Source organism: Mustela nivalis (assembly GCF_964662115.1).
Source record: "Mustela nivalis genome assembly, chromosome: 7".
Lineage (NCBI taxonomy): Eukaryota > Metazoa > Chordata > Mammalia > Carnivora > Mustelidae > Mustela > Mustela nivalis.
Genome location: NC_139026.1, coordinates 54,048,699 through 54,165,682, shown reverse-complemented (window position 1 = coordinate 54,165,682; position 116,984 = coordinate 54,048,699). Strand labels below are relative to the sequence as shown.

The window sequence follows — 116,984 nt, the reverse complement described above, 5'->3', positions numbered from 1 at the left end:
GTAGGCAGAGAGGCAGGCAGAGAGGCAGACAGAGAGAGGAGAAAGCAGGCTCCCTGCTGAGCAGGGAGCCCGATGTGGGGCTCGATCCCAGGACCCTGGGATCATGACCTGAGCCGAAAGCAGAGGCTTTAACCCACTGAGCCACCCAGGCGCCCCACAAAAATGAGTTCTTAATAAGATTTGGATTTCCTATTCCTATCTGCAGTGCATTTCTTATTTTATTTTATTTATTTGACACACAGAGAGAGAGAGAGATCACAAGTAGGCAGAGAGGCAGGCTGAGAGAGAGAGAGAGGGAAGCAGGCTCCCCGCTGAGCAGAGAGCCTGATGGATCTCTTTCTTCTATATAAATTGTGGTCTGCGCTCTTGGGGAAAATATAGCCTAATAGAAGAAACAGATCCTAGGACCCTGAGATCACGACTTGAGCCGAAGGCAGAGGTTTTAGCCCACTGAGCCACCCATGTGCCCCTGCAGTGCATTTCTTTCTATTTTTTTTTTAAGATTTTATTTATTTATTTGACAGACAGAGATCACAAGTAGGCAGAGAGACAGGCAGAGATAGAGAGGGAAGCAGGCTCCCTGCCAAGCAAAGAGCCTGATGGGTTCGATCCCAGAACTCTGGGATCATGACCTGAGCCGAAGGCAGAGGCTTTAACCCACTGAGCCACCCAGGTGCCCCTGCAGTGCATTTCTTAATCATGTCTTAGAGACTGTAGTTATTTATAAATATTTTAAGGTTGATTTTTACTAATAGTGTTCAGATGTTTGAGTACAAACATGTATTTAATAAAGCATTTATCTTGGAAAGAGAAGATCTTGGTTCAAGTCCTGACCCTGAAGCATACTTTCTGTAACCACAGATAAGCCACAATCACTGAGTCTCAATTACCCTGCAGTACAATAAAAAAACACATGTTCTTCACAATATCTGTCCTCTCTGCCTCATAAAGCTGTTCTAGGTAGGGATCAAAAAAATGATCAGTCTGGAAGTATGTTGAGACTTCAGTTTAAGACCATTGCTTTCTCTGATCCATTTCCCATATTTGATAACCTTGTGCCAGATATTTCACTAGGGTCTAGCTACAGTGATAAATTGTGGTCTGTGCTCTCGGGGAGAATATAGCCTAATAGAAGAAACAAGACAAACTTCTACCAGGGAGAACCACTCTGGGTGCTGAGAAGTTGGAGAAGGGCAGACAGTCTATGTGGGAGGGAATTCAAAGTGAAGGTCAGAGACACTTCTTAGAGGTGAGCGGAACCCTAAAGAACGGGGAGGAATTGTTAGGAACATTAGGAGAGGAAGGGCATTGCAGGTATGTGGAACTGAACATGTAAATGCTTGTAGAGTCAGAGGACTTAGTACTTCTCATTTACCTTTTTTTATTGTAGGGAATATGGATGTATGACTGGAAGATATTGAAACATGGAAAGAGAAAGGCATTTATGGACATCATTAAAAGATTTAATTCTGTAATAGTTTAAAGATTCCAGATGGGAGGAGGTGTTCTGTGGCAAGACTTGCTTCTTGGAGATATTATTCTAGTGGCAATATAAAAGATGAGTGGATGGTTAGACTGAGAGATGGGGACCAGTTAGAAGACTTACAGAGATTCAGGCAAAAGAAGAGGGGATAAACCAGACAACAGAAAAGGGGAAGGAGGGATGCTAGAATTATATAAGGTAGAAGAACTTTCTTTGATGCCGTTTGATGGGGTGGAACGGAGTGAAAAGAGTGATAAGCCATGCAGCATTTCTTCAATGTACTGATAAGCCTCAAAAGCTGCAAAAAGAAAAAAAAAAAAAAAAAAAGACTTGAAGCATATCTCCCCCTTAGGGAGACAGGTAACTTTTTGGAAAATCATATCCAGATAGTGTTTGCAACTAATTAGTATCAATCTTTAAGAATTATTTAATGGTGTGTACTAAAATCCTCTTCTTTTGGGGCGCCTGGGTGGCTCTGCCTTAGGCTCAGGTCATGATCCCAGGGTCTTGGGATCAAGTCCCACTCCTGTCAGGCTCCCTGCTCTGCGGGGAGCCTGCTTCTCCCTCTTCCTCTGCCCCTCTCCCCTGCTTGTACACACTCTCTCTCTGTCTCAAATAAATAAAATCTAAAAACAAACAAACAAACAAACAAAAAAACCAGAGATAAAATCCTGTTCTTTTTACTGTTATCAATGAAGGACATAGAAAAGAAAATTAAGTAGGTTATACACCCATTATGAACTCACAACCCAAAGATCAAGAGTTGCACATTCTACCAACTGAGCCAGCCTGGTCCCTCAGGAGATATGTAGAAGTTTTTTAATAGTTTCTTTTTTTTTTTTTTTTTTTTTTTTTTTTATCAACTTGTAGTTGACCATGTCTCAATAATACAGTCAGAAAACTGTAAGTCAGAGGTTGATTCAGGATTATCTTTAATGTTTTGCCTGAAGGTGACTGAAATAAACAAGGTGAAATTAAAAAGATATAAATGTAACCCATCATAGATTGCACAGAGGTTAATAATAATCTAGATTGTTATTATCAGTAGTATCAGATAATAATATGGCCATTAATATTTATATAGTGCTTTTGATTTTTGAATACTTTCAAGTGTATTTTCTTACATGAACTACTCAACAACTTGATGAGATCAACATTTTTCACCTCCATTTTACGAATAAATAAATTGGGGGTTTGGTGAAGCTAAGTCACATTTTTTATTTAGTATGAGGAATAATGTTCTGGTAGTCAGAGCTTCCATAGATGGAATGAAGGGCCCAGTAGCAGCTCCTCATACTGAGGAAGTTTAGACAGAACTGGTCAGTTCCTGCCAGACATGGCGTCCTGTGAGAAAGACATCAGTGGGCAAGAATTTGGGGCAGAGGAATTTTTTGTGTTTAAGGGTTAGGGAATCATTGGATGCAAAACTTGACAAAAACTTGGAGCTAACTTTACTCCATCCTCTTCATTTCCTGAGTGAGAGGACTGACACCCAGAAAAGTCAACCTGTCCAAGTTGGCGCAAGCCGTGGAAACTCTCTGTAGGTCACTGATCTCATAAGATCTATGAGAATCTTGGGAATCTCACAAGGGAAGGAAGGGAAGAAAGAAATGAGTGGAGCATATGGTTGGCATAAAGCCTCGAACCATCACATTTTCCCCCATGGGGAATATGAATATTCTTTCCCAGAATAAAAGTAGTTGGCAAGTGAGAAAGTTCTTTTGTGGTCAGGAACCCTTAACTGATCTCTCACTATTTGCAGGACTATAAAGAGGTATGAGATAATGTGCCTTGTGCTAAAATCTCGTCCAAGCAAGTTGTGGTAGGCAGAGTAATACCCCCCACCCCAGAGAGTTCATAATCTAATCCTCGAGAGTTGTGATTGTTATCTTACACAACAGAAGGGACTCTACAGCTGTGACTAAGATTATAGACTTTTTAGATGGGAAATTATCCTGTGGGCCCAATCTAAACATCACAGGAGTCCCTACAAGTACAGAACTTTCCAAGCTGTGGTCAGAGACAGAGAGATAATGACAGAATAGGGGTCAGAAAAACACACACATGTGATGTAGGACGGACTAGACTGGCCACTGCCGGCTCAGCTGAGAAATGTGGGAGGTCTAGAAGCTGGGAAAGCCAAGGAAACAAGATTTTCTCTAAGAGTCTCCAGAAAGGAACACAGCCCTGCCAATACCTTGGTTTTAGCCTCGAGGGATAAGCACTGGACTTCTGACCTAGAAAACTGTAAAATAATAATTTTGTATTGTTTTAGCCACTGGATTTGTGGTAATTTGTTACTTCAGCAACAGGAGAAGAAGCAATGTATGCATGCAAAGTTAAATACACATAATCCACATTCCTTAGGACATAGCAACCTAGGTTAAATGTGAGGCCAGACTGATAGGGCTAGCCCATGTTCTTTTGTCTTTGTCTTTAGTCAGTTGCAAGACCTCAGTATTATTTCTAAAAAGCAGGTTATCGGCTGGCCCTGGAAGCCCTCAGGGCAGCGGAATACCTCATAAATTTTTGCCAATCAAATCCCGGCTCCAGCATGGAGTCTCCTAGTTTCCTTCTCTGCCTTTGATTCACCCTGCTGATGTCTACTGTTCTCTTGAGGCCTGAGGTGCCAGGCATTGGGACTGGGGCTCTATCGCTGACTCCATTTACAACCCCCCACCAGGATTGCTCTGTTTCCCTGTTAGCCTTCCAGGTCTCCTTCAGCTTCCTGCCGCCCTCCTGTGGTGAAGCTGGGCTGCCTTTTCAGACCAAGTCTGAAATCTGTCTGCCTCACGTCTATGTTAAAGGCCTTTGAAACAGTTCCAAGGCAATGCTACCCAAGGTCTAATGCCTTCTGTCGTTGCTTTGTGCAGTAACTCTACCACTTACTGTTCCAGTCTCCTTCAGCGGTAAGTCCTGCCCCGAGTCTCTTTTCTCCTTGTAATTAATGATTTCCTGGGGGTTTCTCCATGCCTCCTATAAATAGATTTCAGGAGTATCCACCGCACCAGATTGCAAGTGGGGATTCCTCACAATTGCAGGAATCGTACAAGAGAGAAGGTGCTAAGTAATATGGAAATGGATGGCTGTTGCAGGAGTTCTGAGGAGAGCAGAATCTAGCATAGTCTGGTCTGGAGTAAACTGCAGGATGGAGAGGTCCCCGTGGGTATTCAGGGTGAATTCCTACCGTTCAACACTTCACTTGAGCAGCGCAGATAATGAGCACTGAAACCAACAATTATGAAGTAATTGCGATGCAGAAATAACCAGCTGGCAGGAATGGCTGGAGGGGAGCAGAGCTGAAAATGAGTCAGAGGGCCAGACATTTGAGAAAGAGGCAATAATTGAAATTATAAGGGAATGAATACTTGGAGAGTACAAAAAAAAAATAACAGATATCTAGACACTTTATTTATTCATGAGTATAAGCGTGGGACCTCTTGTTTATACCTTAACTAGCACTGTATCTAAATGTACTTAGGTGTTTCTGTGTCTCAGCGTCACTATTTCTAGAATTTTCTCTATTTCAGAAAGTTAAAAAATTTCCATCTTTTGTTTGAACTGCTCAATAAAATTGGAGAGTGAATTCTGACCTCTTTCACTTGGTTGTATTTTGCTTTTAAAAAAATCCCTATGTATGGGGCACCTGGGTGGCTCAGTGGGTTAAAGCCTCTGCCTTGGGCTCAGGTCATGATCCCAGGGTCCTGGGACTGAGCCACATTGGTTTCTCTGCTCAGCAGGGAGCCTGCTTCCTCCTCTCTCTTTCTCTGCCTGCCTCTCAGCCTATTTGTGATCTCTGTCTGTCAAATAAATAAATAAAATCTTAAAAAAAAAATCCCTATGTCCTAGAGGGGCACCTGTAATGGTTCCTTCACAGTAATGGGATTTTTAAATAAAATTTTGTAAATTAGAATGGGGATGTAGCAGTCTAGTAGGGTGCTGCATAAATTAAAAATATGAGCCATCTGCAGCCTCTGCCTCAGGAGATTCCGATGCTTGGAAAAGCAGAATCGGAGACTGAATAATATCTAATAGTAATAATAATAATGGCAATAATAATATTGCTCAGATCAGTTCAATCGGTTTTTTAAAATCAATCATGACCTAAAGGATGGGAAGAACAGTTGGCTGATGAGATTCCATCCTTTTTATCTAAAGAAAATTAATGTAATCTTCATACACCATAAAGTTACACATTAACCATTTTAAATGTACAGTTCAGTGACCTTGAGTACAGTTCATCCGATTTTAAAAGAGCTCTGAAGGAAGAAAAATTTCCATAGAGAAGCTTCTAGCTCCACATTACATTGCACCTGAAATCTTTCTGTTTTAAATAGGTGTTTCTTTCTGTTTGGTATGCTATCAGTGCTGAGCAAACTGGTCACCTATTGAAGGTATCCGTGACCCGCATTTCTCTGAGAGAACTTGTATTACGTGTTGGGTATCTGCTTTGGAATTCTTTCAGTCATGTATTTTCTGTGGTGTTTCCTCTGATTGTAAATTCCATGTGGGCAGGTAATATGGCTACTTTCGTTGATGCTATATCCCTCGAGGAGAGCCCAGAATGTATTTAGGAAGTATATACTAATGACTGGTTACCTACTACTGATACTTTTATTTCCAATATTCCTTAGCGATTCCCCAGCGAAGGCTTGAGGTTGCCAGTATTTCAGGAGAGGACTCATCGAGCTAAATCCTAATCAACTAGGGACCTGTCAGAGCACCCATGAAGGCTGCTGCTACAAGGTCGGACATGAGGTGGCGCTGTTGCGCTTTATAATGACTTCCCCTTCTCCACCAGGACTGACGTCTCCTTTATACCTGACCAGGCGGCAATCACTAAAGGAGGAACTCAGTAAGTAGATCAGTAACAAGTGCAGCTTTCACAGTTTCAGCAGAGGTTTCCTGCTGGCTAGTGTGTGGTGAGTCCCGGAAACCTCAGTGCCCACAGACTTCCCTTTGTGGGGAGCCCGCCCAGACTCCATCCTTTGCTGGCAGCCACGCCCCACCAGTGGGAAGGAGGGACTGAAAAGCATTTCCTTGAGGCTGGCACACCTTGTCGTTCCCAAATTGTTCATTTTTTTTTCCCCCTCTGGCTGGGCCAGTTGCATCTGAGAGCAGAGCGGCCGGAGAAGGGACACGGTAGTGGACGGGGATTGGGGGGCAGGAAGGGTGGGAGCTGGGTGCCAGTGATGCAGCAGGGGTGGACCTGGACACTTGGAAAGAAAAGAGGGAGGCCCAGAGTGGGACGGTTGTGAAGGGAAGTTCCAATTTTATGTGAACGAACAATAGTCATTACGTGAGTGAACATGTATTTCTTTGGAAGGAACATCTTGTGGGTTTTGACTTTTATGTATTTATGACTACACAGTATGATATACTCTTGGTGACCGAATTTCTCTAATTTGTCTTCCTTTTTCTGTGCCTCTTTTCCTTCTCCCTATCCGTCAACCCAGTCCCCATTTTGTCTCCTTTCCTCCCCTTTCATTTCGGTGACCCTGGACTCATTTTGTTAGGAATCCACTAGCCCTGTGAGTTTCTCATACATTTCAGACCAAGCTTTCTTCCTGATAGTGAGAGCCATCAGCAGTTGTGGAAATAAAGCACTAGAGCTCTTGTAGGGTGCAGCACACACATACTGAAATGCACCTGGAGGTATCCTTCATCTGAATGAACCTCCTCAGCACTCCTCACCCCTGCAAGGGGCCAACCTGGTCTCTAGTGAGAGGAACAGGTGCCCCATGAACAACCTGGGTTTGAGTTGTGTGCATCCAGTTATATATGGATTTTTAAAAATAAATTCAGAACAGCACTGTAAATGCATTTTCTCTTCCTTAGGATTTTAAAGTGTTTTCTCTAGCTTACTTTATTATCAGAATACAGTATGTAATACATAGAATCTACAAAGTTAGTGTTGCTCGACTGTTTATGTTATTGGCAAGGCTTCCGGTCAACAGGCTATTAGTAGTTAAGTTTTGGGGGAGTCAAAAGCTATATGCTTACTAGCTGCTGCTCGGAGGATCGGTGTCCCTAAACCCTGCATTGTTGAAGGGTCAACTGTACAGGCAGACTTCAGAGATATTGTGGGTTTGGTCTCAGACCACTGATATAAAGTGAGTATTGAAATGGAGGGAGTCAAATGAAATGTTTGATTTCAGTGCAAACAAAAGTTATGTTTATACTGTACTGTAGTCCATTAAGTGTGCAATAGAATTATGTGTAAAATTTAAAAAAGTGCATCCTTTAGTTAGAATACTTTATTGCTCAGGCATCAGTTGGTTGAATTTTGCTTTCTTGTGCTGCAAAGACACTGTGTTTTTTATGGTCATTTAAAGTGCCAGGCTCTTGTTTTCTGCTCAGATCATGATCTCAGAGTCTTGAGATAGAGCCCGGTTCCAGGCTCCATACTCAAGTGTGGAGTCTGCTTAAGGCTCTCTTTCCTGTACCCCTGGGTGGCTCAGTTGGTTAAGGGTCTGCCTTCAGCTCAGGTCATGATCTCAGAGTTGTAGGTCCCTCAGGTGGGAGCCTGCTTCTCCCTCTGCCCGCTGCTCCCCCTGCTTGTGATCTTTCTCTCTCCTGGACAATAAACAAAATTTAAAAAAATATATATCAGAGGCATCTGGGTGGCTCAATCACTTGGGAACCTGCCTTTGGTTTGGTCATGATTCCCAGGTCCTAGGATCCAGTCCCACATCAGGCTACCTGTTCAGCCGGGAGCCTGCTTTCTCCCTCTCCTCCCCACCTGTGCTCTCTCTCACTATCTCTGTCACAATCTCTGTCTCTCTCTCTCTCTCAAATAAATAAATAAAATCTAAAAAAAATTATCATTATTAAAAAAAAAAAGACTTTCTTTCTCTAGGGGTGCCTGGGTGGCTCAGTGGGTCAAGCATCTGCCTTGGGCTCAGGTTGTGATCCTGGGGTCCTTGAATGGGGATCCAGCCCTTCCTCATGCTCCCTGCCAAGCAGGGAATCTGTTTATCCCTCTCTCTCTACCCCTTCCCACTGCTTGTGCTCTCTCACTGTATTAGTTTGCTGGGGCTGCTCTAACGAGGTACACAAGCTGAGTGGCTTGAGCAACAGAAATTTAGTGTCTCATAGTTCTGGAGGCTAGAAGTCTGAAATCAAGCTCTTGGAAGGGTTGGTTCTTTCTGAGCACCAGGAGTGAAAGAGCTGTCCCAGGCCTTTTTCTTTGGCTTGTAGATGGCTGTTTTTTTGTTCGTATGGCTTCCCTCCTGCATATATGTTTTCAAATTTCCTTCTTTTTTTTTTTTTTTTTTTTAAGATTTTATTTATTTATTTGACAGAGATCACAAGTAGGCAAAGAGGCAGGCGGGGAGAGAGAGAGAAAGAGAGGAGGAAGCAGGCTCCCTGCTGAGCAGAAAGCCCGATGTGGAGCTTGATTCCAGGATGCTGGGATCATGACCTGAGCGGAAGACAGAGGCTTTAACCACTTTAACCCAGGTGCCCCAAATTTCCTCCTTTTAACAGGATACTAGTTATCCTGGATTAGGGCCCCCTTGAATGACCTCCTTTTATCTCAATTACCTCTGCCAAGACTATTTTCAAATAACTTCACATTCTGTGGTACTGGAAGCTAGGACTTCAACATCTGAATTTTGGGGTGGCACATTTCAACTCATAATAGTACCTCCTTCTTGAATTATGTACACATTCAAAGTTAGTTGAGCACTTCTATTTCAGGTGTCTTCAGCAGAAACTTTGTTTCCACCTTTCCCAACCAGCTCCTGCAGGCATGTGCTTCAAACTCCTCTGGGGAGTTTTGTGATTCTGCAGCTCTGTTTTAAACTGAGCATGTTAGTTTCCTTTTGAAATTTTATTTTTTAAAGAAGAGAGAGAGAGAGAGAATGTGTGCTGAGCAGAGGGTGGGGTGAGGGGAAGGGCAGGGCAGAGGGAGAGGGAGAAGGAGAGAGAGAATTTTAAGCAGAAAGCCTGACACCAGGCTTGATCCTGCGACCCTGACATCGAGACCTGAGCCCCAAATCAAGAGTCAGACGCTTAACTGATGGAGCCACCCAGGCGCCCCAGGCAGGTTAGTTTCCTATTGTTGCTGTAATGAATCAGCACACATTTGTTGGTTTCAACCAACCCAGATTTTTATCTTATAGTTCTGGAAGTCAGAAGTCTCAAGTGGGCTGCATTCCTTCTGGAGGCTCAGGGCAGAGACCTTTTCCTTGCCTTTTTTCAGCTTCTAAAGACTGCTTACATTGCTTGGCTTGTGATGCTTCCACCTGCAAAGCCATTTCAAGTCATTCTCACATTCCCTATGCTGGCAGTGACACCTGTGCCTTTTTCTTCCACATTCAGGGTCTTTGTGGTGACATCAGACTCACTGGATAACCCAGAATAAGGGCTTCAAAGTCAGTCGCCTAATTCTGTCTGCAATCTCTATTCCCTTTTGCTATTTTGACACTGTTAAAAAACTAACATATTCATAGTTCTGGAGAATTGGACATAGATGTCTTTGATGGTTACCTGCCAGCCACACTGAGCTTTCAATGATTGGGTTCCCTTTATTGGGTTTATTGTCCTATTTTCACTCTGGGGGATCAATGTTTTGCTTGCTATGTGTAGCAGAGAACTACATATCCTTGTTATAGAGACAGCCAGCCTGCCTAATGATAGAACTAAAGATGTGTTCCCATTGAGCAGAGAGCTGGGCACCCTGATACTTCCTATCTAACACTGTCAGAAACCACTTCCCAGCCCTACTGTAATTTTAGCATTACAATTAAATTCTTTATACCCAATTTATTTGTGTAGGTTATTTTTCTCTAAATATTTTTCTTTTGGATCCAATGCTATTTTTATTTTTTAATTTGCTAAAGATTTAAATATTTAAATATTTTAAATTTGTTAAAGATTAATAAAGATTTATTTATTTATTTTAGAGAGACAGAGTGAGGGAGAGATCGAATCCAGGTGCACTCTCTCCCAAGTGGGCTGCCTGATGAGGGGCTTGATCCCACAACCCTGAGATCATGACCTGAGCTGAAATCAAGAGTCGGACTCTTTTATTTTTTTTTTAAGAATTTATTTATTTATTTATTTGACAGACAGAGATTACAAGTAGGCACAGAGGCAGGCAGAGAGAGGGGCCGGGGGAAGCAGGCTCCCTGTCTAGCAGAGAGCCTGATGCGGGGCTCGATCCCAGGACTCTGGGATCATGACCCTAGCTGAAGGCAGAGGCTCAACCCCCTGAGCCACCCAGGCGCCCCAGGAGTTGGACTCTTAACTGACTGATCTACCCCGGCGCCCTCCCCAGTGTTATAGGTGAAGTTAGCAACTTTTTTTCATTAAACAAACATATGAATTTTGGTATGTGTTATACGCTGGTCTAGATGGGAAGGATACAGTAATGAAAAAAGAAAGTAGACGAAGGCCTGAAATTCTTGTTCCATAAAGGTGTCTCTCTCTCGCTTCATTCTTGGCTTTCCCACCAGCCTAGGTTTAGCCAGTCTCAATGCCCCACCATACTTCTGACTTCAGATGCCCTCTGCCTGATTTTTGGCTGTGCTAATGAACGGCCTAAAGCTGACCATGCCCTCCAGGAAATTACCAGCTGGTTGGGAAGAAACAGATAACAGGCGAACCGATTAAGCACTAAGCAGCTTGGGTACTCAGTACTCTATATTAGCATATCATCTATTGGACACAGTTTCTTTCTTTCTTTCTTTCTTTCTTTTTTTTTTTTTTTTGGACACAGTTTCTAACAGGGAAATCGAAAGTGGAAGGGAATGAGCACACACCCACACCCACCCATAAAGCAGTTACTTTCACCAACAACTGTGTAGGATGCAGAGTCTGGTCCGGAATGCAGGGACCTGAAATCTGTTTTAAGCTCTGGCACTCTTTTTTGTGCTCACTTTTTTATGATTTACCTCATTGTCATTCATTATCTCCTATTTCCCCCCTACCCCTTAGCGAATGAAGGGTTCATGTAGACTGGGAAACCTCAGGGGAATCTTCCTGGGTTGGAAAAATGAGTCTCTTGTTTTTGAAATTCTCACCATTTCTTTCAGTTTCCACCAGGATAATAATGAGGGGATAGGTTAGAATTTAGCTGGGGAGACAGTCACCTCTGGGCAAGAAAGGAAATTGGGGGTGGGGTGAAGGGGTTCCCACCCATCCCCTGATTTCAGCCTCTTTTCCTGAGCTGACTACTCTTACCTCCTCAGCTCAGGTGGCCTTCATTACTTGCTCCTGCCTAGAACACCCACTGAGCTGGGCAGGGTAGATCCCAGCGAATGCAACTTGCAACTTCGGAAGGTTGAGTTTTCAAGGAACAGAAGGATCTCCCGATGCTCCTGTCTTCATTAGCCCTCATCAGTCCCTGTCATGTCCCAACTTCTAAGAATTGTCTCCACCCCGTAACTCAATCTGTTTCCTCCATTATAATTACAATCTTTCTGGCAGTAGCCATCTAACCATATAGCTAATTTTTAATAATGCCCGTGGTCAAATCAACTTGAAGATAGTGATAACATTTTTCAAATCTGCAGTTGTAGATTTTTAGGTACTAAATTATTGTCAAGAAGTATAAGTGAAAAGGAAGCCTGTTTTAATTTTCCTGCTGTAGCTGTTAATCTCCTATAGCCCCACATAGTAAACTGTCCCATTTGTATATATTTAGCAGTGGTTTTTAACATTGTCAGGTAACAAAAGACAGAAATATGGTGCTATTTCTAGAACACGGGCCTAAATTAAATTTACTATATGCACATAATTCTAGGCAATGTTAGAATTCTACTAAGAACAAATTATAGCAGAAGCTAAAGGTTAAGAAGACACTGTATCAAAATATATATTATGGCCATAGGTAAATCTCAGTAATGAACATATAATACTCATATTTTAAGCCAGTTTGCTTTCTGGAGAAAGCTTCAGAATTATTAACTTTTGTTTCAACAGTTTTGAATGATTTAAGCAAACATATTGTGTTGGGTAAATACAGAGTGTTGTGTTGAAGAACTCCAGGAGACAAAATGTATGTTTATATTCATATTATGCTGTTAACTGAATGATGAAAAACATTTGTGAAAGGTGATAATTGGAGTTTGGAGAAATTGATCCTAAGCACGTTTTTCTTTTCTCTTTTTTGAAAATATTTTAAAAATTTATTTGAATTTATTTTAAAATGTATTTATTTAAAAGAGAGAGAGAGAGAGAGCGCATGAGCAGGGCAGAAGTAGAGGAGAGAAGTAGAGGAGTAGAGAAGTAGAGAAGTAGAGGAGAGAAAGGGAGAAGCCAGCTCCCCACTAAGCAGGGAGCCCAATGCAGGACTCAATCCCAGGACCCTGGGATCATGACCCGAGCTCAAGGGAGATGCTTAACTGACTGAGCCACCCAGATGCCCCCTAAGCACATTTTTCTGATGGTACTCAGCTATTAGGGCCAGTCGTATGTTAAAGCCTCCCCTCCCGAGCCCCAGTTTGTATCCTTTGGGTCAACTTCTCCAAATCCCTCTTAAGTCAGTTGGGTCTGGCTTGGCCCAGGCAAGAAAAGCTCCTGTTGGCTCTTGCCACCATGGTCAGTTGGGGCCCCAGTGTAGTGCTCCTTCTGGCTGGTTGGAGGCTAAGGCAGCAGGAAAGGGCTTGTTGAGCTGAGTAGTAGAGGTGACAGACTTGCTTATAGTTCAAGGAAGGAGAAGGAAGTCTAAGAAAATGCTAAATATTTATCTTTATTGCCTTGTTTTTCATCAGATTTGTAAGAAGATTCCACAAATCCAGCCAGTCTGGTCTGTAGCTGTCCTGCTTCCTACTTTTGTGGTTTCTTCCTACAGGTTTCAATACTTGGTCCCTTTAGTTGTTCCGGGGGACTAATGTCTTATTATGAGTCAAAATGAGTTCTGGCAGAGGAAGAAGAAGGAAATAAAGCATCCACTAGAGTATTCTTAAAGCTCTGTAGTGCCTGCAATGAAAACACAGCTGGAATGTGAAGTCTCTAGTCTTCAACCTTGGACACGTAGGGCATAGATTTCCACAGGCTGGTCCAGACATACACAACCCAAGATCCATCAGGCAGAAGAAACTATGAAAGTATGTGCACATTAGGAATTCTAAAAACTAGTATCCTTTTCCTTATCTTTGGTCCTACAAAACTTAACTGAATGACAAGGGGTCAAATCTCCAGTCAGCCTTATGAAGGGTGGAAAATGGTAGCAAAACAGAACCGGGGGGAGATTGAAGACACACAATAGAAGTCTTAGCTTAAGTGCTCATTGACTGTTGAAAGACATCTCTCTTGTGTGACTGAGTTTCCTCATTGGTAAGATGAGGAGGCAAGTTTTTCCTATTGCTTTTAGAGAGCTCTGCTGCTTGTTCAGCATTCTGTGGCATTTCTGGAGCGTGTGTTGCCCTCCATAGCATGCTCCTCAGGCAGAATAAGAGATGGAAGGCAGGGCTGCTCTTTTATTACTTTAGTAGGGAGGTATGGCTATAGCAGCCCAGAAGGCCCAGCAGTGGTTACTTCCTTTACAGCATGGAAATCGAATGGCTTGTTGATATTGAAAGTTGAACCTGTTGTATTTGCATGAGTTCTTGAAGCCCAAGCATCTCATGTATCACCAGCAGGTGACTCGGGTTTCACTGGCTGTGCTTCTCATCCTCACCCACATTCCATTTATAGGATGGTCCAATCTAGAATTCTAGATCAGGAGCATTCACATCTGATTAGATCTCTGATTTATCTTCTGACCTTGGGCCAGTCACCTTAACACTCAGACCTTCGTTTCCACGGATGAAGTTGTTAAGAGAGCTGTAGAGTATTCGGAAGTGGCTTTCTATTATAAAAATGAAGAGGGACGCCAGGGTGGCTCAGTCAGTTAAGCGTCTCTCTTCGGCTCAGGTAACGATCACAGGTTTCTGGATCAAGTCCCGTGTCAGGCTCCCTGCTCATTGAGGAGTCTGCCTCTCCCTCTCTGTCTGCCACTCCACTAGTTCATGTTCTCTCCCTCTCTCTCTCTCTCTGTCAAATAAATAAATAAATAAATAAATAAATAAAATCTTAAATAAAAACAAATAAATAAGAATGGAAATATTACAATTCTGTAGGACTGGGGAAAAAAGAAATATTAAATAAACCAAATGTGATCTTATAATGATCTATAAAGAACTACCCCTTCAACAACATTGCTTTTATCTTTCCAAGTCTGCTTTTCTTTGGCTGATATTAAAATTGACTATTTTTAACTCACTGAGTTACATTGGCTGGGGAATGGTGCCAAGCCGACTTAAAAATGGAAGCATGAGCTCATGTTAACTACAAACAGATGGCCCATAAAGATCTGATAGTATCATCATGGTCCCAGGTTGTGGGTTTATAGATATTCAGATAGCATATGAGATAAGTCCCTCACAAAAAGAAATTCACTGAACCTTGGGATAGAACTCTCTGTGCTAGATGGAAATCCTTATTATTTTTACTCTGAGTTATAGGATTTAACAGTGATATTGGGGTTGCTCCTTTGTGGCTTTTGTTTAAACTTTAGTAAAACATATTTTGGGTGTCCAGGGAGCAGTGTTCTCCATAGATTACATGTGCAGAAGTATCTATGTGGATAGAAATTTAGAGATGTCATTCTTTGAATACCGTCTCCAGTCCTACCAATACAGGGCAATCTGAGAAGCTAGGTGAACTCAGGCTCATCCAAGAAAATAAACTGAGTTCTGACAGTCAGAGCTACAGAATGTGATGTTCTGTGGTCTATGCATTTATCCAAACATAAGAAGGAACAGTAGTGGCCTTTTAGTATGCTACGGTATTAGATATAGATAGGATGTCTGGCCAGTCTCTACGAGGCAGATATTGTCCAACCTGTTCTAGAATGAATTTTCTCAGAGACAGAACATTCTGTGATAGCACCACTTCAGACACAAATTCTGGCTTAACTTTTAGAGGCCACAGAACTGTGAATGTTAGCGTTGACAACAAATGAGACTTGTCCACTGAAAACTACAAAATATCATTGAGGGAAATTAAAGATCTAAATAAGTGGAAAGACATCTTGTGTTCTTAGGTAGGCAGACTTAATATTAAGATGGCAGTTCTCCCCAAGTTGATTTATATAGTCAATGTATTCTCTACCAAAATTCCAGAAGGCCTTTTTTACAGAAATGGCCAAGTGGATTCTAGAAGTAACGTTGGAATGTAAGGATCTTACAATATCCAAAACAACCATTGAAAAGATCAAACTTGGATGATACATATTTAATGATTTTAAGACTCACTGGAAAGCTAAGTAATTAAGACTGTATACTATTGGTATAAGGATAGACATATAGACAGATTTAAGAGTCTTGAAATAAACTCAGACCTATGACCATTTGATTTACTACACAGTGCTGAAACAGTTTATTGTGCAGACACATTGGATGTTCATATGCAACACTAAGACACTGAAACTGTGCTGAAACAACTGGATATCCACATGCAAAAGAATGAAATGGAATGCTTACTTCACAACATATGTAGAAGTTGACTCCAAATAGGTCTTAGACCCAAATGTGAGAACTAAAACCATTATTCAGCCACAAGAAAGAATGAAGTACTGATTTATAGCTACAGCATGGATGTGATGGTTAAGAAATGGGGTTCAGATGGTGGAGAAGTAGGGGGACCTGGGGCTTTCCTCATCCCTCAACACAGCAGTACTGAGGTCCGGTCACTTGGAACACCCAGGAAACCCATCTGAGGATTGGAAGAAGGATTTCTGTAGTTGGAGGGAAATGACATGGCAGGTGTGAGGTGTGTGGAACTGAATTGGGAGACAGAAAAGCTGCCATGCTGTGGAGGGGAAGGACCCCTTTCTGCAGGGAGAGAAAATGGAGAGAGGGAGAGACAGGTTGAGAGAGTGTGGCATCGGGTGTGCACAAGAAGAAAACTTCTCAGACCCAGACTGTGGTGGTTAATTTTATATGTCTATTTGACTGGGCTGTTGAGTGTCCAGATAGCTGGGAAATGTTATTTCTGGGTGTGTCTGTGAGGATGTTTCTGGAAAGGATTAGCATTTGAATCAGCAGACTGAGTAAAGACCTGCCCTCATCAGTGTGGGTGGGCATCATCATATTTGGGGCAAATATGGTGGAGGAAGGGTGACTTCCTCTCTCTTGAGATGGGACTTCTGTCTTGTCCTGCCCTCCAGCATTGGAACTCCTGGTTCTCTGGCCTTTATGCTCTGGGACTTACACCAGTGGCCCCCAGTTCTCAGAACTTCAGCCTCATAATGAATTGTACCACTAGCTTTCCTGACTTTCCAGCTTGCAGACTGTGGGACTACTTGGCCTGCATAACTACATGAGCCAGTTCCTATAATAGATCTCCTCTTACGTATCTGCATATCCATGTATATCTATCTATCTATATCTATATATCTTATTGGTTCAATTCTCCAGAGAACCCTAATACAATGGGTGACCTTAAAAACATGGTAAGTGAAAGGAACCAGACACAAAGCTACAGATTGTATGATTCAGTTCATATGAAATGTTCAAAATAGGCACATCCACAGAGACAGCAAGTAGGTGAGTGATTGCCAGGGGCTGGGGGAGTGGGCATTGGGGTGTGACTGCTATTGGTACAGATTTCTTTTGGGGGATGATGAAAATATTCTAAAATTATAAAGCAGTGATGGTTGTACAACTTTGTGAACATAAAAACCACTGAATTGTATACTTTAAGAAAGATGAGTTTTATGGTTATGTGAATTATATCTTGGTTAAAAAGAAAGCAATATTGAAGGTAATTCTAATTTTGCAAAAAAAAAAAAGAGAGAGAGAGAGAGAAAAGAAAAGAGCAAAGATTTTCAAGGCTCTGCTAGAAAGATGGCATAATGTAAGAAAACAAATTCCAAAGCCACACAACCTGGAAATTCCAAATCCCTGTTACTAGCTGTGTGATCTGGAACAAGTTACTTAATCTTTCTGTGACCCAGTTTCTTTATCTGTATGTGAAGTGCTTAGAACGGCACCTAACACATGGGGAGCACTGTATGAACGTTTGTCATTGTATCTACATGCCATCAAATGCACTAGGCTGGAGCGGGAAGCTCTGCTAACCCATAAATGACCATTAAGGAGGGGCACAGCAGGGCAAAGTCCAAAGCAGAAGGCTTCACTTGGTTTATTGTTTGAACGCTGCTCCGTGTTGACTCATGGAAAGAAATGGAGTTTAGTGGGAGAGGAGGGAGAGAGAGTATGGGTTCAGGATACAGTATCTATATTTAACTTTTCCTGGGTCCTGGAAAAGATCTAAAACTATGTCAGGAGAGACATTCAGAGGAGGGAACCCGAGAAAGGTATGGTAAAAAGTACTTTAAAAATTTTTGTTGTTCAATTTAGATAAATATTAGGCAAAATTTTTGAGGGTTTTCCTCTGGATTTAGATAATAAACTTAGGATCTTTGTTCTTCCCTTCCTGTCTCTACTGGGATGTTGTTACCTCTTTCATTACAAAATAAAATCAAACAGCTGTTTCAAGATTTTATTTATTTATTTATTTAGAATGTGGAGGGGAGGGGGAGAGAGAGGCAAGGAGAGAGAATCTCAAGCAGACTCTGTGCTGAGTGCAGAGCCTGTTGTGGGACTCGATTTGATAACCCTAAGATCATGAGCTGAGCCGAAATCACGAGTTGGATGCTTAGCGGACTGAGCCACCCAGGCACCCCCAAGCATATCTTTAAGTTCATGCCACTCCCACATTTTTATTCCCAAGACAATCAAGAAGCCAGGGCCGTGTCAAGTATTTCTAACAATATTCACGTCCCTTTGTTTTAAACTGCTTTCTGCATCCTTGTAGGGTGTATTTACTCTTCCTAACTTTTCTGTAAATCTGATTCTTTCTGTCAACATGTAGCAAAGAAGGACTAGATTACGCAGCCATATTGAAGGGATGGTAGAAGGTATTAGATTTCTTACTTAAAAGGATAGAGAAAAACTCAGTTGTCCATCTTTCCTTTGGTTCTACACTTCTGAATTCTCTTCTATGTGAATATATAGCTTCAGATCATAATTTTGATTTCTTGGATACTAAATAAATAATTCTAATGCCTTATATTTTTTACTTTATATGTTTCATGATGCTTTGTATACAAACCTTTGACAAAGAGATGTTAATTGGCTTATGTAAGGTCACACTCAAGATGGGGCTAACCCAGGACGGTAACTGAGATCTCATATCCCCTTTGCCTGTATGAGCAGAGGATCCTTTTTTTTTTTTTTAATATTTTATCCATTTATTTGAGAGGAAGAGAGCACTCATACACAGAGGGAGAGGGAGAGGGAGAAGCAGAATCCCTGCTAAGCAGAAAGCCCTATGTGAGGCCTAATCCCAGGACTCTAGGATCATTACCTGTGCTGAAGGCAGATGCTTAACTGAGCCACCCAGGTGCCCTGAGGATACTTTCTTTTCATTCTACATTTCTCCTAGAACTTTCTATTAAGAAATAATCTAGGTGAGAAAAATATGACCAGTGCTAGGGCAGAAGGCAGCTGAAGCCAAGGTGAAGATTAATGCCAGAGCCTCATTATACTTGTTATTATATATCCATGCTAGTATAGAAATAGTATTATTTAATGTTCATATGATCCCAGGTTTTTCTCCAAAGGGCATCTCATATATGCATTAATCTGTCTTCCTAAAAATTATTGGCATCAATATATGAGAGAAGAAAAAGTATGATCAACAAATGATGGAATAATGAGTAGAATTGGCCTGAAATCTCTGAAATACCAAAGACTTAAGAGTAGCTTAACCCTATTTCCCAATCATTTACTATTGAAAAGTTCTAACTGTGGGCTGCAAGGATACTTGAGACGAAAGAGCCCTAGGCATGTGGGGGCAGGGAGAAAGGGGTAACACGATAATTCTACCTTAGACCTCTGAAATCCATTAACTTTCTTTTAGTCTAAAATTTTAAGTCCTGTTGTATGTTTTATCTTATTTGTCTTGCCAGAACGTCTCTGATTAGGTGGTTCAAGGATTATGATCCATTATTTTATGGATTAGAAGTTAAAACCCAGGGATGTGATAAAACTTGCCCAAAATGACAGAGTCAGAGAGAGACAGGGATAATGTTATAACATGGATGCCAATTTAGAACTTTATTAAACTAGGGCCTGATAAATTTTAAATCTGACTACTTTACCCACTAACTTAAAAAGCCATTTATTAAAAACTTCAGCTGAATATAAAATTGAGCATAAAATTAATGAACTTGAACATAAAATTAATATATTTATAGCAGTCCATTGTCCAGTTGTATGAAAATTTGACATCCCTCTTTGTATTCATTAAGGTTTTCCAGAAAAAATAGAATGAACAGAACATTTATATGTCATCTATGTATGTAGCTATCATCCATTGAGATTTATTTTAAAGACTTTGTGGATAGTTGGCAAGTCCAACATCTTCAGGGTAGGTGAGCAGGCTGGAGACACAGTGAAGATATGCAGTTTAAGTGCAGCATGATGGCAGAATTTCCTCCTCTTTTGAGGAGGTCAAAGACCTTCAACTGTTTGGGTGAGGCATACCCAAATTATGGAGGGTAATCTCCTTTACTCAAATTTCACTGACTTAAATGTTAATCTCATTTAAAAATTCCTTCACAGAAAGATCACTGTTTGATAAATTATCTTGGTACCATGGCCTAGCCAAGCTGACACATAAAATTAACCATCATACTCTTCTTGATGAAAATTTTTATTTCTACTTTTAATTTTTTTATTGTAGAAAATTTCAAAATTATACAAAAGCAAATAGATAGGATGGTAAGATGACCTCTTATGTATTTAATAACCCCAATTTAATGATTTTCAACACCTGGCCAATCATGTTTCATATTTATCTCTGCACACTTCCATTGCTTAAATCCTGGGATTGTTTTGAAGCACATGCCTATTTCTGCTTTCAAAAGAAATAAATAACAGTATAATAATTTTTTTTTTTTGCATGTTCAGACTCATCTTCCATTAAAAAAAATCCTCTTAAGGGATTCCTGGCTGGCTCAGCTGGTGGATTGTGTGACTCTTGGTCTTAGGGTTGTGAGTTTGAGCTCCATGTTGGGTGTAGAGATTACTTAAAAATAAAATCTTAAAAAAAAATCCTTTTATAATTGACTCTTGGGAGAGAAATTCCTGGGTCAAAATTATGAATGTCATTAAGGTTCTTTTCTTACATGTTGCCAAATTTGTTTCCAAAACTATAGAAATTTAGATTCCTTGTGGTTCTTCGGAGTATCAGAATTCTCTTTCATTTTTTTCTTCTTAAGCGGATAGGCAAAAATATTCGCATCTTGTTTTTACTTGAATGAGTATTATTTTAATTACTAGTTAAGGTAAACATCTTTGATCTTACATTACCCTTCTTCCATATTTGTTAAATATTAACATTTTAGTTTGGTGTGTTGATTTTCTTTTTTCTTTCTAATTTATTTTCAGCATAACAGTATTCATTATTTTTTCACCACACCCAGTGCTCCATGCAATCCGTGCCCTCTGTAATACTCACCACCTGGTATCCCAACCTCCCACCCCCGCACCACTTCAAACCCCTCAGATTGTTTTTCAGAGTCCATAGTCTCTCATGATTCACCTCCCCTTCCAATTTACCCTAACTCCCTTCTCCTCTATAACTCCCCATGTCCTCCATGCTATTTGTTATGCTCCACAAATAAGTGAAACCATATAATTGACTCTCTCTGCTTGACTTATTTCACTCAGCATAATCTCTTCCAGTCCCATCCATGTTGCTACAAAAGTTGGGTATTCATCCTTTCTGATGGAGGCATAATACTCCATAGTGTATATGGACCCCATCTTCCTTATCCATTCGTCTGTTGAAGGGCATCTTGGTTCTTTCCACAGTTTGGTGACCATGGCCATTGCTGCTATAAACATTGGGGTACAGATGGCCCTTCTTTTCACTACATCTGTATCTTTGGGGTAAATACCCAGGAGTGCAATTGCAGGGTCACAGGGAAGTTCTATTTTTAATTTATTGAGGAATCTCCACACTGTTCTCCAAAGAGGCTGCACCAACTTGCATTCCCACCAACAGTGGGAGAGGGTTCCCCTTTCTCCACATCCTCTCCAACACATGTTGTTTCCTGTCTTGTTAATTTTGGCCATTCTAACTGGTGTAAGGTGGTATCTCAATGTGGTTTTAATTTGAATCTCCCTGAGGGCTAGTGATGATGAACATTTTTTTATGTGTTTGATAGGCATTTGTATGTCTTCATTGGAGAAGTGTCTGTTCATATCTTCTGCCCATTTTTTGATATGATTGCCTATTTAGTGTGTGTTGAGTTTGAGGAGTTTATTATAGATCCTGGATTTCAACCTTTTGTCTGTACTGTCATTTGCAAATATCTTCTCCCATTCCGTGGGTTGCCTCTTTGTTTTTTTTTGACTGTTTCTTTTGCTGTGCAGAAGCTTTTGATTTTGATGAAGTCCCAAAAGTTTATTTTCACTTTTGTTTCCTTTGCCTTTGGGATGTGTTGATTTTTTTTTTTTTGTTTTTCACTTTTCATGACCATTTATTTATTGTCATCTTATTAATTTTCTTACTATAGTTACTAAGTTATATAGAATTTTCTTGTTTTTATTCATTGGTTGATCCTTTGTGAGTTTTTTTCCCTATTGGAAGGTGTCTTCTCACTCTCTCTCTATTTAAAAATATTTATTTATTTGAGGGAGAGCGAGCACACAAGCAGGGGAAGGGAGAAAGACAAGTGGACTCTGGGCTGAGCCTGGAGCCTAGTGGGGGCTCAATTCCATGGGGAGGGGTCACTACTGGAGCTGAAATCCCAATTCGGGCGCTCAACCAATTGAGCCACTCAGGCGCTCTAGGAGTCTTCTCTTTTAGACTTATCAAATCCTCACCAATCCAATATAACTTACACTGTTATTTTTTGTTTCTTAAAACATATAATCATTTTTACAACTAAAATTTAATTTTGCATAGGAATGAAGTAAGGATGGAAATTAAAATTGCCAAACGAGTAACCATAATATGCATATTATGCATAATCCACATAATGATAATCAATCTTAATAGTTCTCAATCTAGCTGTAATTTAGTATCTCCTGGGAAACAGTCCCTTTCTTCAGGGGTGATAGAAATCATAATTATGGGATTCATAATCATCACAATCTCTTCCAAGATCCACATATATAAATGTTATGATAATAGGTGTTTTGTTTTCTTATTCAGAGTTATGGACGCTTACTGATTGGTACAGCTACTCCCCAGCCTGGGAGATAGGTGAAGGAGGGAGGAAGGGAGGAGAGACTGCGACGGATTGACTGTCATGGGTTGGGCACCATACTAGACTTTTTACATAACGTATTCCGTAGAGCTTTCAAATGCTTTGACAGATATTATGGTCTCTACTTACAAGTGGAAAAACAGGCTCAGAAAGGTGACAATGACTTATATGCAGTTATGATGAATGGTGGACCTGAGATTCAAATAGTCTGATTCCAAATCTCCTTCTCTTACCACGATCCCATAGGGAATTATAGGCAGGGTAGGGATAGGGATGAAACTTGGGAGTTTCTGGGCCTTCTGTGATATGGGTCAGAAGATGCCAGTCTGAAGGAGTCTTCAGAATTTGAGAGGCAAGGCGGTAGAGCTGCTTGAGGGGTCTTGCTGGTTGCCCTGCCCCTTTACTGGTGGGATTCATTTCTTGCTGCTCTCTGTGGTTCTTCGCTGCCCTCAGGAGAGAAAGAGGCGTCCTGCTCCCTAAATGAGGAAGGGAAGGCATGGCAAGTTCTGGTGTTATGTCTCTGGATGCTTGTTGAATAACCTATCAAGCCAGACCAGGACCTCAGACTTCCGACTCTGTTATCATAGCACCAACTCTTTGCTGATTCCACGTCTCATAATTTCCAGAATGCTTAGCTCTGCAGCATGCTGACTCACTCCTGAAGAGGGACTCTGCTGTTTGCTCCTCGAGGTGCCAAATGACATTCCCAGAGGCATCTTTTTTATCTTGCCAGGCCTTTGTTGTTGTTTACCTAGGATTACTTTCTATGTATAGAATCTTTAGAGGGACACACCCTGGATGACATGGCCTTGAGGTAAACGGCAGTTGAGCTGATTTCCTGATTGTGAAATCCCCTGCCCATTTTTCTCTCTGCCTGCCTGGGTCTGGGACTCTTTTATTAGACTATGAGAAAGTGTGTGTGTGTGTGTGTGTGTGCGCGCGCGCACACACGTCTTCCTTCAGTCTTTCACAAAATGTCTTCCTTCTGTCCTGTTCAGTGTGGCTCTCCTCTCTGCCAGAGGGCAATGTACTAGGATAGGCTGGGGAAGTGGCAGAGCAACAAAGGGCTTCTCATTTATGGGGGAAACTGCCAAGATTTTAAAAGTACCAGAAGTCTCCCCACCACCCTGAAAGAAAAGTCTAGCAGAGTGAGGGGGACTGATCCTTGGAAACACACTGTGACTGAAGACAGTTGCAGAGAGGTGTTTGAGAGAAGCCCCCAGCAGGTGTCTTCTGGTGTGTCCATCAGGTAGGACGAAGGGGACGCAGATGGAACAGAAGCGATTCTGTGTTTGGGGCGGGCCGTAGCTGTGTGTCCTTGGCTTTTCCCTGATTGAGAAGTCTTATCCTGGACTGGGGACATGGTTGTTTATTAGTGATCTCGGGAACAGAAAACAGTCAGTGGGAGAATATCTAATTTGAAATATATATGTTATTTCTGGGCTTTTGAGGTTCAAACATGGTAGATGGAGAATAATGGAATCAAGAATGTGCAAAATAGAATGATCCTTATAATAAAAATAAAATGTCTTGAATTTGTACAACACCTGAAAGGAAATAAAATGTAATCTCTGTAATCATATTTAAAATCTGATGGGGCATGTAGGGTTACTGTAATTCTTACCTAGATGTTAGGGAGCCTGTCTTGCAATCACATTGCTCCTCTATAAAGCAAATTTTTTGGGCTATACCAGAATGGAAGTTAAGCTTTCTTGTCTCTACCTGTGTAGCACATGCTTTAGGAATTCCTGTAGATATGTAAAAATAAGAAAAGTTGATAACACTCAGGCTCATTGTTAAAAGAAGGTCAGGACCTTTTTTTTTTTTTTTTAAGATTTTATTTATTTATTTGACAGAGGGAGATCACAAGTAGGCAGAGAGGCAGGCAGAGAGAAAGGAAGCAGGCTCCCCGCTGAGCAGAGAGCCCTATGTGGGGCTTGATCCCAGGACCCTGGGATCATGACCTGAACCGAAGGCAGAGGCTTTAACCTACTGAGCCACTCAGGCGCCCCAGAACCTTGGTTTAAACAAGGCCAGGATTCCCAGACACACAGAAGACTCTCTTCCAACCATTTGTAAGTGCATTTCAAACTCCGGGTTTCTAGGAAAGCAGGGGAGGCTGAAGATCAGAACAGCCACAGTCCTTCAGCATCTGAGAAGAACAGGAGGACAAGGGATTCCTTCTGGGTAACCTCCCCCTCTCTTTGTCTCATCCACACTATGTGGTATCATGCTGCACAAGGCAAGTTACCTACACTGGTCAGGTTTTCTGGATTGCAAGAGGGTCTTTCAATGTGCCTTTCTCTTTACTCTTTGTCCTCTGACCAGTGTGCTTCAAGAGAAAGGTAGAGGCTTGGGTGCTGCGTGGTGTGGTGATTCTACCCCTGAGGCCAGTGACCTGTCTCCTGGTAGTTCTAGCCCCTTTCTGACCCTCATGCTCTCAGTGAAAGATTGCTAGTTCTGGAAGCTAGACCCTTTTTCTCAAAAAGCAGAAGGTAGAAAAAGGATTAAGACGAGATCCAGGAAGGTGAGCAAACAAAGAAAATGATCCAGGATTCTATGATCTGGTGAGTCCTGGGAAAAGTTTCTGATACTACTTTTATTTTCTGAATACGTTTTGAAGACAGACATGCAGACATTGTCTGTGCCCCTGTAAGATCTTGGAGAACTACTCACCCGCCCTTCCCAAATTATGTTGTATTTGTTGGTGAAGTTTGGTTTCAGCATTATTCTTTCTGTGATTTTCTTGGATTCTGACATAATTCTTTTTTGACGCTGTTGGTCTTGTCCATTTGAATGACAAGTACAGATGCGTAGTAAAGTAGTTTAAGGAATATTGGGTCTGTAATTAAAAGACGGGGGCATGAAACCTTGCTGTGTCATTTATTTGCTTTTTTGTGTTAAAGGTTTTATGTATTTATTTGACAGAAAGAAAGAGAGCAAGCACATGAGCAGGGGGAGCGTTAGGCAGAGGGAGAAGCAGATTCCCTGATGAGCAAGGAGCCAGATATGGGCCTTGATCCCAGGACTCTGGGATTGTGACCGGAGCCAAAGGCAAACGTTTAACCGACTAAGCCATCCAGGCACCCCTGTTTTAACTTTTTTTTTTTTTTTTTTTTTTTTAACCCTGGCTTATTCAAAACATGATCTTGCTGAACTGCAGTTTCCTCATTTCTGAGAAAATGCCTAACATATACCTGGGACATTGTAGTTGCTCAGCATATGTTTATAAGAGCTGAAAATAGGAAGGACAGCTTGCTTTTCAGAATGCTCAAGATTAAGTCATTTTGGAATCCTGTAGATAGAGCTGAGAAGTTCTTTTCTATCTCATTTCCAATTTAAGATGTTTATTCCAGAAGCACTTGGGTGGCTCAGTGGGTGAAGCCTCTGCCTTTGGCTCAGGTCATGATCCCAGGGCCCTGGGATCAAGCCCCATATCCTGCTCTCTGCTCAGCGGGGAACCTGCTTCTCCCTCTCTCTCTGCCTGCCTCTCTGCCTACTTGTGATCTCTCTCTGTCAGATAAATAAATATTATTTAAAAAAAAAATCTTGTGGCAAATTACAACCTAAATATTAAAAGAAAAATGTTAATTCCAGTAAATGGTTTTTGGTTTTGGTTTTGTTTTGTTTTGCTAGACAACTCAAGGGTGGGGATGAAGGGGGGAGGGGAAGAGAAGGTGAGTGAGGCAGAAGGTGGGCTGCCTCAGTCTGGGGGCTGCCACTTCCATATATTTTACCCTCCTCACCTGAGGCCTTTGAGCTGTCTGCCTCATAGCCCACAGCTATTAATAGCTCCCTTACCCAGCGTGGCATTCATCTGGGCGCATGGGTTGCTTGTCTTCATTAAAAACATGGCTGGTAGACCCACTTGTGTTGACACACAGATGAAAAGTTTGAGGGTGAGGCTGGTGTAACATTAATCATATCTTATGGGAATGGGGCCAGGTGTTATACAGAGGTCAGCTGAGGAATTTCTCATAACACGTAGGCAGAACGTGAATACAGAAGAATGGATCTAATTCTTAAAGTCTATTTGTAGATTTATTTGGTAAGAATTTCTTCTGGACACTTCTGAGTAAATTGCTGACTATATCTGGGAGATTATATTGTGCTTACTGGATAGAAGTGTTGCTAGTAGGAGTTGTTCTTCTTGCAAATAGAACTGTGTTTGTGTATAATGAAGCAGGTACAAATATGTGGCATAGTGTTATGCTTGCAATGTGCCTACGTATAAGAGTTTGGAGAGTTTGGGGCGCCTGGGTGGCTCAGTGGGTTAAAGCCTCTGCCTTCGGCTCAGGTCGTGATCCCAGGGTCCTGGGATCGAGTCCCGCATCAGGCTCTCTGCTCAGCGGGGAGCCTGCTTCCCCCTCTCTCTGCCTGCCTCTTTGCCTACATGTGATCTCTGACTGTCAAATAAATAAATAAAATCTTAAAAAAAAAGAGTTTGGAGAGTTTATGTTCATAGTTAGCTTAATTTCAGTTATAACCATTCACTTGTCTGGTCTCCAGATGGTAATCTTGCAAAGATTTGGGCTGAACTTTACCCCCCATTTCACTCTCATTTTCTTCCTATCGAATCTCCTTCTTCGTTGTGCTATTTCCTCTTCTAGATTCTCAATTCAAGAAGGGAGCTGAATTTTGCAGTATGCCAACAGAAAGCCAGAAGTGGTTGAGAAGAAAGAAAATAAGGAATGATAACCACAAATGAGGCGATAATATTGTTTTAACTGGAGCCCTACCTGAGGCGATTTGGCACTGTTAGATGTAGGTATATGTAAACTATAGGCAAGCTGTGTACATATTTTCCAACCATTAAATGGAATTATCAGAATAAACAAGTTCCCAACTTTATTGGATCCTTGATTCTAATGACTTGAATCTAGTAATACAGGGCATAGGGAGAGAACTGTGGGATAATATTTCATATATGTAAGGACTTCTTCTCATACAGTCTAGGTAAGAGAAGGAGTAGCCAACATACATTTTTTTCTTTTTTTCTTTTCAAAGATTTATTTTGTTTTTATTTTTTAAAAGATTTTATTTATTTATTTGACACAGAGAGAGAGATCACAAGTAGGCAGAGCAGCAGGCAGAGAGAGGGGGACGTAGTTTCCCTGCTGAGCAGAGAGGCTGATGTGGGGCTCGATCCTAGGACCCTGAGATCACAACCTGCGCCGGAGGCAGAGGCCCAACCCACTGAGCCACCCAGGCGCCCCTCAAAGATTTTATTTTTAACTAATTTCTACACCCAACATGAGGCTCAAACTCACAACCTTGAGATCAAGAGTCACATGGTCTGTGGACTGAGCCAGCAGGATGCCCCTACATTTTTGTCTTAACACAAGGAGAAAACTGTCTAGACGTAATCAAAGGGGATAGAGTATTAGCCACATGCACATAAATGTTGGTCAAGAACACTGATAAGTTAGAATCTAACCAAGAGGAAGAATCATCCTAGAAGGTTCTGGCATGAAGGCATGTCTTCTCTCAGGTTGACACAGAGGGCACGCAAAGTGGTGTGGTAACTGAATATTTTGCTGTAGAGAGGAAAGTGATGTGGAGAGGAATATTGTTGCTACAAGTGAATATGAGCATCTTCTAATAGAAGTGCTTTGGTGAGCTCTAAAGGTGGTAATGCTTCCTGTGTAGGCTTCCATGCCCCTGGGGGCGGGAATGCCTGGTGTGTTTACCTTAAAAAATTCTAGACTCGTTTTGTATATTCCATATGTCCGTAGCCAAACTGTAACAGTTGGAAAGAGCTTATTGTACAAATGCCTGGAAAGCAGTCTACGAGTGGCCCTCACCATAGCACCCCCCCCACCCCCCACCACGTTTGTTTCCCTGCTCCAGCATCCAATTACATTGGGCTTCTAGTTGTTAACTACACCCAGGTTCTTCAAAGTATCCATGCCCAAATAAAACTACACAAATGAACCTTGTTCGGGAAATGTCATAGAAGGTCATAGTGTATCCAGATGACCACCCTGTGCTCTGTAATAAGTGTGACATGCCGGTGCAAGGGGATAAGCATGAGTCACTGGGTGTGGGTGGGTATGTTTGGCCGCATGCCTGTAGTTGTGTTTGGCCTGCCATGAGCCATTCTAGCAGGATACGTGTGCACACAGGCCTTTACATTTCTTCCTGCGGTAGGTAGCAGTGGGTGTATAGTTTGGTTTCTGGGCGGAGCTGGCAAGTTGGAGCTGGCTGCCGACCGACTTTTTTTTCTACTTGTACTGTGGTTAAGAGAGATTATGTTCACGAACACTCCTGGGAGAACCAAACTCGTTAAACTGGCTGCTCCCTAAATGAACACAGTTACATCTGATAGTGCACTAAAGGGAAGTAAGAGCAAAGGAGAACAAAATGAGAACGGCGGTGAGAAATTTCCAAGCAGCTTTGGAATTCTCCTGACCGTGCTAATGTCTTGTCATTTAAGATCCTCTCCTTCTCTACCATCTCAAAGCTCCCTGATTCCTGCCCTAGCACCAGTGCTATGTGGTCTTGTGGGATGTGGAAACTTTCCCAAATGACTTTCACCTTGCCTTCTTGGGTTATAAACTAGAAGAAGATGGACATCGTTATCTTCTAATTCACTGACTTTGGAGATCTCTTGTTCTGCACAAACCCACAAGGTGCCTCTCCTCTCCCAGGTCGTCCTCTTGCCTACTCCTCCGTATATATGAGCTTCTGTCAACCAGCCACACACCTGTCTTTCTTCTGAGTTATGAGAAAATTGTCTACTTCTCATCTCACAGTATACAAGCTCATGGAGCTCCAAGAAGAGTGAGAATGGGGGTGAGGCTGAAACTGGAAGACTTTATGTATGTGTTTTAGGCACTAAACGACTCTGCCACAATAAGTCGTATTGTAGTTCCTAGTATCAACAATAAAGCACAACATGTAATAGAAAACCACATATATGGTATAGAGCACATATGTACAATATAGTGTTCTGTAATTCTGATTTGTAAAATTTTTCTTATTAGCAAATCACTATAAAACTAGATCACATACGGGGCGCCTGGGTGGCTCCGTGGTTTAAAGCCTCTGCCTTCGGCTCGGGTCATGATCTCAGGGTCCTGGGATCGAGCCCTGCATCGGGCTCTCTGCTCAGCAGGGAGCCTGCTTCCCCCCACCTCTCTCTGCCTACTTGTGATCTCTGTCTGTCAAATAAATAAATAAAAATCTTTAAAAAAAAACCAACTAGATCATATACTTAGGATGACCTGGACAGTTTAAAAAAATCACTTTTTTTTTCAGAATTAATTGGAACCAGGGAAGACTTTTGTTAACCAAAAGCAAAATAAAGTTTGCGGACATCTATAATATATCTATCTACAAGTTTACATATATGTGTGTATGTGTGTGTATATGTATGTATGTATAGACACCAGTTCTCTTCAGAAAGAGCGAACTGGGTTTTGGGAGATGTAATTTCATATATGTGCTGACCATACAGTTAAAAGTGATGCACCTGAAGAATCTGTGGCCCAGTAAGCAAGAAGCTAGTTTCCTTGGAGGATAGTTTGGAACTGAATAAAAGGAGAAGGATGGGGTGGGAGAAAGATTTTTATGGTATATCACTTTAGTTTTTTTTTCTTTTTAGTTTCAAAACTTATAAATATATATTATATAAAAAATATATATTTATATATTTATTATAATATTTAATATCATTAAATATATTTAATATTATTAAATATATTAAAATATATTTATATATATTATATATTACATATATATAAAATATATATATTATATATAATATATTATCTATATCTATCTATCTATATATATAGATTTTTTTTTTTAAAGATTTTATTTAGTTATTTGACAGAGGGAGATCACAAGTAGACAGAGAGGCAGGCAGAGAGAGAGAGGGAAGCAGGCTCCCTGCTGAGCAGAGAGCCCGATGTGGGACTCGATCCCAGGACCCTGAGATCATGACCTGAGCCGAAGGCAGCGGCTTAACCCACTGAGCCACCCAGGCGTCCCTATATATTTTTTTTTTAAAGAGAGAGACACAGAAGATGTCTCTTCTCATCTTCGCTTGATCCCACGATTCTGGGATCATGACCTGACCTGAAGGCAGAAGCTTAACAACTGAGCCACCCAGTAGCTCCCCTAATGACCTTTTGGGGGGCCTTAAAATTATCTGCATGCTCCGTTTTATTTTTTTCAGAATAACTCCATTCTTGGGAATTATTCTCAGTGGTGCTCTGTGCATTCTCTGAGGGCCAAGCAAAGGAGTGGACAGCTGTGTGGTCTGGGAGATGAGAGGGGCATGGCACGAATACTACTGGAATGCAGTCTCAGTGACAAGCTGTGTGGTAAGGGCAGACACCAGAGATGCCTACTTCTGATTCCAGGATGACAGAGACTAAGGTCTGCATAGATTCCAGAAGGAAGATGAGTTTACTACTAGTAGAAATGAAGACAGTGTCCATAAAGGAATGGGCACTAGGGGTTATTGTCCTTGAAGAGGGACAAGTGCCAGTCAGAGATCCAGAGGCTACATCCTTCATCCTACATCACCTCAGCAGGAAAAATGAGAGATAAGACACAGAGCATACTTGATAGACTGAGATGTGGGGACACTGGGGTTTCTGATTAGAGAGCTGCTCCCAATAATGGTTCCATTGTATGGAAGTGGAGGGGAAGAAGGAAGGGAAGATCATTTCATGAATGAGGAGTTGAGGACTGGTGGGTAGGGGAAGTTGTGTGGATGTGAGATTGGGGTTCTTCTGCAATCTCTCCTCTCCCTGCTTGATTTCCTACCCAGTTGTCCGGGAGCAGCAGTACGAGATTATCATCATCCCAACCATCCTGGTTGGCATCTTCCTTATCCTTCTTGCCGTCATCCTGTGGCTTTTTATCAGAGGTCAAAGAGCTCAGCAACAGTCTCCTGGACTCCGAGGTAAAACTCAAACTGGGGCTGGGAAGAGGGCCAAGGAAGATGGAGATTACAAAAAGGAAGACCCAAGTCTCAATAAGCCCAAGTCTAGAAGGTGAGGTCCTTGCTATGGGAGAGGAAGTATGGGTCCTGTCTCGTGGAGTTGAGGAAAGGTGAGCTCTTCTCTAGGAATTCATGAGTAGAAACTCTGTAATGCTTGTTAGTTGAAACAACAGTGGGCAGAAGAGACTTCATGTGACTTGTTTCTATCTTTTTTGTCCTATTGCTCTATCAAATATTTGGCCATGGAAGTGTCTACATATTGGGGAGGAAGTTTAGTAGGTAAAGCCCTAGGCTTTTTTTTTTTTTTTTTTACCAGCCTTGAAAGATGATATTTTACTCCGTAATACATCCCAGCTCTGCTCTGTGTTCTGGACTGTACGATGAGAAGGGGTGGCCTTTATAGCAGTCTTTGGAGCATTAAGTAGGAGACAATGTCCTGTTCTGATGTACCACTGGGTATACCACTGGGTGTATAATGAAAATGAATTAGTTTACATGAAATTAGGAGTAAAAAGAAGAAAAAAAAACATCCTGACAGGGATCAGAAACTGTTTGGTGCCTGATCCCTATTCCCTCTCTAAGTGGGAATTGGGTGATGGGCATTAAGGAGGGCACTTGATGCCATGAACACTGGGTATTATAAGCAACTAATGAATCACCAGATTCTACCCTTGAAACTAATAATGCACTCTATGGGAACTAAATTGAATTTCAATAAAAATTTAAGAAATTAACCCAATTCTCTTCTAATTCATTTACAGAAAAACTTCTCAGAGAAGTGGTCTAACTTCACTCCCATGACTTCTACTTGTCACATTCTCGTTCGAACATACTAAAATAAGGCTTTTATCTCCACCACTCCACCAAAACAGTTCTTTCTGAGATTGCCAATGACAGCTATAACTGAGTCCTCTTCTCAACCTGTCAAAAGCATTTGGAACAAATTTGCACCTTCTCCTTCTTGAAACACTCTTTTCTTTTTAAATCTATAGTCACTCCCTTAATGGTCTCATTTTCAGTCTTACGGATTCAAACACTTTCTCTCTTCTAATTGTAGTCCCCCCAGACTTCAGATTCCTCTGTTCAACAACTAATTTCACAGTTTGGATCCAATACCCATCTCGTATGTAATATGCCTCACAGCAAAGGTCCTCAAATTCCCTCAGAAATGTCTTCTGATTTTCGATGTGTTCAGTCTAAATCTTGCAGATGTCCTTGACTCCTTTTTCTCTCATACTTTGTATCCAATCCTTAAGCAAATCCTGTTAACTCTTATCTTCAAAAGAAATGCAGGCCTCTCTCATGTCTCATAGATCACTGCAATACCCTTCTAACTGGTTTCCCTCATTCTCTCCCTATCCCTTCAAGCACTGTTCTCCACAGAGCAGTAGAATGATTCTTTTAAGGCCTAAATCAGTCCTGGCCATTCTCTGCTTGGAATAAAATGTAATATTTTTTAGAATAAAAAAAGACAAAATTCTTTGAAGGCCTTCTAGAATCTGGGCCCACTCAGGCCTCATCTCATGTAATTCTCCAATTATCCCACATGGCTCCAGCTGTACTAATTTCATTCCTCTTCCTCAGATATGCCAAGCATGTTTCTTCCTCAATACATCTGCTCTTCCTGTTCCCTCTGTAATATCCTTCCTGGTACCAGTGTGGTTTGGTCTCTAATTGCTTCCAGGCACTTCTCAAATGTCATCCCATCAGAAAGGCCTGTCCTGGCCTTGAAATACAGAATGGCATCACAGATAGCCTCTGATTCTCCTGTTTTCCTTTATAGCACTCATCCCCTGGTATGATAACATCTACTTCCTCTAGCCTACCACAAGAAAGTAATCATAAGAATCTGGACTTTGCCTATTCCCAACACCTAGAATAGTTCCTGGCATGCAGGATGTGATATCTGTCACATAAATGGGTAGATTAATGAGTGAATGGTGGTTTAATGAGAAGAATGAATTTCTCTTTCCAACGGAGAAAAATTGACTAAGAAAAAGGGAAAGTACCAAAAAATTTTTCTTTTTTTCTTTTTTCTTTCTTTCTTTTTTTTTTTGCTAAGACTCTAGGAAATACGTAATTAATTTGACTTTGGGGACATCTTAAGGGAGGAAGAATAACCATGCCTTCGAGTTGATTGACTTAAGCATTAGTCCCTAGTGGTAGTTACCATCACTTTATAGATATCAGCAGTTTGAGTACCTATTCAGGAGCGTCCTAAATTGTTTCTATACTAATGCTGAGCTGTAATCCTGAGAAAGGTAGAAAGAAAATGACATTACCACTTTTCAGAGGTCCATCTTGAGAAGTAGTAGGGTTATTATAAATGTTTTCCAAGGTTCGTGTTGATGCTGGTTCACACAAGGTAATACCACAACGCGTAGAGAGAAAATTGCTAAAGGAATTTCCTTGTTATCTGTCTGTGTGTTCCAGGCTCTGCTCTCCTGGAGCCCCTAGGGTAGGGTAAAGATGACTAGTATCATCTCTTTGTTCTAGGCATTGGCCCTGAACCTCCATCTAGGGGCCTAAGCTGGGAGGCGGCAGGGCATGGAGGAAGTGTGTTTGTGCCACTTAAAGAGACCTCGGTGGAGAGCCTCCTACGGACTACCACTCATGCTCTGGCTAGGCTGCAGGTGCCCCGGGAGCAACTCTCTGAAGTTCTGGAGCAGATCCACAATGGTAGTTGTGGAGCCATCTACCGAACCAAGATGTACACGGGGGACCCTGCTAAGCCAAAGAGTGTTGTCCTCAAGGCTTTGGAAGGTAAAAGGAGAAGTGTTTGACTTTCCTATCTCTTTTTTACTTTCCCACAGTGAGCCCCCAGCCCTGAATGCTGACAAGCTTATGGACATTAAGATGTTAATCAATGGATAGCTGTGATCACAGTTGTGTGCAGAGGAAGAAAAGGATAGAAAGTGAAAACTGGAGGCAGAAATATTTTTCTTAGGGTCTTTTCCTAGCTCAGTGTTGCCTATTCAGGCTGCTGGAACTGATTTTTTCATACTGAATCTTAGTGCATGAGGATTTTGAGGTGGTTCCTTCATTTGTCTGCACTATCACTTTCCCTAATATTGTTTCCTTCCTTCCTTCCCCACTTCCTTTCTCTCTCTTTATATGGACCAGTAGTAATGGATACATAAAACAGAACAAGAATAAGGTAAGCAAGAATACTAATTGAAAGGCCTAGGCAGTGATAATATTTGAATGTGAACACTTGTCTATTTAGGCAGATGAAAGTCTATCCAGTTCTAAAGCCTATGATTGTTTGCTTTGACAAAAAAATCAGTGATATTGAGAATTATCTTCTAATTAGTTCCCCTTTCTCTTTACCTTTTGTCAGTATTTCTTCTCCTGTGGAGTCTTGAAAATTACCATAGTCTTCCCTCATACCTCCCGTTGTATTGATCATGTTCTGACCACTTCCCATGGCTCATCTGTCCTCCACAGAACCAACTGGGCTCCAGGAGGTACAGGATTTCTTAGGGCGAGTCCAATTCTATCAGTACCTGGGGAAGCACAGGAACCTGGTGCAGCTGGAAGGCTGCTGCACGGAGAAGCTGCCGCTCTATATGGTGCTGGAGGATGTGGCCCAAGGGGACCTGCTCAGCTTTCTCTGGACCTGTCGGCGGGTGAGCAGCAGGGTAGAGGTGTTGGGAAGGAAAGGCTTGACCTGGCTGATGAGCTGTTCACATGTCAAGTAGCCTGGCCAATGACAAAGCAGAAAGATCTTATAGCAACATAATAGTGATTGAGTATTACCATCCAATAGAACTTTCTACGATGACAGAAAAATTCTCTTATCTTCTCTGTTCAAAATGGTAGCCACTAATCACATTTGAAGCCCCTGAAATGTGGCTGATGTGATTGAGAGACTGAATTTTTAAAATTCTATTTAATTTTAAATGATAAACACTTAAATAGCCACATGTGGCTAATGGCTATCATATTGGATAGTGTAGATTTGGAGTATGAACTTTGCACTTTATATCCTACGAGCTATGTGACTTTGGGCAAGTCGCCCCTCTGAGCCTGAATTTTCTGCATCTGTAAAATGGGAATAATAATAAGTTATTAATAAAGTTAACAGAAATTATGTATGTAAAAACTATTGTTAGTATGGATTGTAATTTTACTGCTGTTAGTCTTAAATGTGTCTTCTGTTCTATACCATCACTCCAATGTGCCAGGGTCGACAAGGAGAAATCCATCCTGAAAGTTACTGTACTTCATATTCATATTTAAACAAATTTAAATGTTCAGAAATTTCCAAAGTAAAGTGCAAGTTGTTTTCCTTGCAGTTTTTCTGCTTCTCTACATATTCCTCTATCTGAAGTACTGCATGTTTCCCTAGTTAGTTCCTCACTTACAAGTTTAATATTAACCAAGCCTCCTCCAAAGACTGATTACTTTACTACTAAATGTGTATGATAAAGGGACCCTGTTAATACCTTACATCTGGTGGTGCAAATAGGACAATGTGCAAGTCTTGAGGCATTAAAACCTTTGTAAGAGATTATTCGTCTGTAACTTGTTCTCTGCTCTAACTTCGCTATTCTGTTTTTCAAAACGATTATGCTTCTCTAATTTAGACCATCTACACATGCTTCTCGCATTACACCAAATGTCTCCCCTTTCCTTTTTTTACTTTTTTGCATAGTCATTGTCCGCTCATCCTTCAGATCTTTTTTTGTCACCATCATCTGCTCTCTTTTCCATGTCCTTCATGGAGCTTATAGATATGTAACCATATGTTTATATATGGTTATATACTTTGAGTTCCAGAAGGCAGCAGACATGTTAAATAACTCACTCTTGTGTTCTGAGTTCCCAAGATGGAACCTGGCACATAGTAGGCATTCAGTAATGTGCTGAGTTAATGTGCTTAATTAATCACACACATACACAGTGCCCCAGGAAAACTGTTGCTTTATCCAGGGGACAGTCTTATGCATATCAGACTTTCTTAACTGCTATTTTGTTATTCCTTCCTTCTGTTGTTTATCTACACTCTTTATTGTTTATCTAAGTTGATATATCATTCTAGTTCTTTGCGTATCTGAGAATCTCTCATATTAACCTCTCCTTGAATCTTCATCCTTATGTTTTTGTATCTTTTCCTTAGCCTTGACATCTGAATATCTCTGCCCTTATTTTATTTTTTCAAATCTGTTCATGTCATTTTGATATCATGCTTTTTCTTTGTCTTTTTAGGATGTAATGACCATGGATGGCCTTCTCTATGATCTCACAGAAAAACAAGTCTATCACATTGGGAGGCAGGTCCTCCTGGCTTTGGTAAGGCTTGGCAAAGTGACAACAGTTGGTATGGATTTTTCTTGTTAGCCCGATATTTGACATCATATTTCTCATATTTATATTTCCAAATGGTATAGATGATTAAGAAAACTGGATGGAATTTATGGGGCAGAAACTCAAGCGCTGATAAATTGTTTTCAGTTCTTTCTTTATGAAATTATTTAGATAATGTACCACAGGATTGGTAATTCTAGGCATAAAGTCGTAGGGTTTGTAGAAGGAACAGGAAGGATTATAAAAGGTGGTTAACAACCAAGGCCAAGAACTATATGCTTGACACTCTTACTTCCCCATATATACTAATATTAATATATGTAAAATGAAAAAAAAAAGATATGTAAAATGGCAAATAGTGAGTGAGTTGGGAAAAGAAACCAAATGGGTGAAACTCTACAGAGCTAAAAGAAGCGCACAATTTTATGCCTGAAAAACAAGAAAGACAAGTTCAGAACATGTTTGGCTGGAGACATGCTTTGATGCTGAATGTGATAGGAAATACACATACTTTAAAAAGAACAACAAACAAATGGAAAAGAAGAAATAAAAAGGGGCAACAGTGAGATCAAGCCTTCATTCTAAACCAACTTAATTAAATAAAGAGGTAAGAGAAAAATAGGGTTTAAAGGGTTTAAGAGAAAAAATAATGTACCTTTACCAGAATTAGGAAATTTAGATGACTATTTCTATGAAGTTATTTAGATAACTGTGCTTAAAATTAGCTTTTACTATACAGAAAATCAGGCTCTGTGAAACTACTATTTTAGGTAGTTGATATATCTTGCCTCCTTGAGGTGTGAAATGTATCAGGGATCTAAATGGAATCTGGGAAAGCTTGAAAAGAAGCCGTGAGGTGAGAAGGAGGAGTAGTTAACAGCGGAAGTTCCCATGGCATAGGAGAGAGCACATCGTAGAAATGAATATTATCCACAGAGGTTGGAGGGCCTAGTTAGTTTGCTCCCCTAATAAAGTTAGGGTGTCAGGATGTAGCCTATCTCATATTCTGAGCCACAATTGCAGTGGTTCCCCAAAGGGATGCACTGATCATGGGTCTGGGTTACTAGTTACAAGGCATAGTCATACTATTTTTTTTCTTACTGGGACAACCTCAAAGTCACTACATTCTTTAATTCTTCTCATGACAGTATAATCTCTTTGTCCTAAAACCTCACCTCACCAGGGACAGAAAGCTGCTAGGTACTGTTTTCTTTAACATCAGTGACTGGAAATGACCATCTTAACCTTTTATGTATGTATGTATGTATGTTATTCTTGTTTAGCAATCATAGACCTCGATCTCTAGCTCTTTGGTCATGTACAGTTTTTCAGGTTCTTACGCCTTGAATAGCCTCCTGTTTGGGGAAATGATTGCAGCAAATCCGTGCCATCCAGGCGCAATGGCTTTCAAATGCTTTGGCTGTGCTAGAATCATTGTGATACTTCTTAAAAATAGAGATTACCAGGTCCTTCTTCCTAGATTTTGGTTAGGTAAACCTGGGCCAAAAATCATGTGTTTTAGAAAAGCTCTCAGGAAATTCTGATTTGTAAGCTGGCTAGAGAATTATTAGCAGAATTTTTAGTACTTCCTATGAATTAGAATACCCAGATCTGTTCACTACCACTTGAAACTGCGTGACCTTATGTAATTATTTAGATTTATCTGAAAGATACTTCCCTAACTCATCTGACCTACTTATTTTAGGGGCAGAATGAGATGATATAAAGCTCTGTATAAATTCAATATTATAACACTCAATTTCACTTTGTATGTATTACCTTATTTGCAGGACTGCTGCTAGATACTTGAAACCTGTTTCCTTTTCCAGGATCTAGCTGGAACCCATCCAAGAGAAATGTAAACTCAGGCAGGGGTCAGACCTTGACACAGAATGAGTGATCATACGGTCCAAACCCAGTATTAATGCTATTTGGATTATTTGCTCAGTTTGGTAATCCTAACCATAATGCAAAAATGTCTGATCATTATGGTGATTGGGAAGTAATCTGTCATTATCAACAAGACTTGTTCAAAGTTGAAAAGTCCTGGTCTTTTTTGAGGATTCCTAGGACTGCTTCTCCTTGTCTTTGACTGGAGCCATGACCTCAGACAGCTGATCCATTTTTGATCTTATGCTGACAGGAATTTCTCCAGGATAAGCATCTGTTCCATGGGGATGTAGCAGCTAGGAATATCCTGATCCAAAGTGATCTTACTGCCAAGCTCTGTGGACTGGGCCTGGCTTATGAAGTCCATGCCCGAGGGGCCATCCCAGCTACTCACTCTGTACCTCTCAAGTGGCTTGCCCCAGAACGGCTTCTGCTGAGACCAGCTGGCATCAGAGGAGATGTGTACGGTTTGTCCCTGCCCTTTGGACTTCTTCCCTTCTTGACCTAGGTGTCCTTCAGTTCCTGACCATGACTACATCTGTTGTCAATTATGTCTACCTGTGAAATCTATACTAAGAAGTCAGACAGACTCTCCAGGAGAAATGTGTGTTTTGTGACAGAGCTCATACTTGGCATCTGACTGCAATCTTTTCTACTGCCTTTTAAAGTATTCCTTCTGTATTAGATTAGCAGTTTTAATTAGGAAAGAGAAAAGAAATGTGAAAAGGTTCTTCATACCAATATCCAAGGACTTAATCTAGTAGAGTCCCTCTTCTCTGAAGGAGGTGGGTCCACTTAATCAAAAGTTCCTTTAAATCAGGAATTATTAAAATGAAAAGAAAATACATATTTATTGATCGATCTTTTGAGGGAAGGCCGAAGCCTTTTTTAGAGAATTGATCTGTTAAATGAAGTTATATATTGTACTTTGTGTATAAATAGCATCCATAACACATTAATTTTGAGGTTCAGCTTGGGATGATTCTGAGTGAAAAATCTGAAAAAAATGGTAAAGCAATTTGACTGCTGCTGATTATTATTTTTTTCCAATTTTCTACTGTTGGCTCACCCACACAATTTGGAAACCCTTTCTTTTTAGCAGTGTATTTTTATAGTATACTTTCAAAGCATTCAGCCTAGTTTTCAGGAGCTAATACTTTTTTGCATTTATATTTAATTGGTTACATAATTACATTGATATATCTGATGGTATAGTACTGTAAAGAATAACAATTGACTTTAGGTAACCATATAATTCAGCAGCTTGGAGAAGCACATAGATGTAACATATAATATCTTACTAGCGTGAATGTCATGAGAAGCAGAGGAAATTTAGAACATCAGTTAATATGGTGAGTCAATTAAGAGATTTCCATTGCTGCTTCACTGACATCTGCTTTTCAGTAGAGATCTGGGAATAATAAGCTTACCTGGGAAATATTGCTTGTTTAATGGTGGTATTATAGAATAGTGAAATTAACATGTCTCAAGTCATATTGCTCTGACAAATATCTATTTCTGTTATGTGTAAGCTTGTTCTGTTAATATTTTTCCTAGGTTTGGGCAGTTAGATCTATGGAGGAAATAGTAGATAAATGATAAACCTCACTGGGACTTGTGCTAAGAATAAAGGCTAGAATTTCAGCAGGGATGAATGGAAAGGATGAAAAAGATGCAGAAAGTAGTTTCTTTAAGTTTGAGTAGATGTGTTTGTGTGTTTGCATAAACACACACACCCACAATTTAGCAATTGATAATAAACATCCATTAATGTGAAATATAGAAGAAAGGAGACATACAACCACTCTGAAAAGAGATTAGACTTGATGGGGATTAAACAGAAATACTTTTTAATGATTTCTAATTATGTTATGAGACACCTTCAGTTCCCCTGTTTGCCTTTATATGGTTCTTACGAAGGCCCTGATAGTTTAAGTACTCTCTTTAGGAAAGGAAGAAATAGAAATTAAGTAAATGGCTTTGTTTCTTTCACAGCTGGTCCTTTGGGATCCTGCTTTATGAGATGGTGACTCTAGGTAAGGAGCGTCCCTAAAGTACTGCCTGTATGCAAATATAAAGTATGTTTACTGGGATGGGGGATGACATATGCTATGGGAAGAGGTTTCAGTATGATCTCTGAGGTTTGAACTGGGCTGACATGAAATCCCTTTACTCCTTTTAACTTTATTTGCTTTCATTTTCTTTCTTTCCCTCGACACTTTACCAATTCCAAAAGAGGTTTGAAAATCCAAAGAATAATTCCAACAATAACTTTGCATGAACATAAATATGTTGTCCTGAAATTTATTAACCCATTTGATAGAGAAAATGCAGTACTCTCCCACATTTGGGGAGTGGAGAGCAGGTCTCATTTCTCACTTCTCTCTGTTACTTTTATAAAGACTCAACATTTCCCTAAATTACCAGTTTTTTCACCCTTCTAAACACTTCTTTTTAAACCCCCAAACTCTCTACACTACATTCTTACTTGTTCACAGGGGAGCAACTATATTGTATCTAACACTTTTCCTTTGGCTCTACCATTTGCAGGCAGTTAGCCCAGGTGGATAAAGAGTCATGTTATAGTTCATATTATAGAGGACCTAAAGTTCCCTTGCTACTCTCATTTTTTTCCATACCAACAGGGGCACCACCATATCCTGAAGTCCCTCCTTCGAGCATCTTACAGTATCTCCAAAGAAGGAAGATCATGAAGAGACCCAGTAGTTGCACACATACCATGTAAGTGGCTTTTAGGGTCTACTCTTCTCTCATTACAACTCATTTTTGATCATCATCAACTGCGCCCTTTTATTTTATTTTATTTATTTATTTTTAAAAGATTTTATTTATTTATTTGACAGACAGAGATCACAAGTAGGCAGAGAGGCAGGCAGAGAGAGAGAGAGAGGAGGAAGCAGGCTCCTGGCCAAGCAGAGAGCCCGACGCAGGGCTCGATCCCACGACCCTGGGATCATGACCCAAGCCGAAGGCAGAGGCTTTAATCCACTGAGCCACCCAGGCGCCCCCAACTGCACCCTTTTAAAGTGGCTCAGATAATCCCTAGCTGCCCCTTTATGTGCTAATATACAGCCTAATAGACTACATACAAACCTAGGTAGTAACATACATCTGCTCATATGTCATATACATATATATGTATATGTGTGTGTATACACACATGCACACACAGTGTTGAGGCAACGACTGAAGACTATATTAGGAATCTAAGCTGATAAAGTTTAGTTCTTCCAGAAGCTTCTAAAATAGGTAAGAAGTGGACCAGATCCAATGTAAATACAGTAGTGTTTTGCTTGTCTAAATGTCAGTATCAGAGACTGCCAGTCTCGGTTCTGATAGAGCTGCCATAAAATCCATTGCTCTACAGTTACTCACTGGCTCTTATTTAGTATTTAACTTTTAAAAAATATTGACTGTTTTTCCAGTTCTGAGCAAATTAGAAGCCAACAAGAAGAAGGTGGGTAGGAAGAAATTAGAAAGATGGGAGAAGGAGTATCTAATAATGTCAGCAGAAGGGGAACAGCTGATGAGCCAGTGCAGAGGCAGAAAATGGAAAAATTAAAAAGCAAATTGGAAGGGGAGGTGAACCATGAGAGATTATGGACTCTGAAAAACAATCTGAGGGTTTTGAACGGGCGGGGGGAGGGAGGTTGGGGGAACCAGGTGGTGGGTATTAGAGAGGGCACGGATTGCATGGAGCACTGGGTGTGGTGCAAAAACAATGAATACTGTTACACTGAAAAAAAAAATAAATTAAAAAAAAGTATACACAGAGTTTTATAACCTATAATTTACAAAAAGAGAATTTTATAGACTATAAGAAAAGGTTAAAATATTTGTAAGAAGTCAGGGGAGAATATATTACTATAAGTTTCTGATAAAATTATTGCTATTTTTAAAATTCTTCAGCATTGAAAGGGTAAATTTCCATCACCAGAGTTCCTTACCAATAAAGTTATTGTATCGAGCAGATTATAAATGTTAAATACCAAAACTGTATATATATATATATATATATATATATACACACACACACAACACACACACACACACACACAAGCATGGATACAGTATAATCATACTATCTGGGTATACTGGAATGATTATTGAAAAATATTTCTTATAGGTTTTTTTCTATGTGTAAAAATCTGTCCTTTATATATATATATATACACACCAATAAAGTAATTAGAAACTAAACTAGTCCTGCTACTTTACTGAACATCGTTTACTTATCTTAAAATAGGTATAATGATAATCCTACCTCAAAGTTACTGTGAGGGTAAGATAAAATAATGCATTTCAAGTTCTACTACCATGCCTTATAAATAAAATAAGTAAGTTCTTGCTAAATGTTTCCAAGTGTTATTAAATTAGCATCTTTTATACAGTCTCATTGTACAACAATAAAGAGTATGGGAGACTCCGTGTGAGCTGAGGCTTATCATGGAAGGTTGCCTAGAAGAACTGAGATCTAAAACAAACCTGTAGGAAATGATGACCATCAACAGGATGCTCAAGGAACTGGGCATTAACATGAGCAAAGACAGAGTTAGATGGGGTGAAGAAAGATGGTGTGTTAACATCTAAGGGATAACAAGACACTGACTTGTCTGGAGGAGAGGTGTTCAGTTAGGCAATGTTAGGTCTCTGAGGAAGAGAAGCTAGCAGGTAGGATGTCAGTTTTACATAGCAGACAGTGGGACACCCCTGTGGGTCCCTGAGAAGGATAAGACACCTGGATTGTAAACTGGATTGAAGAAAAGACAGCTTAAAGGTGGGTACGTACTTTAGATTAAGGCAATTTCTTGGAGAAACAAAGTAATAAAGGAGGTCAATGACCTGGATAAATGAAAGGAAACATCTAATTAATTAGATTATTCAAAATTTGTGTGAATCATATTATTCCATAGCTTCTTATTTTGTTGGCTGTGAGGTAACTTGTACTGGGAGATACCTTATAGCTATGGTCTGCCATGCTACAAGTTAGTAACATCTAAAGGATAAGAACACTTCAGTTCTCAGAGTTTTGGACAATAGAATGAAAAAAAAACAACAACGACAACACTGTTCTGTCATACTGATTCTAGTTTGAGAAAACTTCATTCGTTCTTCTTATAAAAAGGACCCTGATAAGAAGATGGTATTAAGCGATTTAATACTAAGAGGAGGAGAGGGAATATTATTCTCCAGGGAGAACAGGAGAGGACAATGAGAAGGAGATGAAAACTGCAGAGTTTGTTGCTCCTGTTGTTAAGGTTTGTAAGGAGAAGAGACACGTTCCTCAAATATCTGCCTTGTCAAGGAAGCCAGTTTCTCTTATCTCCTTTCAGGTATGGTCTTATGAAGTCTTGCTGGCGCTGGAATGAGGAGAGCCGCCCCTCACTGAGAGAGCTGCACTCACGCGTAGAAATCGCCACTCGAACTGCAGATGACAAAGCTGTGTTGCAAGTACCTGAGTTAGTGGTGCCTGAACTGTATGCAGCTGTGGCTGGAATCAGTGTGGACAGCCTCTCCTACAGCTACAGCATCCTCTAAAGATCCTGGGGAAAGAAACATTTATGGGTGATCACATGCTATTGGGATGGATTCATCCAAGAATTGGAGAATAGCTTTCTAGTGGGACATAAAGGGAGAAATAGGATATTCCCCTACACATTTCCCTAGATACCTGAAATGATGCTAGATGAGGCTCTACACTCCATTTACCCTGGAGACTGAGAAGGAGAGTTTCATTTCTGCTGTCCCAACCCTGGAGTCCCAACCCTGGAGACCCATGGTAGATGAGGTGGATGGTCCCATTACCAAGCAAGTCTTAGGGATCTACAATGTTTGTCTGGCACTTGCACAAATAAGCTGGTCCTCCCACCACAGGCCGATGTCCACCTGAAGCATGCTTTTATCTAGATTATTTTAGGGTCCAGAGAAGTTGGAGTCAACTTAGGGAATAGAGAGTCAATAAAGAAGATGATGAAAAAGAAAATCAAAGGTTCTCTTTGTTCAAGAGTACAGACATGGACCAGGGTCATCCTTCAAACAGAGGGTGGAGGAAGGAGATGAAGTTCCTCAGCCCTGGTCTGTTCATGTAGGACTGGAGGAGGACCACGAAGGAAAACTTCCAAGTTTCTTTGTGGGTATAGATAAGGGAGAGATGGCTTCTTTTGATCTACGAGACAAGTGAACTCTGCTGGGACTACTTTTAACTAGAAGCTGGAGGGGTCCTTTCATGATTAACAACATTCACCAGTTATTGTTCATCAGACTAGCTTCCTGGTCCCCATAAAACTAGGGAAACTGAGCCAAGAGAGTCCATTAGGCTGTTAGGAATACACAGTTGACCCTTGAACAACATAGGTTTAAACTATGTGGGTCCACTTATACATGGAGTTTTTTTCTTGATAAATACAGTGCAGGCTTATCAATGTATTTCTCTTCCTTATGATTTTTTTCTAGCTTACTTTATTATAAGAATACATTATATAATATATAGAACATACAAAATATGTGTTGACTGTTTTTGGTAAGGTTTCTGGTCAACAGTGGCTATTACTAGTTAAGTTTTGGGGGATTCAAAAGTCATACACAGATTTCTGACTGTGCAGGGGTCAGCACACTTAATTGCTGTGTTGTTCAATGTACTATGTACTATATGTGTGTTTAATAAGTAAGAAATGTGAAAGCCAAGAAAGAATGCTTAGTTGTCCAGAAGGTCTTTGAAAGGATTATAAAAGGATGCAATCTGAGACAGAAGGATAGTAGTTTCTGATTCAATCATTTATTGATGTACTGTGAAGTTTATTTAGTTAAATTAATATGTATTGAGTAAAGGAGGATTTTTCTTGTACACAGCTGCCAAAATCTCTACAATAGGGAGGATAAAAGTAAATAAATTAAAAAAGTAAATAAATGGAAGTTAATGTCAACAGAAAAATTCAAGAGACAGTCTACATTGTCAGAAAACTGATTCCTCATGTGTGAAGTGGGGATAATACCTACACATAAGGTTGTTATGTGAGGACTGAACAAGAATATACATTTGTAGAGTATTGGGCTCATATGTGCTCAATAAATGGTAGTTTCCTTTCTTTTTCCCTTCCTGTCCTAGAATCTTTCATCTCTTTTTCATATAAAATCTGCGGTAGCCAGAAAGAGAAGCTCAATGTGTCAGTCACACTGCACAGAAGGACATACTGAAGGATGGTATGGGACAAGTACCACGTGACTAAAATCACGAGCTCATCATTTTTGTATGAGTTTCTAGATGATGCTAGTAGCCTCAAACAATTTAAAAATACTGAAAATAACAGGGTGATGACAATGTACTTGAACATGTGATCTATGGTTTTAAAGAACACTCTGGGTGCTTCGGGAGGGACACTGAAGGCTACTGTAGGAAAGATGATTGGCAGTTGACAATTCTGTAGAAGTTGGAATCCTTATGAGGTCATGATTAGTCATCCAACTGAATAATGATTCTTGCCCCTGCAGAATACCACATGACGAGTAAGGATGCGAGTGAGTGTTAAGTTGCAATAGGGAGAAGGGAGGTAGAGGGCTTGGCACGTCATGATCAAGTCCTATGGAACCTCATTTTTGTCACTTGCCTGTTCATTTAAGTCAAATTTACAAAATATTTATGTATTAATTCAACTATTTAAAAAAAGGTGAGTGCTAGGTCCAACTGTGCAAGGCACTGTTGTACGTGTTGGATAAAACCGAGAGCTTTCGATTACAGTCTAGAAAGTAAGAGACTTTAGGTATATCTTTGTGTGGGTATAATTACAAATTGTAAGTGCTATGAAGAAAACCTGTAGGATAGTAGAATGAAATGTAAAATGACTTCCTGAAGAAATGGCATTCAAACGCAAACCTTAGGGGCAGGTAGGTAAACCTGACAAAGAGTGAGGAGAAGAGCCATCCGGGAGGGGAGTGGGGCTATAAGTATGTAAGTATATCTGGGGCAAGGAAAAAGGCAGGATTTGTTTGAGGAACTGCAAGTAGGCAGTGGATGGGGGCATAGTGAGGTTAGGAGGAAAGTGGTGCGTAATTCATCAGAGCACCGCTCTTTCATACTGTATGTTAATAGTTGTTTTGGTAGGAGGGGAAGCAGCAGACAATTCCTATTTAAAATTTTTACCCTTAATTTTATTTGTATTTCTGAATATAGGTTTAGAAAAATGGATAAAATAATTGTTTATTTTAAGAAAACTGGGTTTTCCCCCCCTCCCTCGGCCAGGCTTCCTCCAAAAGGGGGTTTATATTTTTGGCATTTTATCTGGACAGCCAATTCAGGCATTTCTGAGCTAATGAGTGAAAAAGAGAATTAGAATATTTACCATTCAATTAACTTGAATCTGGGCTAGGATTTGTTTTATTGTTTTGATTCCACCCTCCTTCTTGTTTTTCCAGTTTATGTTTTATTGTTTAAAAAAGCCTCTAACAGGGAGCCTGCTTCTCCCTCTGCCTCTGCCTGCCATTCTGTCCGCCTGTGCTCACTCTCTCTCCCTCTCTCTCTGATAAATAAATAAATTTTAAAAAAAAGCCTCTAACAGCCAGGAACTGACCAAACGCCCACCTAGATACAGAGTCTAATTAAAAGTTGAAAATGTAGTTTAACTTAGAATAGTCTGAACCAGTAGTTTCAAATGACGCTCATGCAGAACACTAGTGTTTTTCAGGGTGGATTAAGGTGTTATTAAAATTGAATAACTTTTTTTTTTTTACCATTTTTAAAGAAAAAGTAAGGTAATGGATAGAATTTTCTTAACCTTGCTGTAATAATTTTTATTAAATTTTTTCTTTATCATAGCTCATTTAAAAAAGTATGGCAAATATAATGGAAACTGGGAGGATAGCCTACTATCCTTAATTTAGAGACTGTTTTTTTCTTGTTTTGGAAATAAGAGTTAGTGGTCATGCTATGTGTTGGAAGCATATGATATTGTCATATACTGGAAAAATTATTAGTCTGAATACTGGAATTAAATATATCTTCATGTCATAATAATCTAGCAATAGTGCCTACCACATAGGAGCATAGATCTGAGAAACAATGGTATGAAACTTTTGGTGTTTTTGCGTAATGATATTTCTCTTATTAAAAATGTAATACCACTAAGTGGTTGCAAAGATATTTATTAATGTTCAAAATCCATAGAGAAGTCTATTTTATTTTTTTAAATATTTTATTTATTTATTGATACATTTATTTATTTGATAGTTTTATTTATTTGAAAGCAAGAGACTGCATGCATGTTTGCAGCAGAGGAGGCATAAAGGGAGAGGGACAAGCAGTCTCTGTGCTGATTGTGGAGCCCCACGCAGGGCTCCATGTGGGGCTCAATCCCATGACCCTGAAACCATGACCTGACCTGAAATTGGGTCAGAGGTTTAAGTGACTGAGCTACTTAGGTACCCCAAGTAGTCTGTTTTAGAAGAGAGAAGAGAAAGGTAGGTGAATGGCACACAAAGGCTGAAATAGACCATTTCATTCTGACATTAAAAGTTTTTTGATTACCTTAGAATGTTGTTTTAGATTATGTAATATTCTTGATTTATTACTCTGACCCATTTAATGGAATGAGATAGCCCTGGCAGCTTTTGTTCTGTAAATACAAATTCAAACTATTCAAAAGCTACTGATAAAGAAAACAAATGAAAACAACAACAACCAACAACAACATCTCTCCTCTTTAGTGGTTATCTCAGGAAGTTCAGGACATAATTGTGAAAATTTTAAGTAAGAATGATTTGATAATTTTAAATAGGCAAAAGGCAAAAGAAATGTGTGAGGACAGAGCAGACTCGAGAGATCAAAAGAAGAGAGAATCTGAGATGCAGGAAAAATCAGGACATTTTAAAAATTAACACTTCTAAGAAATAATCATCTCTGACCATAGCCCTCTGACTTGATACATCACTGTGAAGCTGAAAGCAGTAAAGTTAAAATATCAGGGGAAAATCATTATTCTATCAATGAATATTGTGTATTTGATTAAATCATTAAGCCTTAATTTTGGCTGGAGTTGGAAATAAAATGTGTATTTCTTAACTACTTCAGAAGGATATTTTAAAGCTAATCACAGATAGGTTGCTTTGGCAAAGGCAGAAATAGTTCTTTATTTGGCTTCATTTAAGCTGCCCAAACATTTATTTTCATAAATAAACTCTGGTGATCCCGGTAAGTATGCTCTAATTTGAACCCTACAGCAACTGAGATTGAGATTTCTCAGTGTTCGAAAAATATTTTCACTATTTCCAGCCCAAGTAAAAGTATATGAAGTGGTTCTTAGGTAACTTCACTGTTCAACACAGTAGTCAAAACACACATGTAGCTAGTTAAATATTAATGTAAGTTCATACAAATGAAATAAAATTTAAAAAAATTTTCACTTCTTGGTCTCATCACTCATATTTTAAGTGCTCAAGAGCCGTTCAGAACATTTCCACATCTCTGTTGTATAACATCCAAGAAAAGACCACAAACCACAAAAACTTTATCACTCTGCAATCCTTATCAGATAGAAGAGAGAGTGAGGCTTATTTTTTTCATATAGGTAAAGGATTAAATACATAATATTTTCACATTTCATCCTAAAAACAGATAGGGTTAGAGAGGATTAGTCTCTACCTCAGAAGGGGATAAAGACAGTAATTGGCCCATAGATAAATATCTTAACACTGTGCATTCCACACTCACTGCTTACATCGTAGTAAGTTCTGGTACCGGTAGCTCGCTCTCTTACATAAGCATGAACATGAACACTGGCATGTGTGCCAGAAATCTGAAGGACACGCACTAGGGAATCTAAAGATATTGAATGAGTCTCCCTTCCAAAAACAAACCAAATGGATTACTTCTTATATTTTCAGAGCTACTATGGGATATTGTAGCCAAATTTCTGTGGGTTATTCTTGTAGTAAGTACACTGACCAACTCATCCCTGTTTGCCTGGGACTTTGTAGGTTTTAAAATTGAAAGTTCCACATCCCAGGGAACTCCCCAATCCTGGTTGAACTGGAACAGTCACCTTAGTGGTAAGGGATAGTGCTTTATGTCTTTTGAATGTCTTCCATAATGGCAGAATAATCTTTATATATTAACATTTATGCAATGGTCAATATAGATTGCTGTATTGACAGTTATAGAAGTGTTAATATAGACTCCACATAATCTGGCCCAGTCTGCCTTTCTAGTTATTCTACTTGCATGAACCTTATCTTCTCACTATAGTGATTTCTTCGCTTTCCCAAATCACACACTTTCATAACACTGTGCCTTTGCTAAGCTGTTTTCTGCCTGGAATTCTTTCCCTCCCTTTGAACATATACTGAACTTATTCAGTGAGGTCTAATTCAAAATGTACCCCTTGTCACAAACCTTTCTTGATACTTCCCTTTCTACAGTTTCCCCGAGTCCCCAATAAAATGACTTGCTGCTTCTGCTGTCCTACCAGCATTTTAAAAATATTCTTTCTTTCCTTTACTTAACAATTGATAATTTATTAAAATGGCTGATTTAAGCATCTGCAATGGTGACTTCAACCTCACCTCCCAGCTCAATAATGATGGATGTAATCTGCTTAACAATTTCAGGAGGACTGTGCAAATCAAGGAGTATCCTGTGGATCCTTAGCTGAAAATGATCCCAAATCTTAGACGTTTTTCTTGTAGTGATTCTCAAAGCCTTGACAGGCATCTGAACTGGTCCTTTCACTTTGACATTCTCTTCCTCAAGTCAGCACATACCTTCTCCAAAAATTTACCTTGTGGCTGGTTAGAGGAATTCTTTTTTTTTTTTTTTTAATTTTTTTCATTTATTTATTTTCAACATAGCAGTATCATTATTTTTTCACCACACCCAGTGCTCCACGCAATCCATGCCCTCTATAATACCCACCACCTGGTAACCCGACCTCCCACCCCCCTACCACTTCAAACCCCTCAGATTGATTCTTAAGTGAATTGCTACATCTGATTCTATGGGTATCTTCCTAGAGTCTTTAAAAAAAGTCATGGCTGCAGTGTGGCTTCCTGACTGACTTGTTCCTCTGTGAGAGGGGAACAGTGGTGAGTCAAGAGCGGGAGCGGGATATCCAAAGCTCCACTGATGGGATATCCAAAGACTGCATCTTCCTCAAGGAACTAAAAGTATTCTTTCTTCTAACATTTGCTTCATTATGTTAACATTTTTCTACTGTTTGCTTTCTTCTTTGGACTAAAAGTGTAAAGGGCTCTATCATTACCAGCGTCCATGCATTTCTGGCACATAAGAAATACCTGTTTTGGACCGCCTGGGTGGCTCAGGGGGTTAAAGCCTCCGCCTTTGGCTCAGGTTATGATCCCAGGGTCCTGGGATCGAGCCCCGCATCCGGCTCTCTGCTTGGCCGGGAGCCTGCTTCCCTTCCTCTCTCTCTGCCTGTCTCTCTGCCTACTTGTGATCTCTGTCAAATAAATAAATAAAATTTAAAAAAATGCCTGTTAAAATCATTAGGTGTTTTATAAATTTTAAAGCTTATTATATATTTATTATCTCATTTGGTCTTCTCAACAATTCTGGAGGTTCACAAAGTCGATTGCAGGACATTGTAGGATATTCATTTGGCTGGTGAATAAAAACAGATGTAGACAGTGAATAAATAACCAAGGTTAGTAGATGGTGTAGTATGTGGTGGGAATGAATCCAGGTCTTCTGACTGCCACTCTTCTAAATCTTGCTGAAGGTTAAAGGTCACCCAACAGAATTACTCTGCTGGTAAAAATGAAAAAAGGGTGATCAATAATATTTCAAAAGTAGACTTTGTATAAAAGTTCACCTAGTCTTTCTACTTCCCCTTCAAAACCCATTCCACATTGCAGCGTTTCGTCATCTCCCCAATTTAATTCTTTCTGGTAAGAAACGTGGGTTGGGGCGCCTGAGTGGCTGAGTCCCTTGGGCCTCTGCCTTCAGCTCAAGTCATGATGGGGAGGGAGTCCACAATGGAGCCCCACATGGGGCTTCCTGCTCCGCGGGGAGTCTGCTTCTCTCTCTGCCCCTCTCCCTGCTCACACACTCTCTCTCAAATAAATAAAATCTTAAAAAAAGAAAAAAAAATAAGAAACGCGGGCTAAATCATTTGATCTTAAGTCAAACTGTCAAACTCCATAGGCTACTAAAGATTAACTCTTACTGAATGATTCAAGTTTTACTATTAAGAGGAACTCTTAATGCCGTGACTGTCAGAGAGCTTCAGTTCCAATGTGCCTTTCAAATTTCAGACCTCTTGTCTGATGGATTCTTTCTACTTCATCTCTAGTCCAGGCTTCTAGCTGCCGGATAACTAGCAGTCACTGCCCAAAGGGGAAAGCTCGGGTCAGGAATCTAACTGGAGGCAAGGGTGATATTCCAGGTCAACCATTCGGATTCTGGGCTTTCTCTTTCTCCTTCCACCAGTTAAAGGGGGCCGAGGCCACACCCACCTCGTGAGGACAGGATGCACGAGAATGAGAGACCCGAAAAGTAAGCGACTTGAAAACCTTAATTCTAAACCCATAAAAAATGCGCTCACATTTTCACACTTCTGTGTTTTACTAATATAATCTGACCTACTTAATTTTGGGGGGAAAAATGTTCTTCCAACCCCAGTAAAGCGAGATTCCTCTCGCCCTGGCGCCTCCAGCCCTCTAGAATGGGAAACTACCTTCCCGCTTTCCTTTGGTGACCTGGGACCCGAAAGGCGCGCCCGCAGTGACGCATTAATCCCGGGCGATGACGTCACTACCAGGCGCCCGGCGGCAAGTTGGCCGGGCCTTGGGCTGGCTTCAGCGGGGCAAAAATGTCGATGGCCAGCGATTTCTACCTGCGCTACTATGTAGGGCACAAGGGCAAGTTTGGACACGAGTTTCTGGAGTTCGAGTTTCGGCCAGACGGTGAGCAGAGGAGGGGTGCTGCGGCCGCAGTCTAGCGCGGTGCGCGGCTAGGGCAAGCGGGGCGGAGCGGACGCGGAGAAGGCGGGTGGAGTGAACCCGTTTCAGTGGGCTTGCAGGTGTACAGTGGGGACTGAGGTCACTGCTAGAGCCAAAGTAAATCCGAACCGAAGACTATCAGAAGCACAAGTTGGTTGTAAGTGAATTCAGAAAATCGAATCCTGCCAGATCCTGGAAACTTGAACATAGGGTAATCAGAATCCTACTTTCAGCACACCGTCTGGGTTACTTGACGTCATTCTTGAACACTTTAAAGAACGCCCCACCCCGCTGTTGCGCAATGGATGCTTAAAGTCTTCCGGTGACCGGTAATTTTCGGACTCCCATTCAATCATTGTATTCAGGCAGACGCTCTATGTAAGGCCACGTGTCTAGGAAAAGGAGTGATACCTACTCTGCAGGAGGGAGCTCCGCGTGTAGAAAAATAAGTGTAGGGTGCTTAAATATAGTCGTTCCCCATAGGATGCAATAAGAATAAAAAGGGGAAAATAGTTAGGGGTACATGTAGGAGTCAAAGAAAGCTTCCTAGGGAAGGTAGCAGTTGAAATTGTAGCTGGTGCGCAGGGATGCTCTGGGGTTCTCAAACACCCGTACTGGGGGCTCACAGCTGACAAAATCCAAAGGCAGAAAATCTACTGGTGGTGAGACAAGAAAGGAATTTATTTCGGAGAGGCCAGCATCGGGAAGACGGTGGACTAGCATCTCAAAGACTGTCTCCAAAATGCCAAAAATAGGTGCCAAAAAAATGTGGGGCAAAGGTGGGTTTGAGATCATCATAATGTAAGCAGTGAAAGCCCTCTTTCAAGGTGAGCCTTGAAATGAGAATAGGTATTTTCTTGGCCTTCGAGGGGGAAAAAAAACATTCAGACTGCTGAAAGCATCATGAGCAAAGGGTGAGGTGGAACTGTGTGCTGACAAGTAGGTGCAGCATATTCTGTCATTTGAGAGCCCTAATTCTCTTTAGAGAGTTACTGTAGATTGAACTCTGCTTATAATAAGGACAGTTCACCTGCATAGACTTTTGAGAGCTTTGTGAGCATTCTTTGAGTGTGTGTTATGTGCAGGGCAACACATAAGTACAAAAATTGAGGGTACAATAATGAGTAAGTCTCTTTAATTTCTCTGAAGGAGTTATGTCTTGGAGGGTGATGCAGAGACATGGACCTAGTCATAAAAACAGTGTGGATGTTAACTGGTGTATTAAGCTTTGGACAAAGTTCTGTGAAAGTGAAAAAAAAAAAAAAAGTAGAGAAGCATCACATATTAGGCCAACTAGAAGCAGTACATAGTTCATGTGCATCTTAGTCACAGTGCTAAAATAGTGGCATTGCTGTATTGTATACATATATTAATTTGAAGGAAGTAATTAAAAGAACATTTTGAAGTATTGGGGAAAACACGAGTATTGGAAGAAGGTAGACCTAGAGATGAATCTTTTTGACCCTGAGCAAGTTACTTAACTTTGTTCTCTCAAGTGTGAGTAGATGAGAGAATAAAACATTTTAAGGGTTGTTTTACCGATTAAATTAATTTTCTGGGTAAATCACTTAGGGCCAATACAGATATATAACATAGGCTTTAAAAGAAATGTTAGTTCCTTTTCAGGTTCCCTGTCTAGTTCATGACATAGCTTAAGCAAATGTGCCTTAAAAATGACCTTCCTCTTATACTAAATTATATTGAAGGTATGAAATATTTAAAAATTATGTTGAATATTTAAAAATTCTATTGAAAGCATGAAAGTTTTGAAAATGACTGACTTCAGTTGTAGCCAACTTCTTACCAACAAATATTTGAGTGTTTACAGGTCTAGCTAACATTGATCTTATGTTAAAAGGTGGAAATATTAATAAAAGTAGTACTGTAAAACAGTCTTTACCTTTGAAATTGCTTACAATGTCATATCTTTATTATTTTTTTTAGCAGTTTTTGCTGTTATAGAGTGAATTTTTTTCCGCTCCCCACAGGAAAGCTTAGATATGCCAACAACAGCAATTACAAAAATGATGTCATGATCAGAAAGGAGGTAAGTTCTTTTCAATTGTTTTATTTTTTTACACTTAGACCATTTTCTTCATGTCTTAAGAATTTACAAAAGTACATCTAAGGTTGTATTGCTGTAAAGAAGCCAATTTATAGATAGAAAAAGGAGTCCATTTAAATTAGATCTAAATGTAGCATGTGTAATGCCAAAGAAGCAATCTGAATATATTAAGTTGTCCCACCTTTGAACATATAATTTCATTCATTTCCTCCTCAGTTTTGTCTTTTTATCCCAATCCCTGCTTACATTAATTGATAGTCAAGATTATTTATTTATTAAAAAAAGATTTTATTTATTTATTTATTTGAGAGAATGAGAGAGGGAGAGGGAGAACACGAGAAGGGGGAGGGTCAGAGGGTAAACCAGTTCCCCTGCTGAGCAGGTAGCCTGAGGTGGGACTTAATCCTGGTTCTCCAGGATCATGACCTGGGCCGAAGGCAGTCACTTAACCAGCTGAACCATCCAGGTGCCCAATAATCAAGATTTAAACACAGTATGAATTTTAAATGAAAGGCTCAAAAGTTAGGGGTAAGAAAAAGTTCAGAGCAGTCACTGTAATGTCTACTTGTATCTGTTTGCCTCACAGATTTTCTGTTATCATTGTTAACTATTCAGAGGTATTTGAGTCCCATGTTATAAAGGCAAAATCCAGGGTTTTAAAAAGGGGCTATTTAACTTATCTTTTTTTTTTTTTTAAATTTGGAGACAAATACATATTAAAGGAAAGGGAAAGCGAGTTAATAAAATCTTAAGGATGAGTGATTCTCTCCCATCTTGTATTTTGGGATCAGTATTAGATTTTTCTGTGGCATTCTCTTTGAATATTTAGGGTTTGTCACTTTGTATGTTATTTCATTCGAGGAATTGTGGGAAGTAATATACATTGCAGAATTTTTATTGTAATTTATTCTCAGGCTTATGTGCACAAGAGTGTAATGGAGGAACTGAAGAGGATTATTGATGACAGTGAAATTACAAAAGAAGATGATGCATTGTGGCCTCCCCCTGACAGAGTTGGCCGACAGGTTTGTATTCAGTGGTTCTTCATGTGCACACATGTTAGAAATTGGTGATATAATTTTTATGTTTCTCCTTATTTATTTAGCATAGATCCTCACTGATTCTTTGGTTTTTCATTTAGTAGGCACCCAATTAAATACTCTTTAATTTTATTTTACTTAGTCTCATTTTCTGTACTGCCTCTGAATAGGAAAAGAGTCAGTACAGAGCTCTAAATTTAGACTTCTCTCTGACCAGTCTTCTCTGTAGCCTCACCAGTTAAAATTAGGATGTTTTCCTGTTATGGATAATTGCTATTGAATATTAATTACTTCTATTAGGAATAACTACAGCTGTTTGTGAAATTCAAGAGAGGATTCTTATTTATTTATTTATTTTTTAAAAGATTTTATTTATTTATCAGGGAGAGAGAGAGAGAGAGAGAGAGCACAGGCAGACAGAATGACAGGCAGAGGCAGAGGGAGAAGCAGGCTCCCTGCCGAGCAAGGAGCCCGAAGTGGGACTCGATCCTAGGATGCTGGGATCATGACCTGAGCCGAAGGCAGCTGCCCAACCAACTGAGCCACCCAGGCATCCCGAAAGGATTCTTATTGACTGTAGAATTCACCTTCTTGGTTTTCATAATGTTGAGAACTCTTTACTTGCACCCTTATGCCCAGAGAAGGATTTGATTGGTTTCTCTGTTCAAACTGACCATTACTTTTGCCTCCTATTCCCTCTGGAGTAATTAATGTTTCTCAAAGGGCTTTTGGAGAAGTTTGAAGGCTTAATTTCACTTTGTAGAGAGACAGTTTGATTGGGTTTTTTTCAACTCTTAAAGAAATGAGATATATCTCCTGGAGGAAGAAACACTTAATTTCACTTTTGTATATTCCTGAGGATTATACTTAATATGCGTCTGAGAAGGATGTCTTAGGACTTACAGAGTATGTTTGTAAAGTCCTTAATGGCAGTATCTCCTACCTAGTAGATGCCAAAGCGATGCTGTTAGTATTACACATTTTATTTATAAAGTCTGATAGAAAGATTAAATGTGCTTGTATTTATTTATTAAAAATAGGTTTATACCCATATTTACACAATTGTGCTTCAAAGTTGTATCTTTAGTTTTTACTGATTTAAGAAATATTTGTGTGTACTCTTACATATATCATTCATATTTATGGTGTCTTCTTTCTGAGATTTCTGGAAAGCCATTCTTGGTTGATCCTAATACTGGGGACTCCTGAGCAGTTGATGAGGTTTTTATTTTACAGACATAGTTTATGTCTATCATTCTTTTCCATTTGTTTCCTTCTCCTTTTCTTTTCTTTTCTTTCCTTTTTTTTTTCCCCTCCTCTGTGACTGCTGGAAAACTTGCAGCTAAATTGGGACCTCTTGGTAACAAGGATTAGACACCATTGAGGTGGAGTTTTACATTAACTACAGCAATCTATTTTATTTTTTTCAGGAGCTGGAAATTGTAATTGGAGATGAACACATTTCTTTTACCACATCCAAAATAGGTTCTCTTATTGATGTAAATCAGTCAAAGTAAGTATGCTAAAGTATTTTAACTAATTGATGTAATTTAGGGATGTCTGTATGGCTCAATCAGTTAAGCTTCTGCCTACGGCTCAGGTCATGATCCAAGGGTCCTGGGATTGAATCCCATATCCAGCTCCCTGCTCAGTGGGGTAGCGGGGAGCCTGCTCCCTCTGCCTGCCGCTCCCCTGCTTGTGCTCTTTCTTTGACAAATAAATAAAATCTAAAAAAATAAATTGACATAATTGATTTGAGAGGCTCATTTTAGAACAGTAGCCAGTTTTCTAGGATTATTTCAGTGGCCACTTAATCAGTTTATTTTGCAGATATAATTCTGACTTTTATGTCATTAAAGACTTCCTGTCAAAGTGATTAGCAGTTTATTTTTCTGAATGTCAAAAAAATTTAATCTGACCACTTCATAACAAGTGAGCAAATTTTAATAGCTGTTTTTGGTAAAAGTCTGGGTAGGGTTTCATAAAATTTAAAAGAAATCCTTATTGGATTATATTAGCCTCATTAGCCTAATATTGCATCATTCTCCTCCTTGAGTTTAATGTGCGAAATTGAAGAAAATCAGTATAACTTAAGTGTGCTTTTAGCTTCATCTGTCTTCCCAAGTTTGTCTCCTTTAGGCCTTTGTAGGACATACTATTGTTTTTGCCCCCCAAATTTCTGTGCTTCCACTTCTTACTTGTGTGCCTCAAAATGTTTTCTTAGTGCTCTGTCATTTTAAATTTTAAGAACTTACTTGTTTGCTTTTCTGGTTTAAATGTGAATTTCGTGAGAACCTTGTTATGTCACCAAAGTTAGCACAGTGCCTGGCACACAAGAAGTATTTTGTAAATATTTATTAGAGGAAGGAAAAAAGGAATGAATGCATAGTAACTATTGGATACAAAAGACTGTGTTTCTAAAAGATCAGTCAGATACTTTTGAATTATCAAGATGATTTTCCCACAGTTGATGAGGATGTGGTGTTCATACCCTAACTGGGATTTAAAATTGGTACAGGGTTTTTTGGGAAGCAGTTTGGTAATTATGCATCAAAAACTGCTAACATTTCATTTTTTAAAATTTATTTTTATTTAAATTAAATTAATTAACATATAATATATTATTAGTTTCAGAGGTAGACTGATTCATCAGTCTTCTATAATACCCAGTGTTCATTCCATCATGAAGCTGCTAACATTTTAAATTCATGGTTGCTGGGGGTGGGGGAAGGGTAACTGGGTGATGGACATGGGGGAGGATGTGTGTTATAAAGAGGGAAAAATAATGTTAAAAAGGGCACAGGGAATGATTTTATGTATGAAAATAGAGAAATGCCAAAATATTTATAGTTATCCTGTGGGGAATGACATTTTATAGTATTATGAGGATTATTTTTTTCTATCTTTATAATTTTACCTGCTTTCTACATTCTTAACTATGTATAGCTATTTTTTTATAAGGAAATAAATACTAATATAAAATTATTATTACTAGTGAAGAGATTTATACACTTTTTAGAAAAGACAAATGGTGATCAGTATGTTCATTTTAGTTGCAGCAGATCCTTCCTTTCTCCTGAATTCTTTTGTTTTGGTGTGTGTTTTGTTTTTGGGAATTGACTTTAAAATTATGTTTCATCTTAGGAACAAAAAAGTAACTTTTACCTTTTTAAATTTTAGGGATCCTGAAGGCCTTCGAGTATTTTACTATTTGGTGCAGGACCTGAAATGTTTAGTTTTTAGTCTTATTGGATTACATTTCAAGATTAAACCGATCTAAATTGTATGTTTTTGAAGCTGTTTTTATATTTAATTAAGGGATGGGTTTGTCATATACACTCTTGGGATTTTTATAAATGTGAAGGTTTTTTTTTTTTTGTATGCCAACTAACAATAAGAAAATACATAAACAGGCTTAATGGTTATTCTCAGCTTGGGTCCAAGTGGTCTGGATAGTTCTCACACATGAAATTCTGTAAATAAAAGCAACCTTTTGTTGAAAGTTTGCTGTAATAAAACATATCAAAGCCTGGATGGAGAGTGGGTTTTTTGTTTTCTTTTTTTTCAGAAGGCTAAGTCTTTTTATTCACTTTAAGGTAATAAAGAATTGTTCTAGTAGGTACATCCTATGGTAGAAGTTCTTTCAGGCAGAAATGTGATGCCAGATTTTCATCGTTTAAAGGCAATTGCAGATGTCTTCTTGCCTAATGGTCTGTAATTTTTTTGGTGCCTATAGAAGTTGTCTACAGAAGATTCTGGATTTTTCACATGTATCCCAAACCCCTCAGGAATTCTTAAAATTTAAATATTTTTGGTGTAATAAGTAATTGTCTAAAGAGTTATGAGTCAGGTCAGCACCCCAGTTGAAATACATCTTCTATTATACCCTTATTCCTTATTTGACAGTAGATTTTTGTCTATAAGATATTTCAGAATATATTTTGTGTTTCTGTAGGAATTAAATGAGTTCTCAGCATTACAAGTTATTTAAAATCGAGACTTTAATGCATGTGTGTGTGTATCTGCACTATTAAGAGCATGGCTCAACTTATGATTCTCAGTTTCCTGCAACCTCTTTCATTAACTTCCCCTGGTAGTAACTATGGCCCTGGGATTGTTAATCCCCCATCTGAACCCCCAGTCTTTAAAAGTGTGCAGTCCTAGTAGTAATAATTCACTTGCCCTGGGATGTCAGGACTGACCTTATTGGGAAGAATTGATCTCTGAAGGTTTGCCAGTTTCCTGAGCTTGGTTCTAGAGTGGGTCTGTCCAATAAACTTCTTTGACATAATAGAGATGTTCTGTATCTGTCGACCAATAAGGTAGCCACTAACTACTACACGTGGCAACTTAAGTACTTGAGATGTGGCTAGTATAACTGAATTTATAGTCCTATTAAACTTCTTTCAAGATTTTATTATGAAAAATTTCAAGCATAGAAGTTATAAGAATGTAAAATGAATACCCATCTGTCAATTCAGGTTCTTTAATTAACTATTTTTACTGAAGTAAGTCTATTATAGATCATGTCCTGTTAATTTTTCACCTAAGAATAAAATGGTGTAATTGCTGTTAACCAACCACTATTTTTTTAATTGCTATTTAATTTGGTTAAATTTTGATAGTCAGTGTGCCCTTTGTCTACCCTTCAGATATTGTAGCTCTAGAGCTTGTCTTGGCAGCCTGTTTGCCATAGAGTCCTGTCTGATCTTTGACACTGCATGAACATCCATGGCCATCCTCAAGATTTGTCCTAAAAAGTCACCTGATCTCACTGTGCAAGACTATACTGGTTATCACCTCCAGGTCTCTTCAGGAAATAAACATTTCTCTTCAAGTTGTAGACCTTGATGGATATGCAATGTCAAATCACATTGTAATTTTCTTACACTTAGATGTCAACCTCAAGGAGAAAGGGAGAAATGTTTACTCTTTGATCTTGTGGGCCCACAATTTTGTTTTGTTTTGTTTTTTGTTTTAAATAACCCATATTATTTATTTTTAACCATATATTTGCCCTTTACTGTTTACTACTTCCTCCATTTGCATTCTTCCACCTAGGATTTTTTCCTTCTGCATGAAGAACTCCTTCGGTGGATATCTACAGGATAGGCACCAACTTCTCTTAGGTTTTGATTAGCTGAAAATGGTGTTTTTTTTTTTTTTTAATTTTTAATTTTTAAATTTTTTTATGAACATATAATGTATTTTTATCCCCAGGGGTACAGGTCTGTGAATCGCCAGCTTTACACACTTCACAGCACTCATAGCACATACCCTCCCCAGTGTCCATAACCCCACCCCCTGTTCCTGACCCCCCTCCCCCCAGCAACCCTCAGTTTGTTTTGTGAGATTAAGAGTCACTTATGGTTTGTCTCCCTCCTAATCCCATCTTATTTCATTTATTCTTCTCCTCCCCTCTTAACCCCCCCATGTTGCATCTCCACTTCCTCATATCAGGGAGATCATATGATAGTTTTCTTTCTCTGATTGACTTATTTCACTAAGCATAATGCCCTCTAGTTATATCCACATCATTGCAAATGGCAAGATTTCATTTCTTTTGATGGCTGCATAGTATTTCATTGTGTATATATACCACATCTTCTTTATCCATTCATCTGTTGATGGACATCTAGGTTCTTTCCATAGTTTGGCTATTGTAGACATTGCTGCTATAAACACTCGGGTGCACGTGCCCCTTCGGATCTCTACGTTTGTATCTTTAGGGTAAATACCCAATAGTGCAATTGCTGGGTCATAAGGTAGCTCTATTTTCAACTTTTTGAGGAACCTCTATGCTGTTTTCCAGGGTGGTTGCACCAGCTTGCATTCCCACCAAAAGTGTAGGAAGGTTTCCCTTTCTCTGCATCCTCACCAGCATCTGTCATTTCCTGACTTGTTAATTTTAGCTATTCTGACTGGTGTGAAGTGGTATCTCATTGTGGTTTTGATTTGTATTTCCCTGATGCCGAGTGACGTGGAGCACTTTTTCATGTGTCTCTTGTGGGGCCACAATTTTTGGTTGCTCCTCCAAATAGCCATTCTGTGGCTCCTCAGTAAGACATTGAGTGAGTAAGATGATCAAGATGGAGCGAAGTTGGGAGAAAGTTCTTCATTCTCTGATGTGTCTTCATTCTCTGACTTCTCTTTCATGCTGACTTGTTTTGTCTGTCTCCACTGTCTACTGAGTTTCTTACATTCAAACCAAGATTGGAGGCTACATCATCAAGATAAATATTTTATGTTGTCTCTGATTTTCTAATATCTTGTTTGAACTGGCTCTTAATTGATTATAAGCCGTTGGTGGACAATGACCACTAAAATTTTGTATAATACTAGTTTTATATGAAACTGGAAGGTTATAGCCCTCAGGTCAGCAGATACACATTCCCTTCCCCCTCACCCTGTAAGCAATAATCAAAACTTATTTTCCAGGTATTGGTTTTGTGCCCATCGTTCCTTTGGCCTCTTTATGGGATGGAGTGTTGTTTCCTAGCATCTAGCACAATATTTTTCATAGAGTCAGTGCTTTGTAAAAGTATTGAGGTGGTTGTCTTTTGTATTTACTGCCATCAGATTATTTTGTCTCTGTAAATTAGTGTGAAGGGGAAGAGGTTCATTTCTGCTGCTATGGAAAGCCTTTCAGTCACCATGAACTTTGCATAGGCCCATACTCCTGCCAGAGTTGTATATTCAGACACCTTGGATAAAGATGTGTCTTTTGGATGTGGTCCAGCTGTGATCCTAATTTCTCAAGTAGAGCACTGTAACTTTGCTCAAACAAAGCAGTAGCTAATGGGACAGCAGAGAGGACTGTTGAGAATCCGGATGATCTGCCTGCCTCCACCATTTAATTTAATTTATTTTATTTTGAGTTTCTGAGGTTTGTGCCTCTGCTTCTTATAGTTAAGAGTGCAGATGGGTAGAGCACCTGGGTGGCTTAATCATTAGGCATCTGCTTTCGGTTCAGGTCAGGATCCCAGGGTCCTGGGATCGAGCCCCATGTTGGGCTCCCTGCTCCTTGGAAAGCCTGCTTCTCCTTCTCCCACTCCCCCTGCCGGTGTTCCCTGTCTTACTGTCTGTCTCTGTCAAATAAATAAATAAAATCTTAAAAAAAGAAAAAGTACAGGCAGGTATTTTACCAAATGATGCTGGGTTTATATTCATATGGGCAGTTTTAATATAAATTGAATGATAGCTGAGATTCTTTATTTTGTATATCCTGTTATTAGATTATTCTGTTTTGAAATATATGAGACTTGTGAACATGGATTGTGCTGTAAGTTCAAGTACTGATTCCTGTAGTTTTTTAAAAGACTTTCTTGGAAGCAATTTTAGGTTCACAGAGAAAGGAGAGGAAGGTACAGAGATTTCCCATATATTCCAGCCTGCACACGTGCTTAGCCTCCACCAGAATAGTACATTTGTTGTATTTGATGAGCCTCCATTGACACATCATTGCCTAAAGCCCAGAGTTTCCATTAGGGTTCGCTCTTGGCAGTGTTTGTTCTGTGGGTTTAGGCCAATGTATAGTGACATATATCCTTTTTTATAGTATCACAGCTAGTATTTTCACCACCCTAAAACTCCTCTGCGCTCTATCCATATCTCCCTACCCTCATCACCAACCCTTAGCATCACTGCTACTCTTTGTATTGTCTCCACAGTTTTTTTCCCATAATGTCATATAGTTGGAGTTATACAATATATAGCCTTTTCAGATTGACTTCTTTTACTTCTTTCACTTACATATTTAAATTTCCTTCATGTCTTTTATGACTTGATAGCTCATTTCTTCTTAGTACTGAGTAATATTCCATTGCTTGGGTGGACCTCTGCTTATCCACGTATCTAGTAAAAGACATCTTGGTTGCTTCCAGGTTTTGGCAATTATATAAAGCTCCTGTAAAAATCTATGTGTAGGTTTTGGGTGATCATCAAGTTTTTTGATTATTTTAATAATTGGCTTCCTATCATATGGTAATGAGCTAGAATAGAATGTCCACAAAATTTAATGAAAAAATAAACAACAGGTAAATGAATGATTTGAGGGTAAGTTCAGAGTCTAAACCATGTAAAATAGTGGAGGGAACACTAACTGAAACATCAGAAATCTCAATTATGCCCCTACTTTGCAGACTTAACTTTCCTTTTCCACCTGTGAGTAGACAGGTTACCTTTAGTGGCAGAGAGTCCATGTGGCCCCTGAAGTCCTTTTTTTGCCATAATTTTTTCAAGCTTATTTCCTGAGTTGGTCTTCTCATTTAGTTATTTAGAAATTGGAGGAAGGATGGGTATTGTTTGATAGACTGCTAGAGGGAAGTCGGGCCCTTATAAAGGATTTTACCTCCAGAACATTAGAGCCGATTTTATTGTAAAGACAAGTGCAGATGAGGTAGCTAGTTAGAGGAACAAGAAACCTCAAATGAGGTCTTTTGAGTTTTTACATCAAAGGCCAGAGAAATAGCATTGCTCAGTGCCCTAAAGTTTAGGTATGAAGTCTAACTGTGGAGGTGGGAACCTGGTGAGGTGAGGTACTCCTCTTAGAGGGATGCAGACCATGCTTCCGTAGAGGCTGATGTTGCCTCTAGATATCTTTCACTTTGGTCTGAAGTGGAAGAACAGCATGCTGCTGTGAAGTGATAAGCCACTGAGGTTTGAGGTGTTACCAGAAAGTTTGAAGGTGTGACTAGAAGCTGTGAGCTAAGCTAGTTGACAACGTTAATAATTGGTCAATAATGGTTGGGGTACAATGTGTGGTTTCCCAAATGAAAACAGGCTTTTACAGCAAAACAGCTAGGAAGTAAATAACTACATGCTTTATATATTCGTAGTGTGTATGTGTTATGTGTGTCTTGCACATAAGTGAATTTAGACGAAGTACAGGAACATTGAAAATATTTTTCAAATTTTTCATCTTTCTGTTTCACCAGTGGTTTTTCAGATGAAGTTTGGTGCTTCCCATTTTGTGCTGCTCTGATCAAAGGGCCATGCTAGGAGTTTCAGTTAGTGCCATCTGAAGTCAGTGCAACCACTATCTGATGCTGCTTGTCTTCTTTAAGAAGAGTTTTGCCTCTTCAGAAATTCGAGATTAGTAACAAAGAAACCAAATAACTAGAGCTTGGAGGGAGCTGCTACACAATTTGCTTACCCAATCATTCATCTCCATTGCTTTTCTCTAAAACTGAAAAATCAGATTTTCTAGTCAGTTCCTTTTTTTTAAAAATTTCAGAAATTATAGTTTATTTCATTTTACTTTTATTATGTTCAGTTAGCCAGCATATAGTAAGTGTTCCATTAGTTTTTGATGTAGTGTTCAACAATTCATTAGTTGGGTATAACAACCAGGGCTCAACCCAACACATGCCTTCTTTAATACCCATCACCTGGGCACCCCGTCCCTCCACCTCCACTCCTCCCTGTAACTCTCAGTTTGTTTCCGTGTGTCCAGAGTCTCTCACGGGTTGTCTCATTCTCTGATTTCTTCCCATTCAGTTTTCCCTCCCTTCCTCTGTGGTCCTCTGTGCTATTCCTTATGGTCTACATAAGAGTGAAACCAATCCCTCTTCACTTGCTCCATCTTGTTCATTGAGTGCACATGTCAGCATCCCATGTCTTGTCTGGGCTGCAGTTACGAATAAACCAGACAGATGTGGTATTCAGCTTACAGAGGATAGACAGCTATGGTGGCGTAAAACAGTGTTCTGTACCTGGCCAGCGTGCGTCATGGGAACTGACTCCCTCGCTCCCATCAGCTCTGAGGATGGAAATCAAAACAGAATAAAGGCTCAGCATTACTAGTGACTGCATGGGACAGTAAGGTGTGAGTAACGGGGTCTGAGGTCACAGAATGAAGGTGGCACTATGCTGCCACATATTTCCAGCTCCTCAACTGTATTCATGTGCCCCCTGCCCCTCCCCACCCCTCTCTTCCAAGCCTGACATGAGGACAGAGAAACCAGCTCAGCCTGTCAGGATTTCTACTTTGCTGTCCTAGCACTTGCACTATTTATAGAACCTTGGGAGAAAGAGGGAAAAAAATGAATATTTGTGTATTTTGAAGTCTGAGAAATCCTATCTGCTGCTACTCTCATTGAATTCTCCCAAGCTTATGAAGTGAGTGATATTCTTATTGAACACATGAGGAAGGGGTCTCAATCGGGAGTGACTTGTTGACATTTTTACATCTAGGGAAGATTTGAACCTTGGACCTCAATAATACTCAATATTTAATGAGCCTGATTTAAACATGGATCAAGAACTAGCAATAAGGGCGCCTGGGTGGCTCAGTGGGTTAAGCCGCTGCCTTCGGCTCAGGTCATGATCTCAGAGTCCTGGGATCGAGTCCCACATCGGGCTCCCTGCTCAGCGGGGAGCCTGCTTCCCTCTCTCTCTCTCTCTGCTTGCCTCTCCCTCTACTTGTGATTTCTCTCTGTCAAATAAATAAATAAAATCTTTAAAAAACAAAAAAAGAATTTTAAATTAAAAAAAAAAAAGAACTAGCAATAATATGTCTTTGGGCAAGTCAATGAACTTCTTTTTTTTTTTTTTTAAAGAGCATTTTTTTTTTTTAAAGATTTTATTTATTAATTTGACAGAGAGAAATCACAAGTAGACAGAGAGGCAGCCAAAGAGAGAGAGAGAGGGAAGCAGGCTCTCTACCGAGCAGAGAGCCCGATGCGGGACTCGATCCCAGGACTCTGAGATCATGACCCGAGCCGAAGGCAGCGGCTCAACCCACTGAGCCACCCAGGCGCCCCGTCAATGAACTTCTTAACATTAGTTTCTTCATATATAAAATGGGGGCAATACTAAATAACTATCAGCGTGGGGAGGTTTTGATAAGGTTATACATACAGTGGGTCCTTCAATAAATGACAATGTCTCTCTCTGCCACCTTTCCGATCACCATTAATACTGCTCACATCCCTACTCCCTGATTCTCTCAGCAGTTGTTTTATCTACCTATCATCTGTCTGTCTATCTATCATCTATCAATTTATTTATATTCGGCATTAGGATAGAGGGCTAGGATCTTTCTCTGTTTTGAGATTAACAAAGCCAATCCAGGATTGGAGTAAAGAAAAAAAAATGTCCAGCAGCTGGTATTCTTGAGGTGTCCAGATCCAACCCATGAAGCTCTGCTTATATTATTGAATTAAATTAGCGTCTGGGAGGTATTTCAGCTGACTGCCTGCACATGAAGACAAAGTGGTGATCAGAGATTAAGGTCGCTTTGTGTGTGTCGGGGGCGCCTGGGTGGCTCCGTGGGTTAAGCCTCTGCCTTCCGCTCAGGTCATGATCTCGGGGTCCTGGGATCGAGCCCTGAATCTGGCTCTCTGCTTGGTGGGGAGTCTGCTCCCCACACCCCCCGCCTGCCTCTCTGCCTACTTGTGATTTCTCTCTGCCCAATAAATAAATAAAATCTTAAAAAAAAAAAAAAAAAAAAGGTTGCTTTGGGGACTGAAGGGCATCAGCTGAGGGCCAAACCACAGCAGGGTAACCTAGCCTGGTCCTAGTGGTCAGAACACTCAGTAGCTGTGTTTGTACAGTGGTTTGTAAGAGAGGGGGGATGCATGAGCAAACTGAAGAATGGGAAATCCATCCGAAGTATGATGGTTTAGTTGCAGCTGGAGTTTGGTAAGGAAAGAAAAGAATGAGTAAGGAGCTTGGTCAGAGTCTGGTGAAGTAAGGGTGAGCTGTCTCTGCATGACCTCCCTCCTCTTCTGCTATAGTCCATATTAACCATAATCATCTCCTTCGAAGAACAGCTTCAGTTGGTTTCATAGACCTGTATGTCAGAAGACTGACAAGCCATATTAAATGAAAATGAACTTTAGTGAGGTTCGGGTAAGGTCTGGCTCATAGAAACAGTTACAGAAGTGCATTTCTTTCAGCTGGAAGTTTGTAGGTCTTCGTGAAGTAAGATTCATGCACAAAACTCAAGGAATAATTCAGCAACATCTCTTGAAAAAAATCAAACGTGAGCATTTTCACATACCACTGGTGGTATATAAATGGGAGCAGCTTCTCTGGAAGGCATTGGGCAGTATGTGTCAAAGTGCTTTCATGTATTGATCCCCTAATTTCATATTTAAACATTTTTCCTCAGACAGCATTATTTGTGAGTGATATTCTTGTAATGTAAGGGCAAATATTTTTTATACTAGGAATAAATTGGAAAACAACCCAAATGTTCAACAGTAGAGGATGGCTTAAATAAATTGTGGCATAATCTATATGGGTAATAACTATATATGGGTTTTTAAATAACATTTTTGATATTTTTTAAGTGAAGAAACATTTGTTAAAAATAATAATAAAAATTATGTATGGAATAATGCCAATTTTCATAGTAATCATAATGTGTGGATAAAAAATGGGAAGAATATACACCAAAATTTTTTATAGTGGAATTATGGATGTTGTAAAATAGTTTCTTTCTTTTTTTTAAAAAAAGATTTTATTTATTTATTTGACAGACAGAGATCACAAGTAAGCAGAGAGGCAGGCAAAGGGAGAGAGGGGAAAGCAGGCTCCCTGCTGAGCAGAGAGCCAGTCCCAGGACCCTGAGATCATGATCTGAGCCGGATGCAGAGGCTTAACCCACTGAGCTACCCAGGCGCCCCTGTAAAATTATTTCTAAAATACATTTACCTGTAGTTCACATAAATGGGAGCCCCCCCTCTTTTTTTTTCAAATAGCAGCATGCAAGAGAAAGTTTCTAACAGACTCTTTAAGACTTCAAGAATTTAGTTATGCTATTTCTTAGGTATATGTATACTTATACATAAACATTTTAATATTTTGTTTTGCTAGTAGTTTCTTTTAAATATGTGAGTTTTTTTGACAATATTGGTTCTTATTTTTTTTCAAAGCTGTGTTTTTTATATTTTCAGTCCTCAAATATGATTTTGAATGTTATTTTGCAAAGTGTATGAAGTGGTTGGTTAGCAGAAATGGAGGAAGATGCACCTCAACAGCAGCCTTTGCGTACAGTTTCCTTTCAGCACTTTGGTCAAGAGGAGGGGCAGTAAATTTCTGAGTAGGAGTACCCTTCAGAGACGATCTTTGTTATCTGAGTGTCCTACTAGTGCCACTGATAAGGAAGAGATACTGCGGAAAGAAAGATTCTAGGAAGGTAACATTTTATTATAAATGGCTTGGCGTGAATAGGGGACTGATCGCATTAGACCTGCATTAACTCTTAAGCATGTGAAAACTGTAGTGCAACATTCATGGGAGGTTATTTTCTTTTTCTCGATACATTGTGACTCTTGCTTTGTGTCTGAATGATGTACATATTATCCGCCCTAAAAACTGTGTAATAGAAAAGACTCCTTTCCTTACGAAATTAGGGAAAATGTGGTTAAGTTTAGGACATTTTGTAAATTAATAAATTTAAAGAGAATATAGTTACATGTGCAATTTGTTTTCCATATTTTCTGTTTCTTTTCACACCGACTCATAAAAGAATCAAGGTAAATTTTAAAGGTTTACTATTTAGTAATTTTTTTATATTGATATCCATTAAGAGATTGAATCCTTTATGGATATTAACCAATGACTGCCTGCTGACAATTTTATTTTCACAGAGGCTTCTCTTGCAACATCTTACACTAGAAAATTATGTCTAAATTTCAAATACAAACGGAATCTTTTGAGATTAAAAATATGGGCAACTGTGCTTCAATTGAGAGATTTTTCTCAGCACATCTTGCACAGGGCACTGGAGTCTGGATTGTTGGCCAATCTGTGATGTTAACCTTTAATAATTCTTTTGCAGATGGTGTATGGATTGTACGTTGAGAAACGCTCTGGTAGACTCATGTCATAATTGAAAAGAATGCAAGAACTTTTAAATATTTATATGTAGATATGAACATGTGTATTAAGGCCTTTTAAAGGCAAGATATTTATATTTTTTCAGAATTTCAGAAACAGAATTTTCATTTTTTGAATTGATAGTTTTAAAATGTCTTAGTAATTTATACTGGTGACAATTTTGCCCAACATTTTTATATGTATGTTGAACATTTTGAGCTAAATTGGCTGGGTGAATAGGACCCAACCTATTCAATCTATTGGGAGATTAAAAAAAGAAAATTCTTTCTGCATATTCTAATAATTTTGGCAGTAATCACTAGGAGTATTTTAACAGAAATATTACGGGGTTTTCCATTTCTTATATAATTCAGGCTCAGTCCACGTGCTTTATGCACTTGAAGGAGTTAAACCCACATTCACACATACACACACAGACCTCTATGAATGTCCCCGGTATATTTCTACAGCCCGACATTTTAATTGTTCTTTTGACAGAAATCATCCTTTTGTGAGGTTTTAATGCAAAACATAGTTCCCTTCTTACTGTAGATATGAGCAATCAGCAAGTGATTTATTCTACCCTGAGATTTCTTCAGTCTCCTTCAGAGTCACCAAATAGATTGAGGCCAGATGGGAATCAAAAGTCTGGGAACACTGATGGCAAAGGTATGTCTTAAGCATCTCTTACGGATTGTCAAACTTTGACATTTGAAAAAAAGTTTCTGTCTGTCCTTCAGGTTGTCAAATGGTAATAAGAAACCATAATGGTGTAGAGAGCAGAACAAGTCTTCTTCTTTTTTTTTTTTTTTTTTTTTTGACAGAGAGAGATCACAAGTAGACAGAGAGGCAGGCAGAGAGAGAGAGAGGGGGAAGCAGGCTCCCCGCTGAGCAGAGAGCCCGATGCGGGCCTCGATCCCAGGACCCTGAGATCATGACCTGAGCCGAAGGCAGAGGCTTAACCCACTGAGCCACCCAGGCGCCCATTTTTTTTTTTTTTTTTAAAGTTTGGAACAAATTGTTCCAAATTTGCAAAGCTAATAGTGTTTTTATTCAGATTTGGTTAAGAGGAATTTGTGAGGGCTTTAAAATGTAAAGGACAGATTGGAGTCTCAAGAGAGCACTGCATTTCCTAGAGAAATACAGCTCTTAGAGAATGTTTGAGAAATGAAAATATTTGTTAGAAACAATGTTTTTATTCAGACAAAAATTTTTAGGTGTCTTAAATATTTACCAATCTTATTTTTTCTTTATATTTAAAATTTTTTTTTCAGATTTTATTTATATATTTGTCAGAGAAAGAGAGGGAGAGAGAAAGAGAGAGAGAGAGAGAGCAGAAGCAGGGGGAGCGGCAGGCAGAGGAAGAAGCAGGCTCCCCAGTGAGCAAGAGGCCTGATGCAGAACTCAGTCCCAGGACCCTGGGATCATGACCTGAGCTGAAAGCAGATGCTTAACTGACTGATCCACCCAGGTGCCCCAATATTTACCAATCCTTAATTAGCAATGGAGAAACAGAAAGTTATTCCAAAGGAGCATTTACTTTTTGCTGCTGTCTTTATTGTTTATTTATTTATTTATTTGACAGAGAGAGCACATTAGCAGGGGAGGGACAGGCAGAGGGAGAGGGAGAAGCAGACTCCCCATTGAGCAGAGAGCCCGATGTGGGGGGCTCCTTCCTAGGACCCTGGGATCATGACCTGAGCTGGAGTCAGATGCTTAACTAACTGAGCAACCCAGGCGCCCCTTCTGTTCTTTTTTCTGTTCTTACCTTCTACCTTCAAATATTGTTATGGACTCTAAATTGAGAATAATTTTTACTGTCTTAATTAGTGATGGAGATAGAATTCTTAGACACAGGGCCTCAAAAGGAGGATAAAGGTGATATTGTCTAGGGAAAAATAGAACTGATGAAAAAAAAAGAACAGTTGATTTCTAGAAACTCTTTTAAGAATGGACCCTCATCACATTTCCAGCCTCATAATATACTCTGTTGGCTATCAATTCCTCAAATGACTGCTTTATCCTTCCTTTTCATCATTTGTTGTGGTTACATGAAGGAGTATACATGTCAGTGTGGATTCTTATACATTTTTATTATATTTGTTGCCCTCTGCTTTTTTCTTAATTTTTTGAAATTTTTTAAATTGAATTATAGTTGACATAACAATGTATGTGAGTTTCGGGTATACAGTCTAGTGATTGGACAACTCTATATGTTATGCCATCTGTAGGGGAAGTGCTTTTAAGATCCTAGAGGACTGTTCTTTTGTGTAGGATTTATACAATGGTGTATATCATCAGAAATCTGAGACCTTAAAAACTGTAGTTCCTAGGTCAAAAATTAAATCAATTTGTATGATACATTTTTCTAAAATTTTTAGATAAGATTGTCTCTTTGTTTCAGATAGTATCCCAGGTTAAGGTTAGCAGTGAGCAAGACACTTCCTGATGATTATCTTTCTTCTTTATTTAAAGGGTTTTCAGTGCCCTGGTATCTCATTGCAGTAATTCTTGGGATCCTGTGTTTACTACTATTGGCGACAGTTGCTGTGTTGGGGACAAAGCGTGAGTAATTAAAATACATGCTTCAAGTTTGAGTAATAGTGACCACTATTTACACAAATATTAAGTGTGCTTCATTAATTGTTCCCTGGCTATCATTAGGGAATGTCCCACATATGTCACAGTGTCATTTTCATTGTGCTTAGCTCTTCCAATGGCTGTGTAGTTTAATGAGCTGTATGATATATCGCATTCTTTCAGATACAGAACTTCCTCATGCCTTCTGAGTTTAACCATTGTGAATCTTAGATACATATTCCCATAAAACAACTGTTGCAAATAAAGTATGACTTTCTCTTCATTTTTTCCCGTTATGTAATGAGGATATAGTTTAGTAAAAATACTGATTTTTTATGTGGATATTAGATGATCTTGAGTTCAACTTTTATCTTTTATTTGGATTTCTTGACATCTTTAGAGAAAATCACTAACATGTGACACTCAGATAAATGTACATATTTACGTCTTCCTCTCTTTTCTCCTGTGGATATTCGATCTACTCCAATAATAATGGTGCTGTTACTTTATGTTTCTTAGTGCAAATTTTCATGCTCAGGTGATGTGTTGCTAAGTGTTGTCTGATTGGATTTTACTCTGGTACCTATTTAAAATTATGTGCTGACTGTTTCAACGAAACTGAACTGGGGGCACCTGGGTGGCTCAGTGAGTTAAAGCCTCTGCTTTCGACTCAGGTCATGATCCCAGGGTCCGGGGATCAAGTCCCACTTTGGGCTTTCTGCTCAGCAGGGAACCTGCTTCCTCCTCTCTGCCTGCCTCTCTGCCTACTTGTGATCTCTGTCTGTCAAATGAATAAATAAAATCTTAAAAAAAAAAAAAAGAAACTGAACTGAATGGTAAGGTGTTGCCATCATGATTTTATTCAGATATCTTATTTTATTTATTCTATGTGCAAGTTGCTAATAGCAGGAAGTTTGATGTTTCCATTTGTATGGTTAGTTTATTGAGGTGTTACTTTCTAAATGTCACATTAACCATTTAAAGTAATGAAATGGGTTGGTTGTCAAAGTGAGATCTTTTCTTTTGTCTTAAATTTTAATATTCAAGCATTATGAGTACTTTTGTATTATATCTATGTTATTAACTTTAGTTTTTCAGTATACTCAAGAAAACCGTCGGCAGAGGGAAATGATAGGAAACCTGACTCAAGAGCACCACATTTTGCAAAATGACAGCTACTTAAAGGAGAAACTTTTGACATATAAGACTTCAGAATATAACATTCTCAAAAATGACTTGCTTCAGCAAAAAAAGAAACAGGATTTACTCTTTATAAATAGGACATGTCAGAGAGAAAATAAAGGTATGAAGGGCATCTTGAATGAAAGATTGCAAGATTTGCCATTATTTCTTCCCCTTCCAGAAGCTTTGAGGCCTAATAGGCAGGCTTATGATATGCTAGTGATCTAGGTCTACTAGACATCTTTTCATTTGTACTTCAAGCTGTAATATGAGTGTTTGGATTTGCCCGTGTAACATGTGAGACTGAGGACCCAGGAGTTGTGTTGGGATTAATAGAGTTCTGTATCTCCCCAAATTCAGTGGAAGTTCCTACATTCCTATTGGATTTCACCTAGAAGATGAAATAATATGTCAGCTTCCATGAAAACGTGGATCATTTTGGATCTGGGGGCAAATTAGACACTCCACTTTGTGGTTCACATAAAAAATGGAGGCTATTACTAAAAATATATTTAGGCTAAAATGGGTGCAAGGCCTTTTGTTTGGATGTTCTCATAAAGGTAATTGTGTGTGTGTTTCCATTCTGCATTGACCTCACATGTTGGGTCTATACACTCTCTGTAGTACTTCAAGTTTTGCCAAGGTGTTGATGTTTGTATAACTGTGTGATAACACCCTTAAAAACATCTAACAGATAAGAATATTAAATCTCATACAATACAATCTGTTATGTAAATGATGGAACAAACTGACCCAGTTAATCAATAAGTATTAAATATTTGTTTAGGATTTGGAGTTTGCAAAACAATTTTGCTTACTTAATATCTTTTAGACATGGCAGCAGGAATTTATATTTTCTGTTATTAAAGAAATAATAGTACTTTAAAAATTTGGTATATTATAAAATGTGTGAGGAAAAGAAAAATTCCAAAAAATTGTGTTTCTTTTATTTACAAGGCATCCCAGAATCTTTTTAAAAATTTACTTTTATTATTTAAAAAGCAGTTTTATTTAGGTATGATGAATGTGTGAAAAATTGCTCATATCTAATGTATATAATTTGACAAGTTTGGACATATGTATGTTTCTATAAAATCATCCACAATTAGGGTAGTAGACATGTCCAGTATCTCCAAAAGTTTTCCCATGTCACTTTTTCTTGGGGAGTGGTTAAGAGCACTTAACATGACATCTACCCTTTTAACAAGTTTTTAAGTAACAATTCAGTATTGTTAACCATAGGCCCTATATTGTACACCAGACTTTAGAACTTACTCATTTTGCATAACTGAAGCTATATACCCATGAACAAAAGCTCCTTATTTCCACCTCCCCTAGCCACTGGCAATCACCCTTCACTCTCTGTTTTTCTGAATTTGACAATTTTTTGTGTCTCATATAAGTGGAGTCTCCCAGTATTTGTCCTCTGTGACTGGCTTATTTCACTTAGTATAATATCCTCAAGGTTAATCCATGCTGTTAAATATGACAAGATTTCCTTCTTTATAAGGATGAGTAGTATTTATATGTATATAACCACATTTTCTTTATCTACTCATCTATCAATGGATTCTTGGGTTGTTTCCATATCTTAGCTGTTGTAAATGATGCTGCAATGAGTATTAGAGATATCACTTGGCATTCTAGAATCTTGGTGAACCTGATATTATCATTATTGATAGCTATTTAGATTTATTTATTAGATTTTATTTAATTATGGAGGGCTGATAAGTATATTGCATTATTTAACAGAATACCAAATAATGTTTCACCTTATATGTTGTAGGCAAATTCTATGGAAACTGCTGGTCCTGTTATGGAATAAAGTGTTATTATTTTATTCCTGAAAGTAAAAACTGGAGCAGATGTAAACAGACTTGCCAAAGTTATAATTCATCCCTTTTGAAGATAAGTGATGAAGATGAACTGGTATCATGGACTGTTACATCCACTTTTATTTTCCTAACTATGTCTCTCATGCTTGGGTCCAAGATAGTGAGGATGGGGAAGTCCACAAAGAGGCACCTTCAGTTATTCTCTGTGTTGTATCTGTTGAGTCAGCAAAAATTATGTAGGTGAGAAAGGTAAGGGTTCTAGAAAACCCTGCCTACTGATAAGCATATATAATCTTGCTACTTTCTAAGCATCCAGTATATATTATTTATCATGATGACCATTATTATTTCCAAAATGGAAACCCCCTTGAAGATTCAGTTTGGGTCTTTGCATTTATTTCCTTTTGTAAGGTGTGTGCAGGACAACAACTCACTGAAAAGTATGCCTCTCCTTCTGATGGAGCCCTTAACCCTTTAGTATTTATAGCCTGGAGGCAGTGGTTACTTACCCTTGCAGGGTGGCAACTAAGAACCTGGAGGAACCTAATCCACTAGGTGCTGTTAGGAATCCAGGAGCCAGATTGCCTGGGATCCTGCAAATCTGGTTCTGCCACCTATTACCTGGGTGACCTTGGGTGAATTACTTAACCTCTGGATCTCAGTTTTTCCATCTGCAAAAAGGAGATAATAATGAGGAATATAAAAGTGATAACAGTTTTACAAATTAACCTCGTGGTGATTTTCATGACATTTATAGGTAACATTTTCTTGATCAGTATTCTAATATATTGTATAGTGATGTATATCTTTCAAAAGGAATTGCAAAAGAAAATAGACAACAATATCAAAATTATCTTTTAAATTTATTACTACTAAAAACTATCCACACACACAAAATGTTTTTTACAGAGAAATATTTTTCAAAGATCAGCCTATACCTCTAATTATCTCTTACGAAAACAGCACATTTATATGCAAATATAATAGATGTTTTATCATCATAGCATAAAAAATTTATGATATCAAGTCATAAAGTAATGTTTGTTGCAGTAAAATTTACTTAATTTAAACCTATATTTTAAAATATCTTCAGTCATTTAGTTAGACATTATGTAAAATGTCACTTTGCCATATTACATTTTTTGACATAGGAAATATTTCCAAATACTGTCCCTTTTCCCTTCACCCCTTCCAACTACTAAACTACAGCAAAACTTTCTCCTGTGAGGCTGAGGGTTTTGGTGCACAACTTCCCACATATAGTTGTTATTTTAATAAATTTGTTGTGAAGATTACTATTTTCATTAATAATAAGTAATGATCAGGACACCTGGGTGGCTCAGTCAGTTAAGCTGCTGCCTTCGGCTCAGGTCATAATCCCAGGGTCCTGGGATCGAGTCCCACATCGGGCTCCTTGTCCAGCAGGGAGCCTGCTTCTCTCTCTGCCTCTGCCTGCCACTCTGCCTGCTTGTGCTCTCTCTATGACAAATATATAAAATCTTAAAAAAAAACCCAAAAAACAATAAGTAATGATTACTTTCCATACCATTAAATATTTTTCTGGAGCATGATTTTGGGTAGTTTTATAGTGACAGACATTATTTAACAAATCTAATGTTAGATACTTAGATTTAAAATTTTTTTATATTTTAAATAATCCATGAGAGTGGCAGGCATTTTTAACATTAAGTAAATAATCTTTGAGGAAAAACTTACTTCGGAAAAAAAGGCACGAGGGTGGTGGAGGGGAGGGAAGGTTTTCTAGGAAGTAGATATGAAGGGTGGTGTGGTGTGTAGCAGAGTACTGTCCCAAGAAACAGCTGGGACCTTCACCTTCCTCCTTTTCATTCAGCTAACAGATGGGGCTAGTCACATGATATGTTTTGTTTCCTTACAGGTCTTTATTCAATCCCAAACTTATAGGAATAACTACTGGATTGGATTATCATATGATGACAGAGAACAAAAATGGAAATGGATTAACACTGGCCCACCTTTTGGGATGTAAGTCTCTGGAATGCATTCAGGCTCCAAACGTTTGTGCTGGGGTCGGGAAGACTGTATCTAAAAAGAATCTCTTATATCACATGGTTTTCACACAGAGGTCATTGGTAAGAATAAATAGAATGATGAAGAAAATGTTTTAGGAAGTATAATGAAAAAGAAAGAGAAATGTACAAATTATGAACAAAATTTTGATGCTAAACACATGCTCAGAAGTATGCCTTATGAGGTTCACAAACCAAACCCAAATAATAAAGTGATATGATGGTATTGGACCATCCTGACTCAGCTATAGTGATCCCTCCCACAGTTACAAATTAAGAACTTTAGGATCCCTAAAGTTCATTTGAAACTTCTTTATAGATGGTCCCTAACTAACAATGGCTTGACTTACAGTTTTTCTAATTTACAATAGTGAAGTCAGTATGCATTCAGTAGAAACTGTACTTTGAATTTTTAATTTGATCTTTCTTTGGGTTGATGTGCGGTATGATCTTCTGTTGTGATGCTGGGTGGTGGCAGCTGGAGCTCACGGGGAGCCACATGATCACGAGGATCAGCAGCCCAGTACACTTAAAACCATCCTATACCCATTCAGCCACTCTGGTTTTCACTTTCAGTGTAGTATTCAGTAAATCACATGAGATACTCAGTACGTTATTATAAAATGGGCTTTGTGTGAGATGATTTTGCCTAATTATAGGCTAACACAAGTGTTCTGATCATATTTAAGGTACAGTAGGCTAAGCTAGTAAGGTGGGTTTATTACATGTGTTTTTGACTTACGGTATTTTTAATTTGTTTGGGGTTTATCAGGGCATAACACCGTCATACAATCTGTATATTACTAGTTTATATTACTTATAAGTGTGTGTTCACACACATACATACATATGCCTTCACTATAGTTTTTTTTGTTTTGTGGTTTGTTTCTCTGTTTGTTTAGCTAATCACTACACCCAGTGTGGGGCTCAAAGTTATGACCTTGAGATCAAGAGTCACCTGCTGTCCAGCTGAGCCATCCACGCATCCCCATAGTTTTATTCTGAAGTGCAGCATTTTGTAAACTCTTGGGTTTCCATTTAGTTATAATATTCTGTTAGAGTGTTCAATGATTTTTTAAAAATCTTAACTTTTATACTTTTTATTTCTAGGGATTCTGGTTTAAGTTTTTAAATCTTGCTAGTTACATTTTCAAGGTGTCTTTTATTTCTTGAAAGATATCAAACGTACTTATTTTAAATCTGGTATCTGATAATTCTAATCTTTGAAGTTTTGTGGGTCTGCTCTATGGTTTCTGCTGGCTTTTATACCTGGTGTCATTTTCTTTGTAGTGTTTAGGGATTTTTTTCTTTTTGAGCTGCTGTGGGAATTATTTGAGGACCGAGATGAAGGTGGCAGCAAACTTACAAGAGTTGTCATGCAGGAAGTTATCTTGATGCAGTCCTGGCCTGTGAGTCACTTCCAGGAAAACAACTCAGAGGCCCAGAACAGAAACGCCAGGCCAAATTAAGATGCTCAAATCATATAGTTAATTAAATCAACTTAGAGCAAGTAGCCTGATGCAAGGGGAAAGAAATGGGATAGCTTATCAGAATGGGTTGGGATAGCATCAGTCATCACACTCAGGATAAGGAGCAAATGGGTGAAAAGATCACCTGAATCCTGGTTACATAGTCTTCAGATGGCCTGACTCTTCTGCATCCCCCTTGCCTGACAGTGGTGTGGTTTCTAGGCTATCACTTGAGTTTGAGCAATGGGGTTCTATGACTAGCATGCACATTTGCTCTAGTAGGGAGATGTGGGGGCATGTAAGGGTGGGGACAGCTGCAGCTTTTCAGTGATCCTGATGAACAAGCTAAGGATTTTTTTTTTTTTTTTTTTTTTTTTTTTTTAGTTTGTTAGGCAGAGGGCTAGTATGAGTGTCACCAGTAAGAGGTGAAGTTAGACCTCACGGATGTTCCTATGTGTATAATGTGTATTTTGAGTGAGACATGTAGTGCTGCTTGGTTCTTTCTTCTTTTCCTGTGTTCAGCAAGCACATGCTCTCCTTACAGTATCTATACCTGACACGTCTCACTTCCTCATCTGTTACATATTGAACACATCTCATGCTTTCTGCCCATGCCTCCCAAGCTACCTAGTTTCATTTATCTTATCTATCTATCTATCTATCTATCATCTATCTATCTACCTATCTATTTCTGTAGGAGATTTGGATATTCAAATAATAGAGCAAATACAAATTGCATGTGGGATAGTTGGTAATTTTGGATTCTTAGGTGGGATTATTCATTTTCTCTTCTGCTTAAGTCCAAGGTTCAAGAATTTTCAAGGGTCGTGTATGCTAAAGATACATTTTCAGGGTCTCAACTCTTTGTAGGTCATCTTCCGTATGGAAATCTGAGTGGAATTCATATTTAATCTAGCGTATAAATGAAGGGAAAAAATGACTTCAGTCCTTCACTTACACTTCTGGGTTCCCACCTTTACTTAACCTCAGCCTGAGCATGAATTTGCTTCTTGCCAGCTCATAAATTTATTCAAGAAGGTTTTAGTTTTTTTATTTTTTAAAGATTTTATTTATTTGACAGACAGAGATCACAAGTAGGCAGAGAGACAGGCAGAGAGAGAGGAGGAAGCAGGCTCCCTGCCGAGCAGAGAGCCCGATGCGGGGCTTGATCCCAGGACTCCAGGATCATGACCTGAGCCACCCAGGCGCCCCGGTTTTAGTTTTTTTAAAGATTTTATTTAGAGATACAGCAAGAGTGAGTGAGAAAGGGAGAAAGAGAGAGAAGCAGGCTGTCCACTGAGCAGGGAACCTATCACACCTGAGCCGAGGGCACACGCTTAACTGACTGAGCCACCTAGACATCCCTAAACAGCTAACCATGTGTGTTTTCTATTCTACAGTAACTATACATTCATGAGTTCTTCTGGAAGAGGACAATGTGCATTTTTAAGCTCAACAAGAACAGCAACTATTGAGTGCTCTAAGACCTACAATTGTATCTGTGAGGAGAGAATTCATGACGTTTTCTCTGCCTACTTCAATAGGTATAAGAAGAAAAGGTGCAATGGAACCTGTCATTTGTTTGTTTGTTTCTGTGATAATCTGTGAATACTTACATACTAATGTTTTTGCTAGTAAGACTTAGTTTACTGGGGAAACAGAGATGAGTAGGAAAAGGAAGGAAATGTTCTTTTGGACTATGATTTAAGAGATTAGATGCCATCTGTCTTCCTGAGGGAGAGTGCATGCTTTTATCTTTGGAGAGGTTTCCCCTCTCTTTAATGGCCCTGAGAAATTCCCTTTCTCTCTCCCTAAACCACCCATAGAACCACTTAGACAACTCTGGTAGCCTGTTCTTTTTCTTATTAATAGCCTGGGTCTTTTCCTTATTAATAGAATAGATTGGATAAGTAATTTCAGTAGCCTCCAGGTTTGAGAGATGGCACAATTAAGAATTAAAAAAGTTATTTTGCCTCCCTTCCCCCATCTAGATAATCATCTTGCATTAAAATGTTTTTACTTTGCTATAATTTCATTCCTCCTTAATAGTTGAAACAATAGTATAAAAACTCTCATATAGTTACTATTTGTTAATATTTTGTTCTTTCTGTGCTTTACAGTTCTCTCTCCCCTACTCCCTTGCTGTTCCATTTGATAATTAATTGTGGATTTTATGTCCCTTTGTCTAAATATTTTATAAGAACAAATACTTTGTCTTGTATAACCATGGTGGAATTATCAAAATCAGGATATTTAGCATTGATAGAGTACTGTGATTTTTTAAAAAAGATTTTATTTATTTATTTGACAAGTACAGAGATCACAAGCTGGCAGAGAGGCAGGCAGAGAGAGAGAGGGAGAAGATGTGGGGCTCGATCCCAGAACCCTGAGATCATGACCTGAGCCAAAGACAGAGGCTTACCCCACTGAGCTGCCCAGGTGCCCCGAGTACTGTGATTTTGTCTATAACCCATATTCAGATTTTGTCAACAGTCCTGATAATGTGCAGGATCATGGGATACATTTAGTTCTGATGTCACTTTCGTCTTTTTTAATCTGGGAGAATTCCTCAGGTTCCTTTGTCTTCTTGACCTTGACATTTTGTTTTGTTTTACTTTATAAGTACATATTTATTTATTTATTTAGAGAAAGTGTGAGAGGTGGGAGGGGCAGAAGTTGAGGAGAGAGAATCTCAACCAGACTCCATGCTGAGGGCAGAACCCTACCCCGGGCTCCATCTCAGGATACTGAGCCAAAACCAAGAGTTGGTCACTTAATAGGCTGAGCCACCCAGGTGCCTCCTACCCTCGACATTTTAAAAATCAACTTTATTTAGTAATTCTTTCATGCAATAAAACGCACACATTGTAAGTCGTGAGGTCGGTGGGTTTTTAGCAAATGTATACATTTCTGAAACACCATCAGGTCAAAGATACAGGACATTTCTATTGCCTGTAAAAGCTCCTTTATTCCCCCTCACTATCCACCTGGCCCCAGACAACCAGTGTTACACTTTCTGTCACTATGAATTAGTTTTGCCCCTTCTGGAATTTTGTAATCATGGACTCTTTTGTATCTGACTTCTTTTGCTCAGCATGTTTTTGAAATTAATCTGTATTCTTTCATGTGTCAGTAGTTTGTTCCTTATGTTGCTGAGTTGTATCCCATTGTACTGATATACCACAATTTGTTCATCCACCTGTGGACATTTCATGTCTTTCCTATTTTTGGCTATTGTGAAAAAACCTGTCATCAGTACTTACATGCAGGTTTCAGTGTGGACAGGTGTTTTCATTTCTTTTTGTTTATTAAATACCTATGAATTTGATAGCTGAGTCCTAAAGTAAGTGCATGTTTAATTTGATAAGAAACTTCTAGTTTGTTTTCCAGAGTGATTGCAACGTTTTGCATTCCTGGTAGCAACATATGAGAGTTTTAGTTGTTCTATATCATTGCCAGTTCTTGATATTGTCTGTTTATTAAAACTTAGCCATTATGGTGTGTATGTAATGGTATCTCATTGTTTTTTAGGTTTGCATTTTCCTGAAAAGTAATAACATTGAGCACCTTCTCATGTGTTTATTGGCCATTTGTGTATTTTCTTTTGAGAAGTGTCTGTTTAGTTTTTTTGCCCATTGAAGTGTCCATTCAGTCTTTTTTACTTTTTAAAAATTTTTTTAAAGAAGATTTTATTTATTTTACAGAGATAGAAAGAGTGAGAGAACACAAGCAGGGGGAGCAGCAGAAGCAGGCTCCCCACTGAGCAGGGAGTCCGACACAGGGCTTGAATCCAGGACTCCAGGACCAGGGGATCTTGGCCTGAGCTGAAGGAAGATGCTTAACCAGCTGAGCCACCCAGGCACCCCTGTTCAATCTTTTTTAAAACTGGGTTTGCCTGTACCCCTGGGGATAAAAATATATGTTTATAAAAAATAAAAAATAAAAAAAAATAAAACTGGGTTTGTCTGTCTTCTTATGGAGTTGTAAATGTACCCAAATAAATAAATAAGTAAATGAAATCTTAAAAAAAAAGATATAGAAAGATTTACTTCCTTTCCTTCATTTTTTCCTCTTGCTCTCCCTACTGCTTAGGGCCTCTGGTACAATGTTGGAGAGAGTGATAAGAGTCATCCTTGTCTTGTTTTCCGTGTTACAAAAAAAAGGTATTTAGGTTTTCCACTCATATGTGAGGTCTGCTGCAGGTTTTTGGAGATCTATCAGGTTGAGGAAATTCTGTTCTATTCCTGTTGATTGAGACTTTTACCATGAGTGAAAATTGAATTTTCTTATATAAATTTTCTGTATCTCTTGAGATGTTTATATAGATATTCTTTTATATTCATTAATATGATAGATGGCAGTATGATTTTTCAGTGTTAAACAAAACTTGTACTCTTTGGGTAATTCCCATGTGATCATTATCATTTATTATCATTTATTATCATTTTTCATAAGTTGATAGATTTGCTTCTGTAATATTTTGTTAAAAATTGTGTATTAATGTTCGTGGTGGATATTTAATTAATTTATTTATTTTAAAAAAATATTTATTTATGAGAGAGAGCACATGTGAGCTGGGGAAGGGGCAGAGGGAGAGGATAATGGACAGAGACAGAGTTCCTGCTGAGCCAGCAGCCCAAGGCAGGGCCCCATCTCATGACTCAGAGATCATGTCCTGAGCTGAAATCACGAGTTGGATGCTTAGCTGAGCCACCCAGACCCCTAATTTGTTTAAGTATCTTTTTCTGTTTATGGTATTGGAGAAATACTGGCTTTATGTGTTTATTTGGGATCTTTCTGAATATCTGTCTATTTTGTGGGGTAGCATTTGAATTTTCACTCCTGAAGTGTTTCCTCAAAAGCACTAGAGAAAGAATTTGTGTCTGAAGTTTTCTTTGGGAGAGTCTGTTTCATTAGGGTTACCATTTCTTTAATAGAGGCTCTTTAGACATTCTGTTTCCTGTCAATTTTGATTATCTTTCAAGGAATTTGTTGACTTTGCTTAAATTGTCAAAGGTATAGTTTTAGTGTTTTTCACAGTTGTATTAATTTCCTAGGGTTGCCATAACAAAGTACCACAAATTCACCAGCTTAAAGCCATCACAATTTATTCTCTCACTGTTCCGGAAGACCGAAGTCCAAACCAAAGTGTCAGTATGCTTCCTCAGACTTGGGTGGAATCTTTCTTTGCTTCTTCCTGGCTTTTCACTTTGGCTATTGCTTCCTGGCATTACTTGGCTTGCAGTTGTCTATCTCACTTTCTGCCTCTGTTATCACATGGCATCCTTTATGTGTGTCTCTGTCTTTGCATACAGTTTCCTCTTCATATAAGGGTGCCACCCATATTGGATTAGAGCTCACCTCTAATGGCCTCATCTCAACTCGACTGCATCTACAGAGACCTTATTTCCAAAAGGGTCATATTCACAGGTGCAGGGGTTAGGGCTTAGCATATCTTTTCAGAGGATATAATTAAACCCATAATAATGATATTCTCCAATTATCTGTTTACTGTTTATAGGATTTATAACCCTGTCATTTTTTCCCGTGATATTGTTTATGTTTCTGATATTGTTTTATTTGTGTTCTTCTATTTTGATGAGTCTAGTTAGAGATTATCAATTTTTTTCTTTTTTTTTTTTTAAAGTTTTATTTATTTATTTGACAGAGAGAGATCACAAGTAGGCAGAGAGAGAGAGAGAGAGAGGAGGAAGCAGGCTCCCGCTGAGCAGAGAGCCCGATGCGGGGCTCGATCCCAGAACCCTGGGATCATGACCGGAGTCGAAGGCAGAGGCTTTAACCCGCTGAGCCACACAGGCGCCCCAGAGATTATCAATTTTATTTTTCTTGTCAAGAACCAAATTTTTGCTTCATTGATTTGCTTATGTTTGTCCATTTTTCATCTTATTTCATCTTTTATCTTTTTTATTGTGTTATGTTTGTCTTTACTTCTCATTATTATTTTCTCTCTTCTATTTATTTTGAATATGACTGCTTTTATTTTCTTGCCTTCTTCAGTGAAAGCATTTTTATTTATTTACTTATTAGAGAGAAAGAAAGAAAGAAAGAAAGAAAGAAAGAAAGAAAGAAAGAAAGCGAGTTCGAGCTGGGGGATGGGCAGAGGGAGAAAGAGAAGCAGATTTTCTGCTTAGAGCAGAGCTTGACACAGGACTCCACCCCAGGACACTGCATTCATGACCTGAGCCAAAGTCAGACCATTAACTGACTGAACCACCCAGGTACCCCTTAAGCGAAAGCTTTTAATCCTGTTGTCACACATAGATCTTTACCTATATGAGACCTAAAAAGTTTGTAAAGGCCGAGTTAAGATGCTTTGTCATTGATCATTGTCTGAAGCTAAGGGGCCAAGTCTCACAAATGACCTCCTAAACTTTACCTAGTACAAAGGTCACAAGATGGAGGAATTGTACAGAGATGGGACAGCTGTAATGGAGATGTCCCTCAGTGCAGCTGAGTGCTAACGCCTTAGTGCGCCTCACACACAGCCTCAGCTGTAGGTGATCATTGCAGGGACGACGGTGCAAGGCCAGGGTTTAACACCCTGAGAGATGTGTGAAGCGGAGGCTGAGAATCTGAGAAGGAACATAACATGTACCTTTTTTGGAAAACCCAGGTTCCGGGATTTAAGGTGGGTATTGTCCATAGGAGACAGGGATAGAAAGCTGGAGGATCGGAGAGAGGGAGAAGGCAGGGTAGTTTTAAGCCCCGTGGACCTGAGGCTGCACCTCTAGCAACAGCTACCTTACTTCTATGTTCCTGCCTCTTGTTGGACGCCTCTTCTGTGCTCCTAGGTTCTGCACAGGTGGCTCAGGGAAACCACCTCCTTTCCTCCCTAGGATAGGATAGGGGCTTCCCAGTGTTAAACTCTGAGTGTCTGTCCTTATTGATTCCTGGTTGGTTTCGGAGCATCTTTGTCTCCTCATTGAATTCCCTAGATTTAATTCCCTTTGTTTTAAATACTTAGAGACATTTCTATTTTCCTTGTGGACACTTACTAATATACATGTATCTTCTCACTTTACCACTGTAACCATCCCGTGAGACAATACATCATCCTCATTTTATAGATGAGGAAACTGAAGCTTAGTAAGATCAGTCAATTAATTAATCATGGTGTTGGAGTTTGAGCCCTGGCTGCTTGCCTCTCCTCTGACAATGATATAGCTCTGATCTTTAGCTTTAGCTCGGATATCTTTGCATTGTCTTAATAGGTCAAGAATAATGATTGATAATAATAATTAGTGATAATAATGGATATGTTCCTGGGTACCAAGGCAGATGTATATGTTCTCATAGGCGTTTAAAAACAGTAGGCGCAATGCTTCCATGCAAATCATATGCTAATTACTTATAATAGGTCTTTCAGTCTATTATAGGAGCAGTAAGAACAGGTGTAGATACAAATTGAATTTGATAAAAGAAACAAAACAAAATCAGCAGTTGGACCTGATATTAAGTTCCCTGGGCAGATGCCTACTCATGATGTAAAAAGAAGAATACAGCAGATCAACTGTGGCAGAGAGCTGTTTTCAATTTTCTCCTTTTGCCTTTATCAGCCATGTCTGTGTTCACATCTCCAAGTAGAATCTAGATTTTATTTAAAAATTAAAAAAATTAACATATAATGTGTTATTAGCCCCAGGGGTACAGGTCTGTGAATCGTCAGACTTACAGACATCACAGCACTCACCATAGCACATACCCTCCCCAATGTCCATAACCCAACCACCCTCTCCCTACCTAACTCCCCCTGCAACCTTCAGTTTGTTTTGTGAGATTAAGAGTCTCTTATGGTTTGTCTCCCTTCTGATCCCATCTTGTTTCATTTTTTTCTTCCCTACCCCCCAAACTCCCCACTATGCCTCTCAAATTCCTCATATCAGGGAGATCATATGATAATTGTCTTTCTCTGATTGAGTTATTTCACTCAGCCTAATATCCTCTAGTTCCATCCACATTGCAAATGGCAAGATTTCATTTCTTTTGATGGCTGCATAGTATTCCATTGTATATATATACACCACATCTTCTTTATCCATTCATCTGTTGATGAACATCTAGGCTCTTTCCATAGTTTGGCTCTTGTGGACATTGCTGCTATAAACATTCGGGTGCATGTGCCCTTTTGGATCACTACATTTGTATCTTTAAGGTGAATACCCGGTAGTGTGATTGCTGGGTCATAGGGGAGTTCTATTTTCAACTTTTTGAGGAACCTCCATATTGTTTTTCAGAGTGGTTGCACCAGCTTGCATTCCCACCCATAGTGTAGGAAGGTCCCCCTTTCTCCGCATCCTCGCCAGCATGTGTCATTTCCTGATGAATCTAGATATTTTACACCAAAATCCCTAATGTAATTCATTCTCTATGTTACATGCTGGTTGTTTCACCCTTAACATGCTCTAGAATGAGTTTCATTTCGCCAGCTGTGCATTTTCCTTTTTAGCTTCTCTGGGGAGTCAGCTCACATGGGACCTTTGTCCTGTCGCTGAGACTCCAGCCCTGTCAGCATTAACTGCCACTTTCCCACTCTGTGAAACTCATTTGTCTCCTCTTCTGTCACTTTGGATCACATTAAGTAAATGTTTGTTCATACGAATTGCACTGGGAAGTATTTTTAAACCTTCTGTCATAATTAATGTTAATTTAAAACAGGTTTTCCTGTTTATTTCCTTACTTAGTAGCAGTTTGTTTTTGTTATTGAAGCAATACAAAAACAGAACATCAGTGGCTTTTATAGGGATATCTTAAAAGAGCAGTGAGCATTTAAAAAAAGAAGAAATTTCTTTGGTTGACTATGAAGAAAATTATTTTCCAGTGGTGAAAATTATAAGCAGAAAATTGGTAGCTCTAAGACTACTTCTGAAAAATTCTTTCAGAATATTTATGATGATAAAACCGTCAGAGGACATGGGGCTCTGGAGAGTGTGTACTTGGTGTCAGATATCCAAAATGTACTTCAAAGGTTAAAAAAAAGACATTTTTAGAGTTTATTTTTATTCAAGAAATATTAATTAAACAAACTACTGTATATAGGAAACGATGGTAAGTATAAGCTATTTAAAGTTAATATGCATGTACATCACTGCCTAATCTAGACTGAATGGCAAAGTGATTATTAATTAACAAACAAATACCCACAATAGGAAGTAACTTATTAATGAGAAATGAATATTATAACTAGGGAGAGGTACAGAATGTAAATAACATCAAATACAGGGCTGCTAAAGCTTATATTTTCTTTTACTTTTTACACACTAACCCACTTGATTACTAAATGTGCTAAGGTGAAGATTTATACACTGAAAATCAGAGACAAAAATAATGAGAAGCAACTCTTCACAGAAACATGTTTAGGGACTGGTGTAAATGTTACATTAATGTAGGACGTTTATTCCTATTTTGCATAATGTATAGCTAATGAGGAACAACACAGTGGCCATATCATGTAATGTCATGTTTGGAAGTGAGAGCAGCAAACCCTTATTCTTTAACTTTGTTTTTGTTTCCAGATGTGGTGGCAATGCTATACATATAATATAATACATATCTTATAATTTAAATATTGGACCATTATTCTTTTATTCTTTCATTGAAGGAAAAGAAAGTTTTGCCATTTTCTACCCAATAATTGAACAAAGCTAAAACATAAGAACAGTTATCAAATGACAATATTTCATGATTTATAATCTTTCCTCTGGCAAATTAAAAGATAATTTTTCTACTTCCCGTATTCCCACAGTTTGAATCTGTAATATTCTCTAAACAGAGAATTCTCTTGTGCATTTTCTTCTTTAACTCTGTCTGCCCCAAAGTGGGAGGTGCTGTAAGAATACTCTTGTATCCTCTTAGTTCTTCTTGGATTCCTCTGCCATCATGCAAACATCAGGGAAAGATGAGAGCTCTGTATGGAAACTACATGCAAAATGATTACAGAGATTCCTAGCTAAGTAGGCACAATTTTGACCTGATTATTTCCCATTTCCCTGTCTTTTCTTTTTTTCCTCTCTCCTTTCTTTCTTTCCTTCCTTGCTTTCATTGTCTTGTCATCTACATTATTATTTTTTCCTCCAGTTATGAGTAAAAAATATGTATTCATAGATACTTGTTTTTTACCCTATGCCCTGGGTAAAGAGAGGAGCAAGAGGCTTTTGAGAAAAATATAAACATGGGGCATCTGGGTGGCTCAGCTGATTAAGCATCTGCCTTTGGCTCAGGTCATGATCCTTGAGTCCCAGGATCAAACCCCAAGTTGGGCTTCCTGCTTAGCAGAGAGTCTGCCCCTCCCCTCAATCCTGCTCTGTCTGGTTCTCTCTCTCTTTCAAATAAATAAATAAATCTTAACAAAAAAAAAAATGTAAACGTATGTAAAAATTAGAAACTTGCAGAGTGTTTCTGAAAGATCAAGATCCCCTGTCTTACTCCTGGGAATATTTTCAGTTGTTCTGTACATCAGATCTTTTCTTTCTTTTCAGCCTGTATTAGGGAAAGTGAACCCCTATCACCTCTATTTCTGACCAAACTGTGTGTGGCCCTTCCTGATAAGGTCAAAGATGTGATCAGCTACTGTTTCTAGAGATTTTATTAACATCCCTAATTCTGTTTGATGGGAATTGATATTTGAAATTCAAGAACAGGAGGAGAAACTCAGAACAATAAGACTTTAGAGAAGAGGAGTAAACCTCCTGGATTACAATATTTTCATGTAGAATTCTATTAAATTAAGAGGAGGTCATTAAGTAGAAGAATTTGTATTCTGGTGATGGAATAATGCTGGGTCCTCTAGAGTGTCTTTCCTTTGGAAGTGCATTTCAAAGACCAAGAAGAGTGAAGATGCACGTTTACCTTTGTTCTTTAGAAGTAGTATTTTCGTGAATGCTTTGTGTTATCCTTTCTAGTTGGCCTTTATTCTTAATTATAAACTATCATGTAGACAGGGCATGTTTTATTCTCTAGTGGCATACAGATAAACAACTCTGTGAGATTTCTTTTTTCCTTATAAGTTGAAAACTTGTTGAAGATGAGTACTTTGTATATTAGCTGAGACAAACCCATTTAAGGTAATCAAATTGTTCTTTTTTTAGATATTTTAAAAACCATAAGTGACTCTTAATCTCACAAAACAAACTGAGGGTTGCTGGGGGGAGGGGGTTTGGGAGAAGAGGGTGGGATTATGGACATTGGGGAGGGTATGTGCTTTGGTGAGTGCTGTGAAGTGTGTAAACCTGGTGATTCACAGACCTGTACCCCTGGGGATAAAAATATATGTTTATAAAAAATAAAAATTAAAAAAAAAAACTAATGGCTCCTTCTTTTTAGTTTTGTTTATAATTATCTTCCTCAAAAAGAACATTCATTTGTTCCTTTATTCACTTGTTCAGGAGTTGCTTAACACTATGTGTAAAGCATGATACTTAGTACTGAAATGGTATTGCAATTAAATCCCAGAGCTCAAACCTCGGCACTATGTGAAAGCATATGCAATTGGGTTATAATTAAGATGATCTGAGAACCCATAGGAAGGTTGGAATTAACTCTGCTCAGGCACAGGAAGGACTTTTTCAAAGAAATGTGGTGGGTATTAAGGAGGGCACGTATTGCATGGAGCACTGGGGGTTATACGTAAACAACGAATCTTGGAACACTACATCAGAAACTAATGATGTACAGTTATGATGACTAACATAGCATTAAAAAAAAAAAGAAATCCATGCAGTTGTATTTACAGGATGAGTATGTGTTTTGCCAGTTGGACAAGACAGAAGAATGAATTTCACTCAGAGCAATTATAGGTCAAGTGTGAAACTCTGCACAGACCACTGCGCTGCTGGAAGGTGGGATATGGGACATTGTTGGAGGAGCTGTGACTAGGGACAAACCAGCATGGTGTTCAGCCAGAGCAGACAAATACAGGGTAGTTAAATAAAGAACAGATGTGAGAATGGCTAATGCAGAAAGATCAAAATGTATCTGCAGATTTCTACTGAGGCCCAAACTGTTTCTCTTTTCTTCTTTGATTCAGGTCCAGTAACTCATCCCTCTTTGCTTTTCTATTAAAGGTTTTCCTTCCTGTGCTATTCCTTAGCATCACCACTCCCCTGGACACATACCTCAGGTGGGATCCTTCTAAATGCATTGTGTTTATATCCTCAAAGGCAAAGATTTAGATTCTTTTGCTTTTAAGGTTTGTCTTTTATTCATTCATTTATTTTTATTTTTACTGATGATTGCTACAGATAAACTAGCAGAGGCTAATGATGCAAGTAGCACAGTAGAAGGTTTTTTTTTTTTTTTTTTTTTTTTTTTTTCCTCCCTGTATTCTGTGGTATATAGTTTCTAGTTTCTTTTCTGTAAAGTAAAAAATGCCCTCTGGACCCATTACTTCTACATTATTTTGGGGGATAAGTAATAAGGAAATAAAAAATGTGTTGATGCCTGGTTAAATCTTGTGTTAGCCTTAGTCTAGCATGGCAGAGACTATTGGCCAATCCATGAGACTTTCCTTTCAAAAAAATTTTTTTATTGAATATTTTATTTATGTATTTGACAGAGAGACAGTGAGAGAGGAATCACAAGTAGCGGGGAGTGGGAGAAAGAGAAGCAGGCTTCCCACTGAGAGGGAGCCCGATGTAGGGCTTGATTTCAGGATCCTGAGATCATGACCTGAGCCGAAGGCAAATGCTTAACAACTGAGCCTCCCAGGTGTCCCTATGAGCCTTTCCAATCACCTTTTCTCCTGCCATTCCCACAAGTTATTCCCTTTCCTGGCTCCCCTTGCAGTGAGAGTGGCCACCCAGCCTACCTTTGGCCATTGAAATGTAAGACAAAGTTCGCTAGAAGATTTCTAAAATGGCTTTCATTGCCTTTATTCTCTTTGTTTTCCTGAATACTGACAGTAACCTGGAGCTGTAGCAGCTGTTTTGTGGCAGTGAGGTTGTCAACATGCCGAAGGAATGTTAGGAAGATTTTGAGAGCTAATGGCATTGATGATGTTTTTGAGCTGTTGGATCAGTGCTTAGTCACTCGATCTCTAGGTTTCTTTGATATCTATGTCCAGATATATGTCTAAGAACTACCTCCTGTGGTTGTCAATTTCAGCTGGTTCCTTTTCTCACAGAAGAAGGAGCACACAGTGAATTAAAAGCATAAACTAGGTAATTTGACAAGCAGGAAAAACAGGACGGAGAAATCAGAAGAATTTTGTATTTACTATTAGAGCTATAAACTGTGTTCTTATAATCTGATATTATAATATACAGAGGATGTGCTATGCTGTAAAGCAAGATGGTTTAAGGTTAAAAACAAACCAGGGCAACACAAATGGAAAACCTTGTGATTTGTGGCTTAGAAATAAAAGGGCCTTCAACCTCTCAGGCAGCCAAAACCACAAATTCTCCCCCTACTAATATTCTCTGACAGCTCTGCTCTTATGTATTTTAGTTCCTGGTCTGTTATTTTATTATTTTTTTTCTGATTATAGATTACATTTTGTCTTAACACCTAATGGTTTCACTCTCCTCTCCTTGACACAGCAGTATCCCTCGGATCTATAGAAGATCACAAATGGGAAATCCCAGTGTAAGCTTTACTTAGAAAGGCCCTTCAAGGGAACTTTCAAACAAAAGGAAGAAAATCTACTCTTATATTATTTTTTATTGACTGCTAAACCCCATATGTCATATGGGATGTAGGAATTGTTTGTAATGATTTTTTTTTTCTCAAGCCATTATGGAGGAAGTTCGTTTCCCATATTTTATCTCAATACGTTTCTCTACTATCCAGAAATGACTGAGAAGGATATTTAGACAAAGAGAAATCTCATAACAAAAGGAAGAAAATACAATCCAGAACTTCTTTTTTTAAAAAAATTTATTTATTTTTTAAATTTCTTTTCAGTGTTCCAGAATTCACTGTTTGTGCACTACACCCAGTGCTCCATGCAATATGTGATTTGTGGCTTAGAAATAAAAGGGCCTTCAACCTCTCAGGCAGCCAAAACCACAAATTCTCCCCCTACTAATATTCTCTGACAGCTCTGCTCACCACCAGGCTCACCCAACCTCCCACCCCTCTCCCCTCCAAAACCCTCAGTTTCTCAGAGTCCACAGTCTTCCATGGTTTGTCTCCCCCTCCAATTTCCCCCAACTCCCTTCTCCATCTCCCCATGTCCTCCATATTATTCCTTATGCTCCGCAAATAAGCAAAAGCATATGATAATTGACTCTCTCTGCTTGACTTATTTCACTCAGCATAATCTCTTCCAGTTCCATCCATGCTGAGAAAAAAATTGGGTATTCATCCTTTCTGATGGAGGCGTAGTACTCCATAGTATATACAGGCCACATCTTTATCCATTCATCCATTGAAGGGCATCTTGGTTCTTTCCACAGTTTGGCGACTGTGGCCATTGCTGCTATGAACATTGGGGTACAGATGGCCCTTCTTTTCACTACATCTGTATCTTTGGGGCAAATGCCCAGTAGTGTAATTACAGGGTCATAGGGTAGCTCTATTTTTAATTTCTTAGGGAATCTCCACACTGTTTTCCAAAGTGGCTGCACCGACTTGCATTCCCACCAACAGTGGAAGAGGGTTCCCCTTTCTCCACATCCTCTTCAATACTTGTTGTTTCCTGTCTTGTTAATTTTGGCCATTCTAACTGGTGTAAGGTGGTTTCTCAATGTGGTTTTAATTTGAATCTCCCTGATGGTTAGTGATGATGAACATTTTTTCATGTGTCTGTTAGCCATTTGTATGTCTTCTTTGGAGAAGTGTCTGTTCATGTCTTCTGCCCATTTTTTGACATGATTATCTGTTTTGTGTGTGTTGATTTTGAGGAGTTCTTTATAGATGTTGGATATCAGCCCTGTGTCTGTCCTGTCATTTGCGAATATTTTCTGCCATTCTGTGGGTTGTCTCTTTGTTTTGTTGACTGTTTCCTTTGATGTGCAGAAGGTTTTGATCTTGATGAAGTCCCAAAAGTTCATTTTCATTTTTGTTTCCTTTTCCTTTGGAGACATATCTTGAAAGAAGTTGCCGTGGCCAATGTTGAAGAGGTTACTGCCTTGTGTTCTCCTCCAGGATTTTGATGGATTCCTGCCTCACATTGAGATCTTTTATCCATTTCGAGTTTATCTTTGTGTATGGTGTAAGAGAATGGTTGAGTTTCATTCTTCTACACATAGCTGTCCAATATTCCCAGCATGATTTATTGAAGAGACTGTCTTTTTTCCACTGTATATTTTTTCCTGCTTTGTCAAAGATTAGTTGACCATAAAGTTAAGGTTCCATATCTGGGCTCTCTACTCTGTTCCACTGGTCTATGTGCCTGTTTTTGTGTCAGTACCATGCTGTCTTGGTGATCACAGCTTTGTAGTAAAGCTTGAAATCAGGCAACGTGATGCCCCCAGTTTTTTCTTTTCCAACACTTCTTTAGCAATTTTTTTTTTTAAACCAGAAGTTTCACAGGGATTTATTTTGAAATTACATTTTTGGCATTTATGCAAAAATAGGCAAGTGCATTAAAATACAGAGTAAAACAAATAATATATACTTTTGATTGTAGGAGAGATATAGTCAGAATCCAGAATAACAATTTAAATAGTTTGTCATAATACATAAACCCCCTCAAATATTAACAGACTTTCTGGAATCTATGCTAAAAATTAACTGCCTTGTAATGATTCCATTCTTCTTCCCTGCTCAATTGCTAGTATATATAATGACATTTCTTAGCAAAATATAATTCAGAGGCACGGTCCAATCTGAGATCTCAGATTCTAACATGTTATGACTTTTAATATGAACACCAGTATAACCAGAATTTAAACAAATTATGGCAAATAAATTAAAACATTTATACTTTAACATCTCTGATTCCATACAAATTTTAGGATTGTTTGCTCCAGCTCTTTAAAAATGCACAATTTTTCAAATTTTGAAAAGGTGGAATTTTGATTAGAATGACATTGAAAGTATAGATTGCTCTAGGCAGTATAAACATTTAACTATGTTTATTCTTTTGATCCATGAGCATAATCCAGAACTTCTGACAGGAAATATGATTATGCCAGCACTTATTTTTATAGAATCGTAATGTTTGAACAGGATCTTATATGTCTAAAAGTCACTGCTAAGTGGCAATCTACCCTGTTTGAACACCCCTGGGGAAATTGAACTCATTTTTCCCCAAGGTAGTCAATTACAGATTTTAACTTCTCCCAAAATATTTTTCTTTATTCTGGCTCAAAAATTTTTCTTCCTGCATCTGATCTGCATAAACATGACTTCTGAGCATTTTAATGGCAAAGAAGAAATAATACTTGTTAGCACGCTTCATGACTTCTAAAGCTGAGTCCAGCATCTCAGAGAACAGGTCATCATCTCTCCCTGGACCCATGAATTCATCACAGTGCAGAAAATATAGGAAAGATTGTCTTATTTTATTTGACATAGAGTCAGTGTGTCTTTGCTATTTGACAGTTTTTGTCATTTTGGAAGAGAAATAAATACTAATGTCAGGAATTGTTTTCAAGTGATTGTTGCCTTAGTTTAAGAAACTGCCACAGTCATCCCAGCCTTTAGCAACCCCCATCCTAGTCATTCAGCAGCTATGGACATGGGGGCCGCCCCCCCACCCCCCCACCCACACCAGTAAAAAGGTGATGCCTCACTGAAAGCTTACATGATGGTTAGCATTTTTTTTAGCAATAAAATATTTTTAAAATAAGGCATGCAAATTTAAAAAATTGACATATAATGTATTATTTGTTTCAGGGGTACAGGTATGTGATTCATCAGTCTTAGACAATTCACTCACCATAGCACATATTCTCCCCAGTGTCCACCACCCAGCTACCCCATTCCTCCTACCTCCCTCCCCTCCAGCAAGCCTCTGTTTCCTGAGATTAAGAGTGTCTTATGGTTTGTCTTCTCTTTGGTTTCATCTTGTTTCATTTTTTCCTCCCTTCCCCTACGATCCTCTGTCTTTTTTTCTCAAATTCCTCATATCAGTGAGATCATATGATAATTGTCTTTTTCTGATTAACTTCTTTCACTTAGCACAATTCCCTCCAGTTCCATTCAGGTCATTGCAAATGGCAAGAGTTTTTTTTTTTTTTTTAATTTATTTATTTGTCAGAGAGAGAGCGTGAGAGAGCACAAGCAGGCAGAGTGGCTGGCAGAGACAGAGGGAGAAGAAGCCTCCCTCCTGAGAAAGGAGCCTGATGTAGGATTCAATCCCAGAACCCCGGGATCATGACCTGAGCCGAAGGCAGCTGCCTAACCGACTGAGCCACCCAGGCATCCCAAGAGTTTGGTTTTTTGATGGTTGCATAGTATTCCATTGTGTATATATACCACATCAACTTAATCCATTCATCTGTGTTTTTTTTTTAAAGATTTTATTTATTTATTTGACAGAGAGAGATCACAAGTAGACAGAGAGGCAGGCAGAGAGAGAGAGAGGGAAGCAGGCTCCCTGCTGAGCAGAGAGCCCGATGCGGGACTCGATCCCAGGACTCTGAGATCATGACCTGAGCCGAAGGCAGCAGCTTAACCCACTGAGCCACCCAGGTGCCCCATTCATCTGTTGATAAACATCTAGACTCTTTCCATAGTTTGGCTATTGCGGACATTGCTGCTATAAACATTCAGGTGCACGTGCCCCTTCAGATCACTACATTAGTATCTTTGGGGTAAATACAGTAGTGCAATTTTTGGGTCATAGAGTAGCTCTATTTTCAACTTTTTGAGGAACCTCCATATTGTTTTCCAGTGTGGCTGCACCAGCTTGCATTCCCACCAAGAGTGTAGGAGGGTTCCCCTTTCTCTGCATCCTTACCAGCATCTGTCATTTCCTGACTTGTTAATTTTAGTCAATCTGACTGGTGGGAGGTGGTATCTTACTGTAGTTTTGATTTGTATTTCCCTGATGCCAAGTGATGCTGAACACTTTTTCATATATCTGTTGGCTATTTGGATGTCTTCTTATTTTTTTTTTCTTTTTAAGATTTTATTTATTTATTTGTCAGAGAGTGAGAGAGAGCGAGCGAGCGAGCGAGCGAGTGCACAAGCAGGCAGAGGGCAGTTAGAGGCAGAGAGAGAAGTAGGCTCCCTGCTGAACAAGGAACCTGATGTGGCACTTGATCCCAGGACCCTGGGATCATGACCCGAGTCGAGGGCAGCGGCTTAACCGACTGAGCCACCCAGGCATCCCTGGATGTCTTCTTTGCAGAAATGTCCGTTTGTGTCTTCTATCCATTTCTTGATTGGATTATTTATTCTTTGGGTGTTGAGTTTGATAAATTCTTTATAGATTTTGGATATTAGGCCTTTATCTGTTATGTCACTTGCAAATATGTTCTCCCATTCTGTTGATTGTCTGTTGGTTTTGTTGACTGTTTCCTTTGCTGTGCAAAAGGTTTTTATCTTGATGCAGTCGCAATAGCTGATTTTTGCCCTTGTTTCCCTTGCCTTTGAAGATGTTTCTAGGAAGAAACAAGAAGCTGCTGTAGCTGAGGTCAGAGAGGTTGCTGCCTGTGTTCTCTTCAAGGATTTTGATGGATTCCTGTCTCACACTGAGGTCTTTCATCCATTTTGAGTCTATTTTTGTGTGTGGTGTCAGGAAATGGCCCAGTTTCATTCTTCTGTCTATGGCTGTTCAGTTTTCCCAACACCATTTATTGAAGAGATTGTCTTTTTTCCATTGGACATTCATTGCTGCTTTGTCGAAGATTAGTTGACTATAGAGTTGAGGGGACTTTTTTGGGCTCTCAGTTCTGTTTCATTGATCGATGTATCTGTTTTTGTGCCAGTACCATACTGTCTTGATGATTACAGCTTTGTAATAAAGCTTAAAGTCTGGAATTGTGATGCCACGAACTTTGGATTTTTTTTTCAACATTCCTCTGGCTATTCGGGGTCTTTTCTTGTTCCATATAAATTTTAGGATTATTCATTCCATTTCTTTGAAAAACTTTGATGGTATTTTGATAGGGACTGCATTAAATGTGTAGATTGCTGTAGCTACTATAGACATTTTCACAATATTTGTTCTTCTAATCCATGAGCATGGAACGTTTTTCCATTTCTTTGTGTCTTCCTCAATTTCTTTCATGAGTATTCTATAGTTTTCTGAGTACAGATTCTTTGCCTCTTTGGTTAGATGTATTCCTAGGTATCTTATGGTTTTGGGTACAATTGTAAATGGGATCAACTCCTTAATTTCTCTTTCTTTTGTCTTGTTGTTGGTATATAGAAATGCAACTAATTACTGTGCATTGATTTTATACCCTAACAATTTACTTAATTCCTGTATGAGTTCTAGCAGTTTTGGGATGGAGTCTTTTGGGTTTTTCACATAAAGAATCATCTCATCTGCAGAGAGTGAGAGTCTGACTTCTTCTTTGCTGATTCAGATGCCATTTATTTCTTTTTTGTTGTCTGATTGCCCAGAATAGGAATTCTAGTACTATGTTGAATAGCAGTGGTGATAGTGGACAGGCCTGTCATGTTCCTGACCTTAGGGGCGAAGTTCTCAGTTTCTCCCCATTGAGAACTGTTGGGCTTTTCATAGATGGCTTTTAGGATATTGAGGTGTGTACCCTCTATCCCTATACTGTGAATAGTTTTGATCAAGAAAGGATGCTGTACTTTGTCAAATGCTTTTTCTGCATCTATCGAGAGTATCATATGGTTCTTATTCTTGTTAATGTATTTTATTACATTGATTGATTTGTGGATATTGAACAAACCTTGCAGCCCAGGAATAAATTCCACTTGGTTGTGATTAGTAATCCTTTTAATGTACTGTTGGATCCTATTGGCTAGTACATTGGTGAGAATTTTTGCACCCATGTTCATCAGGGATGTTGGTTTGTAATTCTCCTGTTTGATGGGGTCTTTGTCTCATTTTGTGATCAAGGTAATTCTGGCCCCATAGACTGACTTTGGAAATTTTTCTCTCATTTCTATTTTTTCAGAACAGTTTCAGGAGAATAGGTATTAGTTCTTCTTTAAATGTTTGGTAGAATTCTCCTGGGAAGCCATCTGGCCCTGGGCTCTTGTTTGTTGGGAGATTTTTGATTACTCCTTCAATTTCCTTGCTGTTTATGGGTCTGTTCTGGTTTTCTATTTCTTCCTGGCTCATTTTGGTAGTTTGTATGACTCTAGGAATGCATCCATTTCTTCCAGATTGTCTCATTTGCTGGCATATAGTTGCTCATAATATGTTCTTATAATTGTATTTCTTTGGTGTTGGTTGTAATCTCTCATCTTTCTTTCACGATTTTATTAATTTGGGACTTTTCACTTTTCTTTTTGGTAAGTTTGACTGGGGGTTTATCAATCTTATTAGTTCTTTCAAAGAACCAGATCCTAGTTTCATTGCTCTGTTCTACTGTTCTTTTGGTTTCTATTTCATTGATTTCTCCTCTTATCTTTATTAGCTCTCCCCCTGCTGGGTTTAGGCTTTCTTTGCTGTTCTTTCTCCAGCTCCTTTAGGTGTAGGGTTAGGTTGTGAATTTGAGACCTTTCTTTTTTCTTGAGAAAGGCTTGTGTTGCTATATACTTTCCTTTCAGGACTGCCTTTGGTGTGTCCCAAAGATTTTGAACAGTTGTGTTTTCATTTAATTTGTTTCCATTAATTTTTTTTCAATTCTTACTGAATCTCCTCTCTAATTGGATGACCCATTCCTTCTCTAATAGGATGCTCTTTAGTCTCCATGTATTTGAGTTCTTTCCAGCTTTCCTCTTGTGATCGAGTTCTAGCTTCAGAGAATTGTGGTCTGAAAATATGTAGGGAATGATCCCAATCTTTTGGTACCGGGTGAGATCTGATTTGTGACCCAAGATGTGATCTATTCTGAAGAATGTTCCCTGTGCACTAGAGAAGAATGTGTATTGTGTTGCTTTGGGATGGGATGTTCTGAACATATCTGTGAAGTCCCTTTCATCCAGTGTGTCATTTAAAGCCTTTATTTCCTTGTTGATCTTTTGCTTAGATGATGTGTCCATTTCAGTGAGGGGGGTGTTAAAGTCCCCTACTATTATTGTATTATTGTTGATGTTTTTCCTTGATTTTGTTATTAATTGATTTATATAATTGGCTGATCCTATGTTAGGGGCATAGATATTTAAAATTGTTGGATCTTCCTGTTGAATAAGACCTTTAAGTATGATATAGTGTCCTTCCTCCTCTCTTATTATAGTCTTTGGTTTAAAATCTAATTTATCTGATATAAGGATTGCTACCCCAGCTTTCTTTTGATGTCCATTAGCATGGTAAATGGTTTTCCACCCCCTCACTTTAAATCTGGAGGTGTCTTTGGATCTAAAATGAGTCTCCTGTAGACAGCTTTTCAATAGGTCTTATTTTTTTAAATCCATTCTGATACCCTGTGTCTTTTGATTGGGGGTTATAGCCTGTATAAATTGAGGGCAGCTATTGAAAGATATGAATTTAGTGCCATTATGTTGCCTGTGAGATTACTATTACTCTGTTCCTTTCTGGTGTATGTCACTTCTAGACTCTCTCTTTGCTTAGAGGACCCCTTTTAATATTTCCTGTAGGGCTGGTTTGGTATTTTCAAATTCTTTAAGTTTTTGTTTGTCCTGGAAGGTTTTTTTTTTTTTTTTAAATCTTTACTTCTATTTTCAATGATAGCCTAGCTGGATATAGTATTCTTGGCTGCATATTTATCTTATTTAGTGCTCTGAATATATCATGCTCATTCTTTCTGGTCTTTTAGGTCTCTGTGGATACGTCTATGCCAGTCTAATATTTCTTCCTTTGTAGGTTATAGACCTCTTGTCCTGGGCTGTTTTCAGGATTTTCTCTTTGTTTCTGAGACTTTAGGTTTTACTATCAGATGGTGGGGTGTTGGCCTGTTTTTACTGATTTTCAGGGGTTTCTCTGTGCCTCCTGGATTTTGAGGCTTGTTCCCTTTGCCAAATTAGGGAAACTCTCTGCCATAATTTGCTCCAATATACCTTCTGCCCCTCTGTCTTTCTTCTTCTTCTGGGGTCCTAATTATTCTAGTATTGTTCCATCTTATGGTGTCAGTTATCTCTCAAATTCTCCCCTGCAGTCCAGTAGTTGTTACCTCTGTTTTTCTCAGTTTCTGTATTCTCCATCTTTTGTTCTTCTATATCACTAATTCTCTCGTCTGCCTAATTTATCCTAGCAGTAAGAGCCTCCATTTTTTATTGTACCTCATTAATAGCCTGTTTTATTTTGACTTGGTTAGATTTTACTTCTTTTATTTCTCCAGAAAGGATTCTCTAGTATCTTCTATGCTTTTTTCAAGCCCAGCTAGAATCTTTATAATTGTCATTTTGAACTCTAGTTTTGACATCTTACTAATGTATATATTGATTAGGTCTCTGGCAGTTGGTACTGTCTCTTGTTCTTTTTTTTTGAGGTGAGTTTCCGTTTTGTCATTTTGTCCAGAGAAGAACAGATGAATGAGAGAACAAAATGCTAAAATGTTAGCAACAACCACAGAAAAAATATACACTAACCAAATTGGAAGAGACCTGAAACTGGGTGGAAAAGAAATGGAGGGGGAAGAAAAAAAGAGAGAAGAAAAAGAGAAAAAAGAATATGGTCAGGCCAGTGAATAGAATAGTACCACACCCTAGATTTGGGATATATTTTGGTCAGTTAGATAAAACTGCCTCCCAAAATTTTAAAGAAAGAAAAACTTTATACACACACACACACAAATAAGGGTAAATACAATGAAGGGATGGAATATGACTGTAAAGATGAAATTTAAAAAATAGTCTAAAAAAGGACTTGATAAGAAGTTCATTGAGAAAAAGAGAGGACTAAAATTAAAAAAAAAAAAAAAGGAGAGAATATGATCAGACAGAAGAATAGAACAATGCCGTACACCAGATTTTGGTTATATTTTAGTCTGTTAGAAGGAATTGTATCACAAAATTTTGAAGAAAGAGAAATATATATATATATATGTATGTATATATGTATATATACATACATATATATATATATATAATGAAGAGATAGAACATGATGTTAAAATGAAAATTAAAAAAGATTTTAAAAAAGAAATTGATAAGGTGTGGTTGAAAAAGGAAAGAAGAAAAATTTAAAAATAATAAAACAGAAAGAAAATTAGAAAAAAAAATAATTCTAAAAGTCTAAAGTATCATGGGAAAGAAGCCATGAATTCTATGTGCTGTATTTCCATAGCTCTGAAGTTTTTCAATTCTCATTGATCAGAGAGCTTGGTCTTGGCTGGATATTCTTGCTGATCTTCTGGGGGAAGGGCCTGTTGCAGTGATTCTCAAATGTCATTGCCCAAGGCAGAATTGCACTGTCCTTGCAAGGGGCCAGGCTAAGTAATCTGCTTGGGAGCTTTTGTTCCCTGAACACTTTCCATACTGCATTGGAGGACAGGAATGAAAATGGCAGCCTCCCAATTTCTGGCCCTGTGGGAGCTGAGAGCTCATGGCCCCACTCCTCAGTGCACCCTCAGAGAAAAACAGTCAGTTCCTCCTGTCTCCTGGTCTCCAGCCGGGCTCTGTGCTCACCTGGCCTGTGACTAAGCATTTCTATCTCTGGTGCATGGCCCCGTTTGGAGTCTCCAAACCCAGCAGATTCCTGCAGTGTGCTTCCGTGCCACTCCTCCTGGAGGAGGAAGGTGAGTATCCCCGGATCTGCCACTTGTGATGTCCCTGCTCGAAGAGCAGTGGTACAACTGTGCCAGGGATCATGGTTTAAGGTAACTCTGAGCTGAGAGTCCCTCCTTGGCTCAGTCTTTGCAGTCAGCTTCCCAGCTCTGATACCTGGGCTCTGCCACACTCAGTCACCCCCAGTCTTTCTGTGACACTGACTATGACCATACTGTCCCAGTGAGGGTTCCACTCCCTGCTTAGCCACTGGAATGATGTCCCTCTGTGGAGTGGATTTCTAAATGCTGTGTGGCCTTATCATTTGCTGGGAGCCAGCTGATGGAGGCTCCCTCCCACCATGGTCTATCTTCCCTTGTATCATCTCGGATTCACTTCTCTGTATATTCTACCTTCGAGAAAGTGGTCACTTTTCTTGGTATGCACATTTTTTTAGAAGACATAATGCCATTACACACTTAAAAGATTACAGTATAGTGTAAACATGATTTTCTAGGCATTGGGAAATCAAAATATTCATTTACTCACCCTATTATTGAGGTGGTCTGGAACTGAACTTGCAATATCTCTGAAATATTCCTGTACCTAATTTGTAGTAGTGTAACACATAATATTAGTACATAATAATAATAGGATAATGTATAATGAAATGTTGGCTTATTTATTTGTTTTTAAAGATTTTATTTATTTATTTGATAGAGATTACAAGTAGTCAGAGAGGCAGGCAGGGAGAGAAGAGGAAGCAGGCTCCCCACTGAGCAGAGAGCCTAATGCGGAGCTTGATCCCAGGACCCTGAGATCATGACCTGAGCCGAAGGCAGAGGCTTTAGCCCACTGAGCCACCCACGTGCCCTGGCTAAGTTATATTTAAAACATATTATTTATAGTAAAGATTTTAGGTTATAAAAACCCAAAGCCTTTGTAAAGGCAATAATTTAAAATGTACTATTTTGGGGATTCCTGGGTGGCTCAGTCAGTTAAGTGTCTGCCTTTGGCTTATGTCATGATCTCATAGTCTTAGGATAGAGCCTCACCTCAGGCTCTATGCTCATCCAGGAGCCTGCTTCTCCCTCTGTCTGCTCTGCCTGCCCTCCCCTTGCTTGTGCTGTCTCTGACAAATAAATTAATATGGTATTTAAAAAAAGTAAATTAAAATGTGCCACTTTTGAAAGAACTGAAATTTAACCCAAAAACAATAAGGAACTTAATGATCTGTAGTTTCAGTTAGATCACAGTGGGAAAAGCAAACAGGTCCCAAACTCTGACTAAACAGCAGTTGTTTGACAAAACATTTTCTGAAATATTTTGCCTTTTGGTGTAAGGATATCACTGTAAGCCCAGGAAGGTACAAAGGATGTAGTAAGACACCAATAGGAATGTACAATTATAGCCTTAGAGAAGTATAAAAAAATTATAGGACTAACAAAATAAAGGTTAAAAACTACTCTAATGTTTTAAGTTGAGTTTAAGTATAAGAATAGCAATAAGTTTTGAAGTAATCTTATTTCTGGTGTTTGCTGCTTTAAGGATTTGGGGTGTTCAAAAGACACTCTCTAATCACATTTTAAATTTTGTATAGGATTTGAGCAATTTAGTTGAAATTAATGTTGACATGTTTAAGCAGGCTTCAGATTCCCTTTATTAGTGAATTAGCTATTTCTTTGTAATGAATTACCCTAAAGCTGATCTCACAGTTTTTGTGCATCAGCAGCTAGGCATGGCTCCCCTGGGTTCCTCTGACTCATGATTTCTCATAAAGCTGCCTTCAGGGCATGGGCCACAGTTGGGGACCTCAACTCCAAGCTTCAGGAGGAAGGATCTGCTTCAGAGCTCATTCACTGTGGCTGTTGGCTGGCCCCAGGACCTCAGTGGCTATTGCCTCAGACTTCAATTTCTTCCTCCATGGATCCCTCCATAGGTCTTCACATCATAGCTGTTTGTTTCTTGTGGGTGTGGGGAAGATGGTGGAGAGATATAGAAACCAGTTCACACTTCAAGAAAAGGTTTAGGCAATGGCATGAACACCAGGAGGTATGGGAGATAATTGGAGCCATTTTCAACAATTCAAATTACAAATATTAGCAAATATTATTTTTCATTGGCAAAAGCCCGTGGTCAAGTTTGTAATGGTCATTTTATTTCCTGATTTGTAATTTGATTAAACTATCAACTCCTTGAGGTCGTGCAGTGTGACTCACCTCTTCTTCAGCGCTTGATATAGTAGCCACCATGTAAGAAGTGCTCCAGAAATTCAGGCTGGATTTTATTTAAGTTATTTGGTTACTGATCACCTAAATTAAATTATAATTAAATGATTATAATAATGATAATTAAAAGAATCTGAATAACAAGAGTGCTTTCTGAAAACTTATAAGACTTGTGATATCTGATGAGGAGTCAAGATGGCAGAGAAGTAGCAGGCTGAGACTACTTTAGGTAGCAGGAGATCAGCTAGATAGCTTATCTAAAGATTGCAAACACCTACAAATCCAACAGGAGATCGAAGAGAAGAAGAACAGCAATTCTAGAAACAAAATCAACCACTTTCAGAAAGGTAGGACTGGCAGAGAAGTGAATCCAAAGCAACAGGAAGACAGACCACAGGGGGAGGGGCCAGCTCCTGGCAAGTGGTGGAGTAATGGAGCACAAAATCAGGACTTTAAAAAGTCTGTTCTGCTGAGGGATATCTCTCCAGAGGCTAAACCTGGGTGAAGCACACACGGGGTCAGTGTGGCCTCAGGTCCCACAGGGTCACAGAAGGATCCGGAGTGTCTGAGTGTCGCAGAGCTTGCAGGTATTAGAATGGGGAAGCCGGCTACAGAACTAGAGCCAAGGAGTGAGCTCTCAGCTCGGGGTTACCTGGAACTGGTTGGAAGCTCGGTGAGCTCGGAGCACGGCTGGAGGCCAGGGAGATGGAAGTAAATGGGTGCTGTTCTCTGAGGGTGCACTAAAGAGTGGGGCCCTGGGCTCTCCGCTCCTCTGGGCCAGAGACCAGGAGGCTGCCATTTTCATTCCCGTCCTCCAGAACTCTACGGAAAGCCCTCAGGGGACAAAAGCTCCTGAAAGCAAACCCGAGCAGATTACTCAGCCCAGCCTCTGATAAGGGCGGTGCAATTCCACCTGGGGCAAAGATACTTGTGAATCACTATAACAGGCCACTCCCCCAGAAGATCAAAAAGAAATCCAGCCAGGACCAAGTTCACTTACTAAGGAGTGCAGTTTCAATACTAAGGAGAGTGGCGGAATTCCAGAGGAGGAGAAAGCAAAGCACGGAACGCATGGCTTTCTCCCCATGATTCTTTTGTCTTGCAGTTAATTTAATTTTTTCTTCTTTTACTTTTTTTCTTTTCTTCTGCTAATTTTTTAAAACTTTTACCCTTTTCTTTTTTAACGATTTTAAAACATTTATTTTTTATTTATTTATATTTTTTATAAACATATATTTTTATCTCCAGGGGTACACACTTCACAGCACTGTGAATCACCAGGTTTACACACTTCACAGCACTCACCAAAGCACATACCCTCCCCAATGTCCATAATCCCACCCCCTTCTCCCAAACCCCCTCCCCCCAGCAACCCTCAGTTTGTTTTGTGAGATTAAGAGTCACTTATGGTTTGTCTCCCTCCCATTCCCATCTTGTTTCATTTATTCTTCTCCTACCCACTTAAGCCCCCATGTTGCATCACCTCTTGCTCATATCAGGGAGATCATATGATAGTTGTCTTTCTCTGCTTGACTTATTTCGCTAAGCATGATACGCTCTAGTTCCATCCATGTTGTTGCAAATGGCAAGATTTCATTTCTTTTGATGGCTGCATAGTATTCCACTGTGTATATATACCACATCTTCTTGATCCATTCATCTGTTGATGGACATCTAGGTTCTTTCCATAGTTTGGCTATTGTGGCCATTGCTGCTATAAACGTTCGGGTGCACGTGCCCCTTTGGATCACTACGTTTGTATCTTTAGGGTAAATACCCAGTAGTGCAATTGCTGGGTCATAGGGCAGTTCTATTTTCAACATTTTGAGGAACCTCCATGCTGTTTTCCAGAGTGGCTGCACCAGCTTCCATTCCCACCAACAGAGTAGGAGGGTTCCCCTTTCTCCGCATCCTCGCCAGCATCTGTCATTTCCTGACTTGTTGATTTTAGCCATTCTGACTGGTGTGAGGTGATATCTCATTGTGGTTTTGATTTGTATTTCCCTGATGCCGAGTGATGCGGAGCACTTTTTCATGTGTCTGTTGGCCATCTGGATGTCTTCTTTGCAGAAATGTCTGTTCATGTCCTCTGCCCATTTCTTAATTGGATTATTTGTTCTTTGGGTGTTGAGTTTGCTAAGTTCTTTATAGATTCTGGACACTAGTCCTTTATCTGATATGTCATTTGCAAATATCTTCTCCCATTATGTCAGTTGTCTTTTGATTTTGTTCACTGTTTCCTTTGCTGTGCAAAAGCTTTTGATCTTGATGAAATCCCAATAGTTCATTTTTTCCCTTGCTTCCCTTGCCTTTGGCGTTGTTCCTAGGAAGATGTTGCTGCGGCTGAGGTCAAAGAGGTTGCTGCCTGTGTTCTCCTCAAGGATTTTGATGGATTGATTTCTCACATTGAGGTCCTTCATCCATTTTGAGTCTACTTTTGTGTGTGGTGTAAGGAAATGGTCCAATTTCATTTTTCTGCATGTGGCTGCCCAGTTTTCCCAGCACCATTTATTGAAGAGGCTGTCTTTTTTCCATTGGACATTCTTTCCTGCTTTGTCGAAGATGAGTTGCCCGTAGATTTGAGGGTCTATTTCTGGGCTCTCTATTCTGTTCCATTGATCTATGTGTCTGTTTTTGTGCCAGTACCATGCTGTCTTGATGATGACAGCTTTGTAATAGAGCTTGAAGTCCGGAATTGTGATGCCACCAACGTTGGCTTTCTTTTTCAATATCCCTTTGGCTATTAGAGGTCTTTTCTGGTTCCATATAAATTTTAGAATTATTTGTTCCATTTCTTTGAAAAAGATGGATGGTACTTTGATAGGAATTGCATTAAATGTGTAGATTGCTTTAGGTAGCATAGACATTTTCACAGTATTTATTTTTCCAATCCATGGGCATGGAACATTTTTCCATTTCTTTGTGTCTTCCTCAATTTCTTTCATGAGTACTTTATAGTTTTCTGAGTATAGATTCTTTGCTTCTTTGGTTAGGTTTATTCCTAGGTATCTTATAGTTTTGGGTGCAATTGTAAATGGGATTGACTCCTTAATTTCTCTTTCTTCTGTCTTGTTGTTGGTGTAGAGAAATGCAACTGATATCTATGCATTGATTTTATATCCTGACACTTTACTGAATTCCTGTATAAGTTCTAGCAGTTTTGGAGTGGAGTCTTTTGGGTTTTCCACATATAGTATCATATCATCTGCGAAGACTGATAATTTGACTTCTTCTTTGCTGATTTGGATGCCTTTAATTTCCTTTTGTTGTATGATTGCTGAGGCTAGGACCTCTAGTACTATGTTGAATAGCAGTGGTGATAATGGACATCCCTGCCGTGTTCCTGACCTTAGCGGAAAAGCTTTCAGTTTTTCTCCATTGAGAATAATATTTGTGGTGGGTTTTTCATAGATGGCTTTGATGATATTGAGGTATGTGCCCTCTATCCCTACACTTTGAAGAGTTTTGATCAGGAAGGGATGCTGTACTTTGTCAAATGCTTTTTCAGCATCTATTGAGAGTATCATATGGTTCTTGTTCTTTCTTTTATTGATGTGTTTTATCACAGTGATTGTTTTGCGGATGTTGAACCAACCTTGCAGCCCTGGAATAAATCCCACTTGGTCGTGGTGAATAATCCTTTTAATGTACTGTTGAATCCTATTGGCTAGTATTTTGTTGAGTATTTTTGCATCTGTGTTCATCAAGGATATTGGTCTATAGCTCTCTTTTTTGATGGGATCCTTGTCTGGTTTTGGGATCAAGGTGATGCTGGCCTCATAAAATGAGTTTGGAAGTTTCCCTTCCATTTCTATTTTTTGAAACAGTTTCAGGAGAATAGGAATTAGTTGTTCTTTAAATGTTTGGTAGAATTCCCCCGGGAAGCTGTCTGGCCCTGGGCTTTTGATGGTTTGGAGATTTTTTTTTTTTAAAGATTTTTTAAATTTATTTGACAGACAGAGATCACAGGTAGGCAGAGAGGCAGGCAGAGAGAGAGAGAGAGAGAGAGATGGAAGCAGGCTTCATGCGGAGCAGAGAGCCCGATGTGGGGCTCAATCCCAGGACCCTGAGACCATGACCCGAGCCGAAGGCAGCAGCCCAAACCACTGAGCCACCCAGGCGCCCCGATGTTTGGAGATTTTTAATGACTGTTTCAATCTCCTTACTGGTTATAGGTCTGTTCAGGCTTTCTATTTCTTCCTGGTTCAGTTGTGGTAGTTTATATGTTTCTAGGAATGCATCCATTTCTTCCAGATTGTCAAATTTGTTGGCGTAGAGTTGCTCATAGTATGTTCTTATAATAGTTTGTATTTCTTTGGTGTTAGTTGTGATCTCTCCTCTTTCATTCATGATTTTATTTATTTGGGTCCTTTCTCCTTTCTTTTTGATAAGTCGGGCCAGGGGTTTATCAATTTTATTAATTCTTTCAAAGAACCAGCTCCTAGTTTCGTTGATTTGTTCTATTGTTTTTTTGGTTTCTATTTCATTGATTTCTGCTCTGATCTTTATGATTTCTCTTCTCCTGCTGGGCTTAGGGTTTCTTTCTTGTTCTTTCTCTAGCTCCTTAAGTGTAGGGTTAGGTTGTGTACCTGAGACCTTTCTTGTTTCTTGAGAAAGGCTTGTACCACTATATATTTTCCAATCAGGACTGCCTTGTTGTGTCCCACAGATTTTGAACCATTGTGTTTTCATTATCATTTGTTTCCATGATTTTTTTCAATTCTTCTTTAATTTCCCAGTTGACCTATTCATTCTTTAGAAGGATGCTATTTAGTCTCCATGTATTTGATTTCTTTCCAAACTTCCTTTTGTGGTTGAGTCTAGCTTTAGAGACTTATGGTCTGAAAATATGCAGGGAATGATGCCAATCTTTTGATACCGGTTGAGTCCTGATTTAGGACCGAGGATGTGATCTATTCTGGGGAATGTTCCAGGTGCACTAGAGAAGAATGTGTATTCTGTTGCTTTGGGATGAAATGTTCTGAATATATCTGTGATGTCCATCTGGTCCAGTGTGTCGTTTAAGGCCATTATTTCCTTGCTGATCTTTTGCTTGGATGATCTGTCCATTTCAGTGAGGGGAGTGTTAATGTCCCCTACTCTTATTGTATTATTGTTGATGTGTTTCTTTGATTTTGTTATTAATTGGTTTATATAGTTGGCTGCTCCCACGTTGAGGGCATAGATATTTAAAATTGTTAAATCTTCTTGTTGGACAGACCCTTTGAGTATGATATAGTGTCCTTCCTCATCTCTTTTTATAGTCTTTGTCTTAAAATCTAATTGATCTGATATAAGGATTGCCACTCCTGCTTTCTTCTGATGTCCATTAGCATGGTAAATTCTTTTCCACCCCCTCACTTTAAATCTGGAGGTGTCTCTGGGCTTAAAATGAGATTCTTGGAGGCAACATATAGATGGGTTTTGTTTTTTTATCCATTCTGATACCCTGTGTCTTTTGATAGGGGCATTTAGCCCATTAACATTCAGAGTAACTATTGAGAGATATGAATTTAGTGCCATTGTATTGCCTGTAAGGTGACTGTTACTGTATATGGTCTCTGTTCCTTTCTGATCTACCACTTGTAGGCTCTCTCTTTGCTTAGAGGACCCCTTTCAATATTTCCTGTAGAGCTGGTTTGGTGTTTGCAAATTCTTTTAGTTTTTGTTTGTCCTGGAAGCTTTTAATCTCTCCTTCTATTTTCAATGATAGCCTAGCTGGATATAGTATTCTTGGCTGCATGTTTTTCCTCATTTAGTGCTCTGAAAATATCATGCCATCTCTTTCTGGCCTGCCAGGTCTCTGTGGATAAGTCAGCTGCCAATCTAATATTTTTACCATTGTATGTTACAGACTTCTTTTCCCGGACTGCTTTCAGGATTTTCTCTTTGTCGCTGAGACTTGTCAATTTTTCTATTAGGTGACGGGGTGTGGGCCTATTCTTATTGATTTTGAGGGGCGTTCTCTGAACCTCTTGAATTTTGATGCTCGTTCCCTTTGCCATATTGGGGAAATTCTCCCCAATAATTCTGTCCAGTATACCTTCTTCTCCCCTCTCTCTTTCTTCTTCTTCTGGAATCCCAATTATTCTAATGTTGTTTCGTCTTATGGTGTCACTTATCTCTCAAATTCTCCCCTCGTGGTCCAGTAGCTGTTTGTCCCTCTTTTCCTCAGCTTCTTTATTCTCTGTCATTTGGTCTTCTATATCACTAATTCTTTCTTCTGCCTCATTTATCCTAGCAGTGAGAGCCTCCATTTTTGATTGCACCTCATTAATAGCTTTTTTGATTTCAACTTGGTTAGATTTTAGTTCTTTTATTTCTCCAGAAAGGGCTTTTATATCTCTAGAGAGGGTTTCTCTAATATCTTCCATGCCTTTTTCGAGCCTGGCTAGAACCTTAAGAATCGTCATTGTGAACTTTAGATCTGACATATTACCAATGTCTGTATTGATTAGGTCCCTAGCCTTTGGTACTGCCTCTTGTTCTTTTTTTTGTGGTGAACTTTTCTGCCTTGTCATTTTGTCCAGATAAGAGTATATGAAGGAGCAAGTAAAATACTAAAAGGGTGGCAACATCCCCAGGAAAATATGCTTTAACCAAATTAGAAGAGATCCCCAATCGTGAGGGGGAAGAAGGGATAAAAAGAGGTTCAAAAAGGAAGAAAGAAAAAAAAAAAAAGAAAAAGTAAAAAAAAGAAAAGAAGAGTATTAAAAAAAGAGAACAAATAAAGAAAAATATAAAAAAGAAAACATATATATATTAGTTAAACTAATTAAAAAACGTTAAAAAAGAAAAAGGTAAAAGTTAAAAAAAATTGTTACCAGAAGGCAAGAAAAAAAAACAAAAAATGAAAAAGAATAAAATTAAATTAACTGCAAGACTAAAAAAAAAATCACAGGGAAACAGCCATGAGTTCCGTGCTTTGCTTTCTCCTCCTCTGGAATTCTGTTCCTCTCCTTGGTATTGAAACCACACTCCTTGGTAGGTGAACTTGGTCTGGGCTGGATTTCTTGTTGATCTTCTGGGGGAGGGGCCTGGTGTAGTGATTCTCAAGTGTCTTTGCCCCAGGCGGAATTGCACCGCCCTTACCAGGGGCCGGGGTGAGTAATCTGCTCGGGTTTGCTTTCAGTAGCTTTTGTTCCCTGATTGCTTTCCATAGAGTTCCGGAGGACAGGAATCCAAATAGCGGCCTCCTGGTCTCCGGCCTGGAGGAGCCAAGAGCCCAGGGCCCCACTCCTCAGTGCGCCCTCAGAGAACAGCGCCCAGTTACTCCCGTCTGCCTGACCTCCGGCCGCGCTCCAAGCTCACCGAGCCTGCGACCGGTTCAAGGTAACACCGAGCTGTGAGCTTACTGTCACCTCTGTCTCTGTAGCCAGCATTCCCCTTCCCATACCCGCAGGCTCTGCGACACTCAGACACCCCCGATCCTTCTGTGACCCTGTGGGACCTGAGGCCACGCTGACCCTGTGTGGGCTTCGCCCCGGTTTAGCCTCTGGAGCGATGTCCTTCAGCAGAACAGACTTTTAAAAGTCCTGATTTTGTGCGCCGTTGCTCCGCCGCTTGCTGGGAGCCGGCCCCTCCCCCCGGGGTCTATCTTCCAGTCGTTTTGGATTCACTTCTCTGCTGGTCCTACCTTTCAGAAAGTGGTTGTTATTCTCTTTTCAGAATTGCTGTTCTTCTTCTTTCGATCTGCGGATGGATTTTCAGGTGTTTGCAATCTTTAGATAAGCTATCTAGCTGATATCTGGCTAGCTGAAGTAGTCTCAGCCTGCTACTTCTCTGCCATCTTGACTCGTCCTCCTCTTTTTTAACGATTTTTAAACTAGTTTATCTAATATATATATATTTTTGTTTTTTTATATTTTTTCTTTATTCGTTTTCTTTTTTTAATTGTTTCTTTTCTTTTCTTTTTTTTCTTTCTGAACCTCTTTTTACCCCCTTTCTCCTCCCTCACGAATTGGGATCTCTTCTGACTTGGTTAAAACATATTTTCCTGGAGTTGTTGCCACCCTTTTAGTACTTTATTTGCTCCTTCATATACTCTTATCTGGACAAAATGACAAGGCAGAAAAGTTCACCACAAAAAAAAGAACAAGAGGCAGTACCAAAGGCTTGGGACCTAATCAATACAGACATTGGTAATATGTCAGATCTAGAGTTCAGAATGACGATTCTTAAGGTTGTAGCCGGGCTTGAAAAAGGCATGGAAGATATTAGGGAAACCCTCTAGAGAAATATAAAAGCCCTTTCTGGAGAAATAAAAGAACTAAAATCTAACCAAGTTGAAATCAAAAAAGCTATTAATGAGGTGCAATCAAAAATGGAGGCTCTCACTGCTAGGATAAATGAGGCAGAAGAAAGAATTAGTGATATAGAAGACCAAATGACAGAGAATAAAGAAGCTGAGGAAAAGAGGGACAAACAGCTACTGGACCACGAGGGGAGAATTCGAGAGATAAGTGACACCATAAGATGAAACAACATTAGAATAATTGGGATTCCAGAAGAAGAAGAAAGAGAGAGGGGAGCAGAGGGTATATTGGAGAAAATTATTGGAGAGAATTTCCCTAATATGGCAAAGGAAACAAGCATCAAAATTTAGGAGGTGCAGAGAACCCCCCTCAAAATCAACAAGAACAGGTCCACACCCCGTCACTTAATAGTAAAGTTTACAAGTCTTAGTGATAAAGAGAAAATCCTGAAAGCAGCCTGGGAAAAGACGTCTGTGACATACAATGGTAAAAACATTAGATTGGCAGCAGACTTATGCACAGAGACCTGGCAGGCCAGAAAGAGCTGGCATGATATTTTCAGAGCACTAAATGAGAAAAACATGCAGCCAAGAATACTATATCCAGCTATGCTATCATTGAAAATAGAAGGAGAGTTAAAAAGCTTCCAGGACAAACAAAAACTGAAAGAATTTGCAAACGCCAAACCAACTCTTCGGGAAATATTGAAAGGGGTCCTCTAAGCAAGGAGAGAGCCTAAAAGTAGTAGATCAGAAAGGAGAAGAGACAATATACAGTAACAGTCACCTTATAGACAATACAATGGCAATAAATCATATCTCTCAATAGTCACCCTGAATGTTAATGGGCTAAATGCCCCAATCAAAAGACACAGGGTATCAGAATGGATAGAATAACAAAATCCATATATATGTTGCTTACAAGAAACTCATTTTAAACCTGAAGACACCTTCAGATTTAAACTGAGGGAGTGGAAAAGAATTTACCATGCTAATGGACATCAGAAGAAAACAGGAGTGGCAATCCTTATATCAGATCAATTAGATTTTAAGCCAAAGATTATAATAAGAGATGAGAAGGGACACAATATCATACTCAAAGGATCTGTCCAACAAGAAGATCTAACAATTTTAAATATCTATGCCCCCAACGTGGGAGCAGCCATCTATATAAACCAATTAATAACAAAATCAAAGAAACACATCAACAATAATACAATAATAGTAGGGGACTTTAACACTCCCCTCACGGAAATGGACAGATCATCTAAGCAATAGATCAACAAGGAAATAAAGGCCTTAAATGACACACTGGACCAGATGGACATCACAGATATATTCAGAACATTTCATCCCAAAGCAACAGAATGCACATTCTTCTCTGGTGCACATGGAACATTCTCTGGAATAGATCACGTCTTCGGTCCTAAATCAGGCCTCAACTCTTATCAAAATATTGGGATCATTCACTGCATATTTTCAGGCCACAATGCTCTAAAGCTAGAACTCAATCACAAGAGGAAATTTGGAAAGAACCCAAATACATGGAGACTAAAGAGCATCCTACTAAAGAATGAATGGGTCAACCAGGAAATTAAAGACGAATTGAAAAAAATCATGGAAACAAATGATAATGAAAACACAACAGTTTAAAATCTGTGGGACACAACAAAGGCAGTCCTGATTGGAAAATATATAGTGGTACAAGCCTTTCTCAAGAGACAAGAAAGGTCTCAATATACAACCTAACCCTATACTAAAGGAGCTGGAGAAAGAACAAGAAAGAAACCCTAAACCCAGCAGGAGAAGAGAAATCATAACAATCAGAGCAGAAATCAATGAAATAGAAACAACAACAACAACAACAAAAAAAAACAATAGAGCAAATCAACAAAACTAGGAGCTGGTTTTTTAAAAGAATTAATAAGATTGATAAACCCCTGGTCAGACTTATCAAAAAGAAAAGAGAAAGGACCCAAATAAACAAAATCATGAATGAAAGAGGAGAGATCACACCTAACATCAAAGAAATACAAACAATTATAAGAACATACTATGAGCAACTCTATGCCAACAAATCTGAGAATCTGGAAGAAATGGATGCATTTCTAGAGACATACAAACTACCACAACTGAACCAGGAAGATATAGAAAACCTGAACAGACCTATAACCAATAAGGAGATTGAAGCAGTCATCAAAAATCTCCAAACAAAAGCCCAGGGCCAGATGGCTTCCCAGGGGAATTCTACCAAACATTTAAATAACAACTAATTCCTATTCTCCTGAAACTGTTCCAGAAAATAGAAATAGAAGGAAAACTTCCAAACTCATTTTATGAGGCCAGCATCACCTTGATCCCAAAACCAGACCAGCGTCCCATCAAAAAAAAGAACTACAACCAATATCTTTGATGAACACAGATGCTAAAATTCTCACTAAAATACTAGCCAATAGGATTCAACAGTACATTAAAAGGATTACTCACCACGACCAAGTGGGATTTATTCCAGGGCTGCAAGGTTGGTTCAACATCCGCAAATCAATCAATGTGATACAACATATTAATAAAAGAAAGAACAAGAACCATATGATACTCTCAATAGATGCTGAAGAAGCATTTGACAGAGTACAGCATCCCATCCTGATCAAAACTCTTCAAAGTGTAGGGATAGAGGGCACATACCTCAATATCATCAAAGCCATCTATGAAAAACCCACTGCAAATATCATTCCCAATGGAGAAAAACTGAAAGCTTTTCCACTAAGGTCAGGAACACGGCAGGGATGTCCATTATCACCACTGCTATTCAACATAGTACTAGAAGTCCTAGCCTCACCAATCAGACAATAAAAGGAAATTAAAGGCATCCAAATTGGCAAAGAAGAAGTCAAACTATCACTCTTCGCAGATGATATGATACTATATGTGGAAAACCCAAAAGGCTTTACTCCAAAACTCCTAGAACTTGTACAGGAATTCAGTAAAGTGTCAGGATATAAAATCAATGCATAGATATCAGTTGCATTTCTCTACAACAAGACAGAAGAAGGGGAAATTAAGGAGTCAATCCCATTTACAATTGCACCCAAAACTATAAGATACCTAGGAATAAACCTAACCAAAGAAGCAAAGAATCTATACTCAGAAAACTATAAAGTACTCATGAAAGAAATTGAGGAAGACACAAAGAAATGGAAAAATGTTCCATGCTCATGGATTGGAAAAATAAATATGTGAAAATGTCTATGCTACCTAAAGCAATCTACACATTTAATGCAATTCCTATCAAAGTACCATCCATCTTTTTCAAAGAAATGGAACAAATAATTCTAAAATTTATATGGAACCAGAAAAGACCTCTAATAGCCAAAGGGATATTGAAAAAGAAAGCCAACGTTGGTGGCATCACAATTCCGGACTTCAAGCTCTATTACAAAGCTGTCATCATCAAGACAGCATGGTACTGGCACAAAAACAGACACATAGATCAATGGAACAGAATAGAGAGCCCAGAAATAGACCCTCAAATCTACGGGCAACTCATCTTCGACAAAGCAGGAAAGAATGTCCAATGGAAAAAAGACAGCCTCTTCAATAAATGGTGCTGGGAAAACTGGGCAGCCACATGCAGAAAAATGAAATTGGACCATTTCCTTACACCACACACAAAAGTAGACTCAAAATGGATGAAGGACCTCAATGTGAGAAATCAATCCATCAAAATCCTTGAGGAGAACACAGGCAGCAACCTCTTTGACCTCAGCCGCAGCAACATCTTCCTAGGAACAACGCCAAAGGCAAGGGAAGCAAGGGAAAAAATGAACTATTGGGATTTCATCAAGATCAAAAGCTTTTGCACAGCAAAGGAAACAGTGAACAAAATCAAAAGACAACTGACATAATGGGAGAAG

At 39.1% G+C, this 116,984-nt stretch overlaps 3 protein-coding genes across 20 annotated transcripts; all 3 read left to right on the top strand.

The window, feature by feature from the left end:
* Positions 1–6,436: 6,436 nt before the first annotated feature.
* STYK1 (serine/threonine/tyrosine kinase 1) lies at positions 6,437–46,032 on the top strand. 11 transcript variants are annotated; one of them, XM_082738376.1, is made up of 12 exons: positions 6,561–6,625; positions 25,092–25,330; positions 27,374–27,527; positions 30,946–31,093; positions 31,546–31,680; positions 34,216–34,482; positions 35,167–35,348; positions 36,931–37,014; positions 39,173–39,381; positions 40,915–40,955; positions 41,565–41,661; positions 44,274–46,032. In XM_082738376.1, exons 4-12 carry the CDS (start codon positions 31,048–31,050, stop codon positions 44,476–44,478), a joined length of 1,266 nt encoding a protein of 421 aa, XP_082594502.1. In that variant the 5' UTR covers positions 6,561–6,625; positions 25,092–25,330; positions 27,374–27,527; positions 30,946–31,047; the 3' UTR covers positions 44,479–46,032. The 11 variants fall into 11 exon arrangements, with proteins under 11 accessions (XP_082594499.1, XP_082594501.1, XP_082594500.1 ...); XM_082738377.1 differs by lacking the exon at positions 6,561–6,625 and adding an exon at positions 23,732–24,012; XM_082738375.1 differs by lacking the exon at positions 25,092–25,330 and having other exon boundaries at positions 6,496–6,625.
* Positions 46,033–52,454: 6,422 nt separating this feature from the next.
* LOC309868485 (protein mago nashi homolog) lies at positions 52,455–68,999 on the top strand. 4 transcript variants are annotated; one of them, XM_082738408.1, is made up of 5 exons: positions 52,455–52,848; positions 54,829–54,931; positions 55,864–55,974; positions 57,420–57,502; positions 59,170–59,521. In XM_082738408.1, exons 1-5 carry the CDS (start codon positions 52,688–52,690, stop codon positions 59,267–59,269), a joined length of 558 nt encoding a protein of 185 aa, XP_082594534.1. In that variant the 5' UTR covers positions 52,455–52,687; the 3' UTR covers positions 59,270–59,521. The 4 variants fall into 4 exon arrangements, with proteins under 4 accessions (XP_082594534.1, XP_082594537.1, XP_082594536.1 ...); XM_082738411.1 differs by having other exon boundaries at positions 52,666–52,848; positions 54,873–54,931; XM_082738410.1 differs by lacking the exon at positions 59,170–59,521 and adding an exon at positions 68,892–68,999 and having other exon boundaries at positions 52,671–52,848.
* A 32-nt stretch (positions 69,000–69,031) lies between these two features.
* Positions 69,032–82,885, top strand: LOC309868474 (killer cell lectin-like receptor 2). Of its 5 annotated transcripts, none has more exons than XM_082738393.1 (8): positions 69,032–69,133; positions 70,369–70,485; positions 72,292–72,381; positions 73,487–73,699; positions 75,365–75,507; positions 77,311–77,417; positions 80,331–80,474; positions 82,635–82,885. In XM_082738393.1, the coding sequence occupies exons 2-8, from the start codon at positions 70,371–70,373 to the stop codon at positions 82,756–82,758; spliced, it is 936 nt and encodes a 311-aa protein (XP_082594519.1). In that variant the 5' UTR covers positions 69,032–69,133; positions 70,369–70,370; the 3' UTR covers positions 82,759–82,885. The 5 variants fall into 5 exon arrangements, with proteins under 5 accessions (XP_082594519.1, XP_082594516.1, XP_082594520.1 ...); XM_082738390.1 differs by having other exon boundaries at positions 80,331–80,489; XM_082738392.1 differs by having other exon boundaries at positions 69,056–69,133; positions 70,352–70,485; positions 80,331–80,489.
* Positions 82,886–116,984: the final 34,099 nt, after the last annotated feature.

Excerpts from the sequence above, each read along its gene's own strand:
- STYK1 (XM_082738371.1), top strand. The coding sequence starts at position 9,507 with ATGGAGCCACCCAGGCGCCCCAGGCAG. Across the intron at positions 31,094-31,545 it reads TCTCAGTGACAAGCTGTGTG|TTGTCCGGGAGCAGCAGTAC; the intron begins GTAAGGGCAGAC and ends TTTCCTACCCAG. Across the intron at positions 37,015-39,172 it reads GGCAGGTCCTCCTGGCTTTG|GAATTTCTCCAGGATAAGCA; the intron begins GTAAGGCTTGGC and ends TTATGCTGACAG.
- LOC309868485 (XM_082738408.1), top strand. The coding sequence starts at position 52,688 with ATGACGTCACTACCAGGCGCCCGGCGGCAAGTTGGCCGGGCCTTGGGC. Across the intron at positions 52,849-54,828 it reads GTTCGAGTTTCGGCCAGACG|CAGTTTTTGCTGTTATAGAG; the intron begins GTGAGCAGAGGA and ends TATTTTTTTTAG. Across the intron at positions 57,503-59,169 it reads ATTGATGTAAATCAGTCAAA|GGATCCTGAAGGCCTTCGAG; the intron begins GTAAGTATGCTA and ends TTTAAATTTTAG.
- LOC309868474 (XM_082738390.1), top strand. The coding sequence starts at position 70,371 with ATGAGCAATCAGCAAGTGATTTATTCTACCCTGAGATTTCTTCAGTCT. Across the intron at positions 72,382-73,486 it reads TGCTGTGTTGGGGACAAAGC|TTTTTCAGTATACTCAAGAA; the intron begins GTGAGTAATTAA and ends TATTAACTTTAG. Across the intron at positions 75,508-77,310 it reads TAAGTGATGAAGATGAACTG|GTCTTTATTCAATCCCAAAC; the intron begins GTATCATGGACT and ends GTTTCCTTACAG.